Source organism: Impatiens glandulifera, chromosome 4 (assembly GCF_907164915.1).
Source record: "Impatiens glandulifera chromosome 4, dImpGla2.1, whole genome shotgun sequence".
NCBI lineage: Eukaryota > Viridiplantae > Streptophyta > Magnoliopsida > Ericales > Balsaminaceae > Impatiens > Impatiens glandulifera.
In genome coordinates this window covers 61594833-61739011 of record NC_061865.1, presented here as the reverse complement: position 1 = coordinate 61739011, position 144179 = coordinate 61594833, and the positions used below count along the sequence as shown (strand labels likewise).

General features: G+C 33.0%; 14 protein-coding genes across 20 annotated transcripts in view; 9 read left to right on the top strand and 5 right to left on the bottom strand.

Annotated features, from left to right (window-relative positions):
- The first annotated feature begins 2983 nt into the window (after positions 1-2983).
- LOC124937035 (60S ribosomal protein L23-like) lies at positions 2984-4236 on the top strand. The gene is made up of 4 exons (XM_047477547.1): positions 2984-2996; positions 3086-3370; positions 4019-4060; positions 4154-4236. The coding sequence occupies exons 1-4, from the start codon at positions 2984-2986 to the stop codon at positions 4234-4236; spliced, it is 423 nt and encodes a 140-aa protein (XP_047333503.1).
- An 18856-nt stretch (positions 4237-23092) lies between these two features.
- Positions 23093-24773, top strand: LOC124936144 (probable inactive nicotinamidase At3g16190). Its single transcript, XM_047476607.1, has 5 exons — positions 23093-23243; positions 23338-23451; positions 23887-24121; positions 24200-24316; positions 24543-24773. The coding sequence occupies exons 1-5, from the start codon at positions 23187-23189 to the stop codon at positions 24614-24616; spliced, it is 597 nt and encodes a 198-aa protein (XP_047332563.1). The 5' UTR covers positions 23093-23186; the 3' UTR covers positions 24617-24773.
- A 25657-nt stretch (positions 24774-50430) lies between these two features.
- On the top strand, positions 50431-54827 carry LOC124937045 (homeobox-leucine zipper protein GLABRA 2). Its single transcript, XM_047477559.1, has 11 exons — positions 50431-50585; positions 50704-51011; positions 51230-51347; positions 51598-51810; positions 51908-52279; positions 52397-52498; positions 52760-52969; positions 53071-53245; positions 53385-53656; positions 54045-54131; positions 54238-54827. Exons 1-11 carry the CDS (start codon positions 50502-50504, stop codon positions 54628-54630), a joined length of 2334 nt encoding a protein of 777 aa, XP_047333515.1. The 5' UTR covers positions 50431-50501; the 3' UTR covers positions 54631-54827.
- Positions 54828-55378: 551 nt separating this feature from the next.
- Positions 55379-58018, top strand: LOC124937043 (pentatricopeptide repeat-containing protein At1g25360). Its single transcript, XM_047477557.1, has one exon. The coding sequence runs from the start codon at positions 55473-55475 to the stop codon at positions 57957-57959; it is 2487 nt and encodes an 828-aa protein (XP_047333513.1). The 5' UTR covers positions 55379-55472; the 3' UTR covers positions 57960-58018.
- A 319-nt stretch (positions 58019-58337) lies between these two features.
- LOC124937044 (30S ribosomal protein S17, chloroplastic) lies at positions 58338-59041 on the bottom strand. The gene has a single exon (XM_047477558.1). It carries the CDS (start codon positions 59003-59005, stop codon positions 58532-58534), a length of 474 nt encoding a protein of 157 aa, XP_047333514.1. The 5' UTR covers positions 59006-59041; the 3' UTR covers positions 58338-58531.
- Positions 59042-59790: 749 nt separating this feature from the next.
- On the bottom strand, positions 59791-64724 carry LOC124936390 (proline-rich receptor-like protein kinase PERK15). Its single transcript, XM_047476887.1, has 8 exons — positions 64218-64724; positions 63130-63534; positions 62963-63049; positions 62820-62890; positions 62671-62747; positions 62425-62569; positions 61994-62155; positions 59791-60302 (listed from the first exon to the last, which is right to left on the bottom strand). The coding sequence occupies exons 1-8, from the start codon at positions 64495-64497 to the stop codon at positions 59952-59954; spliced, it is 1578 nt and encodes a 525-aa protein (XP_047332843.1). The 5' UTR covers positions 64498-64724; the 3' UTR covers positions 59791-59951.
- Positions 64725-69162: 4438 nt separating this feature from the next.
- On the top strand, positions 69163-71059 carry LOC124936077 (methyltransferase-like protein 22). The gene is made up of 8 exons (XM_047476533.1): positions 69163-69354; positions 69460-69540; positions 69651-69724; positions 69827-69929; positions 70040-70090; positions 70184-70331; positions 70421-70559; positions 70660-71059. The coding sequence occupies exons 1-8, from the start codon at positions 69252-69254 to the stop codon at positions 70927-70929; spliced, it is 969 nt and encodes a 322-aa protein (XP_047332489.1). The 5' UTR covers positions 69163-69251; the 3' UTR covers positions 70930-71059.
- A 730-nt stretch (positions 71060-71789) lies between these two features.
- Positions 71790-86125, top strand: LOC124936080 (coatomer subunit beta'-3-like). 6 transcript variants are annotated; one of them, XR_007099087.1, is made up of 26 exons: positions 71790-71952; positions 72187-72207; positions 72306-72367; positions 72594-72648; positions 73115-73151; positions 73270-73595; positions 73694-73825; positions 73992-74140; positions 74676-74744; positions 75351-75501; positions 75613-75678; positions 76049-76237; positions 76459-76599; positions 76687-76761; positions 76886-77062; positions 77171-77262; positions 77339-77455; positions 82199-82313; positions 82403-82474; positions 82966-83162; positions 83265-83358; positions 83618-83724; positions 84410-84539; positions 84811-85035; positions 85683-85742; positions 86022-86125. XR_007099087.1 is itself a non-coding variant. In XM_047476538.1 (26 exons), exons 1-25 carry the CDS (start codon positions 72058-72060, stop codon positions 85700-85702), a joined length of 2760 nt encoding a protein of 919 aa, XP_047332494.1. In that variant the 5' UTR covers positions 72043-72057; the 3' UTR covers positions 85703-85742; positions 86022-86125. The 6 variants fall into 6 exon arrangements, 3 of the variants coding, with proteins under 3 accessions (XP_047332494.1, XP_047332493.1, XP_047332492.1); XR_007099085.1 differs by lacking the exon at positions 71790-71952 and adding an exon at positions 71985-72078; XR_007099086.1 differs by lacking the exon at positions 71790-71952 and adding an exon at positions 72043-72078 and having other exon boundaries at positions 84811-85229.
- A 289-nt stretch (positions 86126-86414) lies between these two features.
- LOC124936361 (protein MLN51 homolog) lies at positions 86415-91983 on the top strand. 2 transcript variants are annotated; one of them, XM_047476858.1, is made up of 9 exons: positions 86415-87210; positions 87605-87689; positions 87768-87970; positions 88051-88448; positions 88967-89078; positions 90176-90301; positions 90729-90784; positions 90873-91261; positions 91809-91983. In XM_047476858.1, the coding sequence occupies exons 1-8, from the start codon at positions 86729-86731 to the stop codon at positions 91001-91003; spliced, it is 1593 nt and encodes a 530-aa protein (XP_047332814.1). In that variant the 5' UTR covers positions 86415-86728; the 3' UTR covers positions 91004-91261; positions 91809-91983. The 2 variants fall into 2 exon arrangements, with proteins under 2 accessions (XP_047332814.1, XP_047332813.1); XM_047476857.1 differs by having other exon boundaries at positions 86417-87210; positions 88051-88703.
- A 6587-nt stretch (positions 91984-98570) lies between these two features.
- On the top strand, positions 98571-100186 carry LOC124935758 (gibberellin 3-beta-dioxygenase 1-like). The gene is made up of 2 exons (XM_047476182.1): positions 98571-99075; positions 99576-100186. The coding sequence occupies exons 1-2, from the start codon at positions 98591-98593 to the stop codon at positions 100147-100149; spliced, it is 1059 nt and encodes a 352-aa protein (XP_047332138.1). The 5' UTR covers positions 98571-98590; the 3' UTR covers positions 100150-100186.
- Positions 100187-127069: 26883 nt separating this feature from the next.
- Positions 127070-128331, bottom strand: LOC124935656 (probable 2-oxoglutarate-dependent dioxygenase AOP1). The gene is made up of 3 exons (XM_047476074.1): positions 127967-128331; positions 127430-127766; positions 127070-127288 (listed from the first exon to the last, which is right to left on the bottom strand). The coding sequence occupies exons 1-3, from the start codon at positions 128329-128331 to the stop codon at positions 127070-127072; spliced, it is 921 nt and encodes a 306-aa protein (XP_047332030.1).
- A 3455-nt stretch (positions 128332-131786) lies between these two features.
- On the bottom strand, positions 131787-133123 carry LOC124936397 (probable 2-oxoglutarate-dependent dioxygenase AOP1). The gene is made up of 3 exons (XM_047476897.1): positions 132715-133123; positions 132126-132447; positions 131787-132039 (listed from the first exon to the last, which is right to left on the bottom strand). The coding sequence occupies exons 1-3, from the start codon at positions 133089-133091 to the stop codon at positions 131791-131793; spliced, it is 948 nt and encodes a 315-aa protein (XP_047332853.1). The 5' UTR covers positions 133092-133123; the 3' UTR covers positions 131787-131790.
- Positions 133124-137534: 4411 nt separating this feature from the next.
- LOC124937005 (probable 2-oxoglutarate-dependent dioxygenase AOP1) lies at positions 137535-138805 on the bottom strand. Its single transcript, XM_047477528.1, has 3 exons — positions 138420-138805; positions 137901-138222; positions 137535-137783 (listed from the first exon to the last, which is right to left on the bottom strand). The coding sequence occupies exons 1-3, from the start codon at positions 138803-138805 to the stop codon at positions 137535-137537; spliced, it is 957 nt and encodes a 318-aa protein (XP_047333484.1).
- A 3807-nt stretch (positions 138806-142612) lies between these two features.
- Positions 142613-144179, top strand: part of LOC124936780 — a 5590-nt gene continuing 4023 nt past the window's right edge. The window contains exons 1-3 of the mRNA XM_047477306.1: positions 142613-143350; positions 143428-143741; positions 143875-144179. The exon at positions 143875-144179 is cut by the window's right edge and continues 382 nt beyond it. Of these exons, the coding sequence (XP_047333262.1) occupies positions 143062-143350; positions 143428-143741; positions 143875-144179 (908 nt within the window). The 5' untranslated portion in view covers positions 142613-143061. The remainder of the gene's footprint in view (positions 143351-143427; positions 143742-143874) is intronic.

Below are 144179 nucleotides of genomic sequence, written 5' to 3'. Positions count from 1 at the left end.
AAGAAAATAATAACAACTTTTCTTTCTATCTCATTATTCTTCCTTAATGTATTTACAAGGGTTAGAGTTCTTTTTTTCTCTATTTATTTAATTCATCTATTACATGCGTTTTAAATTATAAGGTGCAAACGAACAAATATATAAACAAAAATAATTAAGACATAAAATTATAAAAAAATTATAAAAATATAAAAAACAAATTAAATCACACTATATAATATATTAATAATTGCTATATTCAATAATTTAAAAATATTTTATCAAATACGAAAAAAAACATAAATTTTTATCTTAATTAAATTTTGTTATATAAAAAATTAACACATTTAAGTTTTATTTTTTTATTTACATCTTTACCCACGTGAATTATAAAAAATTAATAATCATTTGAATTTTATTATATAAATTTTACAACTATACTGTGTTTTGAAATTAATTTTATAATATTATAATTGTTAGGCACTATATATATTAAATATATAAGTTTAAAATTTTTTAATATTTTTTTTATTTATTCCATTTTTTTAATATTGTGTTGAGTCATTTATTCTCATATTTATTATGATTTTTTTTATAGAAAGTTTTTTTAAATACAAATGAAATAAATTATTACAAATATGGTCATTTTATTCAAAATTTTAGTTTTTTCATTCTATTAATTTAATTTAATTTTTCCATTTTTTTTGACGTAAATTATCACTTTATCTTAAATAGGTAAAAATAATATTTTAGCAAAAACATGTTTGTATTTTTTTCTCTTTTGAACATAATTATTTAAGCTTCTATTTTATTCTCTCAAAAATTTTTAAAACAGTTTATTATCAATCAAAAGTAAAAAAATATTAATTAAAATATATGTGAAATATCTATTAAAAAATAATATTGAACCATTATATAAATTTTATAGCATCAATATTGTTCTTTCATTTATTCCATTTTTTTAATATTGTGTGGAGTGCATCTAATCTCATATTTATTATAATTTATTTTTAGATATAATTGAAATAAATTATTACAAATATGGTCATTTTATTCAAAATTTTAGTTTTTGTTCTGTTAATTTAATTTAATTTAATTTTTTCATTTGTATAACATAGATTATCACTTTATCTTAAATAGGCAAAAACAATATTTTAGCAAAATATGTTTGCGTTTTTTCTCTTTTGATCATAATTATTTTAGCTTCTATTTTATTCTCTCATAAATTTCGGAAATAGTTTATTATTCATCAAAAGTCAAAATATTAATTAAAATATATGTGAAATGCAAATTGTTTTTCCCACCCCCGCTTCACTCTTTAATTAATTCAAAAATGACTTATTTATCCTTATCACCTTTATATATTTATATATTCTTATTTTATTTATTTTACTTATTTTATTTTATTTAATTATTAAGTTTTTTATTAAATATAATTAATTAATTTATATATTTTTTAAAATTTATTTATTTAATTAAAAATACAAAATATTATTATTTTTATATTATAATTATTTAAAATATATTAAATATTGAAATGTGTACTAATTTAATAAAATATAAATATTTAATATTTTATTATATTAATTATATATATATATATATATATATTAAAATACTTATAAAAATTATTTATTAAATAATAATTAATAATTAGTCTAATCATAATATTTTAATTAATAATATTATATATTAATAATTAGTCAAACATAATATTTTTAATTTTAATTAATAATATTATATATTAATAATTATTTTTAATTTTAATTATTAATATTATATATTAATAATTATTCAAACATAATATTAATAATTATTAATATTTTTATAAATAAAATTATCTATTAAATAATAATTAATCTAATCATAATATTTTACTTAATAATATTATATTTAATATATTTTAAATAATTATAATATAATAATAATAATATTTTGTATTTTTAATTAAATAAATAAAGTTAAAAAAATATTAAAAATTAATTAATTATATTTAATAAAAAAACTTAATAATTAAATAAAATAAAAAAGTAAAATAAATAAAATAAGAAATATAATTATATAAAGGTGATAGGATAAATATGTCATTTTGGAGTTAATTAAGGAGTGAGGGAGGGTGGTGGGAATATGGGAAGGGGTGGGAAAAGCACATCCCATGTGAAATATCTATTAAAAAATAATAGTGAACTATTACATAAATTTTATAGTATTAATATTGTTTTTTCATTTGTTTCATTTTTTAAATATTGTGTGAAGTCATTTAATCTCATATTTATTATAATTTTTTTTAGATATAGTTGAAATAAATTATTACAAAGGTCATTTTATTTAAAATTTTAGTTTTTTTGTTATATTAAATTAATTTAATTTTTCTATTTTTAACGTAAATTATCACTTTATTTTAAATAGAAAAAAATAATATTTTAGAAAAATATGTTTGTGTTTTTTCTCTTTTGATCATAATTATTTTGATTTCTACTTCATTCTTTCAAAAATTTAGGAAACAGTTTATTATCCATCAAAAGTCAAAATATTAATTAAAATATATGTAAAATATTTATTAAAAAATAATACTGAACCATCTTTTTAGGTCTAATTCCAAAAAAGGTCCGCAGTTGATAAAGTTAGTAAAAAGGGCCTTTTTGCCCTGTGAAAAGTCTGTAATACCCCTCGCGCGCCTATTTTACCGCTCAATTACGAGAAATGTATTTCTCGTATTTGGTATTTCTCGCATTTAGTGCTCAATTACGAGAAATGTATTTCTCGCATTTGGTATTTCTCGCATTTGGTGCTCAATTACGAGAAATGTATTTCTCGCATTTGATATTTCTCGCATTTGGTGCTCAATTACGATAAATGTATTTCTCGCATTTGGTATTTCTCGCCTTTGGTATTTCTCGCATTTGGTAAATATTCTCCGGCCACGAACCCTAAATTTAGGGTTCTCATATAAATACTCTAAAACCCTAATTTCACATTGTCCTTGTATTTTGAAGCTGCCAAAATGTCGAAGCGAGGTTAGTGTTTTCATCTTCTATACAATTCTCTGTTAATTACATGTTTGATACTTGATAGTAATTCAATGTTGAAAAACAATGTGTTTCAGGTCGCGGAGGATCGGCGGGAAACAAGTTCCGTATGTCACTAGGTCTTCTTGTGGCGGCTACGGTCAACTGTGCCGACAATACCGACGCGAAAAATCTCTACATCATATCAGTGAAGGGGATCAAGGGTCGTTTGAATCGATTGTCGTCTTCTTGTGTGGGAGATATGGTTATGGCGACGGTGAAGAAAGGGAAACCTGATTTGAGAAAGAAGGTCATGCCTGCTGTCATTGTTAGACAACACAAGCCCTGGCGCCGAAAGGATGAAGTGTTCATGTATTTTGAAGGTGATTTAGTAGATTCTGATTTTGTTTTGTGTTATAACTTGTTTAACCAATTTTTTGTTACTCTTTACTAGAACAGTTAGACTGAAGAACCCACTCTTTTCACGATCTGATTGATACAATCCCTTATTTGATTACAACTAGGGCAAATCAAACAATTTGAAAAGCATGCCCATTTCCACAAGTAAACAACTTAACCAAACAAAGTTCATCATAATCAGATATTTGTTTTGACAGTCAAAGTGCCATTTAGTTAGTGTACAATTTGACTTTTTGATTGATTGTCATGTCTCACTTCATCATCACAATGCCTTTAACCCCCTTCTTCACTGCAATTCACTTTTGTATGACAAACTCTCAATGTTGAGGATTTAGAAATAGTTTTTCTTTAGTATTGGTTTTCAAGGGTATTTGGGTATTGTATATATCCACTAAGATATTAAAGAAAGAGTATTAGGGATAATGAATAGAGTTTATGGTATGATGAATGATGTATTTAGAAACACTATACTCACTTATTTGCGTTTAAAGTCTTACCTACTTCTTGGTCTTCTTCATTTTGAACAATCACAACACAATTTTTTTATATATGAAATTTGTTGATTGTAATATGTAAATATCTTGGTTGATAAATATGTTGTTTCTATGCAGATAATGCTGGTATGATAGTGAATCCTAAGGGAGAAATGAAAGGTAAAAAATGTCTCAAAATGTGTTAAATTACTATATCATCTTTAGGCCTCATTCATTCACTCACCATTATTTGTTTGATGGTGTAAAAACCAGGTTCTGCCATTACCGGTCCAATTGGGAAGGAATGTGCTGATTTATGGCCCATAATTACAAGTGCTGCCAATGCTATTGTTTGATAAAGTCCGGAGACTCTTTTGCTTTTAAAAAACTTGTCAATTTTGTTTTTTTGATTCACAATTGATATTAGAATCATATACCCTTTTAATTCTTGTGATACGCATAACATATTTATGAATGTTGATGTATGTGAGCGATTTCAATTTTGGGTCATACCAAACATGCTATTCAAATATGTAAAATATCTAGTTAAGAAAATGGGGAATAAATAAAGCAGATGGTTAAAGAGTTTATATCTAATACCAACATATATAATGTCAACAATTTTTACAGGACAAAGCAAAAGTCGCAAGGAGTTTTTGTGTTCTTATCAAGGCCCATAGTTAGCCTCTTAATTTCTCCATAGTTAGCTTCTTATTGACATGATTCCATTAAGATTATAGTTGTTGAATCATGAGTTTGTCAGATTGACATGAAATAAAGAAAAATCGGTATCTTTTATAGTGGATATTTTAGCTATCACTTTAAAAGATTGTGCATGTTTTATGATGAAAATGCTTATAAATTTGTACTCGTAAAATGAAACTAGACAACGATTTGTCAATTATCATCTGATTTTGGTTTTCATATTCATAAAAGTATTTCAAAACAGGTATTTTCAGCCTGCGGTCTTAATAACATAATGGGTTTAGCAAAAAAATAATAAACATTTGGATAGAAACTGACTGTAAAACTCCACAAATAAACTGTAATTTTCACTCAACAATTTGACTGTAAAAACTCCATAAATAAACTGTAATTGGCATAGTGTTTGCTTAAAGATGATGCAAAAGAGAGACATAAAGATAGTAATAGTTTACAAACTTAAACAGATTCTGGTTCAACCCAACAAACATATTTCACTGTTCTTCTTCACTATCATTCCCGAAAACTGAAGCTATTGGAATCTTTGCCTTCTTCTTTGTTGAACTACTGTTTGAAATCTGGCCAACATAAGAAACTGCCTAATTAGGAAACAATAATGACAAGAGTCCCAACAGAAGTAACAAGGAAAAACAATTGCCTCCCTTTTTGGCTTAGCTTGTTTTGCAGATTCTTGGACCTTGGCAGTAGAAGCAAGCAACCAGGTAATAAAAACAGCACGAAATTCTCAAGACCTTCCAAACTTGATGATACCAATTCCCCTCAAAAGACACACATATAAAAGAAATATGTGCTGCCTTCTACTAATAAATGTTGGTTTTGTAAATAAAAAAAAAAGCAAGCATCAAGCTCCAATTATCCGAATATGCACACATACAAACGGCAAAAAACATACCTCTCGTTTCTTAGTAATCTCCTTTGTCTCCTCTAACTCCACGTCAAGTTTCTTCCTTTGGATATTTTCTTCAACAGTATACAAATCATTCTCTCCCTGTTTTCCAACTCCCAATTTTGCATCTCGCATACCAGACCTTATTGGCTCAATTATTCCTTAATATAAACCGAAAAAATAATTTAATAATTATTTATTTGATAGAGAAAACATAACAGATGCACAAATAATGAAGTTCCTAAAGAAATGTTCAATTCTCGTGTCTATGGTGAGAGCCAGTTCACCCATAAAACCTTGCTATAACATATTATAATCAATCTACTTCAATAGGAGAATTGATGTTTATTTACCTTGTTCATCCTTCCCAAGACCTTTTCCTTTCCAACCCATCTTTTGGAGAAGCCTAAATCCAATATTAGAAGATGATAATTGTGTATTCAATGAAGCTTGTTCTACATTATCAAGATCAACATTTTCAGTAGGTCTGTGATTAATTGGCAGATAAAACACAAGAGTATGAATATCTGAAGTATATATGTAAGACAATCAAATTTACTTTTGTAGAAATCCAACAACCAACAACCTAAAAAACATCTCGATACTTACATCCACATTTTCCGGCAGTATATCTCCCGGATTCGTTCCTTGTCTGTTGTTATAACATCTTTGGTGATTCATTTTATCCTGTATACATAAGACGAAAACCCTTAGAACTAAAGAAGAAACGAAAAAACTCAATTAATCACAAAGAGAAAAGATCCAACTTTAGGGATTTGAATTTCTAATCTCATATAATACCAACCATTTCCTTTAAACCCAGTTGACCTATCTAGCCAAGTCTGCTTATTTGATGAAAGACCCAATCTCAAAGATTTAATAATTTGAAAGAAGAAGATCTAGCTAGAAAATACATACAAAGCTTTGGAAGTGTGGTGTCGAGGTCAGAGCGAACATTGCGTTCGATGGTGACGGGGGCAAGTGGAGCCTCCGATGATAAGGCGTTCTTGTCTTGAGTCGTCGTCATGTATGTGTGTTAATCTGATATCCAGAGATGAATGCATCGCGATCGCGTACTCCATTGGAGATTGTTCTTTCGTAGTTTATTGTAGATCGATTCGAAACCCTAGCTATTTTCATATATTTTACAAATGTCTGAATCTCAATATATACTCAGATATACCAAATGCGAGAAATACGAAAGACGAGAAATACCAAATGCGAGAAATACATTTCTCGTAATTGAGCACAAAATGCGAGAAATACCAAATGCGAGAAATACATTTCTCGTAATTGAGCGATAAAACAGGCACGCGAGGGGTATTACAGACTTTTTACAGGGCAAAAAGGCCCTTTTTACCAACTTTATCAACCGTGTGCCTTTTTTGAAATTAGACCTCTTATGAAGGCCATTTCATCAAATTTCCCTTTTTATGTCAACAACATAAAATTTATATTTTAAAACTACATATACTTATACTTGAGTGTTATTATATATATAATTTTTTTTGGTTTAAACAATAACATTAATTATTATTTTAATTAAAATAAGAATAATTCAATTTTATAATATTTGTGTAAAAAATATATATTTATAATAATATAATTCAATTTTATAATATTAATTATTATTTTAATTATCAATTTTTGTTTAAACAATAACATTAATTATTATTTTAATTAAAATAAGAATAATTCAATTTTATAATATTTGTGTAAAAAATATATATTTATAATAATATTATAAATTAAAATAATATATATTTATCAATTATTTAAAACATGTGAAAATATAAAGTTAAATATATTTTATATTATATATATATATAATCTATTTATTATATTTTTGTATTATATATATACATATATAATTAAAATATTAATATTATTTATTAAGATATAATTTTACTTATAATTTTATTATAAAATATCTTATTAGGCTGTGTTATGAATTAATAAAAATAAATAATTAAATATAAAAAATTAAAAAATTTTCCAAATTCACGGAGGCAAAGAATCTTTGGCTGCAAAAAAACTTCGACTTTCTCTTGATTTTAAATCCTTCGCTTCCCATTTTTCTTCAAAATTAAGGTCCTCCATAATAAAATTTAATTTAATATATAAAACACGTTTTAAAAACCTAAATAAATAATGATAGAATTAACAATTGGTATAATTAAATTCAGACTAAATCACATTATTATTAATATAATATGAATATATTAAATAGGATAATTAAGACAAATATTATAAAATAATGTGAATAATAAATAATAATAATAATATTTCAAAAAAAATAAAAAATAGTAAAAAATCTTAGGCTAAGAATATAGAGATCATATGCATTTAAAAATTATTTTTATTTTATTAATTAGTCATAAAAATTTATCATTACTCATACTTTAATTTGACCATAGCGAATTCAAAAGAAGATCGATGAAATGCGTAGGATGTTGTTGCAGCTGCCTTAAACGATCGGATTCAAAAGAAGATCGATGAAATGCGTATGACATTGTTGCAGCTGCCTGAAACGATCAAATTTCTGAGAAAAATGCAAAACAATGAACAACATATTGTTGAAACATAATAATACAAATTCAATTATTGAAAATATTATATTGATAGAGAAATTGAGAAGATTACGAGTCGATACTGAGATAACACGCTTGAAGACAAAGAATGTTGTTGTAGCTGCCTGAAACGATCAAATTCCTAGAAAAAATGCAAAACAGTGAACAACAAATTGTTGAAACATAACATAATGTAAATTCAATTATTGAAAGCATGATATTGATAGAGAAATTTAGAATATTTATGGAGATATCACTATTGTCTCTTTAATTGAACCTTGTTGATCTAAGATTATTTATAGGAAGAAAATATTTGGGTGAAGAAGATGAAAAGCCGGGTTGATTTAATATATTGGTTTAATTGTAGTTATATAAGTTAATATAATCATTATTTAATGTTAAATTAAATTAATAGATAATTATAAAATGATAATTGATTTTTTTTTTCATATTTTCATATTTAATATTTAATGTTAAATTGAATTAATATAGATAAAAAATTTTATAATTAATATAATATTAAATTCAATTAATATATAATATTTTAGATAAGAATTATTAAATTTACTTTTAAAATAATTAATAAAAAATATTAATATATATAAATATATATATATATATATATAAATATATAAAAGAGTGATTCATATAGAATAATTAATGATGAAACTTCATTAATATTATATTATATATGGTAAGGGAAAAAAACAATTAATTAATGAAGATAAATGAATATATATATATATATATAAATAAAAGAGAAAGAGAAAATACATATTATGAGCATATTATGATGAGGATATTTTGGAGAAAGCGTGATTTACACCTCCAACATTTTAAATTAAACGTCAATAGAATTGATGAAAATATATATGTATATATATATAAATTATATATTTTATTTATTCGTGATTTATTAAAAATTTAAACATTAAATAAATATTATTTTTATTTTTATTTTCATACGGAGATCTTCCTAGTTATTTTAATAATTATTTTAACATTCCACATAATTATACCATTTGTCTATTTCAAACTCGTATAAGAAAGTTGAGCTCATTTTTTATTTTTAAGTAATTTAACTAATTACAACTCAAATAACCTATTTATTTATGAAATAAAATTTGTTTCTTATAAAATTTCTAAAAAAAAACACAGAACAAACAAATTTGTGTTATGTTATTTGGGAAATTGCTGAAATTGGATCATTATGGATGCAGTGGATTTTGGATGTTTTGAATAATTTGAATAATTTTATATACTTTGGTGTATACATCTATAGTTATATACTTTTAAATGAAAAAGCTTTTAGTTATGAATATATAATAATTTTTGATGTAAAATTGGTGTATATAAGTCTTTAGTTATGAAAAAATAATAATTTTACATGTAAACATCGGGTGTATATAGGCTTATAATTAATTGCATTAATAAATGTGTAAATGTTATATGTGTGAATAACGCTATACATAAATGTGTAAATAGTTTACATGAAAGTGTAAATTATTATACATTAATGTGTTAATAGTTTTACATGAACATTTGCGGTATAAATTTCGGTTTTCAAGCATTATTCATAACTAAAAGATTATAAGTCGTATTTCAACCTTCTAAATAATTTTACATGAAATCTTACTGCAAAATACCTATACAGTTCTACATGAATGTGTAAATCTAAATTAAATGACTAACTAAATATAGTTATAAATGATTTACATGAAAAGGTTCTTCACTTAAAATCAAATTAGTGCTGTGATTTTTTGTTGACATATTATTCAAAAAGTCTAGTTAAATATGTACATTATTTATTTCTTAACATTGTAGATATAGTTCTTAACATTGTATGAAAAATTTGACATATATATGAATTACCTCATAGTTTTATTTTCTGGTTTCTTTATCAATTTAGTATATTGAATGATTTGTTTATGTGATTAATGATTATCAAATAACAGACAAATGTAAAGCTTAAAAAACAAATAAAAAATAAAACGAGCTTGAAAACTTATATGAGAAATAAAACTGAAAAACCTACAATTTCCCTTCATAAGACAAGAGCTTTAAAGTGGTTTGACAAGAGCTTACAAGAAGAAAAAGAGACAAATGGAAGAGCATATATACAAAAGGTCAGCTAGATGAGAAGAAAGAAAAAAAAAATCCCAAGCAATCAGAAGAGAATAAAAGAAGAAGAAACACGAGCAACCGGAAGAAAAGAAACGCGACCGATAGAGAGAAAATGGTTTGGGTTTTTCATTTTAGCGGGAACATTATTTTCATTTTTATTTTTATTTTTATTTTTTGGCCCAAGTTGCCTGCACGTCGAATTTGCCGTATTTGATGTCTGTATAATGGCTGCCGGCCGTATTCTTCCTCTTATATTATTGTCGCATGATTGAAGCAATAAGAGAATTTTATGGTTCAAGTATATATATAATGAATCCTTAATTATAATGCATATACATAAGATAATTTGGTGATATTAAACAATAATTTAACACAAATTGTGGTCAAGACATCTATGATCTATCTTCTCCCCCATGAGTAATATATAATTGGAGATATATATTATTCATTGGAGGAGATATATAGACCACATGAATTTATATTAAATTAAAGTTTTAATTAATATAGTTAAAAGTGATATAGTAATTATTAAAATGATAGTAGTTGTAAGATTATGTGGAATCAAGTCATAAGTCAAGTTCCGCGTAATTCAGAGAAATATAGATATATATAAATGTAATTTTGGTCAACACTCTATTTAATATAAAACGCAAAGATTTGTTTTGATACATAATTTTATAATAAAAAAAGACTCCGTGCATTTGGTTGTCTCCTCCAATATCTGCAGCTAGCTAGCTAGCATGACTAATATATTACGTACCTTGCAAGAAAAAATAGTATTATTATAATATCCCACCAGTACCATTAATTAATTAATTCGATGGATCGAGAGCTTGCTTGTAGAAGAATACTATTTATAATTCATTTTCCTGGAAGCTAGCTAGCTAGCATTTATATATATATATATATATAAATAAATAAATAAAGACTTCTCTAGCTATCTCTCTCTATATATATATGATCATCTCTTGGATAATATGATTAATATCGATCGATCTGTAGAGTACGTACGTACGTAGATCTGCAGGGAATTGTTGATGAATGATGCCATGCAGTGCAGAGCGTAATTGATGAATTAATTAGGATCTCGCATATATATATATATATGCAAGAAAGTAAAAGTAATTGATGATGAGGATGAATATTAGAGTGTTGAAAAATCTCCGTTTGTTGGTGTTGGCGTATTCGGGCGTGGTCTCAACTCTCCTGCTAGCAAAAGAGGCTACTACTCGATGGCCACTATTACTACTTGTCTTGGATATTGACTTTTTGAGGAGGACGACGTCCTTCTTCATCACCCGCAGCAGCAGCCGCATCATCATATCATCTCTAGCACTAGCAGCGGTACTTCTTCTTCTTCTTCTCATCATCATTCCTCTATTAATATTATTAATTGGCCTATATTGTTTTTTCTTTTTTGCAACAAACTCTATTCATGTAATTCTTAATAATAATTCCCTAATTATGAGAATCATCTCCATCTTCATCCCTCTTCCTCCTCCTCCTCACCATTTCATCAACGCCTCTCCCCCCAATACTACTACTATTCCACTTGAACCACCACCACCACATCTACTACTACATAATAATAATAATAATAATATTTTACCTTCTTTCGAAAACAACTTGGATCATCATCATGACTTACCATTACTTCAAACTATGCTCGACTCCGAAACTATAAATGACCTTGTTGGATTGTTTGATCCAACGTCCACGTCCACGTCTAATGATCACCAACAAAAGCTCCACACTATAGTTGACAATTATATGCTCCACGAGGAGGAGGAGGAGGAGGACGTCGTCGTCGTCGACAAACTAATCGACCAACAACTCCCCGCCATTATTATTACAACTCATCATCAGATACCTGCAGATCATCAAACCTTTCACAATCTCCATCCTTATGATGATGATGATCATGATCATCAATTTCTTACCATGGTACAACATCAAGAAGATAATCAGGACAACTTCGACAAAGACTCAATGGACGAGTACAATATTACATGGGCCCATAAAATATTTGATCATCAACAACAACAACATGCAGACCACGACCAAATTCGACAAACCTATACATCCATATATTATGATAACGACCTGCAGGGCATACAATCCAATATTGATACGACTGCCGCCGCCGCGGAGGAGGAAGAGGATTTAGTAGTTCATGCCATCCACGACGAAGAAACTACTAAATCTTTAGATGAAACATGGAAGGATATCCAACACTTATTGTCCCCACAGAGTAGGCAAAGTCCTTCCCGTGACCCAATGATCATGCCGCCCACACCAAGGAGAATTAGGAAGGTAGCCAAGCTCAAGAGCTCCTCAATAATTGATCATCAATCGAGAAGGGATACGTCCGAGTGGAAGGATAAAAAGAAAACGCTGTCGTTTAACGAAGAAGTGTATTTAAGGCAACGAGGCGGCATGGTTAGGAGCGATATATCATCAGAAGATGTTGAAAGCTTGAACAAGAAATTTGATGATTTCATTGCAAAAAATAAGCAACAAATGTTGATTCAACGACAAGAGTCCAAACAACGCTTCAATCAAGGAACTACTCAACCTGCAGCTGCTGGTGGCAGATGAATCCCTATATATGTCTACTATTTTAGTGTGTAATTTGATTTCGTGTCTTGTAAAAATGCATATATTTACATTGATCTAACAAAGTAAGTAAGTAAATTTGGTAGTGGTAGCTTTAATTTGTGAAGTTTGTATTAATTACCATATATATACGTGCATGTATAAGTTAAAACTGAACAAGATATCGTTTCTCATTCATGCATGCCCTCTCAGTCTCCTCTTTAAAATCATGTAATTATTAATCCTCTTTATGATAGGAAGACTTTGAATATAAAAAACAACAACGGCCTTTTATCAAAATTAACCTTCTTAATTGATTTATATAGTTTGATTCAATATTATCATGTACCGATGAAATAGTTTGGCCTATAGTGGCATGTCATATGCAATTCCAATTCTTTTTTGATAAAGGATTTTTGTAGAAAAATAAACATTAATATTGAAAAATAAATCATTTAGAAAATTAATTAGTATATATTATATATCATTATATTACTAATTTCACCCCAATGAGTGATATATAGGAGAGGAAATTTTGGAGTGTGAATGAGAAAATGAATGACGTCTAAATGGTTGGAAAAATGAAAAAGTGTGAGAAAATAGAGAAGATAGATAAATTATTTATTTTTTTCAACATTATGCAACATTATTTTCTCTCATATTTCCTCCCCAATCATTTCATTCTTAAAGAAGATCGATTAACCCATTAACTTATTATAATTACCGTAACTTCTCATTTCAAGTGATATTTAAAAAAACATTACTTAAAATGAGAAGTTACGGTAATTATAATAAGTTAGTGTGTTAATCGATTCTTTTACCCAAATAAATTATTAAAATAAATAAATGTAACTTTAGAATACAAACAAAAAATCAAAAAGAAAAAGTTTTAAAGTCAATTTTTTAATAAAATAATATTTTAGAGAGATGTGATGGAGGAAGATAAAATACTCATAAAAATATATGGCGTTCCTTATAGTTTGATTTGACGGAATTAAGTTGTTGGTTTGAATGAGTCTCTAATCGGTGTTGCTCCCTCTAGACTAAGAGATAATAAGAAAGAATGTCCATTTTATTTATTAAATTAGAAGGGTGTGTTAAATTTATTTACGAAGCTGTAAAATTTTATTTATGTATATTAACTTATCAAAAAGTGTTAAAATTATTTAACAGAATAGAATGTTCAAAGCCTCGTTAAATTTTTATACACGTGTCATATCCACGTAATTATCCTATATTTATATTTTTTATCTAATTTTTTCATTTCAAACATACACAAATTCTTTCCCTTCAATACATAAAAATAAATAAATAAATAAATAAATAAATAAAATCTAACTTCTCTCTTCTTTATCGCCCATCAATAAACTCCCATTGAAGCCTCGGGTTCTCGAGCATCATCGGGTAGAGCTGATTGCTCGTTTCGGATTTAATATCTTTCTTGTCATATTTGGGTTGTCGGCCAATCTTTTCAAATGAATCGATGAATCAATTAATAGATCGATAATAAGAAATGAAACCCAGTTAAAAACTTTGAAGCCTGGATTCGAGGATCCTGCTATGAAAGATCAATGTTTAAGTTTTATAATTTTTTCTTAGTTAACTCTGAATTCTCTGTCTAATTAATTATCTGATTATAAAATAATTATAATTCTGTTTAAATACTAATATTTTAAAAATCATAACCAACCCAACATCACACAATTTACATAAAATTGATTGTAGAATTCACAAATATAGTTAGGGATACAAAATGTAAAGAATTATAGATTAGAAAGTTTCATAACTCCATTCCTGCTGCAAGAAGTAATAAACATTTCCCATGAAACATCTAAGTATTCAATCTCCATCTTTGTCTTGGTAAATTGTCGCCTTACCAAGCTATAACCCACCCTTATAGAATTTCAAATCAATCTTCCTCAAATAAGGATCTCCGTCTAATGATTGCGGCGAAATTCGCGATGAAACATTTATTGTCGGGTAAGGAGGAATGATTGCGGCCGGTGAAGAGTGACGAAGAAGACGGAGGGTTTATTTATTTTATGTAATAAATGAAAGGATCCATGTTTGAAATGAAAAAATAGGTTAAAAAATATAAATAAAAAATAAATACGTGGATATGACACTTGGACAAAAAATTAACTCCGTTTAAATCTTCGGTTAAGTTAAATAGTTTTGACACTTCTTGACAAATTTTAAGAATTTTATAATTTTATAAACAAATTTAACACCTCTCCTCAACTTTATAAATAAAATTGACATTCTTCCCTTTTATTATATGCATTTAAAATTAAAATAAAAGAAGTTATGTCTTCTATATATATATTAATGATAGGGAGATATATATTGGGGGACAATAATCTACATCACCCTGCGCTGAATTAAAAACTATGTGTGGAGCTCTATTTTTACCCTGTTGGTCTTCTTTATTCAATTCATTGCATGTCTTTGCTGCCTTCTTTGACCTTTAAGCTCTAAGAATCCCAAACCGGAATCAATAGCTCCCAATGGACCAATCTAAGTGAAGAAAAAATGTATCATGTAAAAAAAGAATTCACTCACTTATTTTTCTAACGTCACTCTCTTTATTACTATTATATATATATATTTATTTATTGTATATTTAATGACATTTATTGTTTATTTCTGACCAATATGCTAACACCAATCATGTTATTTTGTCACATAATAATAATACTTCCTCCACGAGGATCTCCCCTCATAATACTTTGTCTCTCTCTAATAACCATTAATTATGTACAAAATACGTTTAAACCATTCAAATATTTGGATACGAGTACTATAAAATTTTAAAAGTTTTTTTTTTCTTTTTCAACTCAACACTTATTTAAGTTATAAAACAAACTCACTTTTTAATAAATAAAAGTTGAGGCGATAAAAAAAAAAAATAGTAAAGCATAAATGCTCCTGTGACTATGAGTTTGCCAAACAAAAAAAATATATGATTGTCACTTCAAAATAGTTCATCAATTCATAGTTTCAATGCTTATATATATAAAAAAAACAATAGTTTGAGCATGGGTTTCAATATATCAAAATAGTTCAATCAATTCATAATTTCATTGCTTTTATTTATATATATATATATATATATATATATATATATATATATATATTCTCTTTTGAATTAAAAAGAACACTCCCACAAAAGACATATATAAATATATTTTTATAAATATAATGTGTGGGTGTGGGTGTATGGTAGGGACATTTTGAATATTATTTATTTTGAAAGGGAGAGAAACATTTTAAAATATTATATGTTCATCATAGCTAGATTTCTGCAATCTACTCTTCTTTTCCTTAAATAAAGTAATTATAGAAAACTAAAAAAATGTTGATCTCAACATTTGTAAGATAAGAGATAACTACGTACATTCCAAGAAATATCTCTCTCTATATATATTGATATGTCGGAGTGGCCAGGGTGATGAGGCCTCAAAAGGGACACTACAACTCAATGTATTTTAAAAAGACCAAGACCTTTTGTACTTTGGTCAATATTTATTGTTAGTAAATAATATAACATCATAATAAAAAATGATCTTTTAATTAAAAAATATACATATAGTAAACCTTTTGTACTATTGGTCATGGTTAGTAAATAATATAAACATCACCAAAAATGACCTTTTAATTATAAAAATATACATAGTAATATTTACAAAATGACAAGAGAGTCAATACATTACTTTGGAGGAACAAGCATTTTTTTATTCTAATATGAAATTGATATTAGTATTGTTATATTTACATTCATATTATATTTTTGTTGCCATGCTAAGTATTCAATAATTTATCATGAATGTAATTCACTTATTTAAATATTAAATTACAATGTCAATGAGTAGGTATGATCAATATGAGTGTAATCATAATATGTTAATTTAAGTTCTTATTAAAAAATACTTAAGCTTTCAATCTTTTACACTTGGATTATTTTTTTTAAAAAAAGAAAAAGAATATTTCAGGTTTCAGAGTTTAAGCCTTGCAAGAGTTCTCTTTTTTTCCCTTCACAACCAATATATGATGATTAAATGCACTAAGATGTTTCTGTATAAAAATATATACTATAATGACCTAATATTTTAACCAATTTTGCGTGCCTTAATCATTTATAAAAAAATTGACACTATAGCTCACTTTTACCATATACCCACTTCAGTTTAGGTGTTTTATTGACAATTAAACATATAAAAAAAACTAGAGTAACAATAAGTTCTATTAATGTCTTCATAGTTCAAGCTGGTTGAAATCTTATAATACAATTGAATATTTTTATTTTTTGGCTGAAAATACCTTTTAATTGATTTAAAAGATGAACAATTAGGCATTTTCTAATAGTAGCTTTTATTGTTACATGGAATTTTGAAATAAATTCCTTATATTCAGGATTTCTGAAAATGCTAATTTGTACCCAAAAAAAATAAGGAGATGCAAATACTTACTCAAAATTATTGAGAGAAAAAAAAAAAAAACAAGAAAGGTTGCTAGATAGCATAAAACATTAAAAGACATTAAGCCACCAAATATCATCAGCTAGCTAGTTGGTTCATCCATGTACACTATTCTTCTCTTAACATTGTTTTTTTGTTGTTGTTAATATAATGACAGGAGCCATGTAGTTGCCACATCATGTCAAAAAAATAACAAGATAAAAGTCACGGTATTAAAATAGTGTAATCCTTATCTTACAAGTATTTCTTTTTCATATGTGTTATAGTTAGGCAAATCTATTATATTTAGTTTAATTAATATTTGTAATAAAAATGTACAAATTTTTTTTTACTAAAAGATTTGAAGTGGGGGTTTTAGATCGTGTTATATTTATCTACAAATAAATTTTAATTAAAAAATTGCATAAGAAAAAATGAAGAAAACCTAGGCTAAAGTTTTGATATGCTCTCTTATTATTATGCATTTGCTCAAATTTCCCCTTAAAGGGAATTTGAGCAAATGACCTTAAAAAGAGGCCTAAATGCGTTTGGTGAGGGTGACTAATTTAAATAGCGCTGGTGACCCCCTTTTTTTTCTGACGAAAATGCCTCTATTACGTCACGCATCCTCCAGTTGCGTGACGCACCCGAGGGCATTGTGAAAAGTCCACAATGCCCTTACTATATAATTAAAAAAATTCCAATTCTTCCCATTTCTTTTCATTTCTTTCTTTCTTGTTCTCTTTCTTCACTTCCCATTCTCCTCCTTCTCTCTAAAAAGACCACCCCCAACGACGATCCCCAACGAAGACGGCGGAATCCCAACGAAGGAGATGTCCGCTGCTACTGGTATTCTTCCTCCTTCCTTTATTTCGACGCATTGTTTGTTAGGGTTTACTGATTAGGGATTGAGTAAGTGAATGCCACCGTTGCGGCGGAATCCAGGTGCGTCATGCAGTTGCGTAACGCAGTTGCGTCACGTAGTTGCGTTACGTAGTTGCGTTACGTATCTGCGTAACGCACCCCAAACCATTTATAGTTATTACTTGCATTTCATTGTTACGGTGTCTCTCGATTGATAGTATCATTTTTTTCAATTGCAGCTGAAGTATTTGCTGGCGTATTTGTTGTGTACAATGGAGAGTGGAAAATTGCAGCCGATGGTACCAGATCTTTCTCTACACAATCATGCAAAACTATGGATATACCCCAATGTACTACATTTGCTGAATTAGTTGATATAATCTACGAGACGATTAACGTGCAAAAGTCTACATATGATTTAGTGATTAAAGTCATGTATGATCCTTCTGCAAAACTTCCCCCTGTTGTTATTGAGGGAGATAAATATGTGGGCATGTATTTATCACGGTTGATTTCAGGTCAAAGTTCGTCACCTTCGTCACCACTTTGTGTCTCATTAGTAGAGAAGTACCCAAGTCAAGATAGTACACTACCAATACTTACTAAAAAAACTATACCTGGCGTTGTTTCTCGAGTTGTTTCTCAACAAATTTTATTTGAAAGTGAAAATGAAGGAGAAAGAGAAGAAGATGAACGGGCCCATCATGAACTGATTAATTATGAACGGGTTATTGACTTTAATTATGAACGAGTTATTGACTTTAATTATGAACAGGTTAGTGACTTCTAAGCTACTACTAGTCCTGCATCAGCAATTGTACGCACGCCGCACCGATCATCAATACCTACATCATCTAGTGCAAGAGCGTCAATGGGTACACCATCTAGTGCAAGAGGGTCAATGGGTACACCATCTAGTGCAAGAGCGTCAATGGGAACACCATCTAGTGCAAGACCATCAATGGGTACACCATTTAGTGCAAGACCATCAATAGATACACCATCGATAGACCCGACAAACGTATCACTGACAGACGTATCACCGACAGACCCTTCATTTGCATTAGCATTAACTAGTGAAACCGTATTGGAAGTCGGTACGTTATTTGATACTAAAAAAGAACTTCAACTGACGCTATATAAATATGCGATGACTTATTATTTTAAATTCAAAGTGAAAAAGTCTCGAAAACATCTTTGGTATGTGAAATATATAGATGAGACATGCAAGTGGAGCTTACGGGCTATGAAAGGTAAGTTTTCCAAGATGTTTAAGATTCATAAATTCAATCGATAACACTCATGCTCAGTTTTGTCGAGTCCGAAGAAAAAAAATGCAAACACCGACATGGGTTATTGGGCAGTGCATGAAGGGTAAGTACATGGACCATCACCATAACCACTTGCCTAAGAAAATAATTGAAGACATGCAGTCATCTTATGGGATGTTTTTGACTTATAATAAGGCTTGGAGGGCAAGAGAAACGACTTTAATGCCGGTGCGAGGACAGTAGATGATTCCTATGGAAAATTGCCTTCATACCTATACATGTTGGAGAAGAATAATCTGGGTACCATAACAGATATCCAGACAGTCGAGCTCGGCCATTTCAAGTATATGTTCATGTCTCTAGGCTTCTTAATTATGGGTTTCAAAGCCTTTTGTCGTCCCGTATTGTGTGTTAATGCAAGTTTTCTCAAGCACAAGGTGGGAGATCAACTTTTGGTGGCTGTTGCATTGGATGCCAATGAGCAACTATATCCTGTTGCATTAAGTGTTGTTGATTCAGAGAATAATAACTCGTGGACTTATCAGACCAATGTCATTCTCCTTTTTATCCTCTTCTTCATCACGAATGTCATTCAGACCAATGTCATTCTCTTTTTCTCCTTCTTCATCACGAATGTCATTCAGACCAATGTCATTCTCCTTTTCCCCTTCTTCATCACGAATGTCATTCAGACCAATGCCATTCTCCTTTTACTCATGCTACAAAATTGAAAAGAATTTAGATTCAGGATGCGTCACGCAGGATGCGTCACACAGTTGCATCACGCAGTTGCGTCACGCAGTTGCGTCAAGCAAGATGCGTCAAACAGAAACCAAACAGAACCAAACAGCAACCAAGATGCGTCAAGCAAGATGCGTCAGACATAAATTAGTAAAAAATAGAAAGCTCAAAAGGTTGGCGAATTACCTGGTTGGTGACATGGTTGACGAACTGGTTGCTTAGACTGAGAATCATCTTTTCAAACAGAATAAAGTAGTTTTGTTGATTCAATTTGATGTCTCTTATGTCTCTTTTCATCTCTCCGACATCTTTCTTTATCTCTTCGACATCCTTCTTTATCTGAACAGGAGATGCCGGTGCCGGTGATGATGGAGGTGTTGAAGTTGCGGATGGGGGACTAATGTGACTCAGGCTACGATGCTTGGTGGCTGCTTTGCTGGGGGAATATATCATCATATTCAACCTTCATCTTCCTCTTGGAAGGTTGGACAGTAGTAGGTTCTTCATCAACATCTTCATCTTCATCTGATTCAGCCTTTCTCTTTCTCTCCCATCAGTAACTCACTCAAACAAATCATCGAATGAATTGTCAATTTGTTCAAAATCCTCCCCATTGTACAAACTCGTCTCCGTGGAGGACTCTTCCATCTTAGAAAACACAGAGCTATTAAAGGCAGATTGTACCTCCTGAAATGTGTTCTTCCTTTTGGATTGATACAATAGTATCATTGGGCGAAAAGGGCCATCAACATTCTTCCTTGTGGCGAATTTAGGGACAAAGTTTTGAATAACCTTATAGCTCCACACTTGTAGTGCTAGTACAAACCCATAAACGTTATAAGCAAAAGAATTAGTAACTCCACTCCCTTTCCTGGACATATATATGGACCTATGGTGTTTCATGTCCTGGTAAAGACCCTAATGGTGAATCTAAAGGACAACTTTCCCCATGGAAATCAGAGGAAATCTTCAACATCTTTAACCATATGGATGATTTTGACATTTAAAATCCGTTTTGGGTCATATGAGAAGAGGTACTAGTTAATCAAGCAAATCAACCCGATCTTCCATGCGTCTTCTTTATCGGTGCATTTCATAAAAATAGATTCCAACTCCTGCATTCTAATTATCGTATTCCTTTTGAAATATTTTATCAGCAAGAGTGGACAACCTCGGCAATCATCTTTGTATTCAGGCAATCTGTCGAAGTTGAGGCCTGTAATCAATGCGTACTCTTTCATACCTAAAGTATGTTCCTCCCCATTCAAGTTGAAAATCATCCTATTCAAATTGGCCTTAACCTTCCGAAGCAGCAACTGATGTAAAATTGTCCCTCTGAACAACAAGTCTGGAACTCCTTTCAATAAATACTGAAATTGGGAATTTAGAGCCCTCTCCATAAGATCCAGCGCTTCAAACCTATCAAATACTTTTTTTAAGGCTATGACAGATTTCAATGAAATCCTACCAGGAAAATTATAAACCGTGAAGTCTGCCATCTACAAAAGGGAAAACAAAAACAACAATGTTTGTGAAAACCTTTCACAGCAAATATAAACAAAGGAGAAGCAAAGCAACCGTCAAAATAGCTAGAAACAACCGTCACCTACGTGACGCAACTGCGTGACGAAACTGAGTGACGCAACCCTAAACATAAACCATGCATGAACCATTTGTAAGCAAGAAGCAACCTACCCTAAACCCTAACATAAACCATGCATGAACCATTTGCAAGCAAGAAGCAACCCTAAACCTTAACATAAAACATGTATGGACCATTTGCAAGCATGAAGCAACCCTAAACCCTAACATAAACCATGAATGAACCATTTGCAAACAAGAAGCAATCAACCCTAAACCCTAACATAAATCATGCATGAACCATTTGTAAGCAAGACGCAACCCTAAACCCTAACATAAACCAACATAACTAAAACTAACCTGATGAAGTCAATGAATGAACGAGAAGACGAAGACGAGCAAGAAGAGACGTCGAGGCAGGTGCGTCGTTGAGGCAGGTGCGTCGTCGAGGCAGGTGCGAGAGAGAGAGATAGCATGAATAGTCGTCGAGGCTTATTTGAGTTTTTATATAAAATACAAATAAATGTGACGCATCGTATCCTACTTGACGCATCCTACTTGACGCATCCTTCGTGATGCATCCTACTTGACGCATCCTACGTGATGCATCATACGTGACTCATCCTACCAACCAACCAACCTGCATTCAACGAATCAGGGAGAATCAATGACGTCATGTAAAGGAAATCAACACAAACAATCATATGTATAGGAAATCAACACAAATAATCATATGTATAGGAAATCAACACAAACAATCATATGTAAACGAAATAAACACAAAATATATACGAATATAGTGGAATGGTCGAATGAATTGTCAATTTGTTCAAAATCCTCCGCGCTTTACAAACTCGCCTCCGTTGGAAGTTTTTCGCAGCTATAGGCCATTGAATATGGTGGAATGGTCGACGATGCCTCTTCGATTGGTTTTTCGGCGATGAAAAAGAAGAGAAAGTCTTCTCCGCCACCATTAAGGTTCATGGCGGAGAAGACAAGGAAGACATGGATGAGAGAGAAAATGAATCGGAAAAAAAAAATTATGACTTTATAGGGTTTAGGGTGCGTCACGCAACTGGAGTTGCGTTACTTAGGGATATAAATGTCATTAAAAAAAAATGGGGGTCACCAACGCTATTTAAATTAGTCACCCTCACAAAACACATTTAGACCTCTTTTTAGGGTCATTTGCTCAAATTTCCCCTTAGATGAGTAATAGGGGAAAGAATGATTAACTCACTCTCTGGAAAAGGATAAATGGTGAGAAGAGATAAAAAATATAAATTTTGTTATTTTTTCAAGTTTGCGAATAAAAAAAATAATAATAATTAACATATTTTTTTAATTTTTTTTTATCTGATAATATTTTGAATTCATAATCTTGATATATATTTTTTTTCTTTTTCTTAAAGAGCATTAATGGGATAAGGCCGATTGCCCACACAGAGGTAGGGGTAAAGTTGGGGTGTGAGTTTCCGGCGTCTAAAAGTAAAAATGGCGTATTCCGATAACAAATGGAAGAGCAGTGCACTTCTTGTGATAGACATGCAGGTATAACTCATAATATTCTAGAACTTCCAAGTTTGAAGGATCCCATATTCTTAGATCCCAATTTGTATAACTCATCTCCATTCTGATTCAACAGAAAGATTTCATATTACCAGGAAGTTTGCTGCTGGTAAACGGCGGCCTAGCTATTGCTCCCAATGTCATAAAAGCTGTTGAAGTTGCTAGACAACGAGGGATGCTTATCATCTGGGTACCAAACCCCTTCTTCTTCTTCTATTTATTCATTTTTCAGCCCTAATGTTGCACTTTTTTTTTTTTTTTTTTTAAACCCTTTTTGACTAGTCCATCAATATTGTGGCCGCCTACCCATTACATGATAAACACAAATATATTGACTATTGAATCATTTATCAGAGTTTAATTAATGGCTGTTGAGTTTAAAAGCTATTAGAATGAGTTTGTAAGATCACTCTGATTGAATGAATAGATAACAGTAGCTTAATGGAAATGTCGATTCAGTAAAGTTGTTTGTTTTCAGAAGTTTTGGTTGAAAACTTGTTCATAGTGCATTTGTAAAGAACAATGGATGGACTTAAATCCAGCAACCAAACCTTAAATATTTTGGTTTTGGGATGCAATTTGCATTGTACACTTCATATATAATTGTTGAGAAATTTGGGTGCAGGTTGTTCGAGAGCATGACCCATTTGGAAGAGATGTTGAACTATTTCGTCGTCATTTATACTCTGATGGAGAAGTAGGGCCGGTTTCCAAAGGCAGTGTTGGTGCAGAGTTAGTTGATGGGCTGGTGATTAAGGATGGGGATTATAAATTGGTGAAGACGCGATTTAGTGCATTCTTTGCTACCCATTTGGATTCATTTTTAAAGACATCTAACATTAAGAATTTAGTTGTCACTGGTAAGTATTTTTCCCAACAATAAAAAAAAGAAGGGTTTTTTTCTGTTATTTGATATATAACACTATAATACTCTGTAGGTGTACAAACTCCAAATTGCATTAGACAGACCGTCTTTGATGCTGTAGCATTGGATTATGAATCCGTTTCAGTCCTAGTTGATGCCACTGCTGCATCCACCCCAGATATACACATTGGTAAGATTTATCTTTTAAACATTTGCTATTATTTATGACTTTCTGTTTTTGGATAGGAAAATGCTAAAAGCCTGATCTTGATTGATTGATCGATCCATGGCTTCTACTCGTAGTTTTCAAATTTGATCAAATAAGTTTAGAGCGTTTAGACAATGGTCTAGTTACAAAGAAGCTAAGCTCTCAAAGATCTGTGATCTATCAACTTATGTTAAGTGGTTAATTGCAGCCAACATTGTAGACATGAAAAACATTGGAGTTGCCATCCCAACCTTGGAAGAATGGTGCAGATGGGAAGATTGATGTTATTCAATGCTGCGTTTGTGCATATACTTGGTTCTACCACCTTTTTTTAAAAAATGGTCTGCATTGAAAACTCAAACTTCGAACATGATAGTTGTTCTAATGTTCAATCAAATTTGTCAGCTCTCTTACTACATTGACTAGCATCTAACTTTGACTTATTTTGTTAAAAAAAATTGACCCGATGTCTTATAACACTATATATATGACCATGATTTGATTTAAAATTAAGAAAAACACAAATTAATTTAAGGAGTTTGTAGTAGATTGTAAGGAGAATTATGTGAATGTATTTGGAAAAATATCATAATATAAATGAATTTAATTTTGATCAATTGTGTACTCTTCTAATAAATTCATAGAGATTTACAAGGAGTTTTAGATTTCCGATCCAGACTACACGAACAAGATAGAGAAGTTCAAAATCTTCGATACGCTAACAAATAATATTTTTAAACAATCCCCTCTTTTAGCCCAACGACAACAAGATGTGAAAATTAACCCTAAGTTCATAGGTTTGAGTCCGTCAAGCGACAAGTTCTGCGTCTGGTTAAGTGTGTTTGCGTGCTACATACTTAATCCATTTTTTTAAAAAATATTTTTAAACAAAACTGTAATATCTGAACTATAATTTTATTTTTAAAATAAAACTATAATGTCTTAACTTTATTTAAACTAAAATATATTGCCTTATAAACTAAACTTGTAATGGTATATAAACTAAATCGTAATGTTATATAAATTTGAATTGTAATGTGTTTTAAACTAAAATATAATGTCTAATCCATCTCGCACAACCAACGGTCTACCATTTGAGATACATCCATTTTTGTTATATTATTATAATGATAACAATATAGATGACTTAATAATAAATAGGAAACAAACACTTTTATTTGAATTAGCATGTATCCCGTGCATTTTGCACGAGTAATAATATAAAAAACCGTGAAAAAAATATTACGGTAAAATTTTTATGGGCGGGTCAACCCACAATCCGACCCAAGTATCCATTTACTCTCACATATATCCAAATTAACCACAGCTCTCAACCCGGCAATCCGGACACTTTAAAAATTAAGCATCATTATATATATATATAGAGAGATTAGTTAGTTAAAAAGTTGAACTTATATTGTTAAAATGTCACGCGTTTATCAAATTTTGGGTTGAATTAAAAATATAAAGTGTTATTAGCCTAGTTGGTCAAAAGATTGTACATGTTTTGTTAGGTTGCAAGTTCGAACCATACTTATAACGTTTTTAATTTTATTTTTAACCGTTTTAAGTTTATGGGCGGGTCAACCCACAATCCGACCCATGTATCCAATTACTCTCACATATATTCAAATTAACCACAGCTTTCGACCCGGCAATTCGGACACTTGAAAAATTAAGCATCATTATATATATATATATAGATTAGGAAGATGGTGTGTTTTATAAGAAAAATATATGGAGTAGGTATTATTTTGTTCATTGTATTATTTGAATTAATTTTTTTTTTATAATAATAATACAATAATATTTCATGGTTGAATTACAATAAAAACTAAGACCATCTCCAACCGAAAAACTCATTTTCAAACTCATTTGGGTATAAATGTCACATCAAACAGTAATTTTCTCCAACCGAAAAAACATTCTAAAACCTAAAAGAATATTCTTATAATATTATTCTTTACATAAACTTTTATAACTTTTTAATATTACCTCATATATTTTACAAACTTATAAATTACACCACAATATTATAATATCATCAAATTATTTTAAAATTATATTTTAAAATTATACCACAGTATTTAGTAATTTTTATAATTATATTTATTATAATATATATATATATATATATTATTAAAGTAAATTATTTTTTAATATTATTATAATTTTTTTTGAACATTATTATAAAAAATATTATATAAATTAATTAAATTAATAATTATATAAATAAGCTTAAGGTAAAATATAGAATAAAAATAAAAATATAAACAAATAAAACATATAAATAAATAAAACATATAAACAAATTAAAATATAAATAACTTATATAAATAAGTTTAATATATAAAATTAATTAAGTAAAAATTAAAGGGCTAAAATGTAAAAAAAAATATGCGATTGTGTAGTAGCAATGCATATTTGTGTTTTTTGGAGAGGGAAAATGAAAAATCTTATTTTGGGTTTCCGTTTGTAATACGGTTGGAGGAGAAAACCCATTTTGGGTATAGGTTTGCAGTAGCGTTGGAGTTGCTCTAAGTCTTATCAAATAAAAAATAAAATATTTATTATATTTCTGTATTTTTATTTTAAAATTATTAATTATAGTAATTGTATATGTTAAAATCAAATTAATAATTATTGAATTATAATAAAACTAAGCCTTAAAAAATATAACTGAATTATTATATTTTTAATGTTATTTTAAAATTATTAATTATAATAAGTATTACAAAATAGGGATGTAGCTGAATTAGTAGAGCGTTCGTTTTGTATACACAAAATAAGCTTTACACGAGAGAGTTGTTGTATATTAGCTCTAAAGTAAATCAATCTTGACACAAGAGCTGCTTTATAGCAGCTCTAAGGTAAACAAGCCTTACACAAGAGTTGATTTACAACAACTTTAATGTAAAACAAGCGTTACACGAGAGATGTTTTACAACAGCTCTAATGTAAAGTAAATCTTACACGAGAGCTGATGTACAACAACTCTATTGTAAAACAAGTCTTACACGAGAGCTGTTGTAAAGCATCTCTAATTTAAATATAAATCAAGCTTTACACGAGAGCTGCTGAACAACAACTCTAATGTAAAACAAGCCTTATAAAAAGAGCTGATAAAACAAGTCTTAAACGAGGGTTGTTGTACATCAACTCTAAAGTAAAATAAACTTTACACAAGAGATGTTGTAAAGAAAATTTAAAGTAAAACAAGCTTTACACGAGAGTTGTTTTATAACAACTCTAAAATAAAGCAAAATTTACATGAGAGCTATTTTACAACATCTCTAATGTAAAGTAAGCTTTACACGAGAACTGTTTTATCGCAACTCTAATATAAAGAAAATCTTACACGAGAGCTAATGTACAACAACTCTAAAGTTCACTTATAAGACATTACTGATCAATTTATAAGTTTACAGTTCAATTTATAAAACTTTACATTTTAATTTAAATAACATTATATTTTAGTTTAAAACACATACATTATAGTTCAGTTATAAAAAACCTTAAAATTCAACTTAAATAATATTATAATTTAGTTTTAAAAAACATTATATTTCAGTTTTAAAAATATTAAAGTTCAATTTAATTATATAACATTTCAGTTCATTTTATATAAAACATCACACTTTAGTTTATAAGACATTACTCTAAGTTTATAAAATATTACAGTAGACACCATAATTTTGCACCATAATATTTATAATTTCAAAAAAATAAATGAATTAATTGATTAGTGTATTTTGTTTTGCAGGTTAAGGAGAAAAATAAAATGTTAACAAATGGGCCCAAGCACCAGCAAAGCATGTCAAAAAAAAATATCTCAAATCAAACAACAAACCAAATAGGGCCGACAAAAAAAGCACCTAGAACAAGAAAGAGAGAGAAAAGCTTTGGAGATTTTAAGTTTTTGACAAAAATATTGGCAGCAAATTCTCTCATCACGAATACACGAACAACACGATCGGCACGAACGACACGATCGACACAAACGAAACTATCGACACGATTTGCACGGTATCAAAATCGCAGTTCGCTTATTGTGATCAAATTGTTATTTTCGCAGCGTTGCTTGTCAAATGTGCGCACGATCGACACGATTGGAACAATCGACACAATCAACACAAACAACATAAACAACACGATATCAACTCTAATTTTTAGGTCGGTCATTCATATACAAAGCTTGGTTGGAAGGTTATGGTTTCTAGTTTACCATGTTCTGTAATAGCTGGGGTTTCTAGTGTACCATATTCTGTAATTGCTCTTCTTTTTTGTTTTGTTGCTTTGTTATGTTTTTCATTAAAATGGGAAGAAAGAAAAATAATAAGTATTAAGGGATTAAAATAAATAATTAAGGATGAAACGAGGTACCCATTTCATCACAAAATTATTTATTTAACCCTAAAATATAAAAAATAGAAAATAAAATAAATTGTTAAAATATTTGTCATATTTATTTAATATTTTGTGTATTTAAAAAAGATCATAAATAAAGCCAAAAAGGTGAAATAAAAATCAATTCCAAACAATCCATTAAAATTTTAAATAAAAAATAAAATTTGTAATGGGATGTAGCCGAAATTATGTAGAATGGCTACAGCCGAAGCCACAACAATCGGATGAGCGTTGTATTGTCATCCAATGCTCCAGACGCGCCCGCGTAGCCCGCGTAGCCCGCTGCAATGGAGGGAATGCGCCCCCACGCTGCACCTAATTGATCAACTAACTAGATGTTAGCATCGTCCATCAAAACGCAACAACGCTTGACGAAACGCCCAAACACGTTTGAAACGACGTCGTTTTATGCACCACATTCGTCTTCATTGCGATCACCAGAGGGATAAACATCAAAGACTCGTCTTTGATTTTGCAAAGATGGAACTTTCTCCATAATCTATCTTTGCATCTGATTTGAAGGTTGAAATGATCACCCTACTTCGATGATCATTCTGCTACTTCAATAGGGATGATTCATTCATATTTCGCCAAGTTGGCTCAAGAACAGCCAAAACACTATTAATGATTTTTGGTTGATTTGATCCATTCGAAGCCTCCACCGATTTAGTGATTCTATAAATACACCTCCCACGCCATTCCAAAGCCATAAGATCCACTCTCTACCTTCAAATCGAAAAAATAAAAAATCCGCCATTAAAGCTTCAAGCTTTCAGTTTTTTCGAATTTTTTGTTTAAGCCCTTAAAACTTGGATATGAACATTCCAAAAGCTTCCATAAAGATTTGGGAGTGTTCTCAATCCTTGGTAAGGTTCCAATCACCTTCTAATTCATATTTACAGTTTGAATTTGAAATTTTTATATTTCAAATTGCATAGGCTTGTATTCTTGTTGTTTATGGTGTTTTATGTGGTTGGAAATCGATCAAAGGATCATTTATAAACTTTATAGATAGATTAGAAACAATCAATCAACTTAAAACAGAAAAACCCAAATTTAAATTTTAAAAATCAAAAACATATTTGTTGTTCTTGGGATAATTCTCTTGAATCACAACTCATAAAACTTCCCAACATGATTGTAATTGTGTTGGACAACTGTTTGGACCATGTTTGATCAAGATAAAAATAATAATTAAAAAATTTGAGTTCTTGATTTGGTCAAAACGAATAGTTACTATTTTGGTACCAATCAAGTATATGAGATGTAAGAAAGCTATTGGATAACTCATTTCTTCTCAAAACAACTTTAAAATCAAAAATTCAATTTTTGTTCACAAATTGTTTTAAACGATTTGATCATTACCCAAGTTGATTGATACCTTGAGATGATGATCAACATATTTTCTAGAGTTTTGTGAAGCTACCCAAACCCCTAGATCGAATAATCCAAACTTAAATAAAAAATACAAAAAAAATTGCATTTTTTGTGTTCTTAAGGATCGAAGGACCTAGACCTAAGGTCGAGAGGTTGGATCGACAATCATCGGTTCAGATCGAGACCTATGATCGAGAAATTGAAACATAGGACCAAGAATTTCAACATAACTAAGAGGTCCAACTAATGTTCTTGAGCTAGGACTGAGATGTCTGACCCAAGATTTTTATATCTAAGACCGAGAGGTCTAACCCAGGGACGGACCCAAGATTTGGTAGTGGGATGGACTTAATTTGTTTTTAAGGTGGGCTTAAATAAATAACGAGAAAACTTTGGATAAAATGAGTAAATAAAGGTAAATTTTACAATTTTTTAAATTATTAAATAAATAAAATATTGAATTATATTGATTTATTTTTTAAAAATTATAATGTCACATTTTAACCGTAAATATATTGTTAGGATCGGGATCGACAATGGAGACTGGGGTCTCACAAAGTTGAACGCTTACACACACACTTCGTTTGATATTAACTCTATTAGAAGTTAATATCGGTTTTAATTCTTCACAAGTCGTCACAAACTCTTGAACCGAGTTCATGTGCGGAAATGTTTGTTTCGACTTGAAACAACACAACGAGATTAGAGTAATTCAATAGGAAAGAACACACGACACAATAAATGTTTATGGATGTTCGGAGATAAAGCTCCTACGTCACCCCTTATTCTCAACCTTAAGAATGATATTCACTAGAAGATTTGATTGAATACAACACTTGTACACAACCCATTCGAACAGCCAGAACTTAGTTACTACCTGCTTTCGAACTCCTAGCACACACTCTTTGTTGAACAAAAACGGATTCTGTCAACTTACAATGCTAACAAACTCACACAGAATATGTAGTATTGTAATACACTTTTAGAACTCTAACACACTTGAAAGCTTATGAAACTTTGAGAGCTTGAACGATTTGATAGCAAAAGGATTGTTCTCAAATGCCGGTTGTTCGAAGGTAATGAAGTAGGTCGATCTTTGTCTTCTTAAGTAGGTAAATGTCAACGGATATATTTGCTGTTCAACGGCTATATCTACTTCATAAGATCAATGTCTTGATCTTGATTGGTTGAGGTCCAGAGTAGTACATCATATGTGATATCCTTTGATCTTGTCTGTTCTTGAATAATAATAAGCCAATAACGCATTAATTGGATTGCAGTGCATGGAGAACATACAACTCAAGATATTTGTCTTTTGGTGCTTTGGCAGTCTAGACTAGGTTGGCAAACACTACTGCCAAGAGATCTTTATTAGACTTGCACTAAAATATAAACAAAGTACTGAAGGCACAGAAGGCTATCTTCTGATTATACATGATACGTCTTATTGTAGCATAAGAGTGGCAAAGTACCGGACGCGTTTCATTTTTGACTTAATACCGAAAATGTAAATAACTAAGGGCACTTTAAATAAAATACCGAAAGTGCTCCTTCAACAAACCGAAGTCTTAGAAAAACCAGACGCGCTTGGTTTGAAAAGTACCTATCTAATAAAAACCGACTACGCTTTGAAAAATACCAATTTGATAAAAACCAATTGCGCCTTCAAAAATACCAATTTGATAAAAACCGATTGTGCCTTCAAAAATACTGATATGATAAAAACCGATTGTGCCTTCAAAAATATCGATTTGATAAAACCGATTGCGCCTTCAAAAATACTAATTTGATAAAAACTGATTGCCCCTTCAAAAATACCGATTTGATAAAAATCGACTGCGCCTAAAAAAAACCGATCTTATAAAAACCGATTGTGCCTTGGAAAATACCGATTTTATAAAAACCGATTGCGCCTTTAAAATTAACGATCTTATAAAAACCGACTGCGCCTTTAAAAATATCGATTTGATAAAAATCGATTACGCCTTACAAAATACCGATCTGATAAAAACCGACTGTACCTTGGAAAATACCGATCTTATAAAAACTGACTTGTTCAAAAAGCCGATCTCATATAAAACCGAGCTTTGATAAAATACTGACTTAATAAAATGCCGATCATTTTTCTTTCGGGTTTCTTTAATCTGCATAGGATTTAACACAATTAAGTTTTGTTTAATAGATAATTAATACTACTAATTAATTGTCTAATTTACTTAACAATTTCTCCCTTTTTGATTATTTAAAAATAAATATTCAAAACCTAATATTTTTATAATCGTTGGTTAATTATCCTAAGTCAATTAGCTAATTTGATCTTACAATGGAGACTGGGGTCTCATAAAGTTGAACGCTTACACACACTTCGTTTGATATTAACTCTATTAGAAGTTAATATCGGTTTCTATTCTTCACAAGTCGTCACAAACTAATGAACCGAGTTCAAGTGCAAAAATGTTTGTTTCGACTTGAAGCAACACAACGAGAATAGAGTAATGCAATAGGAAAGAGCACACGACACAAGAAGTGTTTATGGATGTTTAAAGATAAAGCTCCTACGTCAACCCTTCTTCTCAACCTTGAGAAGGATATTCACTAGAAGATTTGATTGAATACAACACTTGTACACAACCCATTCGAACAATCAGGACTTATTTACTGCATGCTTTCAAACTCCTAGCACACACTATTTGTTGAACAAAAACGAATTCTGTCAACTTACAATGCTAACAAACTCACTCAGAATAGGTAGTATTGTAATACACTTTTAGAACTCTAACACACTTGAAGGCTTATGAAACTTTGAGAGCTTGAAAGATTTGATAACAAAAAGATTGTTCTCAAAAGCCGGTTGTTCGAAGGTAAAAGGTTGAAGGTGATGAAGCAAGTTGATCCTTGTCTTCTTAAGTAGGAAAATGTCAACTTATATATTTGTGGTTCAACGATTATATCTGCTTCATAAGACCAATGTCTTGATCTTGATTAGTTGAGGTCTAGAGTAATACATCATATGGGATATCCTTTGATTTTGTCTGTTCTTGAATAATAATGAGCCAATAATGCATTAATTGGATTGCAATGCATGGAGAACATACAACTCAAGATATTTGTCTTTTAGTGCTTTGACAGCCGAGACTAGGTTGATAGACACTACTGCCACGAGATCTTCATCAGACTTGCACTAAAATAGAAATAAAGTGTTGAAGGCACTAAAATAGAAATAAAGTGTTGAAGGCACTAAAATAGAAATAAAGTACATTAGAACCTCCCAGTCGACAAACGCCTCACTATTTAGCATAGGGGGCTTTCATTGTGAGTCATGTTTGCCAACTTTTTCGGTTGCTTGAGTGTTAAGATCCTCTCTTTGATACCACTTGTTAGGATCGGGATCGTCGATAGGGGACCAGGGTCCGGCTAAAGGATATCGCTTAAACAACACACACCAATTGGCACTAATTCAGTTAAAGATAAGAACCGTTCTTAACACTACGCAAATTGTTACAAACTCTTGAAGCGAGTTCAATGGAGGAAATGTTTGTTTCAACTTGAAGCAACACACACAGTTCAGTTAGAGAATGTAGTGTGGAGAAATCGGTTGGAATGAAGTAAAGTCGGTTGGTTGGTAAAATAATGATTCAGTTCGATTTAGTGAGTGATTCAATTCGGTTGGTAGTGTAGCCGGAAATAATGAAGAACACAAGACAATTTTTTATGGATTTTCGGAGCAATCTTTCCTACGTCACCATTCTTCTCAAACAATGAGAAGGATATTCACTAATGGAATATTCAACAACACAGAATACAATACGATCGAGTCTTATTTACTGCTCGTCGTTCACTTTACAACACTCACATAGTGATGTTATACACTTTACAGTAAATGTAAACACTTAGAACTTTTTGATCAAGAAAGTTATGTAAATTTCGTTATGTCTCCTTGCTCGTTCTTTTTCGTTGTTCTCTTTTCAATGCTTTTGACTTCCTTTTATATGAGAAATATGACAACGGTCATATTTCTCTCTCTTAAGTTGATTAGTCACAGGAAGCCGTGCCTTCAAAGTATCCATAACTTTGAATAATCTGCCCGTTGGTTTTTAGAATCTTCAATACGTTGAGCCAGCCGAACATTTATCGTTTGCAACTTAAGCCGGGCCTAGAGTTTAACCGATTCGGGTTTCTATCGATGTGATTAAGCTGATTCGGTTTAGCCGAGAGGATATATCACTTTTGGAAATTCGGTTTGACCGGTGGATTCGGTTTGGCCGATCTAGTTGGGGATGTGCCTGCACATGTAGTTGAAATTGATTAAGTTCTTTGGATAGTTTACTTCAAAATTATCTATCTTAATTTTTCCCACCCCCACGCTCCACGCCAACCCCACGCCCCACCCCCACGCTCCACGCCAACTTCACACCCCACCCCCACGCTCCACGCCAACCCCACGCACCACCCCCATGCACTACCCCCACGATCCACACCCCATCCACGCCCAAGCCCATGCAATTCAATTGTGTACCACACAATTCAATTGCCCATGTGAAAATGTTCACAAACCATTCAGATTAAACTATACATTTCTCTGATCAAAGCATTTCAAACCAAAACAATAGAACTAACTAAAGCCTAAACCCTAAAACCATAAAACCTTCATACTTAACATGCAAAAACAGTAAAATCATCGGGGAGTAGTCCAACTAACCTCAGTAATCGGGGCTCAGCGTCCTCCTTAAAGTCTTCCTATGTCCAACTCCAAGTCTGCATGATAAACTAGTAATTTTCGAACTCAAAAATCTCTCCAAAATGAAGCATTCCTATAGGGAGAACAATCCCAAGCTAGTTTCTGCAAGGAGGTGGCACCTTGCATTCATGTTTGTTCAACATTTAAGTTCCACCATATACAACACTAAGACGAGCAAACACCTGAATGATTAGAAAATTTGTCAAGGGCCAAATAAAACAACAGAAGAAATTAACTAATAAGAGAAGACATCTACAAAAAGAATGAGAAAGGAAGAATAGAATGTGAAAGAACCTGAGGAAGCTCTCCTAATCCATACAAAGCCTAGTTTCTACTACTCTTCAAGAATAATCGGGGCTCAGCGTCTTTGGGGGCTTGGCGATCGTCCGACTAGGGCTTGGGCTCGAGGGGTAGTCATCCGACGATCGTGGGGGAGTCGGTTGGGGCTGGGGAGTCGGTGGGTGTGGATCGTGGGGAGAGCAATCGTCGCGGGGAAAGAGAGGAAAAAGAATGGGGAAGAAAACGGACAGAAAGAGAAAGGGGGGAAAAGGAAAAGGAAGGAAAAAAATTAATAGAAAGGTTAAAACAGTCCAAAATTATAAAAAAAAGGTTAAAAATAAAAACTGGAATTTCTGAGGTTATTTGTGGGAATGACCCTCTTTTGAGGGTCATTTGATCAAATTTCCCGATAGAATTAGTTGTTATATATATATATATATATTAGGAAATTATGTTAGACAATTACATTCTGAAATCGTTCTATTAAAGTTATTTCTGAGAGCTTTATATGCTCTCGGCTATAAATTATCTTTGAGGACTTTTGATGCACTCGCAAATGTCCTTTTTTTCACCAACAGTTTTATCACCGAGACACGGCGAGAGCGTTTATCGTCATCGATGACTTCTTTCATCGAAGGAATACAACCTTTCTTCGAGAGTTTCTACCCTCCTTAATAAGCATTTTTTACTAGTGAAGTGAATCAATATTATATATTCACAAGCCAATAGGGTTAGACAATGATTCGACATTTCTAACTAGTGTCGTTATAAACTTCTTCTGGTTTCAATCAATGAAATGACATCAAATATTTTTAAGGGAGGATCATCGGATCAACGGAAGTAGTAGGATCTTCTTCAGTCGCTTTTCAGACGGCAACAATAAGGGTTTTGGATCGGCGACAACAAAATGAAAGACCAACTAATTCAACCACAACTATTTAGTTAAATCTTGGAAACCTAAACCTAAACGAAGAAGATCTTGCCGATTAGAATCTTTGGACGAATGGTGACGAAAAGGGACGACGCACAAGCAAGACGACGATCGCTAGGGTAAAAAGAAGAAGGAAAGTGAAATTGGGAGCAGGGGAAGCTCTCGAGTTGTTTTTGATAATTTTATAGGCATTACTGATTGGTTTATCTACAACCGATATTAGGTATGGACTTTCACCGATTGATTTGAAAACCAATCGATACTACTACTTGATAAACGCGCCAAAGTTGGTGCCATTGATTCGTGGGAATTTTAGGGCCTATACCAATTGGTTTTTAAAGCAATCGGTATTATATAGGGGGCTTTCACCGATTGGTTGAAACACCAATCGGTATTATGACAAATTGGTATTATGTTCATAATATCAATCGGTGGAAATGATCGTCATAGACCCCTTTTACTAGTGAATGAGAGAAGAAGATTGCAACTGTTAGGAACTAGCAAATGGACTTTGATTTGAGTGGTCTTAAATTTGTAAAAAGGAAAGTTGGATGATACATATGACATGCCAACTGAAACAACTCTTTTAGGGTAGGAAAATAGAGAGAGAATGGGAATGAGAGAAATCTTACATCACTAGTGAAAAAGGGGTAAAAAACGAGAGTAAAAACTCTCGGTTTTGACCCTATAACTTTCGGTATAGACTCAATTCTGAGAGTTAAGGTAAATCTCGCAATTCCTCGGTATTGACTCTTTCGTTAAAAACAATTGGGCATTTACTAAGAGATATCGTAGAGTCTTCGGTTTAGATACCCAAGAGAAAAACCGAAAGTTAATTGGAAAACTTTCGGTTTTTCTTCAAAGGTAAAAACTTAAAGTTAATTGGAAAACTTTTGGTTTTTCTTGAAAGGGAAAAACCGAAAGTTAATAACAAAACTTTTGGTTTTTCTTCAAAAGGAAAAACCGAAAGTTAATAGCAATACTTTCGGTTTTTCTTCAAAGGGAAAAAACGAAAGTTTTCCAATTAACTCTCGGTTTTTCCTTTTCACATATAACCGAGAGATATATGAAGAACTCTCGGTTTTGACCTTCAAAGAAAAACTGAAAGATTCCATTTAACTTTTGGTTTTTCTCTACAAAATGTACAAAATAGCCCGATTGTTTAGTGCTCAACTGAAACCTGTTCAGCCAAATCAATCAATTCATAAAACAAATGATCATTCCAAAATTCTCAACCAAACCAATCATCCAAACAACATGTTTTACATTAACATTAAAACGTATTCAATCAATTCATATAGTCGAAACGTCTTAAAATTAGCTGGTAGGGGGAGGAGGTGGTTGATATTGTCGCATAAACATTTCAAGACTCTCTAATCTAGCATTCAATTATAACCTTTCCTTCTCATGTTTTTCACTTTCCCTATTCATTCTTGAAATCAATTATACCTTTTCCGCTTGTATTTGATTAATCGTTTGAGGTTTTTCTTCATCCCTTTTCTTCAATTCCTCCAGTTCCATCGCCATTCTTTGATTCTCCTCAAACAATCGATCAGTGGCTCGTTGAGAATTGTTGGCACTTCGAAGATCCTCACGAAAGTGTGTGGGTCGGATGCCTAATCCCATACCGAATACTCCCTCATGCTTTTTGCGTCCGAACACTCTCTCCGTCAACTCAAAGTCGGATATTTCTGGTTCGTTACTTCTTACTTCCTCCATCTCAACCTGCACATTTGAAATAAATTGTCATTTATATAATAATAAATAAACTAGCTATAAGTAATTTATTTAAATTCAATCCACTTACAATTTTCTCTTACACGCGTTCGTCCGGGACGGAGGTTGGGTTTTCTTTTGTCGGTTTGGGGGTACGGGTCCTTTTGAATACTTCAACGACAAATGGAGTCCGTCCCATTTCAAGCGCCTGTTGAAATATTCCCAACACTTAGAATATTTTCCAATTTTTTCAAGGAGGAGTCAAAAGCGAACGTTTTCCAATAAACCTTCGCAATTACCAAGGATCAAAAGCGAGAGTTGTTCAATAACCTTTCGCAATTACCCCATTTTTTTGACAAAGGTAAAAATATACTATATTCTATAATTTTCTCAAATAAAGGCAATCTAATAAATAAAGGAAAATAATTCATAAACAATAATAATAAACCAAAACCAAAGAATAATAATAATTTATAATTATGAAAGCAAAACACATCAAAATGTGATCATTTGTACGGAAAAGATAACACATAATTAATCAATAATATAATCTACAAATTAGTAGATGTAGGGAGGAGGGGGGAGTTGATTCTGCCTCTTCAAGAATTCAATTTGTTGTTCGAGATTCTCCAACTTTTGCGTCATTTCATCCCTGTCCGCTTTAATTTCAGTAAACAATTGACTTCTTTCCGCATCCCTCAATCGGATTTGCTCCAATTCCAGCGTAATTTTTCTCACCTCTTCCTCACGTGCCACAGTTTTTTATGCTGCTAGCAAATTCTGGTATGGCCGGGACAGTTTCTCTGGTGTACGCCGAATACTTTTACATGACTCACCCATCCTAAATGCATTTCATATATATATATATATATATTAATCAAACAAAATAACCGTAATCCAAATCTAATATAACTTAAATTAAACACAATAACCAAAATATATCATTCATTTAACAAAATCTAACAAAATCATATATATTTAACAAACTAACCTAAATTTAATCTAAACAATAACAAATCTAAATCAAACTACCAAAAGAATAATCTAAACTATCATAAATCTAGATAATATAAACTAAATTATAATAAATCTAAATCTAATAATTAACAAAAAAAAAAACAAATAAATCTAACCCGGAACGCGAGAAGACGAAGAAGACGAAGAAGAGAAGCGGCGGAGGCGGCTGCGACGCGGAAGAGAGAGAAAGAAGAGAGGCGAATGAAAAAGAGAATGATTAGGGTTTGTATTTATAAAGGTATTTACCGAAGGTTTTCATATTACTTTCAGTTTTGACCCTCCTTAAAACCGAAGGTTTTCCAATAAACCTTCGGAAATAAGAATCACAGGATTTATTTTTTTTGTCTTTTTTGGGATGAGTCAAAACCGAAGATTTATAGGATAAACCTTCGCAATTAACAATTTCAGGAAAAGGTAAAACCGAAAGTTCTTTAAATAACCTTCGCAATTAATCATTCTCCAACTTAGAATATTTTTTCATTTTTTTGGGATGAGTCAAAACCGACGGTTTATTGGAAAACCTTCGTATTTAAAAATTTCAGGAAAGGTAAAACCGAAAGTTTTTGGAATAACCTTCGCAATTAACCAACTCCCAACACTTGATTTTTTTTTTTTTTTTGGAATGTCAAAACCGAAAGTTTATTGTAGAACTTTCGGTACTAATTAGTAAACCCGAAAGTTTTACACCCCTCTCGGAATCTATTTTTAATAACGAAAGATTTGTTCCTCTCATGATCAATTAGGAGAGTTTTATAAAACATTCGGTAATATCTGTCGATAAAGGTCATTTTTTTACCAGTGCATTTTATCTAACTATGAATGGAACCATAAATACTTCAATAGAGAAAAGAGACTTCAACTCGGGAGAGTACACAAATTTTAGCCGTGAGGTATAAAGAGTCGCGTGCAAGTTGAACGTTGAATGGATAGAGAGTGAAGGCTGAAGGGAAAGGAGAGAAGGCGAAAATGGGATGAGAGAAGGAGGCTAGTGTTTGGTGGGAATGAAAAGATGAATATAAAGAGTCGTGTTGTTTTTGTAAAAGAAAAAATGATTTTTTTTTCCAACGTAACAGCCACGTGTGGAGTCGGTATCCCCAGTCGCTCCCTGTATCATTATTAAATAATCATTTACCAAATAAAAGATAATAAATCTATAGAAATTTATTAGAAGATTTACACAATTTATAATTGAAATTTATTTATTTTATATTTAATTATAATGCTATGTTTGTAAATTTTGGCAATGATATAATGTAAGAGATTATGATTGGTCTTGCATTAATTTACAAAATTAATTTTAAATAGTGTAAACTTGTAATAAATCTATATGTTTAATATAGTTATTTCTTAACTAGCTAGCTGATCTTATTCATATATCTTTCTTATTGTGAATATATATATATATATGGTAGGCAGCAACTTGACTTGCTGAAATCTTGTGCATCAGCGGTACTACGTACTTATATATTACTTGTTATTGTCGTCTTGCAATTAATTCGTATATATTAATTAATTATTTATTTTGGAATTTGACAGAATATGTAAGAAGATTGAAAAATCAACATATGTGCTTGGTGAGAGTATGTATATTCACATATATATATATATAAACCCGTAGGATATTGTATTATCTCTATTACCTAAAATACAGTATATTATCTCTATTACCTAAATTACATGATCAAATCAATTAGTATCAAGATATTATCTCTGTTACCTAAAATACATAATCAAATCAATTAGTATCAAATCAACTAATTCAACTCAAATAGTATTATCTCTATTACCCCCGTCAAGCGTTGCGTGGGGTGAAGACACACGCAAAGCTTAGACCGTAGAAACTCAAAGGTCGGACGAGGAAGACTCTTCGTGAAAATATATGCAAGCTGAAGATGAGAGGGAACAAACTCAGTGGAAATGCGTCTAGATGAGACCAATTCACGAACAAAGTGATAATCGAGATTAATGTGTTTAGCTCGCTTATGTGCTACAGGATTCTTGCTTAAGAAAATAGCACTCTTGTTATCACACAACAGAACTGGCCGAGTAGGAGGAAGAGCCCTCAATTCCCGAAGAAGATTAATAACCCAAACAAGTTCAGCAGCTGCATTGGCCATTGCCCGATACTCGGACTCACAGCTGGAACGAGCAACAGTTGGTTGTTTATTTGCACTCCAAGAAGCAAGATTGCCCCCCAAGAAATATAGAGTACCCATAAGTTGAGCGACGAGTCTCAACACAACGAGCCCAATCCGCATCAGAGTAACCCAAGATGGGAGAGTTAGGACGCTTAGTGAACAAAAGACCAAAATGAAGAGTACCCTTCACATAGCGAAGGATACACTTAACAGCCAAAAAATTATCTTCAGTAGGCGATTGAAGAAACTAACTAACAGAGCTGACATCATAAGATAGATCTGGTCTAGTGATGGTCAAGTACTGCAGATCACCAACCAGAGATCTGTATAATGTGGGGTTCTTGAAAGAAGGATCTGTACTGACAAGAGATTCACCTGTCGCCAATGGGGTGGAAACAGGTTTCGCCTCAACCAAGTCTGCACGCTCAATAATATCAAGTGCATACTTGGCCTGACCAACAAATGAGAGATCTCAAGACCAAGAAAATAGCTTAAGGAGCCCAAATTCTTGATGGCAAACTCATTTTCAGTATCAGTTATGAACCGACGTAGGGCAGCAAGATCATTGCCTATGACAATAATATCGTCAACATACACGAGAAGATATATAATGGTCTTACCCTGATGCAGATGAAATAGAGATGGATCAGAACGGCCTGAACAGAAACGAGCTAAAACGTTGGTACCAGGCAAGGGGAGCTTGGCGAAGACCATAAAGTGCTTTCTTCAGTCGACAAACATGATCAGGGTACCGAGGATCAACAAAGCCAGGGGGCTAGGCCATGAAGATAGGCTTGTGAAGAACCCCATTCAGGAAGGCATTCTTAACATCAAGCTGGTGAAGAGGTCATCCATGCTAAACAGATAAGGCCAGGACAATCCTGACTGTGGCCGCCTTCACAACAGGGTTGAATGTATGATGGAAATCCAAACCAGGAACCTGAGTAAATCCCTGAGCCACTAAACGAGCTTTGTGACGTTTGATTGACCCATCTGCAAGAAACTTTGTACGTAAGACCCACTTTGAGCCAACAACATTAGTGCTAGAAGGTCGAGGCACTAAATCCCAAGTTGAGTTTGAGCGAAGAGCATCAATTTCTTCTTGCATGGCAGCAAACCACTGAGGAAGCTTAACAGCAGACTTGAAGCCTCGGGGCTCAGAGGTGACCACAAAAGCTGAGAGAAGGGCAGAAGATGATAAATCAACTGGATAGCGTGGCTTGAAAATACCAGCGCGAACTTGAGTGATCATATGATGAATAGACTGAGGAGCCTGAGGTGGAGACTCAATGTCTTGGGGTGGTTCTGGAGATGGAGGCTCAATGTCAGGATCAGGAAACACAACAGGATCAATAATAGGTGGCTCCAAAGGAGGTTCATCGAGAACCAAGGACGGTGAGCGAGCAACGTCATCAACCGAAACACGATGTATAGGGTGAACAGGAGCCGAGACAGGAGCCAAAGAAGAGTTAGATGAGATATCGAGAAACGTCGAGATATCTAGGTTAGTGACTTTCGTAACCGATGGTACTCGTGAGAAAGGAAAGTGGAGTTTATCGAATTGAACATGGCGAGTGATAAAGACTCGAGAAGAGTCCGGATCAAAACAACGAAAGCCCTTCTTCGTGTTGCTATAACCCAGAAAAACGCAAGGCCAACTACGAGGTTCCAATTTATGAGCAGCATAGTCACGAAGATACGGATAGACACGGCAACCAAATGGCTTAAAAGTATCATAACTAGGCGGATAACCAAATAACACCTGAAAGGGAGAAATGTTATCAAGTATCATAGAGGGTAGCCTATTGATGACATAGGCGGCAGTGGCAAATGCATCAAACCAAAGAGAAGTCGGCACCTGAGCATGAAATAACATAGATAGACCAGATTCAGAGATATGACGATGTTTACGTTCGGCCCTGCCATTTTGTTGTGGTGTATAGCACAGGAAATCTGGTGATGTATACCATGCAGATGCATAAAATCACGAACCCTTCCATTTATAAACTCAGTACCCCATCTGTCTGAAAAGTTTTAATGGTTTGAGAAAATTGATTACAGACGAAAGCATGAAACCGAACAAACACATTATAAAATTCAGACTTATTTGAGTTGAAATAAGTATTATCAAATCAATTAGTATCAAATCAATTAATTCAACTCAATTAGTATTATCTCTATTAGAATTATATACACGTGAATTGACTCATTTGCTACATGAAAACATGTAGCAAGTATTGTGAAGTTCCTTGCCGATGGTTGAGGAACCTACTCGTACCCATGCCCTTGGGCTAGAACTGGACCTCACTCACTGACAAAGGCCTCGGTGTGCGCTCCCGCAGGTTTGCGCTAACTGCTTGTTGTTGATGATCGATCTCAAGGTCAAGGCGGCTGCAAACATTGAATCTGGTGGTGAATTCACAGTTTGTTTCAAGTTTATTCTCAAGGTTAGCTCGCTCGCTCTCTAGAGATCTCATCTGTCCCATTTTCTAAACTCTGCTTTCTTTTCTTTTCTTTTCTGTCTGAACTAATAATAATGGAGGAGATCAAGGAAACACATGTCTTGCTTTTGTGTTTCATGGTCCTTAATTTGCATGCATGGTAGTAGTTGGAATGATTTATATTTAAATTAATAAATTGTCTAATTTTTTATTTTCACATGTTTTATTATTAATATTTTTAATAAAATAAAAATAAAAGAATTTTAATTGATGTGAAAAAAAAATGGGTGTTGGTTTGTTTGATCATCCCAGTCAGTCAAAATGTTAATAATATTGAGGGGGGCGGCCCTTAACTTTTGATCAGTATTTGTGTTTTAAAGTTTAGAGAAATTATTAGACAAGATTAATTAATTAATACCTTTTGGGCCAAAGTGGAAAAAGAAGAAATGTAAGGAAGGGAATATATAACAAAACAAAATGATTAATTAATGCCACCCAACCAAATACGCCTGTATGAATATAATGTTGCGCGCGCGCTCTCTCTCTCTCTCTCTCTTTCGACTGAAGTAACCGCGCGCGCGCCGCGGCACTGACTTGAAGTTGACGCCAGCCATTAAGGATGATCTAGGTGTGATGAACTTCTTCTGTCTGTCTGTCTGTCAGTCAAGCTTGCTTCTTAATTAGACTCTCAGTAGAGACTAGAGCATCTCCCTCCAAGCTAGCAAGCGCCATGACTTGAATGATATATACTTCCGTTTCTCAGAATTTATTTGTTGCATCATTACGCCTTCTAATTAGCAGGTCCGTACGTCCGTTTCTCTCTTATTGTTGATTGTTTATAGCTTGTATTGCCTAGCTAACTACGTACTTTTCTCTCATGATATTTCTTGTATATATATCGCACATGCGAACTTCAAACTTAGATCCATCGATCATCCCAAGTGACTCCAATTCCAAATGCCCCCCAATAATCTCTTATTGCCAATTAATGGAACCAATGTACGATCGAGTAGACTTCCAGTTTCAATTCAATTGTTACCATCAACAACTGCATCCTGTATGTAGTACATTCTAACAAGGTTTTCAAATTGGATTTTTCTGTACGTACGTGGTGGATATATATATACATATATATATATATATAATCCATATTTTATTCACAAAATTTTATCTCTTTGGTTACTTGTAATTCGATTTGATTCCTCCTTCTCTCATGTCATGTACACAGAAAGATTAAGAAGATTGTCTATAGTACGTGTTCTAACTTTCAAAGATATATATATATAGATTTCTCTCAATGTATGTATACAACATAATCAACATTACAAGGCCACATAAATTGGTAATTTGAACTCCACATATACAGACAAACAATATACTAGATAACCTGTTCTGTGTCCGCATTCATAGTACGTACGTGAATAAAAAGGATCCTTTTCCAAGGGGAATAAATACCTAGACACAGTTTTTTTTAACTACAAAGTCCAAATCAAATCATCTCTGTGTAGTTTTTTTTAACTACAAATAAATCATTACACCATGTTTCTGTAGTTGGAGACCAATAAGTGTCCCCTCGCTTCATGATAACTCTGGTTGTGTGGTCCTGTAGTAGTCACGCATATATATATGAGAATAATATAAAGAAATGAGCTTCATTATTTTTATATATATATAAATTGTGTTTATCTCAAGGGGGTTGATCAGAGAAGATAATTTTGACAGGGGAAAGAGGCCCCATCATTCGCAATCTCAACAAGAGATAGATCTAGCTAGGACTGTTGTCAATCTGATCCTCTGAATTTGGATCCAGTGCAACTCTTTGCAAAGGTTCCAAACTAGCTATAGAGATTTGAGACCAAAGGAAAAGTTGTCAATTCCACATATGTCCCGTTTTAAACAACAGAAGTTGGAGAGAGAGATCTTGTGCAGGGACAAAAGGACTTCATGGCATGGATGTCATAAACCACAACACTTGTTTGGCCAATGAACTCTGACCGACAATCACCAGATTTGATTGCCAAACGATTTTAACAATTGCCCCTTGGTTAGTCCTTTACATACAACTCTAGATGAATATATTCCATTTGAGACTAAGGACAACTCGGACAATATACTTCATGAAACAAAAATTTTCTTCCGGTTAGAAGCTATGTGTCACTCTTTGGTATTGATGACACAAATGATGATAGGTTGACAACCAAGAAAAGAATAGTTGATACCTTGAAGATATAAGATTTTAGAATTCTTTTTGTCATGCTAATTAAGTTTGATAAGGATTTAGAGACTGTTTTAGTTTCCCAAATGATTCAAAGCTTACTTCTATGGACTCAAAACAGGTTTTTTAAGGTAAATATATTATTTACAACAAAAAATTTGAGAGTACAAAGAGGTTCCTCTCATTCCTCAAAAGCTGAGAGTAACAGAAGGATTACTCTCATGCCTCAAAAACATCCTTATGCCAAAAGAAATTTAACTGTTAGGGCAAAATAAAGAAGCTAACTATTGATCATCTCATTTGCGATACTGAAAGCTTCCAAGCCTGAGACGCTCCCACCTTTTAAGAAAGATGAAAAGGATGTGAAGACCAATCCCTTTAGTTTATCCTTGTCAAATGTTCTTTTGTTTCTTTCGCCCCATTGAGCAATCGAGATCATTTTCCGGCCCTTTTTGAGTTCTGTTGTTTTCTCCCAACTAATCCATTGATCCCAAAATCCCCTAACTGACCTTCACATAACCAACTAACCTTGAGCACCTCACAAATCATATTCTACGTAGTTCTGATTGCTCATATACATTTCTAGCCATTGCGAACCCTTTGCATTTGAGCTTATCTTGTGTCAATACTTCCGTTTTACTTGTTGGCCATGCAGAAAAAAAAGGTTTAGAATCTATAAATAGACTCATTTAAAAAGAAAATCCAAAACAATCCTTTTTCATGAAAGTCTTCGTAATTTCTCCAAATCAACTCGCTGCTTTTTAATAGTATTTTTCTTCTGAATTGTCAATGATGACAATTTTCTAAGATATATTTCTCTGTACTCTATCTTAGAGGCTTATTTTTGGATTATTGTTCTTGCTCTCTTCCCAAATACTTCCTTATCCCACTTTACAGATGGAGTATGTTCTAGTTCTCAGAACTTGTTGGAGACAGTCTGGCCTTCCTAATTGGCCTAGATCAAATTTTCATATCTTTCTTCGTAATTTAATGTCTTTCCATGATATCTGAAACTCTAAGAGATAATAATCTTTATATGCATATTAGGAAATGTGTATCAATCACATGTGGGAAGAAATCCAATCTTCTTACGCCAGCTAAAGTTTCAAATGATTCCTAAATAGGATAGACATTTGAACTATAGAATGAAAGTTGGTTGTGGACTGGTAGATTTGTTTGAACTTTTTGGCCTTTTGTTTTCAGCTAGCCGTAGTTTGAACTTTCACATTTTATTATCTTCCAAGGATGATATTAGATTTAGAACTTCAATTTGATCAAGATATTGTGTATGGCCTACACTTTGCCACTTATAAACAAAGTCCGGGCACTAAATGAATTTGGGTCCGCCTAATCACTTAAAAAGAAGCCTTGTTTTTATAAGAACCGTATAGGACAACTTCTTAAATAAGTCGAGGATGCGTGCAAACCTTAGCATATTCAATTGGCCTAACCAGACGCTTGTTCCTTGTTTTTCCCATGTGCATTGTTCATTGTTAGTTTGTTTGAGCTCATTTTAATGAGCTTTCTCAAATTCAGTTCTGCTGATTTCATTTTAGTTAGTTGTTTCTTTTCATAGGACCTATTGGTGAATGAACCACAGTTGCTCTACCATGTTAGACTCTCTCCTAGAGAGAGGCCTATTTGTGGATGTGCCAGAGTTTAATTAATTAAACGATTCTTATCATCATTTTTAATATAGATGGACCATTTAAAAAGAAAAAGTAAGAAGTAATAAATGTTTGTAGGACAATATGCCACACACCCCTCTCTTTGAAATTGTTAGCTGCTTCTTACAAGTACAAGCCTTGTTGTGAAACACATTATATAATTCATGAATAAGTGACATCAAAATTGGTGTTATTTTCATCTGAATCTGAGAACTTTCATTTCAGCTACTCTTCAACAACCAACCATTCCCCAGAAATAGATGGATACAATAGATAAATATTCCAAACTATGTATAGTGTCATGATTTAATTCATTGTTGGACCCATTTCTCAACCGTGGTTCACTGCAGATCATTTCTCTTGTTATGAGTCGCTTTGGTAGCTGGCTGAATATTTCTGGTAGAGTACTAATTAAAATTGATTTTATATTTACATGCAAGCAAGCAAGCAATCAAAAGGATTTATAATTTTTTAAGCAGCCTCTAAGAGGCAAGTACGTCTGTCTGTCTGTCTGTCTGAGAGTCACATTATTTATTATCTCCCTCCCCTCTCTCTTTTAGTAACACTGCTTTCCTGAAATTTGTCAACGGCACTGAACATGTGTGAACCAGAGGTTAATTGATTTCCTGATCAAATGATTCTATATTGTGTACGTAGTGGTACATTAAACTGTTGGAAACGAGACTGAAAAGTAGAAAACCATTAATTTGATAATACAGATTAATTAATTAATTAATTAGGGTGTAGGCTGGCTGGCTAAATTGGGATCGATCAAAAAGCAAGTTATTAGTAGTAGTCTGCATTGGTAATGTAGATTATGTTTAATTATAGTGTATGCTAATTCCTTTTTCTTCTGCTTAATTATAGCTTAATTTGCTTCCTAGCTTGCCTTGTCACAAGTAGCAGCAGCAGCAGCAGCCCATTGGGAATTAATTACCTTGAAACCTAAGCAATAAAAGATTAATTAATTAATTAAGACACTCTTGTTCTGCTTTCCTTAATGGAGGCCCCACAAGATGTGAGGATAGGATAAAGAGATACAATTTGAAAAGAATCATGCTATGTTATGCTATCTACCATTCTTAACTACCAAAACTGCTGCAGTGTAAAACATCATACACTGAACATACAATAATAATTATAATAAAAGTCTTCTGAAATTCCAAATAAAAAAGGTTAACAAAAACTAACTATGTGCTTTATCAGCTGAATGCAAATAATCTCAACGGAATAATCTAGCTAGCTAATTGGCTATGTGTTGCTAAAATACATCCCAAGTAAATTTTTTTGTATATATAAGTAAACTACAAATTGTGCTTTTTTATATATATTTAATTATTTATTTTTCTCTTATACATTTTAGGACACATGCTGAACCTATTTGTAAATAGTGATGAATATAAAATAATTGGCTAAAATTATAGAAACAAGTATATCTCTATACCATTTATATACATTTTCTCCATCGAAAGTAATGATCAATTGACTGAATCTGCTGCTGTCAAACGCTCTAGTTATATGCTAGCTGTTGCTTAGTTCATAATACATATAGAGGAGAAATTATATATATATATATATATATATATATATATATATATATATATATATATATATATATATATATATGCAAAATGTTTTCTTACATAAGTTGAAGGTCAGAAGCAATAACAATAATAATGAGATACAATAAACCCATTTGGTCAAAGAGGAGTCTGATTGTTTGTTGGTTACCCATTTGCTTTTTGTTATTAGTTAAAAAATAATAATAGTAAATAGAATAATGATGAACATAATGACACGTTTTCTAATGTTCATTATTCATAGAGTTTGTCCTCGACTATATACAAGATTAAATTTTAATCATATTTATACTTGTATTATCTGAATTAATTAGGAATTTGAGATACCATATATATATATATATATATAGACACCTAGCTCATGACCAAAATCATATATATTCTAGTCTAACAATATATGTCTCTTCCGTCTTTCTTAAGCTTCATTTAGTTATTAAAATTTTTAGTAGCCATAAAGTGTGAGTACTCGGCTATTTTCTATTGATAATTTTGGCAGTTTAAATTTTTATTAGTTTTACACCATTGGATTTGGAAGGCTACATAATTGTGTAAAGTCTTTGTTTATATTTGTCTCTTTTTTGTGACAAATATTATAATATATATATATATATATATTAAAGTGTGAGTACTGGCAGCCGTCTCATGCCAATTATTAAATACAGTTAGGAATCTGAGAATTCTTTGTTTTTTTTTATTTATAAAATTAGATTAATATTGATTAAGAGAAAATAGGGAAAAGTGGCTTGAGTGTTACTCTTTCTTGATCAATATTCAATAATTCAACCAAACCTACTACTCATAATAAGACAGGAGAGAAAATCATATATATATATATATATAATAGAAAACTGCTGGTAGGATTACTACAGAAGAGATCGAGGAGGAAATTAAGAACTTGGATGCAAAGCCATTAATTGCATTCACTGCTTTAGCCTATATAAATGGGATATAGTCACAAATAAAAAATTAAAGAGGCAAGAATCTGAAAGTCTCCTAATTGCTTGGACTGTTGGATGAGACTTTGGCATAATTAATTAATTAATTAATTAATTAATTAATTAATTAATGTATCACAAACCTATACATCATCAAACACAATTTGAATTTGATTAATATATATTAATAATTAAAATTTAAGAATGTGATTCAAAAAATATTTGAGTACTTGCTAGCCATTTTTATTTATATTGGGCTCAACAATAATAAGCTAGCTAGCTAGTTAGTTTGACAGTGAGTTTTGAAGGTAGGTTTTGACTTTTGACCATATCATCATGAAGTTGTCAACCATGCATGGGTCAGCTACATCTTTGCTCGGCTCGATCGGCTTAATAGTTAGTTAGTTAGTTGAGTCTTAATAATTTCTTCGATCTCTAACTATATATATATATATATATATATATTGACCATCTATCTATCTGTCTGTCTCTAAAATCTAACGGTCAACTCCTACCGGCCTCTTCTTTCTTTCTTTCTTTCTATGTTTGTTAGGAAGCGATGAGAATTCAGAGTTTAGCATATCTTTGTTTTATATCCTTAACTCAGTCTGACCCACCTACCACTCTCTCTCTCTCTCTTTCTCTTTCTCTGTATGTGGAAGTCCTCTCCTCTCCTCTCCTCTCCTCTCCATAAAACAATCTCTTCATTAACCAAGACCCAGAACTATGATGGCCGGCGTCGACATGTCGAATCCTCCCAACTCTCGTACCAAAGATTTCTTCGCTTCTCCCGCTCTTTCTCTCAGCCTCGTACTTCAAAATTACCTATCTCTATCTCTCTCTCTATTTTTGGATGAATTCATTCATTCATTCATCCATTCATTCATCCATTCATCGACAGTAATAAGTTTAATTTCTTCTTTCTCAGGCTGGGATTTTCCGACGTGGTGCCGCGGCAGCTGCGGCCGTGGCTGAGAACGCTCAAGCAGAAGAGGGAGAGGAAGGAAGCGTAGGAGGAGGAGGAGGAGGAGGAGGAGGAGGACTGATCAGGAGAGACGAGTCCACAGTAGAGATCAGCAGCGAGAATTCCGGTCCGGTGAGATCGCGATCGGATGACGAGTTCGACGGCGACGGAGAGAATGCCGAAGATGATGAAGATGGAGCTGATAAGAACAAGAAAAAGAAGAGGAAAAAGTATCATCGCCACACCGCCGAGCAAATCAGAGAAATGGAAACGTAATTAAGTTTTTTCTTTCTTTTCCACCTTAATTAATTAATTAATTAATTAATTAGTGCTTTGTTTTGCTTTGCTTTGCTTTTCTGCATTATTCATACATACATACATACATGATGATGATACACATAATATATATATATATATATAACATGCATGGGATGGGAATTGGGAGGGACATCACTTTAATTAATTTACCTGGTTACATGAAAACTGGCAGCTTATTCAAAGAATCACCCCACCCGGATGAGAAGCAGAGGCAACAACTGAGCAAGCAATTGGGTCTTTCTGCCAGACAGGTCAAGTTCTGGTTTCAAAATCGTCGGACCCAAATCAAGGTCATTACACTTTACAACAACGTTTTTTGAAAACAAAATGCTAGTAATTAATAACTACTATCGTACGCTTACATTGGTTTATCATGTTATAAAAGAAAAAAAACACACATATATTCAAGTGAGCTTTAACATTTGTTTTAGACTATATATATATATATATATAGTTGAAAAGAAAAATCACCATATATATATATATATATAGTAGACTCATTGCCCACTCTCCATTTTAAACATGTTAATTTGTTTGTAGGCCATACAAGAGCGCCATGAGAATTCTCTTCTGAAAACAGAAATGGAGAAACAAATGGATGAAAATAAGAAGCTGAGAGAGACCATAAATAAAGCCGGCTGCCCAAACTGTGGATTTGCCACAGCCGCCGCAGCAGCAGCAGGGGATGCTGCTCCCATCACTAATTCCGAAGAACAACAGCTTCGTATTGAAAATTCCAGACTCAAGGCCGAGGTTGTTCAAACCATTAATTAAAAAAACTTGAACAATCGAACTCATTTCCACTCCTGTAGTTTTTTATTAAACATTTATTTTATTGTTTTGGCGGCAGATCGAAAAACTTCGAGCAGCCATAGGAAAGTATCCCTCGGGAATGTCGCCAACCTCAGCTGGAAACGAACAAGAGAACCGGAGTTCATTAGATTTTTACACTGGCATTTTTGGGCTTGAGAAGTCTAGGATAACAGAGATTGTTAATCAAGCCATGGAAGAGCTCAAGACGATGGCCACAGCAGGCGAGCCTCTTTGGGTACGCAGTGTGGAGACGGGCCGTGAAATTCTCAACTACGACGAATATAGGAGAGAGTTCTCGTTGGAGAATTCGGCCAATGGACGGCCGCCGAAAAGGTCCGTCGAAGCCTCCAGAGACACTGGTGTCGTTTTCGTCGATCTTCCTCGACTGCTGCAGAGTTTCATGGATGTGGTAAAAAAAGATGATCCATAAAATGTTTTAAGATTATTTATAAATTAAAGTGATCATGATTAATTAAATATTTCATCATAAATAGTTTAAAAAACCTTTCCTAAATTTGTGTTGCAGAATCAATGGAGAGAGATGTTCCCGTGCATTATCTCAAAGGCAGCTACTGTTGATGTCATTAGCAATGGCGAAGGACCTCATAGGAATGGTGCTGTTCAATTAGTAAGTATAACATATAATATTATTATTTTAGTTTGATATATATATATATATATGTTCCATGGGAAGCTAGCTAATTGAAGAAGTGGAGTCATGGTAATGGCCTCCATGGAATAAACCCCCTCCTAGTATATGGAAACATTACCAAAATAAATGATGCTAGCTTTTGATTCTATATATATATATATATATATATATATATATATATATATAATATAGCCACAAGTTCTCATGATTTTTCACGTCATGGGTATTATTGTGTAGATGTTTGCGGAACTACAAATGCTCACACCTCTGGTGCCCAGTCGAGAAGTGTATTTTGTCCGCTATTGTAAGCAGTTGAGTGCAGAGCAATGGGCTATTGTCGATGTCTCTATAGACAAAGTAGAAGACAACATTGATGCATCGCTGGTCAAATGTCGAAAACGGGCATCTGGTTGCATTATTGAGGATAAGACAAATGGTCATTGCAAGGTACATACGTAATCACAATTTTTCTTTTATTATGTCAGTCACCAATATTCATTATTAGCTAGCTAGCTAGAGAGTCTTCTTAATAATGAATCTGTCTGTAGGTGACATGGGTGGAACACTTGGAATGCCAGAAAAGCATTGTTCCCGGACTGTATCGATCGATCGTTAATAGCGGCATGGCTTTTGGTGCGAGGCATTGGGTCGCAACACTGCAGCAACAATGCGAGCGGCTTGTGTTTTTCATGGCCACCAATGTCCCAACAAAGGACTCAACCGGTATTAACTAATTAATTAATTAATTAATTAATTGTACTATTGTTTTTTATATTTATATGCAATTAAAATAACCTGCTAGCTAGTGCCTAGTGGTATAAAAAGCGTGGTTGGTAATTACGAATCAATATTCAATTCACAGGTGTGGCCACATTGGCTGGTAGGAAGAGCATATTGAAGTTGGCACAGAGAATGACTTGGAGTTTCTGTCGTGCAATTGGTGCTTCAAGCTACCATACCTGGACTAAGGTTTCGAGCAAATCAGGAGACGACATCCGCATCAGTTCAAGAAAGAACTTGAATGACCCCGGCGAGCCGCTAGGGGTCATCCTGTGTGCGGTGTCATCTGCATGGTTACCCGTGTCTCAACATGTTCTTTTCGACTTCTTGAGAGATGAAACACGCAGGCATGAGGTTTGACTTCCTTTTTCCATTTCCCTAAAAAATATATACCAAAATCTCTTGTTCATATTTGACCTTATATATTGTTAGTCCAAAAATTGTCACTAAACAATGACACCAAGTCTCTTAGGTGTCCAATATTTGTGGATATATATTAAGTCTCATATATATTATATATGAACACAACCAAATTCAGGTGAAAACAAATGATCAATTGTTTCCTACTCTAGAGTAATAATATATCCCCCCTCAGAATAGCATAGCTTAATTAGATGATATAAGACTAGTCTTCAATCAAGTGGGAATCATGGCACTAGAAAGAAAGTAGTAAAAAATGATTATAATAATAATAATAATAATATCTTTTAAACTGATTTGCCATTAATCTTGTAAACTGTAGTGGGACATCATGTCAAATGGTATTCCAGCACAATCCATTGCAAACTTGGCCAAAGGACAGGATCGAGGAAAGGCAGTCACAATACAGGTCAATTAATTGACTGGCTAGCTAGCTACTTATAATATAATAAATAGATAGGTCCTATATATATATATGATATGTGACTGCAATGATTAATTATGATGATGATCAGATGATGAAGACCAAGGATGAGAACAACATGTGGATAATTCAAGATAGCTCTACCAACGTTTACGAGTCGACAGTGGTTTACGCCCCCGTGGACATAGTAGACATGCAGTCGGTGATGACCGGGTGCGACTCTAGCAACACTGTGATATTATCTTCGGGCTTCTCAATTTTACCGGACGGAATAGAATCGAGGCCATTGGTAATCAGCACGAGGCAAGAAGAGAAGAGCTCGGAAGGAGGCTCGTTGCTTAACTTGGCGTTCCAAGTCCTCACAAACAACTCCCCGAGTGCTAAACTCACAATGGAATCTGTGGAGTCTGTCAGTTCTCTCATTTCCTGTACGCTTCTAAATATTAAGACGGCTTTGCATTGTGAAGAAGAAGATGGTGGGTGATCATATCAAATGCATGCTATTAATTATTATTATTATTATCATTATTATTATTATTATTATTATTGTGTGTTTCTTCTCTCTCTATATATATATATATTTTTATTTATTGATAGACTGGTTAAAAGTGTACAAGGATTTCAACAGCAGCTATATATTCTTTTGATTCCTGGGAAAATTAATGTTATTTGGTTTTGTTAGAGGAGGAGGAGGAGGTCCCTTAATTTACACAATGCCCAATTCATAAATATTTTTTTGTATCAGCTAGCTGGCTGGCTGGCTTCAGATTAAGAAAAGAAAGTGTAAATTTGTCTTTTAACTCATTTTAATTTTCAAACATTTTTATATTTATGAATCTAAATCGATCGATCGATCCTTGTTTGAAACAAATGTCTACCATTTGAATCTAGATGAAAAAAGATTGTAAATAATATTTTGTGTGTATTTGTCAAACTAAACCACAACATTTGATTTTGAGTGGGGAATTCTGTCTAACAGGGTTGGGGGGACGTACGCGAGAGATTAGATGATTTAATTACAATGCTGTTGTTGAGGATGGGACTTGGGAGACCAAGGTTTAAACCTAGTATAGGAGAATAAGGTTTAAAATATATATATATATCTACACCAACCAGGCGGCGAATATATAAGTTTGGCGGGCCTCGATCCATTTTAAAAAATCTGGTAAAAACTTTTCCGAATTAAGCTTGGAACTTAATTGAGCATTTTGCAAATGATAAGATCAAGATAGATAGAGAGAAAGAGAGAATGATTAGTTGCATAGAAATGAAAACAAAAGAGAGAATGAAATAGGGCTGATTTGGGTTGGGTTGGGTTGGATAGACATGATGAAGAAGAAGAAGCAGCTTATCACTGCGAAATCTCCACACATGGCTGCTGCTGCTTCAAATGATTTTGAAACATCATCATCATCATCATCATCATCATCCTCCAGTAGTAGTCTGTTGTATGTATCTTATCTTAAAAAGTTATCGTCTCTTCCAACTTGTTCAGAATCCTGTTTACAGGTCAAAACCATCCATGCCCACATTATCATTTCTAGGTTTAAACCTCGGTCCCCCATCCTCAACGGTTTGATCAACGCATATTGTAAATCCTCTAATCTCGCATACGCCCACCACCTGTTCGACAGAATTCCCCACCCAAATGTCGTTGCCGCAACAACCATGATTACTGCATACTCTACTGCTAAGGCTCCAAAAAAGGCATGGGAGATCTTCGCCAACGTCCCCTTCAGTGTCAGGGACACCGTTTTCTACAATTCCATGATCACTTGTTATTCGCGTAACAACGAAGGCCACGCCGCTCTCAACCTCTTCCGCCAAATGAAAACCGATGCTATTCCTCCCGACGATTTCACTTACACTAGCGTTCTTTCAGCTTTGGGGCTCATTGCCGATAAGGAGACTCACTGTCAGCAGTTACATTGCCAAGTTGTGAAATCTGGAACAGCTTTGGTCACTTCGGTTTTGAATGCCTTGGTCTCTGTATACGTCAAGTGTGCCTCTTCGCCCTTCGTTTCCTCCTCGTCCTTGATGTCGGTAGCTGCCACGCTGTTCCGTGAGATGCCCGTTAAAGACGAATTATCTTGGACCATGATTATAACAGGTTATGTTAGAAACGGAAACCTCAAGGCTGCACGAGAGTTGTTCGACGGAATGAATGACAACAACTTAGTGGAGGCATGGAATTCGATGATCTCGGGTTACGTCCAGAATCATATGTTGATCGAAGCGTTACACCTTTTCGGGAAGATGACTTCTTCAGGAATACGACACGACGAGTTCACCTACACCAGCATTTTCAGTGCCTGCGCCAACTCCAAATCTTTCCTTCTTGGGAAAGAGGTGCATGCCCGTGTCTTAAGAAACGAGCATAAGCCGCCCAAGGATTTTTCTTTGTCAGTTAATAATTCCCTGATCACGTTTTATTCTAGGTGCGGTAGAGTTGAGGAAGCTGTTGGGATATTTCGGTCCATGTCGGTCAAGGATATCGTGTCCTGGAACGCGGTCTTAACCGCGTATATAAACGACGGTCGGATTAACGAAGCGAAAATCTTTTTCAATGAGATTCGAGATCGAAACATGTTGACATGGACCACTATGATATCGGGGCTGGCACAGAATGGTTTCGGAGAGGAAGGGTTGAAGCTGTTCAATCAAATGAGAAATGAAGGTTTTCAGCCTTGTGATTATGCGTTTGCCGGAGCCATTACTTCGTGTTCGGTTCTAGCGGCATTAGAGGATGGAAGACAGCTCCATTCCCAACTCATCAGATTCGGTTTCGATTCAAGCCTTTCCGCAGGAAATTCTCTGATAACAATGTACGCCAGATGCGGAGTCGTCGATGCGGCTAACAGACTATTCCTCACCATGCCATTTGTGGACGACGTTTCATGGAACGCCATGATTGCCGCGTTCGCACACCACGGGCACGGTTCGCGTGCACTGAAGCTGTTCGAAGAAATGCTCAAGGAAGGAATATCGCCCGACCGGATAAGTTTCCTGACGGTCATATCGGCTTGTAGCCACGCGGGTTTAGTAGACGAAGGTCGGAAGTATTTTAACGAGATGGAGAGCGTATACGGTATAAAGCCGGGCGAAGACCATTACGCGCGTCTGATAGACATGTTATGTCGGGCGGGGAGGTTCGAGGAGGCGGAAGGCGTGATAGAGAATTTGAATTTTAAGGCGGGGGCGTCGATATGGGAAGCGCTTCTAGGGGGTTGCAGAAAGCACGGGAATATGAATCTAGGAATGAAGGCGGCTGAGAAGATCTTCCATCTGAGGCCGGAACACGACGGGAGCTACATACTGTTGTCAAACATGTATGCTAATGTGGGTAGGTGGGAGGAGATGGCTAAGGTGAGGAATCTAATGAGGGACAGAGGAATAAAAAAGTCACCCGGTTGTAGTTGGATCGAGATTGAGAACAAGTTTCACGTGTTTTTGGTGGATGACACGCTGCATCCTCAAGTGGAAGATGTGTACAGATATCTGGAGGAGCTGGTGGGGGAGATGAGGAAATTGGGATATGTTCCGGATACAAAGTACGTGTTACACGACATGGAGTTGGAACAGAAAGAGCAGTTCTTATCGACGCATAGTGAGAAGCTGGCAGTTGCGTATGGTCTGTTGAAGCTTTCCGCTGGAGCTGCAATCAGGGTGTTCAAGAACCTTAGGATTTGTGGAGATTGTCATAATGCATTCAAGTTTATGTCAATGGTGGTAAATAGAGAAATTGTGGTCAGAGATGGGAAGAGATTTCATCATTTTAAGAATGGTCAATGTTCTTGTGGGGATTTTTGGTAGCACCTACTGTTGTTTGCTTTACATTAAAAACTCTCCTCTCTGTTTTGAGCTCTTTTGACATTATTGTTAGTATTTACACCTAATTTTGCTTACAGATTCAAATGTAATGTAGTTGAATTGAAAGATTTTGATTATAGGGAAGCAGATATGGTTGAAGAAAAACAAGTTGTTGAAAATGAATTTGGAATTGTTTTGCTTATTATTATTATTAGTTAGTTGGTGTTATTTTGATACATAACTTGAGTCTAAGCAAAGAAAAGAAAGGAACACTATAATAGTTTGATTTTCTTGATGTTGCCCTTTGATTGATTGATTGATGCACCCTTCCTTGATTATTCAACTAATAATAATAATAGCTACAAAGTGTCATTCATTCATTGATAAAGAAGACATCATCATCATAATCAGTTTTTGTAGAAGAGAAAGAAACATATCCTCCTATCCATGAGTACTGAAGAAGGTAGGTTGTTGTTGTTGGGGATTGGGAAGTTGAAGACATATGATAAAAATAACAACAATTAATTAAGAAGAATCGTACAAGTAGTTCATCATCTCTCTCTCTATATATATCTTCAAGCCTGCTGCTGCTGCTGCTGCTGCTGGGACTGAAGGTCGAGCACAGTTTCCTTGGGCTTAGAATTCTTCCTTGCGAGTAGAGGAATAGCGAGGAAAGTCTTCTTCTTACTGATGGGTCTACACTTCTCGAGCTGGACAGAATCTCCAACCTTGAAGGTATTATCTGGGTCATGGGCCTGATAGGTCTTCTTCTTTCTCACTCGCCTCTTGTACTTGGGATGAGGCGCCAGACGCGTCACTTCGACGGCGATGGTCTTGTCGTTGGTGGCGCAGACAACACGCCCCTGCATTGATCTCATTGCCCGAATTTTGGGGAGGAAAGAAATAGAAGATGGAGGAGAATAAGAGGAGGGTCTTTTGAGGAGAGAGAGGGGCGCTGATCCGCCATTGACGAAGGGAGTAGTAGTAGTAGTGGAGGAGATGGAGAGAGAATTGAATTTAGAGAGATGCAGCACCAGCGGTAGAGACATTTTTCTTTTTTCCGATTCCCAGTTCCCAGTTCGATCGAATCGATAGATAGATATAGATAGATAAGATAGGGTTATGGCCAGAAATCCAAATTGATCCCTATAGTTTTGTAAGGTATTCAAATCAGACCTTTTATACGGAAGCCGGCCGCGTCTTTAACAACCCTTTTTTCTTTTTTTTCTATCCTTTTAAACTAAACTCTTTACTTCTCTTCTTGCAAGGTGAATGAAGAATGAGAACTAAGCTTCTTCTAGTTTTTACAATTATTAAACCCATTTCAAAAATAATCCAAATCTTATTACTTGGATTTATCTTCTTTTTTTTTATTATTAAGAAAGAGTCTATTATGAAAATGGATTATTTGACGAACCCAAATTTGTTTTATACATTCATCCAGCCAGCTTAACTATAGCAAAATGTAGAATGACATAAAATTAAACTGAATTAATTAATTCATTCATTCATTACATGAGTATTTAAAGCTAGAATATGAATAAATAAATAAATAAATAAATACTAGATAAGTATAAATTATATATGTAAATGCTTTTTTTTTTTGCTTTTGTTTACAAGCAAAGTGGGATGGAATGGGATGATGGAGGAGGCAGGGTGGGTGGGTGGGTAGGAGGATTCAATCCCAAACCCTCTACATATATAGGTCAGTCAGGCTCAGGCCAATTATAATACAACAGAACAATAATTACCAAGTAATATATATAATATAAATGTCTGAGGAGTTTTACTATTTCAAATTCTAGCTATATTATCCTACCTAACAAAGTTATAATTCATCAAATTACAAATATTTATCTAAAATTCTTCTTCATATCATCATTCTAACCAACTTCATGCTGCAAAAAGAAAACCCCCCAAAAAATAGAAGAAGAAGGAAAAATCTGAGCCAAAAATAACACTCTACAATCAAAACATACCTTTATAATTATTAAGTCACTGTAGTTGTTCGTCTTTTTCAGCAAACTGTGATTTGATCTCTCTAATATTCTTGTCTCGATTGAGTTGACTTTCTTCGAGACTGAAGCTTCCGGTCCCCTGAGTAGTGGGCTGGCCACTGCTCGACCCAGACCGGTGGAGATTATTCTCACTCGCAGTAAGAATGCTGCACTGGCTAGCATCGTACTGCTGAGTTTCCAGCGCCAACTTTCTGAACTTCTCCAACTCTTTTTTGTATTCAGCGCTCTCATAATCCACACTTCCATTGTAGATATCCGAGCTATCTCCAGGTCTAACAAATTCGTTCAGATCATGCACGGGTATCTTTCCTTCCAAGGCTCTCACAATCTAACATTAGTTAGTCACAGAATTAATCAGTCAAAATAGCAACAATTTTAGCTGTTTCTTTTTCACATGGATTGAATTATAATCCCAAAAATCTACATTTGTTATGTTTGTCAAAAAATACATTAATCTATAAAATAATATACAACATTATCCAAAAATTAATCTTTATACTAAATGAAGCAAAAAATTACAATTTAATCTGGATTATGATCCAAAACAAAAACTTGTACCAAACGGAAAAAGGAAACACTATCAATTTTAACTTTGGTAATTTTCCATTGGGATCGTGATTGATCATTACTCTTGAGGAAGGGTGGGCTCAAAATTTAAACATTTTTAATACAAGAAAACGTTAATAAAATTTGTTTCATATTGGTGGGTGAATTGAACATATCTTGCAAATTGAGGCCCCAATTGGTATGAATAAAGTAAAATGATTGATCTGAATATCTCACAAGTACAAGGGTGACTATTTACAATCACAATTTTTTATCCTGAAAATTAAACATTTGTTATGATTGCCAAAAATCACACTGATGTAGAAAATAATATGAATCATGATCTAAGAAATCATTTTTATACCAAAATGAAATCCAAACTCACACTATAACCTGGAACATAATCCACAAAATAATATAATATGAATAAAAAGAAAACAATATTATTTCAAACAAAAAAAATACTTTCAAGTTCAACATTGACGATTTCCTATGGGATCGTGATTGTGTGATTGTGCAAGAAACTGTGACAAAATACCAGTTCCAAATAGGTTAGATGTGTTTCGGCCTAACTAGAATAATCTGGGTCTTTGGTCTTACACTATTCCCTCTCCTTGGATTGTCCAATGTTTGCTTATTCAGTACATTTCCATAAACTTTTACTCCTTGATTAAGGTTGCTAGTGTTCCCTGACTGTATGTCTCTAATAATTTAACATTTCATTAGTTACCCCACTGTATCTTACAGTCACCTCAACATTATGTTGATAGAAATCATGTCATCTTCATGCTAGCCCATGTATAAACCATTTACCTCCATATGATAATTGTTTTGTTTTACTACAGCCATTTAATTTGTAAGCTCTGTAATCAATCTAGAAAGCAAAATGTACATTATTGATTATGCAAGTTAAGTATGTTAATCATGTTAGACTGGAAGTTCTAGAGTAGATACCTACCCATCTAAGTGCTCCTATATCATGGTATCAGAATTGAATCATGAGATGCAAAGTATTGAATGTTGATTGGACATTTAACTGTTTTGGAAGTTGTTTCACTGGCAACTGATCAAGAAAAAACAACTTCCGTTTCAAGGACAATCTGCTTCTAAGATGCATTTCATTTAAAAATAAAAACATTTTTAGGGCGACATACCCTTCTGCCAATTAATCAGAGTTGCTAGAGAGTGCCAAAATAAGAAACAAATGAAATATGATGCTGCTTCTCCACGAAAATCAACTATGAAAGCCAAATAGAGTTTTTGCTTTAAACATAGCAACAAGCATGTGAATCTACATGCTTCCAAACAAGCTAATTTGACCATCACATTTCTCCAAATTTCAAATATTAGAAAGGAAAGAACATATAGAGTACTCGCAAGTTAATAGTCATCATTTTAAGTGTAAAAGGATTTATCTCAATATGATTGATACTGAGAAACATATTATAATAGAAAGAAGAAGAAGAAGAATACCTGGCTCATTCTTGGCCGCCTTCTAGCCAAATGGCGCACAGAAGCAGCAGCACAAGCGACCATCCGAGTCATCTCTGTGGAGTCATAATCTCTCATTAACCTTGGATCGGCAAGACTATCAAAATTTCCATTTTCAAGCGCTTCACCAAGCAAAGGCCTTGCCTGTAGTTGATATCATACAAAATATTCTACTAAGTAAGAAAAATACTTTTTGACAATGAAAATGAAGCAGAACACTTGACAAGTTTTAATCCTATTAGTGAGGAACACATCCCATTTTGCAAAAATTTTCACAACAGAAGACTATAGATAGTTACCAGGAAATATCATGAATAAGATAGATTATGGTGTGTTTCTCTACTGTTTGTAATCAAAACCAAACTACACATTGAGTGGCAATTTGCAAACAGGTGCAGAAGCAGAATACTCACCCAGTCAACAATGTTATCATCCAGAAACTGGACTTTGTCTATGGGTCTACGGCCAGTAATCAACTCCAGAAGCATGACCCCAAAAGAGAAGTTATCAGACTTCTCTGTCAATTTACCAGTAAGAGCATACTCCGGAGCTAAATACCTGCAATACATTATCAGGACACAAAGAAAATATGTCAATTTTACTTGTTTAACTCGTTTCACTTCAGAACTTGAAAAAAAAAATGCATGTCTGAGGAATACCCGAAAGTTCCCATGACACGAGTGGATACATGAGTATCAGTATCAAGAGTTAACCTCGCTAGACCAAAATCAGCTACCTGAAGAATATTTTATTTTTTTATAAGGTTTCTGTATGGCAAATATGTCTTCAAATTACGATTAGTTTCTACCTTTGCCTCAAAGGTGTCCTCTAGAAGTATATTTGAAGCCTTTATGTCACGGTGTATAATCTTTGGATGGCCTGAAACCCAAAAGAAAATATTTTATTAAGAATTGAAATAACAACGTTGAAAATAAACAATTGAAAACTTACAATCTTCGTGCAAATATGCCACTCCTCGGGCAGAACCCAGAGCAATTTTCATCCGAGTTTCCCAGCGTAGTGGAGGTCTTCCCTTTCCTGTAGAGAGATTCATTAACTAAGATAGTGCTGATAAAGTAGTGCACATTAACTATCATGTATACGAAAATTGAACTGACCATGAAGATGGAACTCCAAGGTCTTGTTAGGCACAAATTCATAGACCAACAATCTCTTCTCTCCAGAAATGCAGTATCCTACCAGAGAAACAAGATGTCTGTGATGTACACTACTGATTATGGCGACTTCGGCTTGAAATTCACGCTCCCCTTGCCCACTGCCAGTCTTTAATTGCTTAACCGCTATCTCGTTGCCGTTTGAGAGAACTCCTTTGTGTACATAACCGAAACCACCTTCACCAAGAAGATTCAAAGACGAAAAAGTATCTGTTGCCTTTGCCAATTCTTCGTAGGTAAAGATGATCTGTGTGCTTAACTTATCCGAGTCCATGTTGATGGCAACCGATGACAGTGGTGGGAGAGTGGAATGGTGTGCATTCTCCTTAGTGCCATCAAACTGTCCATCTGGTGAATCAGTCACATTAATGTCTTAGTTTATAGTGAATGAATCTTAAAGTAGGTTGAAGAACAGTTAACCAACCAGTCAGAAAAAAATGGGCTGATTGAGACAAATTATCAACTAACTTATTCAAAGTTCTTAGGGAACAAGATGTTATAAATGGAAAAATGATATAAATTTGGCTTTTCAGATATGAATTAATGTAGAAAGTTGAAATGAGAGTCAAAATAAAGCATAGATCTTGGAAACAAAACCTGCTAAGATGTGAAGATTGATAGAATTAATTAAGGTTTCTAAGTTGGAGTTGATGCTAGAAAATAGAGCAAAAGATCTCTGATCAACAACTAGTAAAATAATACACAGTGGGTGAGTAGGGGAATTGAGAGGAATATTTCCAAGTAATTTATTCAAAAAATAAAATATAGGCGATGTTGCATATGTATGTATGTATGTATGTATCTGATTGATTCAGCAAGCAAGCAAGCAAGCAAGCAGAGATGGACCCTAAATAGTGGGAAAAAAACAGATACAAAAGTAGTAGTAGAAGGAGGAGGAGGAGTTGTTGGAGTTATATATCTATCTACAAAAGACAGAAGGGGAGGGGTTAATTGAAATTAAACACAACACACACAGAGAGAGGGAGAGAGAGAGATTGAGGGAGAGAAATAGACGGAAGTTTTGGAGTTACCCGGACGAGTGTTGGGAGAGAAAGCGGACAAAGCTCGACGACGTTTCTTTCTTCGCTTGTAAAAGAGGACGAAAATGCCTACCGCGAGAAGCACAAACAATCCCCCAATTCCGATTCCAACACCAAGCGCAATTAACAACGGATTAGCAGAAGATGGAGGAGGGGGAGGGGGAGGAGGATGAGGAGGAGCATTCGTTGGGGAGATGGGATTGATAGGCGACGGAGGAGTGGTGGCATTGGTCGGCAAAGCCGGAGACGACGAGGGAGTAAGGACTGACATGCGAGGGGGTGGGGTTTGTTTACCTACCTACCTACCTGTATGTCTGTGGCACTCAATGCCAGAAATGAAGAGACGATTTCCTTCCTTCCTTCCTTCCTTCTCTAGTCCTAGTCCAAATCCCTTCCTTCCTTGTTTCTCTCTCTCTCTCTCTCTCTCTCTCTCTCTCTCTCTCTCTCTCCAATGTCGACTGACTGTAGTAAGAATCCTCCGAAAAAAGAATCGCAGTTGAATCCTCCCAAGTCTGAACCACACTTGATAATAATAATAATCATAACTATAACCCCCCTTCATTTCTATATTATATTTTAACAAACTAAAGAAAAATAAACTCATACATATTTAATTAAATACTCAATTTATTATTACCAAAATCTCTTCTTAACTTCTTAAATTTAAAAATAAAGATAAAATAACAAAAACGTTTTATTTTATTTTATTTTATTTTATTTTAAACAGCTAAAACTTTATTAGCAAAGAAATAAAGTGCAACCAACGTGAGGGGTGGGTCGGTCGGTCTGTCTTTCTTAAAGCGCTCTCTCTCTCTCTCATAAACTGATAAAAGTGGCTTTCTCATAGTAGTTGAGAGCTCATCAACACAACCTATGTAATTTCATTTACATATTTATCTAATCTAATCTAATTATTCTATCAAACTTTCTTTTCTAAAAGATGTTACTCACTTGAATTGGAATGAAATCTCAACATATATTTGTTTTATAATCATATCAATTAATTTGCTATATTATAAGCTTTTTAAAGAGAATAATATTTATTAAAACTCATTTATTCTTAATACCTTAACTCACTCTTACATCTCATTTTCAAATATATATTCATTTTTTATGTCCTCTTTAGACTTCAGATAATTTACCTTATCAACATATCATAATTAAATACACTAGTACTAGTATTAAACAACTTATTATTTAAAAATAAACTACTTCAAAGTTTCAATAATAAAAATACACAAACTAATTAAGTTGTGAACTTACAAGATCAATTTAAATTATTAATATATTTTAAAACTCAGCTCTACTCTAATTTAAATGTTTTCAAACAAACAATACGTACAAATCGTAACACCACCATAAAATAATTCTTAAATTGCATACCTTTTTTCTTTTCTTCTGTTGCTAACTTTGCTACTTTAATTATGTGTCCTAGATCTAATCTTCTTTGTTATTATAAATAAATTGGTGTGTCCATTTTGTAAAGCTGTTTTTGTATGGAAAAGTCACATAAAGTCGTTATTGATTAGACCTCAACTTAATTACAATATATATATATATATATATAATTTGTTTTAAGGGATTACCTAGGGTTTTGAAAATGGCATGACTTCAAAATTTTAAATATGTCAAATCGGGACTTAAATTGACATAAACCATTTAAATAGCATAAATACTTGGATTGGAGAGTCTAGTCTAGTCTAGTCTTGTCATGTGTTTCTTAGATCAAATATTTAAAAATAAATAAAGAGTGATACAATATATTGTTTGTCATGTTAGGCCTTGTTAGTATTTGGGTTTTCAAAATAATCTAACCAAATTAATTGTCACTTCACTCCCCCTTTCATCTTTCAAATCAATTAAGTCATTAACCAAAATACTAAAATACCCTCTATTTTAAATTATAATTATTTATTTTATATATATCAATACCTTTTAAGTATTTTTACCAAAAAAACATCACTATTTCCTCAAAATTATCACCAATCATTATCAATAATTATTTTTCTCTCTTTCCAAGTTATTTAAATAACTTGAACCGAACAAGCCCTTAATTAATATATCTTTTATTTGGAATCTTTATGTGTGCTCATGATATTTGTTAATGTTTTTCATAAAAGTGAGATTAATTAACAAATGAATGGTTGTACAATTTTAAACTATTTATGATCTTACAAAGTAACTATAAAATGATGATGCCAAATTATTATTTTAATTCATTCTAATAAAAAATGTGATAGAGAATAAAGTTAAAGTCTGGGATAGATAGTATGATGAATAATAAAATGTTTTCTTTTAATAATAGTGTACACAATAACAAGTTTTTAAGATATTAAATTGGTCCGAAATAGGCTTATTTGATTTATTTTGGTTAAAGTGTCAAAAAAATCTGTATGAAATATGAATAAATTTATTAAATAATCGAGTAAATAAAATATAATAATAATTATTTTTTAATGCGATAATCTTTTGATTAAATAAGTGGGAATAACACAAAATGTCAGTCGAACTTATATTTGATATCTATATATATATAATGATGCTTAATTTTTAAAGTGTCCGGATTGTCGGGTCGAGAGCTGTGGTTAATTTGGATACTTGGGTCGGATTGTGGGTTGACCCGTTTTTAAATTTAAAACGGTTAAAAATAAAATTAAAAATGCTAGAGGTATGTTTCGAACTTGCAACCTAACAAAACAAGTACAACTCTTTAACCAACTAGGCTACAAAGACTTTATATTTTAAATTCAACACCAAATTTGATAAACGCGGGACGTTTTAATATTAATATAAGTTCAACTTTTTAACTAACTAATATATAATGATGTTGAGTAATGAATACTTGTGTCGGATTGTGGATTGATTCATCCATAAACTTAAAACGGTTAAAAATAAAATAAAAAATGTTATCCGTAATTTTTTTTCACGGTTTTTATATTATTAATCGTGCAAATGCACGGGCAAATTTCTAGTTTTTAATTAATACTAGATGGAGACATCATTCATTTTGTGCTATATATCAAGTATACAATGGACATTTATTAATTTTGGGAATTCGATCAGCCATAGAGGCTTTGCCGACAGATGTTTTTAATGTATTTTTAATACATATTTATTTTCTTGTTTCTAAATTAATTAATTAATTTAATTAAGTAAAGTGGTTAAACCGTAAACATGTAATAAATAAGATTGAATGAACTTCCACATTAAAACAAAATGAGTTAAAAAGAGATTAGTCCGCAAAAGGTTGCTTATCTCAAACATGTAATAAACAAGATTGAATGAACTTCCACATTAAAACAAGATGAATTAAAAAGAGATTAGTCCGCAAAAGAAAAGGTTGCTTATCACGTTCTAATAACTTCAAAGAGATTAAATTTTTTTATTGATAAACAATTTAAAATTTCAACAAAAATAAAAATAGATTTATCAAATATTGAGTTGACAAACATAAGTTTTTTTTTTTACGAATTTTAGTTGTGATTAAAAGGGCATATTCAACCTGGAAGTTGTTATTGACTTTATTGGTTTGCCAATTTTATGAGTCATTCCAAGAAGAACTATAGTTTATGTGTGTCAATTTTTTTTAATGTAAATTTAAGTAGTTTTTGTTGATTTCAAATTTTGGACAATTTTTTTAAAATGAAAGAAAAAAGAAGGAAAAGCCTACCAATTGAAGTGGTGTGCTATTTGATGATTTCTCTTTCACATTAAAATAAAATGAGTTAAAAAGATATTAGTCCGCAAAAGGTTGCTTATCTCGTTCTAATAACTTCAAAAAGATCAAAAAAAAATTTATTGATTAACAATTTAAAATCTCAACAAAAATAAAAATAGATTTATCAAATCTTGAGTTGACAAACATAATTTTTTTTTTACGAATTTTAGCTGTGATTAAAAGGGCCTATTCAACCTGAAGGTTGTTATTGACTTTATTGGTTCGCCGATTTTATGAGTCATTCCAATAAGAACTATAGTTTATGTGCGTCAATTTTTTAATGTTAATTTAAGTAGTTTTTGTTGATTTTAAATTTTGGACAATTTTTTTAAAATGAAAGAAAAAAAAGAAGGAAAAAGCCTACCAATTGAAGTGGTGTGCTATTTGATGATCTACTCTTCCACAAAACTCGGTATCTTTTGCTTTTGCTTTTGCTTTTCCCCCTTAATCAATACTTGTAGACTTTCATAAACATGTAATCAAATGCTATTGATCATTATATGGTTTCACACCATCTCCATATTGTTCCATCTTTGATGCATATATATATTAATAAAGTAATTAAAGCCCAAATCTTTTTTTTTTCTTTTTCTTTCGAGGGTCTCCATTAAAACAAAGTTCTAATATAAACTATTCTTCATCCTAGCTAGTATAACACCATCTTCCACAAGCACTGCATTAAACTTACCTTGGTCCATTTGAAAACACTTTATATTTCTCTATATTAATCCAGATCTGACTCAACCCACTTTATATTTCTCAATATTAAAACACTTTATAATTAATCCAAATACAAATGATAAATTTTTATTAAAATTTTAAATGTTTGTTTGACTAAGTTGAATTTCCATATATAATTATAGAGTTCAAAATCATTCAAACTGGTCAAGATTTTCTCTTGCAGTGATTGTGATTCACCTTTTGAGATTTCAGTACCTAGTCCAATCTCCCAAAATTTTGGATTTCAACTCTCAGAATATTTGAAATCTATTAGCAACGAACAAACCCTAATGATCTCAGGCCTGTGGATGATTTCAACGTTGAATTAATATAAAAAAATGTGTATTTATTTAAAATGAAAATGCCTTCACTTAATTAAAAGTTTTTTTAAAATAAGAAAAAGTGAAACTTTGAGAGTTTATTTGTCTTCCGTTGAAAACTTGATGGGTTGGAAATGTATTATTAGTATCATCGATTCATCGGTGAGTAGTAAGTATATCGACGGCGACGCCATGTTTCCCCGATGCAATAGTCGCCAGGAGTCGCTCGCGAGCGGAAGGGAAGTGATTATCGACCGTCAGTGAGAAATGGAGGAAGATCTGATTGTAATGAGCGAAGTTCACCTTGGCTGCCCACCCGACGTCTCTGGATCCCATGTCTCCCGCTTCACTGTCGCCCTTCCACCAGACGGTATAGTTTTTCTTCTTCTTCTTCTTCTTTCCTGATACAATTCAATTCAATTCAAAGAAGAAAGAAGACCCATAATTGATTTGAGGAATCTTTATGTTTGTTTAGTGCCAGACGAAGGAGGTTGTTCAGCCCAAACAGCCATCATTTTTGATGAAGATGGTGACCTTATTGTATCGAGAAAAAAAAGTAACTTGTAATTATCTGCCAAATTAAACAATATATTGAATAATTAATACCCAACTGAGGCAGGAAATGTATGTAAGTAAGCCTTTGTTTCATCTTGTGCTTATCTGCAGAGAAATCAGAAAATAGTTTTTCCATCACAATTCAGCACAGAATTACTTCATCAATTCCTAGTGTAGGTCTGCAGGTAATAAGATACTGCACAATTCGTTGTTTGATGATGGATGGATGTTTCCTTTTATTTATTTATTTATTTAGTTGATGCCTCTCCCTTCTCATCTCATCTCAGGTATGGAGAGCAGAATTACTACTGGCTGATTTTGTGTTGCACAAGATTGTCACTTCATCGGATTTCAATGATATTGTTGCCATTGAACTTGGTGCTGGTACAGGTAGATATTCAAATATTGCTGCTGTTGTTAAGCAAACTTGGATGCAGGCCCCATTCTGTTTCGTTAACAACTGATGCTTCTTCTTCTTCTTCTTCTTCTGTCACTGTCAGGCTTGGTTGGCATGTTGCTTGGACATGTTGCCAAAACCATCTACCTAACAGGTATATATAATTGGTTTTATCTAATCTAATTCTAAAACAAGGAATAAGGATGTGCACTCCATTGAACTAATATCTAATTCCTTCCCATTGCAGATTATGATGACGAAATACTAGACAATTGCATTGACAATGTGCATCTCAACTCTAGATTGTTTCACTGTAATGCTTCAGTATATGTACGTAAACTTGATTGGAGAAATTCATGGCCCCCTAAAGTTGAGAATGTTCCCTCTCAAGAAAGGTTAAATACATTATTACTACAGGTATATAATTTGGTTACTTACTTAAAAAAAGTAAAATTGATTTTGGATCCTGATTTGTTTCTTACAGGTATATTTGGACTTCATCAGAAGTTGATGAAGTTGAGAGCGCTCCTTTGATCGTAGCAGCTGACGTTGTTTACAGTAACGAGCTTACTGATGCATTTTTCAATACTCTGGAGAGATTGTTGTCTCATAGACCAGAGAAGGTATGTATGTATGTATGTATGTATGTATGTATGTATGTATGTAATGTATGTGTTTAGTAAGTAACAAAGCGTTTATTCCTTAATGTTGCTGACTGAGCAGGTGGTATATGTGGCTTTAGAGAAGCGATACAACTTCACTCTGGATGATCTGGACATAGTCGCAAATGGTTATTCACACTTCCTGAGTTACTTGAGAAAGGAAGGTAACTCTGCAGAAAGCGTGGACCTTGATTCTGCTAACAACAATAATAGTCTTGTGGGTAAGCTCATTGAACTAACACATATTCCGCAGTACGTGAGAGAGTATGATAGAGGAAATGACACTGAGCTTTGGGAGATCAAGTATGTGGACAACAAATCACTTTCTTGATATTCCAATATTGGCTTGCATACTCACATTTTCATCACACCTTTCTATTTAAGGAATTCATTGAAATATATATATATATATATATATTATAACAAAGATCATCTTACCTTTGTTTTGTTGTTTCCTTTTGTATTGTTCTTATTTTTCTTATTTTCTTTAAGCATTTCAAATGATTTGATATTTATTAATATTTTTATTTCTTTTCTTCTTCAAATTTAAGGCTTACTTTAAGTTTTTTTGTTTTGTTTTTGAAAACTCTAATTTTATACAATAATTATTGCATTCAAGTTTCGCATTAAGTGTGATTTTGTTTGTATTTGATTTGATATAAATAGTGTGAATAATCTTAGACTGATGTGTTGTCGTACTCCATGTCCCACACTTCAAAACGACAATAAAAAATTGCGATATAATACATTTCTCGTGCTCTTTCAATTATGAGATAAGTCCAATGGATTATAGAAAACTCATTAAAAACTTGTCCAATGGTTTAATGTCGAAAAATCCAATTGCACAAAGAAAAGAAAGATGAAATATATGGGAAAGGAATTTTTGATGAAAAAAAAAGTTTTAAGTAAGAAATTTGGTCAAAAATATAATTTTTTAATTTTCTTGACAAAGTAAAATTTGTAAGTTTCTTTATAAATTCAACCATAAAATATAAGCTAAAGGACTGGTCCGAAAATATAAAAAAATTTACCGGCAGAATTTCATCACTTAGCTAATAGTAACTTACTACGCCGTTTGTGATCTATTATTATTTCTGCTCGCTGTCGTATGTATGTATATGTTCATCAATGGTGATATCGCTATTACGAGTACCGTATATATATATATATATATATATATATATATCTTCTCTCCTTGGATCTGCCATGAAATGCATGTTTCAGTTGATGGGGAATTCCAAGGAAAGATCGAAATAACCAAGTCTTTTATTCTCTTGCCGTGATCTATAGAATTCTCCGATCCAGCACATTTGGATATTAGAGGCGGTGCTGTCCGTTTTATTTCGTTGAAATGGTGACTTCTCATTCGAATTGCCTCCACCGTAATTTTAGATCCAATCAATACCATGACTCTGCTTGTCCTAGAGTGACATCATTTTGCTTTATGTGATTGATTTTGATGCTTCAATTCCAATCCAATGCAAGTGGATGGAATCAATTAAATACGTTCAATTGCAAAGATCTACTACTTAAATCAATTACTGACTTGTTTTTTTTATTGCTTTTTGCTTCATTGGTGATGCGGCAGCCTCTCAGACTTGAAATTAAGGTAATCATATTTATAGCCATCCACTAAAATCTTGCCACTGAATCCAGTTGCAGATTACTTCTTTTTTTTTATTCTCTGACTAATGTGTGTTTTGTCAGAAAAAACTTGCTCAAAGATGTGAAAGAGTAAAATCAGCTGACTTGCATCCGACAGAGCCATGGTAATGACCTTACCTTATAAGTAACCGTTTCCACTTTGCATTTCCTGTTCGAATTATTTTGTATCTTTATATATATAAACTGAAACCTGATCAAAATATTTGCTCAACTACGATTTTTTTTCTGGCAATTAAAGATACAGTTCCTCAAGCAAAAGAACTTTTAACTCAACGTTCTGAATTTTAGGTTCTTTTTCCAAGATTTTACACTGATATTTTTGTTATTCAGGTTACTGGCAAGTTTATATTCCGGATCTGTTTGCATATGGAACTACCAGTCTCAGGTATGCATTTCTGGCACCACCCGTAATATGTATCAGATCACTAGTCTAGAATAGCTTGTGCAATAGAGTCTCATGTCAACTTGGTTAATTGTTTAAATATTTGCATTATAAAGCTCACTTGGTCTTGTAGCTGAAACTTTGTCAAGTGCCATTGTTGTCATTCTTAAATATGGTTGAGGGTTTTGTTGCCTCTCCTGGATATCCTTTTAATGTTCTAATTTGTAATGACATGTGTCTGGCTGTTACCAATGTATCACATTTTCTGTACATTTAGGAACACTCCTTCAATAAAGGGAAATTAGTTTTTCCTGCATTTTGTTTTATTACGAGTGATAGGAACGTGCTATGCAACTGAAAAAATTAATGTGCTATGTAACTAAAAAAAGGAATGTGCTATGTAACTATTATGCTTATTTACCTTTATCAAATGTTGATGGTAAACTAAAACTCTATGTTCTTATTCCAGACCATGGTTAAGTCATTTGAAGTCACAGAATTACCTGGTATGTTTTGTTTTTTTCTATAATGTGTATTTGTTGAATGGTTTAAATAATGTTTTGGGCGTGAAAAATTGTTGGCCGAGGGCTGCCATGTAATAATAGCTACCTTGGGGATTTACAGTCAGGTCTGCAAAATTTATTGCACGACAACAATGGATTGTTGCTGGAGCTGATGACATGTTTATACGTGTATACAACTATAATACAATGGACAAAGTCAAAGTGTTTGAGGCACATTCAGATTACATCAGATGTGTCGCCGTTCATCCTTCCCTTCCTTATGTACTTTCATCATCTGATGACATGCTTATAAAGCTCTGGGATTGGAAAAAGGGCTGGGTGTGTACTCAAGTTTTTGAGGGTCATTCCCATTATGTGATGCAAGTCACATTTAACCCAAAAGATACCAATACTTTTGCTAGTGCATCTCTTGATAGGACAATAAAGGTACGAGTTGAATCTTCTAATTCACTAATTTCAAGATTTCCCTTGTCTCTGTTAAGTAGAGTTGATGCTTCTTTTTTCCTTTCTCCTCTTTCTTCCAGATTTGGAATCTCGGGTCACCTGATCCAAATTTCACATTGGATGCACATATGAAAGGTGTTAATTGTGTTGATTACTTCACCGGTGGCGATAAACCTTTTCTAATATCTGGTTCTGATGATCACACTGCAAAGGTTGGACCCCCTTTTAGTTTTTGACCTTGTTTTTGAAAGGAAAAAACCATTTCATTAAATCACAAGATCGCAAAGGTCGTGATCATGTGAAGTTTTTTACCTTGTGAATGAAGGTGCTGCGTGAACTAGAACATTTATCTAAGAGGGATTACATCCATTGTACCAGGTTTGGGACTATCAAACTAGAAGTTGTGTCCAGACACTGGAAGGCCATACACATAATGTTTCAGCTGTTTGTTTCCATCCTGAACTTCCAATTATACTTACAGGTTCTGAGGATGGTACTGTTTGTATATGGCATGCCACCACTTACAGGTTAGGTTTGTTGTTCTGGTTTATTGTTGTGGGTTTAGCTTGTTCAAGTTCTTGCTTTGTCCATAATATGAAACAAAACTATCCCAAGTGTAACAACGAGGCAGGCCTGTAAGTTTGATGTGTGAATTATTTTGGGTTAGAGTTAGCTATAATCCCACTCAACAGATTTTTGGCTGCCCAACTTTTCACTCATATTCTAGTTTGTAGTGTTATGTTTCCAGGGATGTTTTAATTTTATTCTTGTGCATCCAAGCGTTAAATTTCAGTTGCTTTCTTACGATGTTTGTATATACACAATCCCTGACTCTTTATCTTACATGAAATCTTTCTTTCTCTATATGTATTTCTCGTCCTTTCCATGCTCTCTATTTCCATGTTATATGTTGGTGTCCCCTCATTTAAGTTGTTCGTCTTTCTTCTCACTCGGATGTTTTCATTTAGTAGTATGTGGGTTACACTTGTGATTTTAGTATCTTGCACTCTTTGATATATGTGTGGTATTTTACAGTTTTTCTTCCATCCTTTCTTGCTGCAGACTTGAGAATACTTTAAACTATGGTCTTGAAAGAGTTTGGGCAATGGGATGCATCAAAGGCTCACGTCGGTAAGGGTTATCTTTCTTTCATGTTTGAATTATGACTTGTATGATTTCTCATATAATTATGTTTTCTCATCTAATTATGTTTTCGTGAGTTCTCTTATTTCAATTGCTATAAACTGATTGATCAGTCCTACTTCTCATTACAAGTTTGGGACAATGTACATAATTTTGTCCTTGTACTTATTATATCAATAAAAGAATCCTTAAGCTTTAGTGTCAAGATTCTTACCTAAGAGACTAAAGGTCTCAGGTTGGATTCCCACTAACACTCTGATTTAAAGGGGGGTCATGCTAGCCACCCTCAGGAATAAAACCCGGGTCACAAAAAAGAAAGAAAAAAAATATGGGTTTCAAAGAGGTGTAGGATCCATGGTTCTTTTCCCCTTCACAGGTTACCAATGTTCAGGGGAATCCCTTCTCACTCTGTCCTTTAGATTTATAACGGAATGATCCAACCGTGGTTTTGATTTTTTTTGTTCGATACTAGACACTTGGTGAGAATTTGAAAATAAAGTCCAATTTTGGAGAAAGATTATTGGCCTTTTCCTCTACTTAGTTGAGTATTTTTGATACTGTTACATTTTATTGTCTTTGTTTCTCACTGAGCAGGGTCGTAATCGGTTATGATGAAGGAACAATCATGGTTAAAATTGGTCGAGAAGAACCAGTTGCCAGTATGGATAACAGTGGAAAAATCATATGGGCGAGGCATAATGAGATACAGACTGTTAATATTAAAAGTGTGGGTGCAGATTATGAGGTCGGATACTTGAGCCTCAGCTTTTGATGAGAGATATTTGGTTATGAAATATTACATGTTTGTTCCCAACTTAATACTAAAAGTTTATTTATTTTTTTCTTTCATTTTCAGGTTTCTGATGGAGAAAGATTACCTCTGGCCGTGAAAGAGTTAGGGACCTGTGATCTTTATCCACAGGTGAGTTTTAGGTGTAACAGACATTTTTGGTGATCAAAGTTTCATACAGCTTTTAATAAACATTAGTTACTCTACATTTCTTCAAGTGACTGTTTGCATCAGTTTAGTCCGAAGTTGTTAAAAATATTTGATAATATTTTATGAGATTATAATAATATAATCATAATGTAATGTTTTTTTTATAGAAAAATGACTTCTAGTCCTTTCGTTAAAATCATAATATAATGTTAATATGATATGATTGAGAAAAATTATTTGATTAGCATATTATTACTTTATGTTTTAGGTATGATACCCTATATGTATTCTCTTCCATTTTCCTTACAAATTTTTCCTCTGCTCTCTCTCTTTCTCTTCTCCTCTCATTCAGAGCTTGAAGCATAACCCCAATGGGAGGTTCGTTGTTGTTTGTGGAGATGGCGAGTACGTAATATATACGGCTTTGGCGTGGAGAAATAGGTCATTTGGCTCAGCACTAGAATTTGTTTGGTCCATGGATGGTGAATATGCTGTTCGAGAAAGCCCGTCCAAGATTAAAATTTTCAGCAAAAGTTTCCAGGTTGGATATCTCAGTTGAAATTTATGATTTATATTTTCTACAAATCCTGTTGATTCCTTTCTTGAACCATTCTGTGAGCCTAAAGATGTATTTTTCTTTCTCATTCTAATATTATTTGTCATACTGAAGGATCCTTCATGCATCATACTGTGTTTAGATAATCTTTTGATTAACCCTGTTCATTTTCTTGACATGCATTCTACTATGGTATTATCTTTCAGGAAAGGAAGTCTGTTAGGCCAACATTTTCAGCTGAGCGGATACATGGAGGAATTCTTTTGGCAATGTGTTCAAATGATTTTATATGTTTTTATGATTGGGCTGAGTGCAGGTTGATTAGACGAATTGATGTGAATGTCAAAGTAAGCAGTTAAATACAATTATATTCAGCTGCTTTTTTGTTGGAACTGTTGACTCATTTTGCTTTTGTTTCTTCCTTCCTTATGCAGAATGTTTATTGGGCTGACAGTGGTGATTTACTAGCGATATCTAGTGATTCGTCGTTTTATATACTAAAGTATAGTGTAAGTACTGCATTCAGTGGAGTTATCGTTTTTAGGACATTTCTTATTGGTGATAAAATCTTCATAACTTTGAATTACTTTGTAGTCAACTTGTTCTTACTGCGGTGTGTATGTGTGCTTGCAGCGTGATATCGTTTCTGCATATTTAGATAGCGGAAGATCAGTTGATGAACAAGGTATTGAAGATGCTTTTGAGCTTCTTTATGAAATAAATGAAAGAGTCAGGACTGGCATATGGGTTGGAGATTGTTTCATCTACAATAACTCTTCTTGGCGTCTGAATTATTGTGTTGGTGGTGAGGTATGATTCTGATTGTCAAAGCCTCTTCCTTTAAATAATATTATGGTAGAACTATGTCCAAGTTTTTCTAGTGGTTGGCAGTATGCACTAAATAGATTGTCCTTTTAGGTGACAACAATGTTCCATTTAGATCGGCCAATGTACTTGCTGGGATACTTTGCTAACCAAAGTAGGGTGTATCTGATTGACAAAGAGTTCAAGTGAGTTTAGGGTTAGTGTATCCAAATCATTAATTTCGATATTACTCATGATTCTTTTGGCTTTGTTTCCTTGTAGTATTATGGGATATACCTTACTTCTTAGCCTGATTGAGTACAAAACACTGCTGATGCGTGGTGATCTGGAACAAGCCAATGTGTTATTACCTTCAATTCCTAAGGACCATCATAATAGGTACACTTTCAAGTCCCTCTCCAAGAGATGGAAGTGGATTCTTGATCTTGCATACTTTTCTTTTATCTGAATTATGATTAGAAAATATTAAATCAATAAGTGGAGCCTAATACATCAGTGGTAAAGCACAAGAATTCATGTCCTCATGGTCATGAGTTCAATTCTTCATATCCGGACCATTCACAAAAATACTTAATTAGTCAATTTGCTCAGACACATTAAAGTAACTTCTGCTTGTGAGCAGGGACGGATCCAGGAATCTTAGTTGGGGGTGGGTATAAAAAAATAACGAGAAAATATTGAATAAAACGAGTGTATAAAAGTAAGTTTTTCAATTTTTTTAATAATTAGATAAACAAATAGTGAATTAAATTGAATTTTTTTAAGAAAATAGGGTGTAAAGCAACATTTTACCGTAATTATTTTTCAGGGTCGAGCCCCTACATAGATCAGCCCCTGCTTGTGAGTTGATAGTAACACCTCTCTGACAGAACAAATCTTCTCCTGTCTGTTCTGAAATTATCCCTTAACGTATTAAATACTTACCATTTAAAAGAGTAGTACATATCGCACATGCAATGGTTGCATTACTTACGTAAATAATATTTTTCTCGATTTTGAGAAAGAAAATGTCTGTGGAAGTTTGTGTAGTGGAGAGAAGGGAGGATAAGTTAATTTGCTTTTGATAGTTGCAAGTGATTACCAAAAGAAAGAACAAACATGTCTTGGGTTTTAAAGGAGGGAGACACCGAGAGGTGCTCCATTTCTTTTGGGAATAAGTCTCCAAACGACACTTAAAAGAACCAATCCAAAAGGAAACTGCATGCAAACAAAATTAAACGCTGAACATCCAAAATTGGAGCATCCTAACTCTGCTAGAAACAAAGCCCAAAATGTGAGCAAAATCACTTTGAAGTTACTTTGAAACATTCCTAACAAGAAGACATCTGTTGTCCAGATCCCATTCTGTACAAAGAAACCATTTGCGGTACTTTTACTCTTAATCTTACAGTATAGGACTACATTAGTCCATATTTATTTTTCCAACTCTTCTAATTGTAATATCCAAATTTAAAAAAAAATAAAAGACTTCATATTTTAATGATAGTGGCTTAACATGTAGGTGACACATGCTTTGATTTAAAAGAAATAAGTGAAACAAGGCATGAATGACACTTGAACTATTCTATGAGAGAGAGAGAATTAGCAAATGGGTTTAAGATATTAGGTAAATGACAAATGTCATTATCTAATAACCTTTCAATGCATGTATTCCTAAACTTGAAGATCATTTGTATTTTTACTCTTTAGCTACAAAGAGAGAGAATCAGGGTTTGTAGATTTGAGTTTGGTTGAAGAGAATAAAGAGAACTAAGAGCTTATGGGAAATTAGGTAAGGAAATCTATTCTTCTACAGTTTTAGTTTTTAAAATATATATATGTATAAGTATTTTGGATATAAGATGTTGGTTTTCATCAAACAGATTTTAGGGTTACAGATTTATTGTTAAATGTGTAAATGTATAGATCAAGAATGCATGTGTATTTTGATGATGAATTTGATAAAATGATAGTTTAGGATAGATGATTCTGAAATTGTTTTGATAAAAGGATAGGTTTATAATAGTTGATTTTGAAATGAGTTTTGATGAAACGAGGGTTTATGATTGATCATTGATGATTTTGAAATGAGTTATGATAAAGAATGGTTTATGAGAAATGAGTTTCTAACCAGATTGAGTGTATTATTTCGACAATGAAATAGATTACGATAGATTTGGAATTAAAAATAAAGTTTTACATAATTATGTCGATTGACTATTTTTATTACTCTGGACTTGATTTTGTATTGTTTGTCTAATAATGAACTATTTATGCCTCGAGTGCCGCTTACACCGGTTATATGCGTGAACGCAAGACACCTATGTCTTGGTTGATGGCCCATGCGTCAATGCAAGACCTATGTCTTGATTGATAGTGCGTCAACGCAAGACGCTTATGTCTTGGTTGATGGCTAATGCGTCTATGCAAGACTTAAAAGTCTTGATAGATGGCTTATTAAATTATTATGATAATTCAGACTTTATCTTGATCCCAGAGTTATTACTAAAGTATATTATTTTCTGTCTAATGAGAATCTTAATTACTTAATATTTGGTTAAACTATATTTGGCTTCTTGATCCAGCTGTAGAATGGTTTGATTTTCTTACTGAGCGTGTTTAGCTCATCCTTTTTAAATGGATTCTTTTCAGATAAGAACAACGACTAGTCAAGGGGATTAAGAGTGAGAAGACTATAGTAGTATAGATTAGCCGGTAAATAGTTACTCTCTTTTTGTGTTAGTATGGATGTATAGAAGGTATGTAATATTAAAGGAAAGTTTTTAGGAATAATGGTTAGAAGAAGTTCTTTTGTTTAGCCTAGCATGTTATATTTGGCTAATGATATGCGGCGTCTGCACGCCTCATGCCTTGGTTCGGGGCGTGACACTAATAGTTCCAAAAGTTTTCTTTTTCAAAAAAAAAAAATAGTTCCAAAAGTTTTAAGCGGAGGGCCAGACTTATTGTGTGTCATGCTAGTTCTTCATAATTCAAAAATAAAAAATTGTTCCAAAAGTTTTGTTGTTTCTTTTGCATATAGATAATCTCAATCTTGAGGAAAAAAATGTTCATGGCAGTTTGTAAACTGGAGGAAAGAAAGGTTTACTAGGGGGTAGCCGGTAGGAGATAGAGGGGGAAGGATTATCTCCCTTTACAGATTGAGTAGATTAATTGGCTTTCCACTGGTTATTTAAATGATGCAGATCCTTATGGCAATCATGATAATGAAGTACAAATCATTAATCCAAGAGTAGTTGGATAGCAACTAGTTTACAATAAGATTCACTTTTTTATAATATAATGTATATGTCTGTCCAAATTAAAAAAAATCTAATTTTGCATTAAAATATTTAGGAACTAAATCAAGGGTTATGATTGACTTATAAATGACAATATAATATTTAACTAAATAAATTTGAAGTCTTGGTAATTGCATAAATAGAAGTCCATAGAGTGTTTTCTTTGGAAAGAAAGTTAACATTTTTATGTAATCACTACAAAAAGTTAATTAAAGGAAAAATGATTTATGTGAATTCTTTCAAAGAGAAGTTTTATTTTTTTTGAAAATGTCAACCTTTTATTGAATGAAATATAAGACATGTTTGAACATTACAGTGAAGGGGTGAGAAAAATAAGAAAAACAAATAGAAGAGTAGATGTCAATAAAATCAAATAATTCTTATCCTGTACAAAACCCTCCTTGATAGAAGGAAAATTATGAAATCCTTAATACTTCCAATGCAGAGAAAAAAATGAGATTAAGAAAAAGACCTCAAATATAAAAAAAAGTACCTCAGACATAGGCCAAACAATCTCTAAGGATTAGATATAAAACCAAGTAAGCAAGAAAGGATGATATTGTGTATCATTTATGTAAGTACATAATTTAGTGAAGGTATATGTGAAAGTGTAATTATGACTTGAGTGTATGTATTGTAACCAGTCATTGTTGAACTTTTGGTAATAAAGAGGAAGCAACCTGCCTGAAGAATATCAAGCAAACTTTTAGGTGACCAAGACCTGCAAAATAAATAAATGTTAATATAGTAAATATATTGTTTAAGTTTTTCTATTGTTTGAAAAAAGTTAATCCAATATTATATAAATGATAATTGTTTAAGCTTAATGACAAAAGTAATACAAAAACACCCCATTTGTATAATCATTGAACGCTTCTTGCGCTCTTCCTATCCAATGAAAGTTGATCTTTTAAAAAAAATTACAAAACACGAGTGCCCAAAATGTCACAAAACACAACAGGAAACATAAATCAAAATGCTCACCAACGAACAAATGGTCGACTCTGGACTTTGATCAATTTCCTCCAATATAAAAAACCAGCGTTAATGAGCTCGGAGATTCTCAAGTAAATGAGTTATCCACTGATTTTCTTGAGGAGACCTCTCATATCGTAATAATAATAGCGTTGTGGAGTAAACGCATGATCGACTGTGATTACTGCACGTCCTACGGTTTTTTCAATCCAAATGGTCCACCAGAAGATAATAGGGATAGAGGCCCATCGACTCAATCCAATCAAGCTCGCGGTTTCTATCCAAACTTTTCAACAACCGACGATTGACTCAGGCATTACTCACTAAATACCAATAATGGTCCAAAGTCGGTTATAAATCACAGTCACTTATTTGCAATGTAAAAGCAGGATCACCATAATGGTCCAAATTAGGCTATAAATCACAGTCACTCATTTGCAATGCAAAAGCAGGTGAGTTATCATCTCCACCTACTCGCAACATATTTTGTAGCGACTAACCATAATACATAATTTTTTCATGTATCTATCATGCGTCAAATCCCTCCGTACATGACGCTCTATCTAAAAAACGATCTTTGAAGGGAATTTAGAATCCCACACCTTCTCTCATAGGAAATCATAGCAATGACCAACCTTAAAGTAATCTCTATCCTACCAACGTAAGATATCACGCGAACAAATAATCACCACCTCGCACCCCACTAAAAGTACATAATTTAATAAAGAAAACATCAATATATAATGTCTTTGATAACACTTTGTTTTGTAATTTAAGTATTTATGTCTTAGAAAATGGATTCCCCTACCAACACTAAAACTTCTCTCAATTAATTTTTGGACATTAGCTGAGTTAACTTTCCTTTTAGTGTGGCTCATTTCTTGGAATCACGGGGAATGATAGAGGATGCACTGGAAGTAGCTACGGACCAAGACTACAGATTTGAACTAGCAATACAACTGGGTAAACTTGAAGTTGCAAGAGTAAGCCTTTTGCTACGTGACTTGCTGAAAGTGCTTATAAAATATATTTGAGTTTCATATTACTTTACTTAATGTTATGATGCTTACAGGAAATTGCTACAGTTGTGCAGAGTGAATCTAAGTGGAAACAGTTGGGAGAATTGGCAATGTCCTGTGGAATGGTATATTTTCACTTTAAGTATTTTTACTGTGAGAATTCATACTGAAAAATTTACACAAATTCACAAAGCTGAATTTCTTGGATATGGTGTGAAGGGACTTCAAATTAAAAATGGTTAACCAATACTTTAACCTGTAAGAAATTTGGTTAGGATCTTATTTGCAGTAGTTTTACCTAACCTAGTTGTTCTCATTAAGTGTGATGATAAATAACTAGCTTATGCTGGATTGATGTTCTTATAAAAAAAATTCTGGCATGTTTTATTATTATTTTTTGAATTTAGGAAATTAACACGACCTCACACAGTGATGACCCCACATCAACTTAAGGCGTTTTAAACGGGACTCGAACCCGTTATTTTTGGTCACTTAGACACCGACTCTTGCCACTTGAGCTACCCTATTGGGTTTCTCTTGCATATTATTGTAAAGAACCATTGTCTTAATTGCAAGTTTTGTTCATATTCCAATTATTTTCCTTTAATTTATGCAGTTAAAGATGGCGGATGATTGTCTTAAGAGTGCAATGGACCTGAGTGGATTGTTACTACTTTATTCTTCCTTAGGTGATGCTGAAGGAATCACTAAACTCGCAACTCTTGCGAAAGAACAAGGAAAAAATAATGTTGCTTTTCTTTGTCTGTTTACATTGGGAAGATTGGAAGAGTGTCTGCAGTTACTTATTGACAGGTGACATTATTTGACTTTCTGAAGTTGTGGTAATATTGTTTTAGCTAGCCTGATGAATGTTTGTTCCCAGTGAAGTTTCTCTTATTTGTAATATTTTTTCAGCAAACGAATACCTGAGGCTGCTTTGTTGGCTCGGTCTTACCTTCCAAGCAAGGTTTCAGAGATAGTAACAATTTGGAGGAAAGATCTTAATAAGGTGAGTTGTTTTCTATTTCTTGAATTTCCTGAATCTCCCAATCCATCAATGAAATACATATGATTATCTTTTGTAAAAGTATATTAACTTCTAAACATATATGGCAGTTTCATGTATGATGGAAAAAACGATATATTAAACTGCTTAACTGGTGTTGCAGATGCCACACCTTTATTCTTAGGATTATTATTCTTACATTTGTTTTTATCTTTTAGATAATATTACTTAATTGATCGGAACCATTGACACCATTCTACAGGTGAATCAAAAAGCTGCAGAATCATTGGCTGATCCTGACGAGTACCCTAATTTGTTTGAGGATTGGCAAGTTGCTATTGAAGTTGAATCAAAAGTGGCAGAGTCAAGGTTCTACAATTACTATTTTCCTAATTTTCCTGAAGACAATAAAATTTAACATAAAATATAATTCAAAAATTTGACACTTGGTTTATATATATATATATATATATATATATATATATATATATATATATATATATATATATATATATATATATATATATAACATAAAATATAATTCAAAAATTTGACACTTGGTTTATATATATATATATATATATATATATATATATATATATATATATATATATATATATATATATATATATATATATATATATATATATATATATATATATATATATATATATATATATATATATATATATATATATATATATATATATATATATATATATATATATATATACATATATCAGTCATCTTATCATCTTATATGGGCATGGTGAAATATGCAATATTGTCTTTCTATGGCTAAAAATGGATTTTGATTCTAACGATTTTTTTTTATTAGAACATACTTATAAAATATTACATGAAAATTGAAAAAATAAAATATTTAGAAAATTTGTGTTTATGGACTATTTGCTTCACAATAAATCAAACTAAGATCAGAAGGACATGATCCGATAAAACTGATTTTTGGGAGAAGTGATTATGGGAGAATTCAGTTATCCCCATACAAGGTCTACGGCTCTTACATTCTTAGCCTACACTAATGCACTTGCAGGGGAGTCTACGCTCCAGCGGGCGAATATATAAACCATGTTAAATCACATGTTAACCTGGTGGAGGCTTTCAAAAACATGCAAGTGGATGAAGAAGAAGTACTGCATGCAAATGGACACTTCAATCAAAGGGTACCTTATTGCTTGGATAACAAATATTTTTGCATGCATGTAGTTCCATTTCATATATTTTCTTTTGAAAAAGGTAATTGTATTATTTGCATAAAATATAATGAGAGCACAAAAGAGGCTACTTTAATGCCTCAGAAAGAGCAACAAATAGGTTGTTCTCATGCCCAAAATAAAATATCATATGTGGTTTCATTTCATAATATGACATTGTATGAGATATCTTTTATTGAAATATTCTATTCAATTATTCTGTTGCTACTATCTTTTATAGGTTACAGAACAATATGGAGAAGATGAACAAGGAGAGTTGTATGAATCACAGGATGAAGTACCAGAAGAGGATACAATAGTTGATGCAGATTCAGTGGATGGTGCTGTTCTTGTTAATGAAAATGAGGCTGAAGAAGAAGAGTGGGGTACGAATAGTGAAGCAAATTTGTCAGCCTAAAGGCAATTGGTTGGGCCAATGTGAAAATCCTAATTTTGTCAGCCACTGGTGATTAAATGATTTATTTCTTACATTACTAATTTTTTGCTCCTACTTTTTCTCATCCAAATGCTATGTTTTCAGGCAATTTAACTCATCAATTCTCTGTGTGAGTTCTTGTTTGTAGAAAAATAAGAGAAATCGTATGATTGAGAATGTGTTCACTTCATAACATAGATTGTCTCTATATAGGATAACATAAGGTAATTGTATCATAATGAGATCTAATCATATGTAGTGTTATCATAAGGAGATATGTTATATACAATGTTTCGGTTAGGATTCAACACTAACAATGACGTTGTCTTCCGCTCTCTAAGCTTTATTTCTAGACACATGAATTCATCCCGCATTTGTTTTTTTTTATCAAGCAACATTTATTAAAATCATGTTTTGTATAAAAGATTCATAGCCTATTTTAGATGGTATTAAGGTTAATGACCTATGTTTACTTTATTTGCTAGTATTAAGGTTCTTTTGGAGTTTTTTTTTTTTTTCCATTGATACAAAGTGTGCCTCTCACAGTCTCACCTTATGCAAGCACTGTGAACCATGTGGCTATAGGAATGATGACATCCTTATGTATCAAATTTTGTGTTTTGGCTCTGTTTTATTCTCTCATCACATGGTATTATGTTTCTTGTTTTTTTTTTCAGTTCTCACTCCAAGCCACTAGATCCAGAAAAGTGATGGACACATTTATATATATATATCATGTAAGTTACGTGTCTTTCTTTTTACCCGAATTGGACTTGTGTTTGTTGTCTTGTTTTACAAATCGATTTGCGACATTCTTGCCCGTAGAAACTGATGCTAACAAAAAACCAAGTATTTCCATAATTGTTTCTGCTTTCCATCCTATCTGGATGGAAATAAAATGATGAATCATTTGAATTATAACTAAATCCATGACTGAGCAATCTTTGTTTTTATGATTTTCCTGATTTTTCTTAACTGTTTTCTTTGGCTAATTTCTGTGATGATTTTTTGTCCAGGTTTCTGTTATGTTTGCCCCATTTTGGATGATTATGGAAGCTATACTGCTAGATTTATCATTTGTAAGACCTGAAATTTTGTCATTGGATAGAAGACATTAATAGTGTTTTCTTCATTGAGAAAAAATATAGTCTCTCTTAATCGAAACTCAATTAGCTGTTGCTATTGTTGTTTTAGTGATATTCTTATAAAACGATGTTCCCGAATTCCTACAAACAATGCAGATGTAGAGTTGGTGTTATAAAATAATTTTTATTGTTTACTTTGATAATTTAAAAAAAGATTAGAACGGTGAATATATTTGTATTAGTTCTCTTCTGGTTTTAACTTTAATATTCAAATTCACAATTTTAATTTATTTTTGAAAAAGTAAATATAAAAGAAAAAATTGAAGCATATTATTCATTTAAAGTTTCTCAAACACAAAAAATGAGAATTAATAATAGATGGAATTATTGTATAAATATTAAAAATGAATGTTATAGTAATAATACATATTTAATTTATAAAACATTTATATGTACAGATTAATAGTCACACGTGCAACACGTGACCGAGAAATTAGGGTTTATGTAATTCAATCTTAACCTGACAAAAGATTGAGGATAAACCTTCAATTGTTTTTCCATTCCTTAAAAAATGTTTTTCGTCTGAAATCTTGCGGGAAGTCCCATCCTTTTCTAGTATACGAAAAAGGAAGGAAGACATGGCAACCACAGAGGAGGTAGTGTACGAGAGTGATCCGGAGGAGGAGACAACGTTGTCTCTTTCCATGCGGAGGAGGGAGGCTAGCGATGAGGAGGAAGGGACCGAGGATGAAAAAGAAAATAGGGAGAATAATATGTCCAGGAATATTAATTCTAGGGCTAGAATTGCTCCGGACAGTGAATCGGACTGTGAGGGGGCAGCTGCAGATTATGATGATGATGATGAAGACTCCGATATTGAGGAGAAACGGGATAAAGTGGTCGAAGCAAAGTATGTTGAGGTAGGGGATGATGAATTTGGTGCTCCAGAAGTAGCAGGAGGAGAGAGCACCGGGAAGTCTGTTGAAGAATCTGAAGACGTCAAGGAACTGCTTCCATTGGAAAAGGAGAAGATAAAAAACGAACCTTTTGCTGTTCCCACTGCTGGAGCTTTTTACATGCACGATGACAGGTTCCGAGACAATGAAGGTGGTCGGCACAGGTACTGCCATCAAGTCTAAGACTATTAGTTACTACTTCAATTCTAAATGCAAATGATCCATTGTGTACAAAGAAGACTATATATACTTAGCTAGAGCCTAGAGCTTTGTAACAAGCCTTGATATAATATGTGAAGAACTATTGAGGAGGTATCATCTTAATGTTTTTGTATAGCTTCATAAAAGTACAACTTTGCTCTCTACAGTAAGTTATTACTAAATTCAACTCTTCTTGCTTTTAACCCTGTTTCTTTTTTAGTTACATTTTTTCTATATCATTTCTTTGTAGATACAATTTTGATTTGTTTGTTTTGTTTTGTTTTGGTTCTTCTAATTTTTCTAATCGTTTGAAAATTCTTAATTTCAAATTTGTTATTCTTGTGTGAATTGTTTTAGGCGTACACTTGGTGGAAGGGAATTGTGGGAGTCGAAAGATGATTGTAAGTGGGGGCATGACAAATTTGAAGAGATGACTCTGCAGGTTAGAAATGATCAATCTTTATGATAGCACTGCATTATCTATTGTGGGACTCCAGCCTAATGTTTTGCAAGTTTTCAGGATAGGAGAAAAACTAGAGGTCATTATCACACTCATGGAAGAAACCAGGGTTCAGATCCTCGTTATCCTAGAGAAAACAAGTACAAGGCTTCCAATAACATTGATGAAAATCGTGGACTCAAGAATGTGAGAGGCAGAGGTCCAAGAAGGTACCAGCCTTCTGCAAATAACAAGATGGAGGTGCCTCTGATCCAAGAAAAACAGTGAGTAAACAATACATTTATTGTGTGACTCATAGTGTACATGCTAAATATAATAATACATCATTGTTTTTTGTTACTAGATTTGTGAAGTCAACTAAAAAAGACTCTCAAAATTTAGGGAGGTTTCCAACTGTAACACCAAATGAAGAATTTGATCCAACTTCTATCAGGAAGCAAGTCTTTGCATCAAGCTTGAATTTTGCCTCTCCCCCATTTTATCCTTCTTGTTCTTCAAACAAAGATATCCCACTGACTGAGAAAAGAGACGTCAAAGTTGGGACTATTGACCATAACCTTCGGTCTTCAGTACCAAGGCAAAAGAACTTATCCGCTTCGGATGCTATGGAAAAACTCTATGTTAATGATTCCATTTCTCAAGTTTCTGGGCAGTCTTCAACTAGGAAGACCGTATCATCTCAAACTCCAATGGTCCACAGTTCTTCTCAGCCAAGGGCTCAAGGCAGAGCTATAGCACCAGGAACCCCCCTTCACCAACAAGTCCATAAAAGTTCTCTTCAGAAAACCTCTACTTCAATAGATTTGCCTGTTTTTGAAGAAGCAGAAATTTTATCTGAATTAAGTAATCCAAAATCTGCTTTGGTTGGGAAAAGAAGGGGTAGTTTGCAAGTTAGTGAAAAAGGCTCATTTACTTATAGTGGGGCTCAGGTTATTGGATCATTTGAAAATATGGATGGTGATAAAAACATTTCTGCAACTCCAGCTTTCTTACCAGGTTAGCCTTGCATTGGGAAAGCATGACATTGATATGAACTTCAGTTGTTGCTTAGTGGACTCTTTTTTCTCAACACTCACCAAAAAAATAGCACTCTATTATCAACTCTAATTTTCTCACCATCTTAAACTTTACTTTTGTTTGGCTTATAATTTAAATTCATTAGGATTTTGCTAATTTCAACTTCTTCTCTCTCTTTTTTCTTTCTTAAAAAACTTCATACAATTATATATGGTCTGGTTATTGGTGGTTTGGCCATGCAGTTATGTCATTTGGAAGCCAGCATTCTGGTATGGAAGTTTCAACTGTAGGTATGGCTTTTCCAGGTTACGTCGGTCAACCACAACATGGGATGGGAAACTCTAAGATGACATGGTATAATGTTTTTCCTTTTCATAGGAATTCAAAGAACATTACGTACTAGTTATCTTTTGAAAAAAATAGTTGTACAAGTATTCATTCTTTTTCGTTGGATATGTCATTGGATTTTATTTTACAGAAAAGCTAAATGTGCTTAATGCATTTAATCTTCTAGCTATCATTTGAGTTTATAAAAGTTTGTTACTCACAACTGTCTATAAACATTTTTTTCTTTCTTTTCTGAAATAGGTTTCTAATTAAATCTCATGTGCATGAGGAATTTTATTGATATATCTTCAACAACACCATAGTAGATATGAAATTTATTTCAAAAATTAAAATATAACAAAAGAAGAAAAAAAAGTTTCATACGGGTCAGGCTCCAACACATTGTCTTCTTTTTTAAATATGACTTTATTTATTCTTTTATGTATGCTTATTTTTATTTGAAGTTATTTTTATTTGAAGATGTAGATTTTTGTAATGTTTATTTGAAATGATTCCATTACTTATTGCTATTTTTTTTCTCTTTGGAAGGTGAAAAATAGTATGAAAAGAATTGGACATACATTAATATTTTGAAGACAGCCAAACAATATATTGTTGGAAGTATTTGCTTAAATACGATTTTAGTACCTATTTTTATAACTGAAATCATGACTAGCTTAATCATTATTATATGATTGTTGTACATGTCATATTAATGATTAAGGAAAGTATTTTGATACATCCATTCTCTTTTTCTGTTCCTTTTTTTTCTCTTCCTCATACATACAAACACTTGCAAGTGCATAAGCTCATCCACACAAAATCTAATTTCACCATGGGATGAAGACTTCAGAAGTATTTAACATTTTTTTATCTGAAAATGGAGAACCATTTTATTAATAATCCTAAAAAGAGTTTACATCTTCAAACATGAAATGGAGAGAGCAAAACAAATTTTGCCTCCAACACAACTATTTCATCTTGAGGCACAAAAAATAATATTTTGTACATCATGATTCTTTATTGTCACTATTATGTTTTTTTTTTCTTACAAATATTAATTACGATATGCCCTTTATCTGTTAAAACACCGGTAAAAAAGTTAATTTATATATGACATGCAGGCTACCAGTGTTGGCAGGTGCTGCTGTTGGAGCACTAGGGGCTACATATGGTTCACCTTATATTGGTGCTGATGGTACTTATCATACTCACCAAACAACGCAAGCATCTCCTTCAGTCACTCTAAGGTGTAAAAAAAAGTTTTTTTTTTTTTAAGTTTGTTGAATTTTAGAATGAGAAAGAGATGTATTTGATATATTATTCTCGTAAATATGTTATACCTATTTATACAAGTGTTGGAGCAGATTTTCCTCGATTAGGATAAATAAGAAATCCTAAAATATCACAATTAATTTTATTCTAATTTCTTCAATTAATAAAATCAGAATTCCTAAAATGTCTCAACTAATTTATTAATATCTATCTATCTATCTATATATATATATATATATATATATATATATAAACAATTTAGAGAATAAGATAAACTTGGTTTGACAATTTATCTTGTCATGATTGTTGTTTGGGTGGAATCTGGTTTTGCTGGTTCACTTTATCTTTTGACATTATAAACATATAAATTCTGATTGATGTTGGATTCATCTTTGTTTCCAGCAAGGAGAGTATTGCAAATAAATCAATTGATGAGTGGAAGCCTTCACAGAAAAATGGTAAGATGCATGATTTATACTTTCTTTATCTAGCCAAAGTGGGCATTTCGTCAATTTTGCACACAAGCAAACTAATTCCTGTCTGCAGAAATTGTTGATGAAGAGTTTGGTCAACGACAAAGGAGTACTCGCAGGCGAGTTCAAATTTCATGTTTCTCACATTATCTTCTCATTTTTTTTTATTTGTTTTTCAGAGCCAGACATATTATTTCAATGTAGTCTTGCTTTTTGTTGTTACTTGAATGGTAGAACCTTGCGGTTCTAGATTTACACGTGTCTATTCAACTAGTGCAGATACACAACAATGAATTTTGGCATGAAGTGATTGTCTAAGATATATATGGTGGGTATGAATAACAAGATAAAGATTGAATTCCCAGTCTTGACGACTATGCAGAACCTCCTCTGCGCCCTTTGTGCTCTACAACTCCTTATTCTGAAGCACTATGGGCTGCAGTATATGCCATAATATTTTAGGTAATAATTATTTTTCTCAAAATTTTGTCCCTGTTACTGAAAGGCATAAATTTTAACAAAAAACTCTTAATATGTAAACATGAAGATTCAGCTTCAAACATGGCTGGGTTGAGTGGTTAAATTGAAAAGCTTTTGTATCCCAATACCCTTATTTTTTAGATGAAAAAGTAAGATTAGGGTTGTTGTTGTAAATATTTATAGGAAAATTTATTGATTTGATTAGAGAAACTAATAAAAAACTCTGTAACTCTATTCTTCTTCTTCTTATTCTTTGTCTTTTTTCATTTTAGGATTGAGGATTATTATTTTGCAAACAGAATGTGATTATTTTGACATAATTCTGCTAAAAAGTTCATCAAATTCACTTTTCCCATAAAATAAGGGTATTTCAATTGTATATATTTACTACCGAATCGTCAGTTCCTTCATCCTTGTAGTTACATTTGTGTGTGAAATAAATTTTTAATTTCCCCATTTTTTCCCCTGAATTTGGTCTAATGTAAGGTTAGCCAGTTTAATAACAATTTATCATCTCTACTCAATCTAGGTACTTTTCTGATCATGCTGCGGTGGATATCAACGTTTCAGCTTGTTGGGGTGGAATTTTTTTTTTTTTTTTTTTTTTGTTTGTTTGTAGTATTGTATTCCATTTCAAGAGTTGATGAAGTAGTAGCTCTTTTAGTCTCTTTTTTGTGAGATGCAATGGTGATCTTCCTTATTCTTTTTTTTAAAAAAAAAAAATGGTTTTCTGGTGCCCTTTGTTTTGATATTGAAGCAATATAAAATAGAAATAACTCAAAAAGAACAAGGATCTATCTGCAGCTTCAATTTGGTTTAGTGACTTTGATGTAATCTATAAGGCTCTCTTATGAATTTTGTTTGTCCCCATTTTCATTGCAATAACCTGTTAGAGATTGTTTGATATCCTAATTGGTTTATTTGAGTGAAATTAGTTATCTAAAATACGGTGGTTCACTATAATATATATATATATATATATTATTGAAAAAGTGATATATATATATATATATATATATATATATATTAATAATGGAGAATAGAGGGGAGAGTATTATTTATTTTCTTTGTCTATGGGATTGGCCGACTACGTATTGAAATGAAGAATCTTCAACAGTTGTAGAGGTAAAATCAACTCTCCTTTATTCAATCTCTTTTTGTGTTTCTTTATTCATTTTATTTTAATCACTTTTTATCAACCCACTTCTTCTTCTACTATTTTTATACTTTTGAGTTGACATATATTATATTATATATATTTATAAAAACTATTAGGTATTCCAGGGAAAAACTCTCATTTTATAACATAAAGTTTTGATTTCATGTGGAAAACTTTAGATATTTATATATATATATATATATATATATTTATTTTAATATGATCTATTTAATAAAATAAAAAATATTTAAGAACAATAACAAAAACCTAATTTAAAAAAAAATAGAAAAAAGTGAGACAAAATAAAAATATATAAATACATTTAATTAGCTAAAAAAACAAGAATTATATGATTCCAAGATAAAAACTATCCAACTTAAAATTAAAATTGTAACATTTCTAATAATACTATAAGATAAAACAGTTAAAACGAAAGTTTGGGATCCTGTATCACAATTTTTCTTGTTATACATGAATTTGTTTAATGCGTAATAAGTTTGAATTTTCTTTTATTTATATTCGTTTTACTAATATAGACTTAGTATTTATTCAAAATTAGAATCTTCAGCGCTGATAATGCTATGGAATACACAAACACAAAATTCATAAAGTTTTAGCACAATAGAGCATAATTATTCAAAGACCTTGTCATAGAAATTTTCAACAAAATGGTCAGGCATAACGAAAACATAGACATATTCTTAATGTTGTTCGAGCCCTTCTCATTTCGTCATCTTGTCCCGATAATTTTTGGGGAGAAGCAACTTTCACCGGTGTTTATACTATTAATTGTATTCCTTCTACTGTCATAGGTAACATCTCTAAATTTGAACATCCTTTTAATCGAATTATGAATTATTAAACTCTCAAAGTTTTTGGATGTGCTTGTTTTGTTCTATTACAACCTCATTAGTACATCAAATTAGAATCCCAAATTCGATTATGTTGTTTCTTAAGTTATAAAATTGAACACAAATGATATAGGTGTTGGGCCATTGTTTCAACGTCTTTATATCTCTCGTCATATATCATTATGTGAAATAAGATATTTCTAACTCTATCTAAATTTAGAGTCAATGAACCTCCTACTCAATTTTAACTTTCCGTGATCTTACCATACATTTGTTTCCTGAAATTTCTTGTGTAGGATTATTTAACAACTCATTCGACTCAATTCCACATGCGTTTCCTACACCGACATCTTCTCTATCTCAAAATTATGCACATACCTCATTTGATCCTATCATCCAAGAATCTTCATATTTACTACCACCACCACTACCACTTCATCGTACTAATCGTGTAAGTCAACATTTTATTTGTCTCAATAATTTTCATGTGTACTCAACTATCTCTCTATGAACCTTGTTTTTTCGTGAGACCAACTCTAACCTTTTATGGCAACAAACAATGACAGAAGAATTGCAAACATTTGCCAAAACAAAAACTTTGGACTAGATTGATTTACCTTCACATAAGTATATTGTTGGTTGCAAATGAGCTTTTAAAATTAAGATACAAACATATTGTTAATTGAACGATATAAAACTCGCATTGTTGCTAAAAGATACACTAAAAAATATGATATTGATTATGAGGAAACGTTTGCTCATATTGCTCGTTTGATATCGGTTAATAGTCTCATTGCAGTAGTTGCTAGTAAAAGATGGTAACTATTTCAAATGGATGTCAAAATGCATTTTTTAATGATGAACTAACAGAAGATATGTATATGCAACCTTCACTTGAGTATAATCATCCTCCAAATAAAATTTATAAACTCCGAAAAAAAATTTATGGTCTCAATACAACTCCTTGGGAGTGGTTCGCCAAATGTAGTAATTCACGATCTCAAGAACTTTTTATATCAACAGTTCGAAATAAAAGATTTTGAACATTTAAGTTATTTCTTGTGCTTAAAATATTTTCCGATTAATCTGATTGTTATTTATTACAAGTTAAATAAGCAATTGATACATATCTCGAGCCGATATTATTGACACAAAAGTTGTTAACACTCTTTTGACTTCACGGATCACTTGTCTGCTACTAACGGTACTTCACTAAATGATGAAACACTTTATTGACAACTAGTTGGTAGTTGTATATATCTTATTGTCACTCGTCCATATATTGGGTTCGTTCGATGCTACCTATATAGGTAGTGCCCCAATCCACTAAATAATTGACAAATGTCAATCCTTAAATTTCTCTCTCACTTAACTAACTCATAAATCTAACTATAGTTGAGAATTTAAAGTATAAAATAATATATTAAATTATTTTTTATTTAAAAATAACATAATGCTTTTAAATCATTATTAATTAAATATTTATATTAAATAATTATATATATATATATATATTGTATGAGAATAACATAATAATTTTTTATATATATTTAATGATATTTTATATTGATAATATTAATTAGATTAATATTAATTAGATGTATATCACATTAATATTAATATGGTTGAGAATTTATAGGAAAAAAATTATGCATTAAATTATATATATATCATTAAATATATATAAAAAATATTATGTTATTCTCATAAAAAAATATAATGATTTAATTTTTTTTGTCACTAATAAATAATATTAATGTGATATATATTTAATTAATAATATATTTTTTAAAATTATTATGTTGTTTCTTATTAGTACATAACTTTCTTAATGTGTTAATATTATCGGTAAAAAAATATATAACATTCTTATGTCATTAACAAATAATATTAATGTTATATATATTTAGTTAGTTCTATTTTTTTTAAAATTATTATGTTATTTCTAGTAATTAATATATATATATATATATTTACTTAATAATGATTTAAAATAAAAAATTATAAAAATATTTAATATATTATTTTCTCCATTAAATTCTGAACTACAGTTATAGTTAGGTTTATGAGTTAGTTGTGAGAGAGAAAAATTTAAGGAGTGACATTTGTCAATTATTGAGTGGATTGGGGCACTACCTATAAAGGTAGCATCGAATTAACCCATATATTGCATATATTGTCCATATTGTGAGTCAATCTATGTTATTTTCTTGTACTACTCACTTTTCTACCGTTCTTCGTGTTAGAATATAAGATAATATATAATGTAAGATATTATCATAATATTATAAATTGTGATAATATAATTAATATAATATAATTAGTATAATATAATTAGTATAATATATTATTAGTTTCCTTATAAACTCAATGTAATGTTTATATAATAGACATAATTTATGTAATTCAATATATATAATTCTAATACAATTTCTTTTTATTCTAACATGGTATCAGAGTCTTATTATCGTCACTCAATCAAGTGATAGTCTTCCGCTGTCTCCATCAATGATTACTTTAGCCATTGATGGAGGGCTCTAATAATTTTTTATTAATTATTATTACTATCTTTTAATAATATTTTATTCTTTCAAATAATTATATTGATATTTTTATTTTTTTCGACGATCATATTCTCTAAGTTTGTTTTCAGTTGTTACTTTATCCCAGTAGTTAATGTGAGAGTAAATGAATACTTGGGTCGGATTGCGGGTTGACCCGCCCATAAACTTAAAACGGTTAAAAATAAAATTAAAAATGCTATAGGTATGGTTCAAACTTGCAACCTAACAAAACAAGTTTAACCTTTTAACCAACTAGGCTAATAACACTTTAAATTTTAATTTCAACCCAAAATTTGATAAACGCGTGACATTTTAACAATATAAGTTCAACTTTTTAACTAACTAATATATATATATATATATATAATGATGCTTAATTTTTAAAGTGTCTGGATTGTTGGGTCGAGAGTTGTGGTTAATTTGCATATATGTGAGAGTAAATATATACTTGGGTCGGATTGTGGGTTGACCCACCCATAAACTTAAAACGGTTTAAAATAAAATTAAAAATATTATAGGTATGGTTCGAACTTGCAACCTAACAAGTCGGGTCGAGAGCTGTGGTTAATTTGCATATATGTGAGAATAAATGAATACTTGGGTCGGATTGTGGGTTGACCCGCTCATAAACTTAAAACGGTTAAAAATAAAATTAAAAATGTTATAGGTATGGTTTGAACTTACAACGTAACAAAACAAGTATAACATTTTAACCAACTAGACTAATAACACTTTATATTTTAAATTCAACCTAAAATTTGATAAACGTGTGACATTTTAACAATATAAGTTCAATTTTTTAACTAACTAATATATATATATATAATGATGCTTAATTTTTAAAGTGTCCGGATTGCCGGGTCGAGAGCTGTGGTTAATTTGGATATATGTGAGAGTAAATGAATATTTGGGTCGGATTGTGGGTTGACCCGCCCATAAACTTAAAACGGTTAAAAATAAAATTAAAAATGCTATAGGTATGGTTTGAATTTGCAAACTAACAAAGGAAGTACAACCTTTTAACCAACTAGGCTAATAACACTTTATATTTTAAATTCAACCCAAAATTTGATAAACGCGAGACATTTTAACAATATAAGTTCAACTTTTTAATTAACTAATCTATATATATATAATGATGCTTAATTTTTAAAGTGTCCGGATTGCCGGGTCGAGAACTGTGGTTAATTTGGATATATGTGAGAGTAAATTGATACTTTGGTCGGATTGTGGATTGACCCGCCCATAAAAATTTTACCGTAATATTTTTTTCACGGTTTTTTATATTATTATTCGTGCAAATGCACGGGATACATGCTAGTTATTTATAATGATATTTCACTAAGCACATCAAAATTGATTGTTATCTGATGCAACATCGTGTCATTAATGGTACATTAATTGATTCTTATTTCTCTGTAAACTCAAATTGACGACATTTTTATCAAATCTCATCATAATCGACGTTTTTAAGATTTAGATTTCAATCTAAAGTTGTTCGAATTTTTTTTAAGGAGAACTAATATGACACTTGAGCGTTAAGACTTTAACTGAGTTATAATTCTATCATCTTAAATATATATAAAAAAATAAAATTTTCAGTCTCCCCACAAACCTATACAATAAATCTTTTATTAGGGCATGAAGATTTTTATATATTGTTTTCCAATGATTTGGTACACAATCATAATAGAGCTCTGTCCTTGATAATGCTTATATATAAAAGTAAGAAGTTTGGGAACACTTAGGTGGTGGTTGTTGTTTTATTGTTTGTTGTGTTAATCTCCTGACCGGCCGGCCAACCTGACCACGTGAAGACCACTGCACCCATAGCATGCCTTTCACGAGCACATGTCCTCTTATTATTATTATAATAATTATAATTATTATATATGGATGTTAATTTTATGTTAATTTGCAATTAATTAATTAAGGATTCCATTTTCATCCCACAAACACATGAGAGCACAAAATACCAAAAGGGACTTTATAGTACGTATAGTATATCTCTAATTAATTCTTTCATGGGATTGCCAAAATATGGAAGAAAGCAACGTTAACAATTAAATTTAATTCAAAAAAAGAATGAATTTGGTTGGTTTAATGGTGGACAAGATTACCCTTCCATTATACACGATGACCCAAAGTATATATGATGAGTATTCATCAACATGGGAAAATGATCGGTATGAAGAGGGTATTTTAGACATTTTGTCACAAAGAGACGTTTGTGGGAAATGTCATGTAGCTAGCTAGCTAGCTAGGTATTTGTGGGCCGATCGAGTTGGATTAAGACTAAAGAAGAAGACGAGGACAAGACAAGCGCACATGGTGACTCCATAGAGCCCCCCTTCCCTTATGAGAATTTTCTATTTTCCAATCCTGTTCATAGATTTGGGGAGTAAGTATGTAGAGAGTTGCTTTTTTAACTTTCTATTTTTATGTGGATGTGTATAGAGGACAAAATGGTCCTTTCATGTTTGTGTTGTTTCCCGGTTTGTCCACTACATGCAATTACTCTGGCTCCCTTTCATTTCCTTGTCCCCCCCTCCCATCAACCCTATCTCTAAATATTAATGATACTCCAAACATGTCATTGTCTCTCAAATCAAACCACCCCTAATTAATTTAGAACAATTCAAAATTTGCATATTTATAATTCCCATGCCATTTCATACATTTCCCATGCACCATTTCCTAACACTACTACAACAAATACTCCTCCTCCTCCTCGATCATGCCTTCGAGAAGAATTAGAACCGATACTATGATCAATTTGCACTTGGACTTGAGTTCTATGAAAGAACTACCCGAATCCCATAGGTGGAGTCCTTCTCGTCGCGATCTTCCTCGTAAGAATGTAGACAATTACAGGCTTAGAAATGCATCCACCGCGAGTGTGCCGGTTATTGATCTATATGACCCAAATGCAATGAAACTCGTGGGCCATGCATGTCGGACGTGGGGTGTCTTTCAAGTCACAAATCATTGCGTTAGCTCGAGTTCTCTTGACGCAATTGAATCTTTTGGGAGGAGCCTCTTCTCTCTTCCTCTTAGCCAGAAGTTGAAGACAACACGCACTCCTCAAGGCATTGCCGGTTATGGCATGGCTCGGATATCTCCTTTCTTTCGAAAGCTCATGTGGTCCGAAGGCTTCACCATTTTCGGATCACCTATTGATCATGCTCGCTTGCTTTGGCCTCAAGACTACATGAAGTTTTGGTAATTAATTAACTCTCATCTCTATGCATGTAATTGTGCTTAAGCAAATGTTTTTTTTTTTCTTTTTGAACAAATAAGAATTAATTGATAAGAAGAAAAAGAAGGTGTTTATACAATTAAAAATAAAATTAGGTTTGAAAAGAAGAGATAGATAGACGTGCTTATCAATTAATTAATGTTAACTAGCTAGGTTTAGCAAAAGAGAATGGATGGATTGTTATATTAAAATGGCAAAGTACTAAATTAAATATTAAAGAGATTCGATCTGAATCAAACAATTACAAAGTGCAAAAATTAAAGATACGGTCCCTCAAAGAAGATTTGACTTGGAAAGCAATCATTCAATTACAACAACAAATTAAAAAACATATCATTCAGACCCACATGTTGCCTTAATTTGCTTTCTTCTGTATCCATAGAAACAGAATCTTTGTTATCCTATCTTCTTCTTCTTCTTTTTTTTTTTTTTTTTTTTAATTATTTTAATTTCTCATCATCAGTGCCATAATTGAACAATATCAGCAAGAGATGAAGAATCTTGTCCAAAGGCTCATGTGGTTGATATTGGGTTCCTTAGGAATGACCCATGAAGATATCCAATGGGGCGGATCCAATGGAGATTTTGAAGGGGCATGTGCCGCCATTCAGCTCAATTCTTACCCTCCCTGCCCCGATCCGAACCGGGCCATGGGTCTTGCAGCCCACACGGACTCCACCCTCTTAACCGTCTTGTACCAAACGAACACGAGCGGTTTGCAGGTTCATCGAGAGGGATTTGGGTGGGTCACGGTTCCACCAATACCGGGCGGGCTCGTGATCCATGTGGGTGACTTGCTCCACATACTATCTAACGGGTCGTACCCGACTGTGTTTCACCGGGCTATGGTGAATCGGACTCAACATCGTCTTTCGGTTGCGTATTTATATGGGCCGCCAACTTATGCCAAGATTTCTCCATTGCCCAAATTAGTGGATTCAAGGCGTCCAGCCCTTTATCGATCGGTGACGTGGGCCGAGTATCTCCGCACAAAGGCCAAACATTTTAATAAAGCCCTTTCCATGCTTCGTCTATGATGATTTGTTTTGTAATTTCGGAACCTAGCTATAGGACAAATAATAATTAATGATATATAGATTCTTCTTCTTATTATTATTATTGGCTGGCTAGCTAGCTAGGGTTTCTTAGAGTATATAGCCATGCACCTCTAGCTCATTATAAGTTAAGCAAAATCTTATAATTATACCATGCATGTCTTTTGGAGACGATATTAGGTTTTAATGTCATTAATTGCCCATTGTTCTATTGGATTAATTGCACATTAACAAGAACTTGGAAAAGAAGAAGTGATTTTTTATTTTATTTTATATTTGATTAAGCTATATAATTAATTTGTGCCATAACATATATTTATAAGTTTATAACCCAACATCTTAATTATATAAGTATAGAAAAACATTGATAGTCATGCATAATGCAATAGATCCAAGGAAAGGACTTAATACAATTCCAAATTATAATTAAGGGCATTTGCTTGACAGCTCATGTGGAATAATGGAATGGAATCAAAATGATAGAAATAATAAGTGTTTGAAGAATAGATTTGGGAATAAGATTTTTGGAATTATTACTAAATATTAAATATTAGGGAATAACATAATTCACAAAAAAAAATAAAAAAATATAGGGTTTAAAAATTTCAATTCATTAACAAAATACTAAAATATTCTTTATTTTAAATTATTATTATTTTATTATATATACATTTAAGTCTTTTTATAAAATTTTTTTTTACAATTCCTCAAAATCAACACTAATCAATATTTTTCAAACAAACTCTATCAAAACATATTAAGTTATAAATTCTCGATCAGTCTCAAAATCCTAAACTCTTTTCACTATCTAGGCCACTTTGATGGGTTTGTTAAAATATATTATAATATATTTGTAAAATATTATTACAATATTATAAAATTGTGATAATGTCAGTATTATATTATTATATTATATTAACTTTCTTATTTGTTAATTATAATGTCTATATAATAGACATAACCTATAATATTTGTTAATTATTAAATGAAAGGGTTTACTTATATTCAAACACAAAATTTAGAATCATAAAAAAAAAGTTATACTACCTAATATATTTAATAAAAATAAAATATATAATTATAATATATTATATAAAAACTATTCTAATATATATTAAAATTTAAATAATTCATAAAATATATTTATTAATTAATATTTAAATTTAGGACTTTAAATAGGGGACTATGCAAAAGCATAACACTCTCTGGCCGGAACTTATATCCATTATTATGATCAGAAGTTCAGAACTAATTGGGGGAGAAACGTGTATCTGTTTGAATAAAAAGAAAACCCACCCAAAATTTAGAACTAATTTGGGAAAAGGCTTGTTTGAATAAAAAGAAAACTCACTGTCTTTAATTTATGATATTTTTTTTCCATCCTTTCTTCCTTATGTTTTCTATAACCTTGCAAGCTGAAACATTATATATAAGTAACTCCTTCCCTGCCTATAACTAAAACCCCACACACCCACACAACAGAATGACAATCCTAGTCGTGTTCCTCCTCCTTAACACTGAAAAAGAAGGATAATTGAGGTGGGCTTTATGAATTTTCTTAAGTTGATGACAGTGCACTGCAGCATTTTTCATGGTGATCATCTCAACTTTTTGATCCGTATAACCTAATCCGCATAAGTATGGGATGTAATCGTCTGCCACAAGGTCATACATGAGGTTAGCTGAAGCAACAGCAGAATGAAAGACTAAATAAAATATAAAGGTTACATGAGCTTAGAGGAGGAATTGTGAGTGGAATCCTTGCAGAAGAATGATTGGAAGAAGGACAGGTCCATTCAATAAACCCTTCCACTTGTGCCGGGACGGAGGAGCAGGAGGAGTTGGAGTTGGCAGTCCACTGAAAAGACACAAGATACGTTTCCTTCTGATTTGTCTTCGAAAATGATAGTTTCAATGGATTAACAGTGACACGAACACTAGGGTTCATGGTAATGGTTGGATTAAAATGTCAAATTCGCCTTCCCTACCTTGGTTACGGTCCTTGAAGAATTTTCTTAAGTTGATGACAGTGCACTGCAACCTTCTTCATGGTGATCATCTCAACTTGCTGATCCGTATAACCTAATCCGCAATCGTCTGCCACAAAGTCATAAATGAGTCCCGAATTGGTTGTCTTAGACAGGTTGACAAGGCCGACACCAATGGCAAACATGGTGGCGGGCTGGAGGTTTTCATCCACAATGGGCTCTTTCCTGGCGTTCATATGGTAGGCTGTTGTCATGATAGCTGATTTCAGGGCAGCCAGGGATCATGAACACTCTTAAGTAGAGCGGCTACACCGCTGAGTTGGAGACAGGCCATGGAGGTTCCTATCAGCAAATGAAATTGGGCATTGGGTACTTGTTTGAGGCAGCTAAAATATTGAGGCCTGGTTTGATGATGTCAGGTTTTAGAATTCTAGGGCTCTCACGGCGGGAGCCTTACTACTTGTTCTTGCAGAGTGTTCTAGAATCCCTTACGTTGTCATGGTACACTGTGCAAGTAGAATTGCAGGTTGATTTGCTGCTTTCTTTCTGTTTCAAGGTTGGTTTAAATCAGTTATATTTATTGGTCATGATGATGGAGGCCTTCTTGCCTTGAAGGCTGCACAAATGATCCATGAATCACTAGATAAAACACAGGTTAGTTAGTTTACTTGGTTCTACATGACAATCTAGTTATTTGAGTGCCTTTGTATTATTCTGGACTTTTATGATGAACTGGCAAGGCAGTACAACAGATATTAAATATTATCATGTCACGGGCTTGGTCTTTTCTCCAACGAACCGTGCGGCACTAGTTATTATCTTCGTAAGATCAATAACTAGTTAGCCTTTCTCAATGCAACACTTGAATAAACACAAGAACTTTTAGAGAGAGAAAGTAATTATATTGATAAAATACTTGATGATTTACAAAGGTATACCTCAAAGGTATTTATAGGGTTAATCCCAACTACTACATTAATTACCCAACTACCTCATTAATGGTGTGCTAGCCAACCACCACAATAATGAGTTACTATCCAACTACCACCCTAATAACCAACCACTACATTAAATGACTCACAAGGCTTTCTATAATGTTCTTTGGGTTGGGCCTTAATGGATGATTAAGCCTCTTAGGTTAGCTGGTCAAGGGAGCCATGACATTCTCCCCCACTCAATCTGGCGACGTCCTTGTCGCGTCCTCCTTATAGCTACGAATTACGTCTTTGAAGTTCCATAGTACTAATTCGTGTTCCCAACTGGCTTCACTTTCTGGTAGTCCCTTCCACTTTACAAAGTATTCGACATAACTTGGATGGGTACCCCTCCTCGGTATGACCCGATGTGCCAATATCTCTTCGGCTTCTTTCTCGGGTACGATAGTGATTGCCGTAGGAGCTCGTTTTGACTCCCATCTACTTGGATCTTCTTTATCTTCATGATAAGGTTTTAGTAAACTTACATGGAATACGGGATGCATCTCCACATGCATCGGTAATTTTAAGCGATAGGCCAACTTTCCAATCCGTTTCTCCACGATGAAAGGGCCTTCATACCGCCTCATCAGTCCCTTGTGAACTTGCGAAAAGCGTCTCCCTTGATGGAGGAGGAGTTTTACCATCACTTGGTCTCCTTCTTCGAACTCCAAGTGCCTTCTCTTCTTGTCCGCCCATTTCTTCATTCTTTTGGCGGCCTTGGCGAGGTGGGCTCGTACTATGTCAGCTTCCTCATGCCATCCTTTGGCGAACTTAAAGGCCGTAAGACTTGGGCCTTTGTATCACATCGCCAAAGTGTGTGGGGTTAAGGGTTGTTGACCTGTAGCTATCTCAAAGGGACTTCCCCCTGTTGATTCACTTTTTTGCAGATTGTATGCAAATTGGGCTATGTCAAGCAACTTTGTCCAGTCTTTTTGGTTGGCGCTCACGTAGTGCCTTAAGAACAACTCAAGTAAAGCGTTCACCCTTTCTGTTTGTCTGTCGGTTTGCGGGTGAAAGCTAGTTGAGAAGTTGAGTTCAGATCCCATAAGCTTGAACAACTCCATCCAAAACCTTCCAGTGAAGCGAGTATCTCGATCGTTCACAATGGATTTTGGAATGCCCCAATATTTCATCACATACTTGAAAAATGATCGAGCTGCATCTTCAGATGTGAACTTTGTCGTCATGGGGATGAACACTCTGTATTTGCTAAACCGATCCACCACAACCATTATGTTGCTACACCCATCAGACTTGGGTAGACAAGTGATGAAGTCCATGGAAATGCTTTCCCAAGGTCTCTCCGGGGTTGGCAATGGCTCTAACAATCCCGCAGTCTTGTGTTGATCCACCTTATCTTGTTGACACACAAGACACGTTTTAACATAGACTTCAATGTCGTCTCTCATCTGAGGCCAATAATACCCACGTTCTACTAGCGCCAATGTACGATTTGTTCCTGGATGTCCAGCCCATCTTGAGTCGTGACACTCCTTTAGAATGGATTTCCTTAATCCTTCCCACCTTGGTACATAGATTCTATCTCCTTTGGTAATGAGTATTCCATCTCTTATCCAAAATTGGCGAGTCTTCCCTTTCTCTGCCAATTCTTTTAAACTCTTGGCTTGTGGGTCGTGCTCAATTCCTTCCTTGATTTGATCTACTAAAGGAAAATTAGCACTTGTGATTGCGGCTAACTCTGCCTTCCTACTCAAAGCGTCTGCTACCAAGTTGGCTTTTCCCGGTTTATACTCCATAATGAAGTCGAACTCTGCGAGAAAAGATTGCCACCTTGCTTGTTTTGGAGTCAACTTCTTTTGAGTGAGGAAATAGCTTGTTGCCACATTGTCGGTCTTCACGACGAACTTAGCCCCTAACAAGTAGTGTCTCCATGTTCGCAAGCAATGGATAACCGCAGTCATCTCTTTTTCTTGGATGGTGTACCGACGTTCCGCATCATTGAGCTTGCGACTCTCATAGGCGACGGGGTGTCCCTCTTGCATCAACACTCCACCAAGGGCAAAATCTGAGGCATCTGTGTGGATTTCGTAAGCCATGGTGTGGTTTGGTAGTACCAACACGGGTTCCTCCATCACTGCCTGTTTCAGCTTCTCAAATGCCTCGTTGCATCTTGTATCTCAATTCCACGACTTATTCTTTTTTAATAGGTCCGTTAATGGGGATGCGATCGATGAGTACCCCTTTATAAACTTCCGATAGTAATTGATAAGGCCGAGGAAAGATCGCAGCTCAGTAACCTTCCTCGGTGGTTTCCACTCTTCAATGGCTCGCACCTTGGCCTTGTCCATCCGGAGTTGGCCCCTTCCCACGATATGCCCCCAAGAACATCACTTCTGACCTTTCGAATTCACACTTCTCTTTCTTGACAAACAACTCATTTTCCCTTAATACTTGGAAAACTTGTTGTAGGTGTTGTAGATGATCCTCCAATGTTCTGCTATATATGACAATATCGTCTATGTACACCACAACGAACTTGTCCAGGAAAGGTTGGAAGACTCGATTCATCAAGGTACAGAATGTAGCAGGAGCATTCGTCAAACCAAAAGGCATAACTAAGAACTCAAAAGATCCATACCTCGTAACACATGCGGTTTTGGGCTCGTCTCCCTCCGCTATTCTTACTTGGTAGTATCCCGACCGTAGATCAAATTTTGTGAACCACTTCGCATCACCAAGTTGGTCGAACAAGTCAGCAATCAACGGGATAGGGTACTTGTTCTTTATCGTCAACTTGTTGAGAGCTCGGTAATCAATGCACATTCGAAGCGACCCATCTTGCTTCTTTTGGAAAAGTACCGGTGCTCCATAAGGTGCTTTGGACGGCTTGATATAGCCCGCTTCCAACAACTCCTTTAATTGCTTCCTCAGTTCCTTCAATTCGGGAGGTGCCATGCGATAAGGGACCGTTGCTGGTGGTTTAGTACCTTCGGCTAACTCTATTTTGTGATCCACCTCTCTCTTCGGAGGGAGTTTCTTTGGCAACTCAGCGGACATTACATCTTGAAACCTCTCTAGAACCTTCGTGACTTCTAGAGGTGTCTTCTCTTGAGACACGCTTTTCTCATCTTCCTTCAGGCTAACAAGGAATGTTGGACAAACTTTCTTCATGCCTTTTGAGAGTTGCATGGAAGAAAGATGTCTAGCTTCTATCTTGACTTCCCTTGTTAAAGGAATTATGCAAGTATTGCCTTGCTCTAGAATGCACATAGTATTTGCAAAAGGAAGTGGGAAAGCATTTACCTTGTCTAGAAATTCTATGCCAAGTACCATTTTGTGATCGTCCATGTCAACAATGGAAAAATCTAAGACTCCAGTCCATTCTCCCAAGTTGACCCTTACATCACGAGCAACGCCATATGTCGCACTTGGTGCCGAATTGACCGCTTTCAGCCACCCTTTCTCTTTGGTGTAATCGATCCCCAATCTTCCCGCCTCTTTTGCCTCTAGGAAGTTACTGTTGGCTCCTGTGTCCAATAAAGCTTTAACCGTGTGGTTTCCCACTTTCGTTTCTACGAACAATCGTCCCTTCATCGCGGACTTTGGTTCTTCGAACTTGGCTTTAATAGAACTGAGGAGATGTAGCGACCCCAATCGCGCCTCTTCATGAAGGCGTTCCTGCTCCTCCAATAATGCAAATAATTTGTTTTTCGTGGGGCATTCTCTTGCTTTATGTGGTCCCTCGCAAAAGAAGCATTTTATCCGGGGTCACTCCCCACTTTTCTCGTCCTGATCTCCACTATTGGGTTTGGGGAACTTAGATGGAGCTTCCCTATTGTGAAAACGATCTCTACCGTTCTTCCCCTTGTCGCTCCTATCGTGAGTCGATTTTGTGTTGTCTTGTCTTCGCATTTCAACTAAAGATTCAACCACAACAATGTCGGTGTTTAGATCTTGGACGCCACGCCGTTCTAACTCTAGTTTAGCCCACATTTGTAGACCATCGGTGAAGGCAAACAAAGCTTCTTCGTCCGAGTAGTTGGGGATCTCAAGGAGAGTGGCAATTAATTCCTTGACGTACTCCTTGATACTCCCCCTATGTGAGAGTCGCCGCAACTTGGCTCTTGCTTCTCGAATAGCATTTTCAGGATAAAACTGCCTCTTGAGTTCTTCCTTGAATTCGGTCCAAGTGTTAATAGAACACGTACCTCTTTCTATGTCGCTACTCCTTCGCCTCCACCACAACATTGCGGTGTCTTCTAATTATGTCGTGGCAGTATCTATCTTCCTCGCCTCTTCTACCAGGCCGAGTGCTTTGAAGTACTGGTCCAGACCCCATAAGAAGTTATCAATCTCCTTCGCATTCCTCTCGCCTAAATACGCTTTAGGTCTTGGAACATCTATCCTTGTCGGATTGGGGACTCCAACAGGCGCACGTCCGCATTCTTGCGCAACCGCCTTCTTGAGTAACACCACATCCTCTTCGGTGACTTGTAGTTTAGATGACATTACCTCAAGTTTCTCGGTCAAGGTATTGATTTCACCAATAAGGGTTTGCTCCATGATCTGAGCTTGCTCTTGACATTTTGACAAGCCCTCGTTTAAGGCACCTTGCATTCCTTCTCGAAGCTCGTCTCTCTCCTTCTCAAGCTCGACAATGCGTTCCTCTAGGTCCCCAACATTATCTTGTCCGTACGCCATTGTGAGAACTACCTTCTCCAGCCTGACGATAATGTCAACGATAGCGTCCCTTGATCTCTCTCTTTCTTTGGTAGCTTTGGATCCTCCCGTTTGAACTTTGCGAGAGATCCTACCATCTTCTCCGGTCCCGTGGGGAAGTTTCTCTACTTCATCCACGACCTTTGAACTTTCATCCGATCTCTTCGTCATTTTCTCTCTGATACCAATTGTCACAGGCTTGGTCTTTTCTCCAACGAATCGTGCGGTACTAGTTATTATCTTCGTAAGATCAATAACTAGTCAGCCTTTCTCAATGCAACACTTGAATAAACACAAGAACTTTTAGAGAGAGAAAATAATTATATTGATAAAATACTTGATGATTTATAAAGGTATACCTCAAAGGTATTTATAGGGTTAATCTCAACTACTACATTAATTACCCAACTACCTCATTAATGGTGTGCTAGCCAACCACCACAATAATGAGTTACTATCCAACTACCACCCTAATAACCAACCACTACATTAAATGACTCACAAGGCTTTCTAGAATGTTCTTTTGGTTGGGCCTTAATGGATGATTAAGCCTCTTGGGTTAGCTGGTCAAGGGAGCCATGACAATGTCTTTTGGAGACGATATTAGGTTTTAATGTCATTAATTGCCCATTGTTCTGTTGGATTAATTGCACATTAACAAGAACTTGGAAAAGAAGAAGTGATTTTTTTATTTTATTTTATATTTGATTAAGATATAATTAATTTGTGCCATAACATATATTTATAAGTTTATAACCCAACATCTTAATTATATAAGTATAGAAAAACATTGATAGTCATGCATAATGCAATAGATCCAAGGAAAGGACTTGATACAATTCCAAATTATAATTAAGGGCATTTGCTTGACATAAGTGTTTGAATAATAGATTTGGGAATAAGATTTTTGGAATTATTACTAAATATTAAATATTAGGGAATAACATAATTCACAACAACAAAAAAATGTAGGGTTTAGAAATTTTAATTCATTAACAAAATACTAAAATATTCTTTATTTTAAATTATTATTATTTTATTATTTATACATTTAAGTCTTTTTATAAAAAAAATTACAATTCCTCAAAATCAACACTAATCATTATTTTTCAAACAAACTCTATCAAAACATATTAAGTTATAAATTCTCGATCAGTCTCAAAATCCTAAACTCTTTTCACTATCTAGGCCACTTTGATGGGTTTGTTAAAATATATTATAATATATTTGTAAAATATTATTACAATACTATAAAATTGTGATAATGTCAGTATTATATTATTATATTATATTAACTTTCTTATTTGTTAATTATAATGTCTATATAATAGACATAACCTATAATATTTGTTAATTATTACATGAAAGAGTTTACTTGATATTCAAACACAAAATTTGGAACCATAAAAAAAAGTTATACTACCTAATATATTTAATAAAAATAAAATATATAATTATAATATATTATATAAAAACTATTCTAATATATATTAAAATTTAAATAATTCATAAAATATATTTATTAATTAATATTTAAATTTAGGACTTTAAAGATGGGACTATGCAAAAGCATAACACTCTCTGGCCGGAACTTACATCCATTATTATGATCAGAAGTTCAAAACTAATTGGGGGAGAAACGTGTATCAGTTTGAATAAAAAGAAAACCCACCCAAAATTTAGAACTAATTTGGGAAAAGGCTTGTTTGAATAAAAAGAAAACTCACTGTCTTTAATTTATGATCATTTTTTTCCATCCTTCCTTCTTTATGTTTTCTATAACCTTGCAAGCTGAAACATTATATATAAGTAACTCCTTCCCTGCCTATAACTAAAACCCCACACACCCACATAACAGAATGACAATCCTAGTCGTGTTCCTCCTCCTTAACACTGAAAAAGAAGGATAATTGAGGTGGGCTTGATGAATTTTCTTAAGTTGATGACAGTGCACTGCAGCATTTTTCATGGTGATCATCTCAACTTTTTGATCCGTATAACCTAATACGCATAAGTATGGGATGTAATCGTCTGCCACAAGGTCATACATGAGGTTAGCTGAAGCAGCAGTAGAATGAAAGACTAAATAAAATATAAAGGTTACATGAGTTTAGAGGAGGAATTATGAGTGGAATCCTTGCAGAAGAATGATTGGAAGAAGGACAGGTCCATTCAATAAACCCTTCCACTTGTGCGGGATAGAGGAGCAGGAGGAGTTGGAGTTGGCGGTCCGCTGAAAAGACACAAGATACGTTTCCTTCTGATTCGTCTTCGAAAATGATAGTTTCAATGGATTAACAGTGACACAAACACTAGGGTTCATGGTAATGGTGGGATAAAAGGTCAAATTCGCCTTCCCTACGTTGGTTACGGTCCTTGAAGAATTTTCTTAAGTTGATGACAGTGCACTACAGCCTTCTTCATAATGATCATCTCAACTTGCTGATCCGTATAACCTAATCCGCAATCGTCTGCCACAAAGTCATAAATGAGTCCCGAATTGGTTGTCTTAGACGGGTTGACAAGGCCGGCACCAATGGCAAACATGGTGGCGGGCTAGAGGTTTTCATCCACAATGGGCTCTTTCTTGGCGTTCATATGGTAGGCTGTTGTCATGATAGCTGATTTCAGGGCAGCCAGGGATCATGAACACACTTAAGCAGAGCGGCTACACCGCTGAGTTGGAGACAGGCCATGGAGGTTCCTGACAGTAAATGAAATTGGGCATTGGGGTACTTGTTTGAGGCAGCTAAAATATTGAGGCCTGGTTTGATGATGTCAGGTTTTAGAATTTCGGGGCTCTCACGGCGGGAGCCTTGCTACTTGTTCTTGCAGAGTTTTCTAGAATCCCTTACGTTGTCATGGTACACTCTGCAAGTAGAATTGCAAGTTGATTTGCTGCTTTCTTTCTGTTCCAAGGTTGGTTTAAATCAGTTATACTTATTGGTCATGATGATGGAGGCCTTCTTGCCTTGAAGGCTGCACAAATGATCTATAAATCGCTAGATAAAACATAGGTTAGTTAGTTTACTTGGTTCTACATGTCAATCTAGTTATTTGAGTGCCTTTGTATTATTCTGGACTTTTATGATGAACTAGCAAGGTAGTACAACATATATTAAATATTATCATGCCATTCTTTTTGTAGCAGCATCTTACCATTTGACTTTTGCAGCTTTAAACAATAATTTTCTGATCAAAATTGTAATTATAGAAATGAACCACTGAGTTTTCTCTTCTGCTCCTTCTTGTAAGACCTGCCACCCTATTAATTTGGAATAGTGAAAGACCTTTTGTTAGAATCTAAACCACAATAAACGAGGATAAAAACGATAAAGAAGAACGAACACCAAGATTACGTGGAAAACCCTTTACGGGTGAAAAACCACGGGCAGAAGAGAAGATTTCACTATAACGAAGATTGTACATATTTTTGGTGGACAACGTAAAACTGTATTAGAGAAAAGACGGTTGTCTTCTCTATATATTGTCTAACCCTAAAAAATGATGTAAATTAAAAGGGATCAGACCCATTAAGACTACAAGTCCATACAGTGCGGGCAAAGCCCGCTGACCTAACAAGAATTCGAGCCACAAACTATAACACCTTTTCACAAGTAAAAGCCTTCATGCTGATATGAAGTTCATTAATGCTGATTTGCAAACACTTTTTATTTCTGTTTTAAAATCTGGATCGATCTAGAAACAAAAGTAAAATGTTGAATCTATCTCTATCCTAGGGCCTTGATCATTTTGGCTATTTGAAAATAATCTCAAATATCCCATAGTCCATCTTACATCTTCCTCATCAATCACAAATCATTAACCAAATTACCCTCTATTTGAAAAATATCTATTTTTTCATTATATATTTAATACTCTTTAAGGTTTTTTATCCAAATAATAACCCCATAACTCACATTTTTATAACCCAAAACAAGCATGATTATTTGAAATAACTGGATGCAAGGCCTAGGTTTAGTTTTCAACCATTTATGTATCATGCGGATACAAAAACATTCTAAATGAGGTCAATATTTGAATAGCTTTGCGTGATAGATGTGTGCATTTTGATAAAAAACTGAAAAGTATGTTGAAAACTTTATTTTATGTGCTGAATGAGTTAATTGTTGAATAAACCATTATTTAGAATAAGTGATAAGCTTTAAACACAGCCTTAGTCCTAATATACAAGGATTTATGAATTTCACCATGCTCCCTCACTGATGTAATGGTATTAAAGAGTGATGTCTGTCTGCAATCTCTTTAATGTATCTAAACAGTTATATATTTTCTAACCTGTATCAAATAAAAATTTGTTTAAATTTTTTTTCTTATCACCTTAATTGTTTTATGTCCGACTTAAGGTGAACATAAAGTGAGTGGTATTGCTAAATGTAAGCTTGTCAAGGGAAGTTGTTCCTGCTTTTGCTAGAATACTTTTGCATACTTCACTGGGAAAGAAGCATATGGTTAGCCCTTTATTGCGAACTGAAATAACTCAGGTCGTCAATAGACATGCCTGGTATGATTCTGGCAAGCTAACACGAGATATTTTACGTCTTTACAAGGTATTACATCATCTGTTATGTTCTGTCTGATATATCTTCCTATTTTTGTATTAACTGGAATAATATTTTTGGGATTTTCAAAATCGAGTGAAAGAGGTTTTCTATTTATTTATATTACTCTCATAATAGAGCGGATATTAGAGGTAACTAAAATTCATAAAATAAATTACAATTTTTTAAAATTTCTTGATGCATGTTCATGAGATAAAAAAATATATTTTTTTGTTGTGATGTGATTGCGGGATTCAAAATTTCTTGATGCATGCTCATGAGATAAAATATATATATTTTTTATGGTAATTGCAGAGTGTACCATGACAACGTAAGGGGAAATTTGATGAAATAACCCTCATAAGAGGGTTATTACCATATATAGCATGTATTTACTAATTTTTTCATTTTTAACCTTTTGCTCAGGCAAAATGTCACTTTTACCCTTTAAATAAAATAAAAAAAAAATATTTCATTTCTGTCTTTTCCCTTTCCTTCTCCTTTCCCTCCCTCTCTCACTTTTCAACTTCCCCTACCCCCCCCCGAAGACGACCGATCAAGCCCGAAGACGACGACGACAACAAGAAGCCCCTGAAACATCGACGACGTCCTCTCCCCCGAACCCCGACGAGCCCCAGACGACAAATAAGAGCCCCCGACAAGAAGCAGAACTCCAGAACGACGAATGTGAGTTTATCTTCCATGTTTTTCCCGTTTTCTATCCGAGTTTTCCCGTTTTCTATCGTTTATATTCAATGCATGCTGAAATGGAAGAATGATTTCGTGTTTATTGTTTAGGTTTATTGGTTGACTGGATCGTTTTGGGTTTAAAATGCATCTGTCGAAGGCTTGGGGGAGAGGATGGTTGATCGGTCGTCACAGATGTAGGGGGTTGAACAGTGGGAGAGGGAGGGAAAACGGGGGAGAAGGGAAAAAGAATGAAAAGAAAATGATTTTTTTTTTTAAATTAAAGGGAAAAAGAGACATTTTGCACTGACAAAAGGTTATATATGAAAAAATTAGTAAGGCTATGTTAAATATGGTAATAACCCTCTTATGAGGGTTATTTCATCAAATTATCCAACGTAAGGGATTCTAGAACACTCTGCAAGAACAAGTAGTAAGACTCCCGCCGTGTCTTACTTCTCATCCAGAGGCCCTAGTTTTGAGAACCCCGGGATTCTAAAACGTGACATCATCAGACCAGGCCTCAATATTTTAGCTGCCTCAAACAAGTACCCCAATGCCCAATTTCATTTGCTGGCAGGAACCTCGATGGCCTGTCTGCACCTCAGCGGTGTAGCCGCTCTGCTTAAGATTTTTCATGGTCCCTGGCTGCCCTGAAATCAGCTATCATGACAACAGCCTACCATATGAACGCCAGGAAAGATCCCATTGTGGATGAAAACCTTCAGCCCGCCACCATGTTTGCCATTGGTGCCGGCCATGTCAACCTGTCTAAGGCAACCAATCTAGGACTCATTTATGACCTTGTGGCAGACGATTACAACCCATACTTATGCGGATTAGGTTATACGGATCAGCAAGTTGAGATGATCACCATGAAGAAGGCTGCAGTGCACTGTCATCAACTTAAGAAAATTCCTCAAGGACCGTAACTAACGTAGGGAATGCGAATTTGACCTTTTATCCCACCATTACCATGAACCCTATTGTTCGTGTTACTGTTCATCCATTGAAACTATCATATTTGAAGACGAATCAGAAGAAAACGTATCTTGTGTCTTTTCAGCGGACCGCCAACTCCTCCTCCCAGCACAAGTGGAAGGGTTTATTGAATGGACCTTTCCTTCTTCCAATCATACTGTAAGGATTCCACTCACAATCAGACTCCTCCTCTAAGCTCATGTAACCTTTATATTTTATTTAGCCTTTCTTTTCTGCTACTGCTGCTTCATCTAACGGTCTCATGTAATTCCCCTCCACAAGGCGCTCAGGCCACCATATTCTACTTTCTCTGGTTTGGTTAACATATATTAATATAAAAATTTGCCTATCCAAAAAAATATTATTAAAATGATTTAACTCGCTTAATCACCCAAATCATCAATTGATTGCTTCCAGTCTTCTATAACTGACAACTAGAAACAAGATTTTAATCACAACTACTGTAATCAAATGTATCCACATCTATTTTTTCTTCTGTTGTTGGATCGATTATCACGATCAGAGGCACTAAAAACACTAGAAGAGATTATTATATATATATCCCTTTTCCTGTTCCAAGTAAAATACCCTAAACCGTTTAGGGTGCTGCAATACAACATTTACAATTGAAGAAACAACTTCAATGTCAATAATGAATAATTAATTAAACAGTTACAATACAATTAAGACACAAAGAGGTATCAACAAATACATTTTTTTGTTAGATGATCCATTTAATAAAATAAATATAGTTCTAGCTAGTACCATTTAATAGGGAAATTTGATGAAATAACCCTCATAAGAGGGTTATTACCACATATAGCATACCATTATTAAATTTTTCATTTTTAATCTTTTGCCAAGGCAAAAGGTCACTTTTGCCCTTTAATTTTAAAAAAAAAATTGATTTTCTATCCCTCCCCGTCGTTTCCCTTTCCCCCCCCCCCTTCTCCTTTCCCTCCCTCTCTCTCGTTTCCAACTTCCCCTACCACCCGAAGACGACGACGACGAAAAGCCCCCGAAACATCGACGACGTCCTCTCCCCCGAACCCCGACGAGCCCCCGACGACAAATAAGAGCCCCCGACGAGAATCACAACTCCAGAACGACGAAGGTGAGTTTATCTTCCCCGTTTCTATCCTAGTTCTCCCGTTTTATATCCATGCATGCTATAATGGAAGAATGGTTTAGGGTATTGTTTAGGTTTAGGTATGGGTTTAGGTTTAGGTAGGGTTTATTGTTTAGGTTTATTGTTTAGGTTTATTTTTGGGTTTAAAATGCTTTTGTCGAAGGCTGTTGCAGGATGTTGATGGCGACGATGCATTTTCGCAGCCGACTGTGCATCTGTCGCAGGCGACAGTGCATCTGTCGCAGCCGACTGTGCATCTGTCGCAGGCAGAATATACTCTGTGAGAGTTTTTGGACATCGGACCACAGATATCAGTGTGAACGAGCTCCAATAATGATTTTGCTCTCCAGGCTTTCTTTTTCGGAAACGTCTCTCGCTGGATTTTACCAAGAGCACATACCTCGCAAACATCATGCTTGTCATCAATATTTGGCAACTCATACACCATAGTTTTTCTGCTTAGCAATTTCAAGCTCTCAAAGTTCACATGCCCAAGCCGTTTATGCCACAATCATGACATATCTTCAACATTGGTCTTCATCGATGCACAACTTGCAGGTTTAAGATTTAGAGGAAAATTTTGATTCCTCTCCATCTTAACAACCGCAATCAACTCTCTATTATTTTTCTTGTCAAAAATTTTACAATAATCATCATCGAAATACAATGCATGATTATTTTGCATAAGTTGCCCAACACTCAGCAAATTTTGAGCTAAATCCGGAACAAACAACACATCATGGATTAAAAATTTACCTTTTTTGAATCTACGGCGATCGTACCTCTTCTATTTGATTTCACCACAGCACCATTACCCATTGTGATCCGAGTTGTGTCACTCTTGTCAATTTTGCAAAAAATTGACTCATCTCCGGTCATGTGATTGCTGCACCCACTATCAACATACCACTCGTTATCATTTTTTTCGATAGCCGCTTGACATGCAAAAAATGTGTTTCCATCACTTTCACAATTCCTTTTCTCCTCGGTATAATTGGCCTGCTCTCTTCTTTGATCTCGACAATCCTTTTGCATATGACAAAACCTCTTGCAATTAAAACATTGAGGTTTACCTTTATGATAACAGTCTTCTTCAACGTGACCTGATCTTTTACAATGATGGAAAAATTTGTTATCATGGAAGTTTTTACCTCCCCCTCGGCCACATCCTCGACCTCTTCCATAACTTCCACCGCCACGCGAATATTGACGTTTACTTGAGCTTTCAGTAGAATCTTCTTTTACACTCACTTTCGATTGAAAGGCACTTTCGAGGGAAGCTTCGGTATGTCGCTTCATTTGTTGTTCATGCATCTCAAGAGAACCCATCAAATCGTGAATACTGAGTGACGAGAGGTCTTTCATTTCTTCAATAATGGCCACCATATTGTCATACTTTGGAGAAAGACTTATTAAGATCTTCTCCCAAATCGTTTTGTCGGTCAAGTCATCGCCAAGACACTTGATTTGATTTACAACTTCGATCACCCTTGAGAAGTACTCTTCTAGAGTTTCTTTCTCCTTCACCCTTAAATTTTGAAACTCTCGTTTGAGAGTCAGGAGCTTCACTGTCTTCATTTTGTCGCTCCCTTTAAATTCCTTTTGCAATATATCTCACGCTTCCTTCGATGTATTAACCCCTATTATTCTCGGAAAAAGCTTACGAGAAATACTTTGTTGAATAATAAATAAGGCTTTCGCATCTTTCTTTTTGTTCTCCTTTAACTTTTTATCGGAGGAACGATCTGATGATCCTACGGCATCTTGATCTTCAGTGTGTCCGTTCTCCACCAAATCCCACAAATCTTGTGAGACTAGGAGTGTCTTCATCATAACACTCCAATAATCATAATCTTCTCCATCGAAAATGAGTTGCACTCCTCGTATCGGCCAAAAATCTCCTAGCATCGCCATGGATCGATCTTGAAGCTTTGATACCACTTTGTTGGGTTGAAGAGAAAAATAAGGAACGAAGGTTACAAAAGGAAATGGAAATATTATTATTTTGTTGTCCTTCTCCAATCATCCCATTACAAGGTAAATATATAATAAAAATCAAAATCTTTTCGTTATCTTAGAATTAAATATTGTAACTTATAACCTCCCAATATTATCCTAATCAATACCATAATTAATTAAAAATATTTATTTTAATTAAAAACATTAATTTCAACATAAGAGATCGAATTACTACGAGCATAAGTTTTGGGGGTTAATTGTCGAATAATTAACCTAGCTAGCTAAAAGACAAACAAACAGTCCTGTTGGCATCTTTTGTCGTATCTTTAGATCTGAGACCGACAACACCCCCTCCTCTTTTAACCGATATTCTCTTCACACAAAAACTCAAAACTATATATAGTTTTGATTTATATCTCTATTTTATTTATTTATACCATTTAATTTGTAAAAAAAATAAATATTGATTTTGATTTGTACGTGCATAGTAGCTAGCTAGTCTAATTATGAGACTTGTAACATGCATGATATACATACTATATGATTAATTTGATGGGAATTTTGAAATGAAGATTACTTTTATACTGTAATCTAGCAATGTGAGATGGGTAAATGCACAGGTTATCAAAGTCTAAAGTAGAAGATCAAGCACGGAACAAAACAACACCAGATTTACGTGGAAAACCGTCTCAACCTGGAGGGTAAAAAACCACGAGGCCAACCAGCAAATTTCACTATAAATAAAAAACGGATACAAATATTCTTCTCAACTTTAAACCCAAAGTTGAGGCATACAAACAGAGAAAACCAATTTCATTTAGACTCAAACTAGTCTAGATATAAGACAACAAAAAATTGGAACCTGAAGGTGAAAATGTAAGAGATCTACTTCTCCTTCTCTTCTTCTTCCTTTGTTTCTTCTCCTCTATTTCTTCTCTTCTTTGCAGAATGACTTCTCTCTCTAGAAGTGATAGAATGAGCAACATTCTTAGGTTTTTCTCATTTAATTAAATGCTTGACTGGGCTGGACCCAAAGGCCCAACAATCTCCCTCTCCAGCCCACGGAGAGAGGCACACCGATCTTCAAGTCATCACTTGGTATTCATGCCGACAAGCCGACAACAGAGAGCTCAAACTTGTCTTTTGGAACAATCTTCGTAAACATGTATGACGGGTTCTTATCCGTGTGAATTTTCTTTAGCTTCATCTGTTGGTTTTCAATTACATCTCTTAACCAATAAAACCTCACATCAATATGCTTAGTTCTGGAATGATATGTAGCATTCTTGCTCAAATCTATGGCACTCTGGCTATCACAGAAAACAATTGCATCTTCTTGTTGCATACTAAGCTCTATGAGAAATCTAATCATCCACAATAACTCCTTACCAGCTTCAGTTGCTACAATGTATTCTGCTTCTGTTGTTGATAAAGCTACACATTTCTGCAACTTGGATTGCCATGACACGGCTCCCTCTGCAAAAGTAAACACATAACCCGAAGTGGATTTTCTATTATCTAGATCTTCAGCCATATCAGCATCTGTGTAACCTTCTAACACGGCTTCACCATTTCCAAAACTCAAACACAAATTGGAAGTGCCTCTTAGATATCTAAGAATTCACTTCACTGCTTCCCAAAGTTGTTTTCCTGGATTACATAGGAACCTACTTACCACACCGACTGCATGCGCTATATCTGGCCTAGTGCAAACCATTGCATACATCAAACTCCCTACAGCTGAGGAGTATGATACACTTGACATTTTATCATTTTCTTTCTCTATTGATGGACACATCTTTTTGCTCAATTTAAAATAGCTAAGAAGTGGACAACTTACTTCCTTTGCTCCTTGCATGTTGAATCTTTCAAACACCCTTTCAATGTACTTCTCTTGTGACAACCAAAGTCTCTTAGCCTTTCTATCACGAGTAATCTGCATTCCCAATATCTGACGTGCTTGGCCCATGTCCTTCATATCAAATGTCTTGTACATCTCCTTCTTCAACATTGCTATTTTCTCAGCATCATGTCCTACAATCAACATATCATCAACATAAAGTAAAAGGATCAAAAACTTACCATTAGAAAATCTTTTAAAGTAAATACACGGATCTTCCTTGGTTCTCTGGTACCCATGACTCATCATAAAAGAGTCAAATTTATTGTACCACTGTCTAGGAGCTTGTTTCAAACCGTATAGACTCTTCTTCAATTTGCAAACCATGTTCTCCTTTTCTTTCACTTCAAAACCCTCTGGTTGCACCATTTAGATCTCTTCTTCCAAGTTACTATGAAGAAATGCAGTTTTTACATCAAGTTGCTCAAGCTCAAGGTCTAAGTTAGCTACTAGACCTAACACTGCACGAATGGAAGTCATCTTTACCACTGGTGAGAAAATCTCCTCAAAGTCGATGCCCTGTTTCTGTCCAAAACCCTTTACAACAAGTCGAGCTTTGTACTTTATAATTTCTCCATTTTCATCTCTCTTTAGCTTGAACACCCATTTGTTTCTCAATGCCTTTCGGCCCTTAGGAAGTTCCACCAGCTCATATGTGTCCATCTCTTGCAATGACTTCATCTCATCTTTCATTTCATTCTGCCACTTAGCTTTGTCTTTATGAACTTGTGTCTCCTAAAAACTTTTTGGCTCTCCTTCTTCTGTCAATAGTATATACTCTGAAGAAGGGTACCTTTTAGAAGGTTGGTGCTCTCTTTCAGACCTTCTTAATGGACGCTTTTCTGGCTCCTCTTGATGATGTTGCTCCCCCTGCTCAGAAACATCATAAACAGTCTTATTATCATTATTATCATTCATGTCAGAGGTTTCCTCAGTGACTTCTTCATTATGTTCATCTTCATCTGTTACTGTTGACTGTACATGTGAAGGAATTGGTATGAGTTCTATGGACTCATCAACTCTCTCTAACTTCTCAATGATTTCTGGATTTATCCCATTCTGACCCTCGAAGAACACAACATCTCTGCATCTAACAATTCTCTTCTTTTCTGGGTCCCATAATCTGTACCTAAATTCCTCATTTCTATACCCAAGGAAAATACATGGAATTGCTTTATCATCCAACTTGAATCTTTGCTCCTTTGAAATATGCACATATACTTTGCATCCAAACACCCTTAGATGCGAGTATGAAATATTCTTCTTTGACCATACTCTTTTTGGTATTTCAAACTTCAAAGGAACAGAGGGTGACCTGTTTATAAGATAGCAAGTTGTGCGAACTGCTTTTGCCCAAAACTGTTTTGGTAACTTTGTCATCTTCAGCATGCATCTCACTTTTTCTACAATGGTGCGATTCATTCTCTCAGCTACACCATTGTGTTGTGGAGTTCCAGACACTGTTTTCTCATGTCGAATTCCATATTTTACACAATATGCTTTAAACTCCTTGGAGGTATACTCTCCCCCGTTATCAGAGCGAAGACATTTCAGTTTATTGTTTGTCTCTCTTTCTATCATGACATGGAACTCTTGAAAGTAATTAAATATCTGGTCTTTCGTTCTCATGAAATAAACTCACACATTTCTAGATGCATCATCAATAAATGTTAGAAAGTATCGATTGCCACCCAATGACTCCTCCTCAAAAGGACCACACACATCAGAATAAACCAAGTTCAGCACATTCTGTTTCCTTTCTGATGTTTGACTAAAAGAGATTCTGTGTTGCTTACCAAATAGGTAGTAGTCGCATAGATCCAGAACCTCATCTTTGGTTGAGGGGATGTGAAGCTTCCTCACCAGAATTCGTAACCCTTTCTCACTCATGTGGCCGAGACGTTGATGCCACAGATTTAAAGAGCTTTTAGCTTGTACTGCATTCAACCCATTCTTGAGTATCTTCACATGGGTTCTGTATAAGGAGTTCCACGACTTCCCTTTTGCTACAATCATTGATCCCTTGCTGAACTTCCATTCTTCACTACCAAGGTAATGCTTGAATTCATCTTTGTCCAATACATCACCTGATATCAAGTTTAGACGCAAATCAGGAATATGTCGCACATCTTCCAGTGTTAACTGATGTCCCAGCTCTGTCTGCAAACAAATATCACCAATACCCACAATGCTCGAGTGACTAGTAATACCCATCTTCACTGTATCACGATCTTCAGCATTGTAAGTCATTAAGAACTCTCTATTTGGTGTAGCATGATAGCAAGCACCTGTATTAACTATCCACTCAACTCCTTGGTGACTTTCTACATGTAGATATTGTTCTTTTTCACAAGAAAGAATCACTACATCATATGCAGTTACTGTGGCTGTGGTATTTCTGATCTCATCATCTTTCTTCTGATTTTTGTCTTCATTCTGAAGTCTTTTCCAGGCTCTACAATTTTTCTTTATGTGACCTTCTTTACCACAATGATAATATTGTCTTCCCTTAGATTTTGATCTACCTCTGGACTTGCTATGGTCTCTTGATTGTTGTCGGTATTCAGCTCTTCCCTTGTTCTCTGTGACAAGGGTCTGTGCACTATTTGTATTAGTTGACTTCTTTCTTGTCTCCTTATTGAACAAGCTGCTAGTAACTATACTCATAGTAAGAACACCATTCAGAGCTGCATTACTGACTGTCACAACCAATGTCTCCCAACTGTCGGGCAATGATCCTAAGAGCAATAAAGCTTGCAACTCATCTTCTAAGGTCATCTCCATCACTGACAATTGATTAATCAAGCTCTGGAACTCATTTAAATGCTCAGCAACGCCTGCACCTTCTCTGAATTTCAGATTTACTAACTTTCGAATCAAAAACGCTTTGTTACCTGCTATTTTCTGCTCATACAATGACTCCATCTTCTTCCACAACTCATGTGCACTCTTCTCACTTGCTACATGGTGGTACACGTTATCATCAAGCCACTGTCTGATTGTGCCTACTACTTTCCTGTTCAATTTTGTCCAATCACCGTTAGACATATCTTTTGGCTTCGCACTATCTCCTTCAACCGGATCATACAAGTCTTTACAGTAAATGAAATCCTCCATCTTGGATTTTCAAATCTGCTAGTTATTATTTGTCAACCGGATCATTGTGCTATTGCCTTCCATCTCAACCTACAAAATCACTATTCAAAATAAACCTAACAGCTCTAATACCACTTGTTGGGAATTTTGAAATAAAGATTAATTTTATACTGTAATCTAGCCATGTGAGATGGGTAAATGCACATGTTATCCAAGTCTAAAACAGAAGATTAAGCACAGAACAAAATAACACCAGATTTAGTGGAAAACCCTCTCAACCTGGAGGGTAAAAAAACACGGGGCCAACCAGCAAATTTCATTATAAATAAGAAACGGATACAAATGTTCTTCTCAACTTTAAATCTAAAGTTGATGCATACAAACAGAGAAAACCAATTTCATTTAGACTTAAACTAGTCTAGATATAAGACAACAAAAAATTGGAACCTGAAGATGAAAATGTAAGAGATCTACTTCTCCTTCTCTTCTTCTTTCTCTGTTTCTTCTCCTTTGTTTCTTCTCTTCTTTGCAGAATGACTTCTCTCTCTAGAAGTGATAGAAGAAGTGATAGAATGAACAACATTCTTACGTTTTGCTCATTTAATTAAATGTTTGATTGAGCTGGCCAAAGGCCCAACATAATTATAAGTATCTATCTAGCTAATTAATAATTACATCAATAATGATCATGATGAGAATAATTAACATGTATTTTATTCCATTAACTAATTAACCGTTACATGATAAAGACAGGCAACACTTAATTATTATTTGACATTAATAATTAATAATTAAGAAATCGATTTACACACATATTATAATTTAGGTACATCGATCCTTGCATTTGATCAATAAAGTCTTTAAATCATATATAAGACTCAGGGCTTGCTCGATCCCCTCCCATATAAAAAAAATTTGTTATATTTTTGTTTTACTTTGTTTGAATAATTTGCCATTTGGTAATTCTGTAGGATATATATTTTTTTTTTGTGAAATAGCTTATGATTTTCATTATTGAAATGGTCATAATTTTGTAGGTAATACTCTAAGTGAACATATTAGTGTTTGTTAAGGGGTAACAACTAACAATTTCACTATAATCTATTTATCATTGTTCATTATCGATTTAAGAGACAATAACTTTTTCTCTTACTCAATTTGAAATGAGGAAGATGTTAGGATATGGATCCCCAAATCTGATATGCTTGAAACGATTTGTAAAAACGCAAAAATAAATAACACAAGAAAACACAATTTTATAGTGGTTCACTCAAATGACATACGTTCACTTCAACCGTGACCAGATTTCATTACGAAGAAAAAGAAATTAAGGAATACCGTGTTTTTACTTCACACTTTATCTCTCTAAAATTTTGTCTTATCAATCTAAACCCTTAATAAAATTAATTCATTTATTTTGTAGAGATGCTAATAAAATTATGGCACTCACTTCATCCCTAAAATCAATCTCAACAAATAACAATTAATTCACAATTGTATTGAATTCGTTCAAATGAGTAGTGACAGAACTATCATCAATAATTCTTAAATATAAGAGTTTTTTCATTAAATATATCTTGTTGTTAGAAGATGATTTCTTATACATATTAGAGAGAGATTTAATCAGGCTCATTGTGTTCTTTTCCTTTGCTAAGTTGTGAGCAACAGTCTTGACTAGCGTCAATCGGACAACCTCTAAAATTTGTCTATTAAGGAGTTTCCATTAAGCTTAATCAATCTTCTCTAATTTCTCACTTAAAAGAACATGGAGCATCTTTCCGTAGAAATAATATTCAATCTGTATCCTCTAGAAAGCATAATGTTTTCCATCGAATTTTTCAATGTCGTGTACTATATTGTTCTCGTCTGCCATCGTTTTCAATGTTTTGATCTAACCTAACAACTTTGATACCAGATGTTAGGATTTGGATCCACAAATTTGACATATTTGAAACGATATATAAAAACGTAAAAAAAAGAACACAAGAAGACACATATTTATATATATTGATTTACTCAAATGAATTACGTCCACTTCAACCGTTACCAAATTCCACTATGAAAGAAAAGATGGAATACAGAGTTTTTGACTCACATTTTATCTCTCTAGAATTTTGTCTTATAAATGTAAACCCTCAATAATGATAATATATTTATAGGGTAAAATTCAGGTAATAAAACTTAAATAATTCTTGGTCAGCGTAACCCTAAACTCAAATATAAACCCAATAAACTCTAATTAACGTATATTACAACATATCATTGTTCCTTTAGAATTTTAAATTCATGAACGGCAATCTTGACCATGTGTGTCCGAGGCTATTTTTGCATTGATTATCATTCATTTTAAAGAAGAGAAAAAAGAATTAGGGTGAATTTAAATTTAAATAAAATAATCCAAAATAAAAAGTGTATACTTTGTTTGTTTGTTTCTGGTTCGGATGTCAATGAAATTAAAATATATACCCCTGTACATAAAAAGACAATGGACAAAGTTAAAGGGATAGGGATGTGAAGGGAATATACCCTTGTACATAAAAAGACAATGGACAAAGTTAAAAGGGACGTCAACAACTTAATTTTACATGATTTCACACACTGACACATATATATATATATATATAGATACAAATTTAGATTATTCTAAAACAACTGTTACATACAGCTGTTAAGGGCGTCTTCAGACCTCTGTCCTTGTTGTGTGTACGTAGCAAAAAGACAAGAAGTCGAGATAAGGCTTGAAGAGCAAAGGATATATATGCATGGTTGGTCCTCATCTACAAGCTAGCTCTTTCTTGGGCGCTTTTATGTATTTCAATTCTCTAAACCTAAACCCTGAACTCTACAACTTAAGGTATTTGTAGCAGAATCCTTAAAATGTGTTTTATCTCTATTATGAATATAAATAATATAAAAATTGTAAAAAAAATGATTTTTCAAATTCTCTATCCTTATAATTTTTTAGGGATGATGAACAGTAAATCTTTATATTTAGGGATTACTGTAGCATCCCTAAATAATAAAATAATATATTTTCTCTTTCATGAATATTTAAATATATATGAGTAAGTAATTAAGTGGTTGAGGTGGTTTAAAAGTTGGTTGTTTTAATGAATATTTAAATGATATATGGATAGGGATAAGAAAGTTGATGTAGAATAATTTATATTTTGATTCTCTAAAATAGAGATATTATTATTTTATATTATTTTTAGGGATACAAAATAGGGAAGCTGGTACAAATGCCCTTAAGCCCCATACCTCATATATATATATATATATATATATATATACCCTATACCCTATGATCAAACTTGATATTTATCACATTTGTACAATTCTTAAATTTCACATGATTTGTATTCTCAAATTTGTAACAATAATAATTATGACATGTGAGTATGTATGAATTAATGTGCCAAACAAACAATAAGAGATCGAATTACGAGCATAAGCTAGTTGGGTTAATTAATTGTCGAATAAGAGACATAAGAGCATCCGCAGCGCAAATGACCTCTGCCTTCTTATTTTGTCAAATAAATGTTCCACCTCAGCATAAAGCGGGCACATATTAAACTTGGGCAAAACACTCCAATGCTTCTGCCCGCCCTCTTATCTAAATAATTTAAAGGTGTTTTAAATAAATAACTAATTTATACTATTATAACTAATATTCCTATATTATAGGAAATTTTAAGAATTTAAACTTTAAAACGTGTTAATATAATTAATAGAAAAATATACTAATTTATTTGAAATATATATTCATTAATTAAATATATATATAACTAATATTAAATAAATTGAAATATAAAATATTTTTATAATTTAAAATATATTATAATATTAAAAATAAAAATAAATTTGAGAATATATAACTAATATTCCTATATTATAGGAAAATTATATTATAGGAAAATTTGAGAATATATAACTAATATTTCTATATTATAATAAAATATAAAATATTTTTATAATTTAAAATATATTATAATATTATTATAATTTAATATATAATTAATATTATTATAATTTAATATATAATTAATATTCCTATTTTATAGTAAAATTTTAGAATATATATTTATTTAATGTTATTATAATATTACTTAAAAATAGTAAAAAAAAATATTATAATTAAATATATAACTAATATTCTTATATTATATAATATATTATATTATATAATCATGAAAAAGTCAGAAGAGGGCATGACCGGCATAGAGGGCACTGCCCTCTTTTTCCTTTTATCTACAATGCAAAAAATGAAAAAAAACCAATGACCTGCCATTTTCCACACTGTCCGATGCGGGCACAGGTCATGCGTTGGAGATGCTCTAATGGATGCAAACAAACAAATCTTTTTTTGTCGAATCTTTAGAGAGACTTACATCTTTCTCTTTCTCTTTCTCTTTCTCTTTCTCCTTCTCCTTCTCCTTCTCCTTCTCCTTCTCCTTCTCCTTCTCCTTCTCCTTCTCCTTCTCCTTCTCCTTCTCCTTCTCCTTCTCCTTCTCCTTCTCCTTCTCCTTCTCCTCACACAAAAAAAAGTTTTGATTTATATCTCTATTTTTATTTATTTATACCATTTAATTTGTAAAAAAGTAAATATTGAATTTGATTTTTGCATAGTAATTTATGAGACTAATTGTAACATGATATGCTATTTATATATATGACTAATTAATTATTAATTAATTACCTAATAATTACAAATACAATGATCATGAATTAACATTAAGTCAAATTAAAGAGATCGATGTGTGTATATATAGTACATTACGTGTTCCCAAAGAGATATATGTAATCATGATTCCATTAACTAATTAATTAATTAATACATGATAAAGACAACAAGTAATTATTATTTGACATTAATTAATTAATTAATTATAAAGAGATTTACACACACATGGCCGGCCGGGGTTGCATTTGATCAAGACATATTATTTATAATATCCGCAGTAGGCCTTAAGAGCGTGTTCAAGACTAAGGCCTTGAGGTGTGTAGTAGAAAGACAGGAACTGAGCATGGTCATATGGCTTGAAAAGCAAGGGATGGTCCTCGTTTATGAGCTCATTTGGTGCCTTTATTATGTACCCACCATTAGGGACCGTGAACAGCCCCAATGAGTAACGCGCTTCTTCCCCGGCCTCATCATAACCCTATGGAAAGGGGAGTAAACATGTCCATTCGACCAAGCCTGCAGGCTGCATGCATGCACTCCCATTAAATTAATTTATTTATAAACTGATATTCAAAATTAACATATATACAATATTATGCATACATACATACATACATACATGAAGTGAATCTCCAACTAGGACGATAAAAGAGTCGGGTGAGCGGTAGTGTACATCAATCCATTCCCCATCTTTAGTCATAACCTCCAAGCCATCAACCTCGTTCTGGTAAAGAATCGTCATAACGTTCTTGTCAGTGTGGGATCTGATGCCCAAATGTGGCTCTGGCTCGTTTGATTCGGCCGGGACAATATTGTATTTTTGGACTCTAAGAAGATAGTTGGTTGAAGTCATATGCTCCTCCAAGTACTTCTCCACTCCAATGCTCTCTAAACTCATCCTTCTCACCATTTCATCTAGCTCCGATACCCGTTTTGAAAATAAATGAATAGCTTTGCTGCATGTAAAAATAATTAATTAATACAAACAAATCATGACTTGATCTTATAATTTACACACAATCTATTATATTAAATGTACTTATGAGAATGAAACAACTATTTGAATTTATTTAATAATTATATACTAAGCCTAGCTAGCTAGCTAATTAAATATATTCATGAAGAAACAGAAATAATATTAATTAATATATAGTACCAAAAAGTAGTGTTTCCTTCGGGCCACATGACTCTCGTAAATTCATCGACGTTGTCAACCATGTTGGCTCCTTCGATGCCCATGCTCTCGTAGAGAGGTACCAAGGGGTTAGGGCCAATATAGCCATGATAGGGCTTCTCGCTAAAGTTCTTAAACTTGGTTTGTAAGGGAAGATCAAAGAGCTCCTCCAAGGATGAGAACATTTGTTTGCGGAGATCCAAAGGAATCTTAGGAAAGAATGCCTCGAAGCAACCGTACTCTTCTAAGGCTCGTCGGACCTGATCTCTGATCGAGTCCCATGATGCGGACCCTGGTTTGAGGTCAGGCTCGGCAAAATCTATGAAGGGGAGGGTTTGAGTTCCCATGTAAGCGATCAAGCTGTTGTGACTATATATATATATATATATATGAGAAACTTGCTTTATAGGAACCTTCAAGTTTCTTATATATATAGCACTTAATTACTAGAGGAAGATGGAGATTAGATTAGCTAGATCTAGATCATTATAAAATAATTTGTTTCATTTTCTCTGTAATTAATTATTAGCAGAAGATATTGTTCAAAGGAGATAAAGTCTGGGGCCAAATCCATCAATATAAAATAATTTATTTATATATATATATATATTTATTTATTTATATTTATGTACGAACCAATTATATTAATAATTATATATTTGTTGTCTTTTATATAATATTCCGTGTATTTGCATGAGTAATAATATAAAAAACCGAGAAAAAAATATTACAGTGAAATTGTGATAGCATTTTTAATTCTGTTTTTCAACGTTTTAAGTTTATGGGCGGATCAACCCACAATCCGACCCAAGTATCAATTTACTCTCACATTACAGAACGATCTCTAAAACATTTGATACAATTTGATCCTCAACTCAATTAGTTTGACCTCTAAAGTCCACTTCTTCCCCATACCACGAGTGAAAGAGAAAATATAAAGACTACCATTAAAGTAGCATAGGCGAGACTTACTATATCAATATGAATTATGTCACATATCTCTATAAATATGACGAAATTCTTCCATTATTGCTCACTAATAATAGTGAAATCTACATCGCATAATCAAAAAAGAATGATGACCCGTTAAAAACTATTGATGAACCACCGCGTTCATTAAATTTGGTGTTGAATTTATAATATAAAGTGTTATTTGCCTAATTGGTTAAAGGGTTGTATTTATTTTGATAGGTTGCAAGTTCGAACCATATCTATAACATTTTTAGTTTTATTTTTAACCGTTTTAAGTCGATGGGCGGGTCAAAACACAATCCGACCAAATATTCATTTACTCACATATATATCTAAATTAACCACAGCTCTCGACCCGGCAATCCGAACACTTTAAAAATTAAGCATCATTATATATATAAAGATTACATGTTTCTCGCTTCAAATAATATTTTACTCAATTGACAATAATTAGTCTGAAATAATAATTTAATTTGGCTTTACAATTATTGATGGCAATTTGAAATTGCCCCGCGAAAACCGAACCGAATTGCCCCGTTTGGGACGGTTTTTCCCCGAAACCGAACGGGGATGGGACGGGGATGGTATTTATGTCCCCCGTCCCGACTCGCCCCGATTTCACCCCGATTCTGTCCCAAACACCATAAACATAATTAAATATACTAATATATTTATTTATTCATTATATTTTATAAAAGTAATAATGTTATTTCTTTATAATAATATAAATTCTTAATATATTACCATATATATTATATTAAAAATTTAGTATATATAATTTTTGTTTATTTTTAAAAAAAAATTATTAACGGTGTCCGCGGGATTCTCCGAAATCGAAAAAAACCGAACAGGGCGGGAATGGAATTAAAAAATCCCCGAAATTAAAACGGTGCGAGAATGATAAATGCATTCTCCACCCCATTGTAATCCTTATTTTCAAGCTTATAACAAAGTCTAAATCATTTAAGTTTGAAGACTCGGAGGTTTAATTAAAACATAAACAATAGCTAGGAAGAACAGAGCAAAAAATTTTGCAGATCTGGATCCCAATTAAATGATATATATTTTCAGAATATCTTATAGTTTATTTTTAAATGCCTTGCATCATTTTATATTTATAAAAAAATATTTTATATCATGCATAACATAAATAATAAAGTCATTAAATCGTTTACAAGCCCCTCCCAAATAATAAAAAATCTCTATATTTTTGTTTTACTCTGTTTGAATAATTGGCCATTTCGTCAATTGGTAATTTTGTAGGATATTTATTTCATGTGAAATAGCTTATGATTTTGAATTTTAATTATTAAATGGTCATATTTTTAAGGTAATAATCTACGTGGACATATTAGTGATGGTTAAGGGGTAACAACTTATTGTTAATCAATTAAAGAGACAACAACTTTTTCTTGAACTATCTCTTACTTACTTGATTTGAAATGAAGTTTTTTTTTAAAATGACAGCAATGTTATCTTAAACTAACTCTTAATTACTCGATTTGAAATGAATTTTTTTTTTAAAGAGACAACAATGTTATCTTAAACTATCTCTTACCTACTTGATTTAAATGAAGTTTATTCAGAGAGATAACAACTTTCTCTTAAATTATCTCATAATTACTCTTGAAATGAAGTTTCTTCAAAGAGACAACAACTTTCTCTTAATTACTCTTATTTGAAATGAAGTTTCTTACAAAAACAAAAAAAAAACTTTCTCTTACAACAACTTTCTTTTAATTATCTTTTAATTATTAGATTTGAAATGAAATTTCTTAAAAAAAGACAACAATTTTCTCTTAATTTATCTTTTAATTACTCAATTTGAAATAAAGTTTCTTCAAAAAAAACAAAAAAATTCTTTTATTTACTCAATTTAAAGTGAAATTTCTTCTAAGAGGCAACAATTTTCTCTTAATTACTCGATTTAAAGTGAAATTTCTTCTAAGAGGCAACAATTTTCTCTTAATTACTTGATTTGAAATTAAGTTTCTTCAAATAAATAACAACTTTCTCTTAAACTATCTCTTAATTACTCGATTTGAAATGAAGTTTTTTTAAAAAGACAACAATGTTATCTTAAACTATTTCTTACCTACTCGATTTAAATGAAGTTTATTCAAAGAGACAACAACTTTCTCTTAAATTATCTCATAATTACTCGATTTGAAATGAAGTTTCTTCAAAGAGACAACAACTTTCTCTTAATTACTCTATTTGAAATGAAGTTTCTTAAAAAAACAAAAAACTCTCTTACAACAACTTTCTTTTAATTATCTTTTAATTACTAGATTTGAAATGAAATTTCTTAAAAAAGGCAACAATTTTCTCTTAAATTATCTTTTAATTACTCAATTTGAAATAAAGTTTCTTCAAAGAAACAAAAACTTTCTCTTAATTACTCGATTTAAAGTGAAATTTCTTCTAAGAGGCAACAATTTTCTCTTAATTACTCGATTTAAAGTGAAATTTCTTCAAAGAGGCAACAATTTTCTCTTAATTACTCGATTTGAAATTAAGTTTCTTCAAATAAATAACAACTTTCTCTTAAACTATCTCTTAATTACTCAATTTGAAATTAAGTTTCTTCAAAGAGACAACAATTTTCTATTAAACTATCTCTTAATTACTCGATTTGAAATAAAAAAAAAAATTAAACGAGACAACAACTTTATCTTAAACAACATGTCTTTTCATGTTTTGTAATGAAATTTACTTAAGAGATAACTTTCACATTAAGATATCCAAACACACAATTTTAGTTTATTATGAAAAGAAAATGCTTTCAATCCCGCGTATGGATATTATAAGTTTATAAGTCACAACTAACGATCTTAAGCTCCGCAATAGGCCTTAAGGGCTTGCTCAAGTCTCTGGCCTTCAGGTGTGTAGTAGAAAGACAAGAACTCAACATGGTCATATGGCTTGAAGAGCAACGGGTGGTCTTCGTCTATAAGTTCCTCCGGCGCCTTTATTAGGTGCCCTGCTTTAGGGATCGAGAACAGTCCCAATGAGTAGCGAGCCTCGTTCCCCGTCATCATCACCCTATGAAAAGGGGAGTAGAGACGCCCATTCGACCACGCCTATATTAATCCACTCCCCAATTAAAACATATGAAATTAAATTGATCAAAATTATAATATTGATAAAAACCTAGCTAGAGGCTTACGTGAAGGGAATCGCCAATCATGGCGATAAAGGAATCGGGCGAGCAATGGACATTTATCCATTCTCCATCTTTGGTCTTAACCTCCAACCCATCAACCTCGTTTTGGTAAAGAATTGTGACCACGTTCTTGTCGGTGTGGGAGTTTATGCCCAGTTTTGGCTCGGTTGACTCATGGCCTTTGTATTTTTGGACCCTAAGAAGGTAGTTGGTTGACGCCATATGCTCGTCCAAGTATTTCTCCACTCCAATACTCTCTAAAACCATCCTTCTAACTATTTGATCGAGTTCCGATAGTTGCTTAGAGTATGAATGAATATCTTTGCTGCGAGAAAAAAAAAAAAAAAAGTATTTATTTTCAGTGTGTTTTTGACTGAATGTTAAATACCGATTTAATTAGTTGTCTTTAAATACTTGATTTGTGTTTGATAAATAGTTGTGGACATGTAAGAGTGATCAAAACATCATGTGATATTAATTAGCTAGGGTTGGTATGTCATGTTATCCTATTTAGTTTTAAATAATAATTATTAAATAAACTAACACTTATATATAAGCATAATGTAACAACAAACAAATAATTAACATCTACCTGAAAGTAGGGTTTCCTTCGGGCCACATGACTCTCGTAAAATCTTCAACTTTATCAGCCACATCTGCACCATCAACGCCCATGCTCTCATAGAGGGGTACCATCGGATATTGTCCAACATAGCCATGATAGGGCTTCTTGGAAGAGTTCCTCACCTTTGTTTGCAAAGGAAGATCAAAGAGATCCTCCAAGGATGAGAACAGCTGTTTACGGAGATCCAAAGGAATCTTGGGAAATAATGCCTCGAAGCAACCATACTCTTCTAAGGCTCGTCGGACCTGACCCCTAACCGAGTCCCATGATGTAGACCCTGGTTTGAGGTCTGGCTCGCCGAAATCTATGATGGGGAGTTTTAGAGGGAGGGTTTGAGAGCCCATTCTAAATCAACTGATCTCCCTTTTTTTTTGTGTGAGTTGTGACTATGAGAAATTTGCATACAAACCTTGAAGCTTATTATAGAGCTATTAGAAGTTCATATCTTTGCAATTATTGAACAGAATGTGACAAAAAAAAAATATATATATATATATTCAAAAGAAGCCGGGACCAAATTACTATATATGCCTTGATTACAAATATTATATATATTTTATGGTGTGTTGGGAATAATGTATGAAGCAACAACAATTATTTATCTTGTATGTTTATTTTTATAGTATTATCATTTTGTCTTTGTTTTTTTTTTTTCTTGACATATAGTGTTTTATTTTAATAATTTATGTATATGCTTATGAATTTATTCATTTTTTATATATACTAAACCCATGTATATATATAGTGTGATTTTAGATATAATTCTCTTTTTTCTTGATAAACTTACAAATCTAACAATTTCCATAAAAAAAAGGTTTATGATAAATATATATATATATATCAAAGAAGGAAAATCATCAATCTAAATCAAAAGGCTATCCAATATTATGGATGAATTAAAGAAATCATCAAATTAAATGAGATTTATTGCACACGTAATAGTAGTCTTCTGCGAGCTCTCATTATAAATTTTGAATTCTTGAACATATATATTACAAAGGATTATTGTCCCTAATAAATATAATATGATGAAATATAGTAGGAAATGATGAACCGAACAGAAAAAATGAGTACTAGAGTTTTATTTGAGTTCCTTCTAATTTTGAATTCTTGTCCGACCATCTTGACCGTTTCTGATGATATTTTTGCGTTAATTATCGTTTATTTTAAAGAGAAGAGAAAAAAAGGAATCTTACATTAATAATGTCGAGGTGAATTTAAATATAAATAAAATAATCCAAAAATAAAAGTGTATAACTTTTTCTCTGTTGGTTTCTGGTTCGGATGTGAAGGGAATATACCCTTGTACAGAAAAAGACAATGGATAAAGTTAATTAACGTGATAATTAAAAACTAGAATAACTAATTAATCAATCATATATAATATTTATTTTGGAAAGGTTAAAATCTGGCCCAGTAATATGACGTTGAAAATTGATAAATTAATGAATAATAAAAAAAATTGATTTGGATAGCATGAATTCTAAATTGTCAAATTTAAACTCTTAATTGAATTTTTTGAACTCTTTTTTTAAAACTCGAAATTTGAGACTTCTTACGGTTAAAACGTTAAATTATAACTACCTGGTAAATCCCGTTATTATATAACTCAAAATAGTTGTATTTTAACGGTTTCAAACGTTGTTAACTTATTATTCACGTGTATATATAAAAAAATAAAAAAAAAATTATGTCACTAATTTAATTTAATGAGTTATTATACGACAAATATTTACATTCTTGTTCCGATTTTGATTTCTTTCTTTCATGATTAATTAATGACTGGCGAGTTTATTTTTCAATTTCCAGATTTAGCTGAATTTTGGATGATGAGTCAATGTTTCTCTCTAGTTATGGTGGATTGGAAAGTTTCACTAATTTTATAATGCATAGTTGTTTGTTTCTCCTAGAATCGAATCGTTTAGGGTGTGTTTGATAGCCCTGGAATTGGCATTGGAATTGGAATTGGAGGGTCCAATTCCAATTCTTATGTTTGTTAGACACTTTAATATTAAGAATTGGAATTGGAATTAGAATTCCAATGGAATTCAATATAGTGTAATTTGATAGCTCTCGATTCCTATCTTTTTAGGTCGGAATTGTAATTCCAAATTAACACGTTTTTCATGTTTTTGACATGTCTAACACGTTTTTCACACATTAAACACGTTTTTAACACGTTTTTTTACACGTTTAACATATTTTCATATTTTGGCACGTTTAACACGTTTTTGACACGTTTAATACGTTTTTGGCACGTTTAACACGTTTTTGACACATTTAACACGTTTTTCACGTTCTTGACACATCTAACACGTTTTTTACACGTTTAACATGATTTTCACGTTTTTAACACGTTTAACACGTTTTTGGCACGTTTAACACGTTTTGACACATTTAACACGTTTTTCACGTCCTTGACATGTTTAACACGTTTTTGACACATTTAACACGTTTTTCACGTCTTTGACACGTTTAACACATTTTTGACACGTTTAACATATTTTCACGTTTTTAACACGTTTAACACGTTTTTAACACGTTTGACACGTTTTTTGTGTTTTGGCACATTTTGCACGTTTTGGCACGTTTAACAAGTTTTTCACATATTTAACACGTTTTTGACGCGTTTAACACGTTTTCACGTTTTTGACACATGTAACCCGTTTTTTTACGTTTTTGACATGTTTAACGCGTTTTCACGTTTTTGACACATTTAACACGTTTTTTTACGTTTTTGACACGTTTACCACAATTTTGACACATTTTACACGTTTTTCATGTTTTGGCACGTTTAACAAGTTTTTCACATATTTAACACGTTTTTGACACGTTTAACACGTTTTCACGTTTTTGACACATTTAACACATTTTTTTACGTTTTTGACACGTTTACCACATTTTTGACACGTTTTGGCACGTTTAACAAGTTTTTCACATGTTTAACACGTTTTTGACACGTTTTCACGTTTTTGACACATTTAACACATTTTTTACGTTTTTGATACATTTAACATGTTTTCACGTTTTTAACACATTTAATACTTTTTTTACGTTTTTGACACGTTTACCACATTTTTGACATGTTTAACACGTTTTTCACGTTTTTCACGTTTTGGCATGTTTAACACATTTTTCACATGTTTGGAACGTTTAACACGTTTTTGACACGTTTTCATGTTTTTAACACGTTTAAAACGTTTTTAACACGTTGACACGTTTCACATGTTTTTTACGTTTTTGACACGTTTGACATATTTTTAACACATTTAACACGTTTAACACGTTTTAACACGTTTAACACGTGAAAACGTGAAAATCGTGTGAAAAACGTGTGAAAACGTGAAAAACGTGTTAAAACGTGAAAACGTTTGAAAACGTGGAAAACATGTTAAAACGTGTGAAAAACGTGAAAAACGTGAAAAACGTGAAAAATGTGTAAAACGTGTTAAAACGTGTGAAAAACGTGAAAACGTGAAAAACGTGTGAATAATGTGTGAAAAACGTGAAAACGTATTAAAACGTGTAAAAACGTGAAAAACGTGAAAACGTGTTAAAATGTGTGAAAACGTGAAAACGTGAAAACGTGTGAAAATGTGTGAAAAACGTGTGAAAAATGTGAAAAATGTGAAAAATGTGTGAAAAACGTGAAAACATGAAAAATGTTAAAAACGTGTGAAAAACGTGTTAAAACGTGCGAAAAACGTGAAAAACGTGAAAAACGTCTAAAACGTGAAAAACGTGTTAAAACACGTGAAAAACGTGAAAACATGAAAAACGTGTGAATAATGTGTGAAAACGTGAAAAACGTGTGAAAAACGTGAAAACGTGTAAAAACTGTGAAAACGTGTGAAAACGTGAAAAACGTGTGAAAAACGTGAAAAACATGTGAAAAACGTTTGAAAAACGTGAAAAACGTGTGGAAAACGTGAAAAATGTGTTAAAACGTGTGAAAAACGTGAAAAATGTGTGAAAAATATGAAAAACGTGTTAAAACGTGTGAAAAACGTGAAAAACGTGTAAAAATGTGAAAAAATGTCAAAAACGTATTAAACGTGCCAAAACGTCCAAACATATTTTAAAAGTTAACATTTTGAACCGATGTTTTATTTTACAAACATTAGAATTAGAATTGAATTGCAATTCTATCATTTTCCCAAACATAGGAATTGGAATTGAATTACAATTCTATCATTTTTCCAAACATAGGAATTGAATTGTAATTCAATGTCAATTCTCATGGAATTGGAATTAGAATTCCAATTCCAATTCCAATTCCCCATCATCAAACACACCCTTAATGATTCTAATTTTCTTCTTCCTTCCCTGTTCAATCTCCGACTAGTTAGTTTGGGCAACGAGTTTCATTTATGAAGGTTTATTCATTTTTGCTCCAGTTCGAAAATATATATTAACTAGTTAATTAAAATAATTGACTGACATTAATTTTTTATTTATTTATAAATTTCATGTTGGCATAATTTTATTAAAGATCTAAATTTTGATTTTTGAAAGAATTTATCTGAAATCATAATTATCCCAATAATTTAGGCTTTGAATATATATATCAACCGGATATGACTATTGACATATAATATAGATGAATATATAAATCTGTCAACCACTTTTACATTATCTAGATTATATATTCTTAAACATCTTAATTTCACACATATATATATATATAGATACAAATTTAAATTATTTTAAAACAACTATTACAAGTAATAGTGACGTACTTATGAAATAAAGCAATTATAATCTTAATTAATTAATTAATTAATTAATTAAGCTCCACAATAGGCCTTAAGTGCGTCCTCAGACCTCTGTCCTTCTTCTGTGTGGTAGAAAGACAAGAACTCAACATGGTCATAAGGCTTGTAAAGCAAAGGATGGTCCTCATCTACAAGCTCCTCGGCCGCTTTTATCACATACCCTTGATTAGGGAACGAGAATAGACCAAGCGAGTAACGTGCCTCATTCCCCGTCATCGTCACCCTATGAAATGTAGGGCATAGACGCCCATTAAGCCATGCCTAGGTACACACATATTCAATCCGATAATTTTTCTTGTGAGAATCGATAAATAAAAAATGAACCAAGATAAAATTAAAATCGTAATAATTAATTGTTAGTGTAGAATTAATAATTACATGAAGGGAAACTCCAATCAAGACGATGAAGGAGTCCAAAGAGCAACGGGCTTTGATCCAATCCCCATCTTTGGTACTCTTAACCTCCAAACCGTCGAGGTTTTGGTAGAGAATGGTGAGGAAGCTTTTGTCCGTGTGTGAGGTGATGCCTAGTTGTGGCTCAGTTGTTTTGGGGCCTTTGTATTTTTGAACCCTAAGGAGATAGTTGCTTTCTTCTATGTGCTCGTCCAAATATTTCTCCACTCCAAAGCTCTCAAAAATCATCCTTTTTACTAGTTGGTCCAGCTCAGATACTTGCTTTGAAAATGAATGCATATTTTTGCTGCCAAAAAATTAAGGTTCACACATGCACATTCTCTTATAATTAATTTAAGTATATTTTTTTTCTAGAGAAATAAAAATTGGACCTTATTAACACGTACAAATAAATAAAACTCCAATTATCTAGCTAGAAATGATCACCTCATGAGTACTTGTAACAAATTCAATTAATATATAATTACGTATATATATACTTACCAAAAAGTAACGTTTCCTTCTGGCCACATGTCTCTAGTAAATTCTTCAACGTTTTCAACCATCTGTGCTCCGTCGATGCCCATGCTCTCGTAAAGAGGTACTGTCGGGTACTGGCCAACATAGCCATGATAAGGCTTATTGGAAGTGTTCTTGACCTTTGTTTGTAAAGGGAGATCAAAGACCTCCTCCAAACAAGAGAAGGTATTTTTACGATCTTCCAAAGGAATTCTAGGAAAGGATGCCTCAAAGCAACCGTACTCTTCCAAGGCTTGTCGAACAAGATTTCTGACCGAGTCCCATGAAGGGGACCCTGGTTTGAGGTCCGGTTGGGCGAAATCTATGATGGGGAGTAGTTTTGTAGTAGGGTTTAGGGTTTCTGAGCCCATATTAATTTGATAATATTCTTGTCACTGAAATTTTTTCTTACAAACCTTCATGATTAATGTAGATTTAAGGTAGGGTAGGTAGACGGCAGTATATATATATATATATATATATATAATAAACAATAAAATATAATGGAATAGCTTATCAATGCTGACGCTGATATAAAATATGAATCATTAATTAGATCAGCATTGATAATGATAAGCTATTCTATTATATTTTATCAAAACCTATTGTTGGTATGAATACAATAATATATTGCCGATTTGGAATTGATACCGACTTGATGAGGTAACCAATGTTAATTTCTTTTGTCCATCTTGTAATTTTGTTAGGAACATTTTAGAATCCAATGAACAATTAATTAATTAATTAATTAATTAATTAATTAATTAATTAATTAATTAATTAATTAATGGTGATGGACGATAAATATTAACTAGTTAAACTCTTATAATTTTAATTTATAATCTTCAAATTTTATGATTTTACAAATTTATAAATTATTTCGATTTTACGTTTGTGTATACGATTTTACATAAATAAATTAAATTTATATTTATACATCCAATAAAAAAAATTATTCAAATAAATGAACTTATATATGTAATTTATTTTTTATTTATAACTTTTATTATTATCATTTTTTATAATTATATACATAAATAATATAAGTAATATTCTTTTTAAAGAATTTTTTTATTAATTCAGATAAATTCTTAATTTTACGAATGTATAAATATTTAACAATTTTACCTAAATATTTAACAATTTTACCTAAATTTTACCTTCTCATTCTTGTTGATAAATTTACAGAAATGTTAAAAACTTTTAGTGGTTAATATTTAAAAATAATAATATAATTATATATAATATTAAATATTATCACAAATATATATAAAAAAAATGTGCATCTAAACATATAAATAGTTAATAATTAAAATAAATTAAAATAGAAATTAATAAGTGAACGAATAAGCTGCATAATGCTTGTTAAATTTTTTTTATTCGGTAACTTAATTTTTCACAATCTCCTATAAATATTTATTTTATAAATGTTAATTCAATAGGATAGAATAATAGTTGTTTATCGTAACGACAAAACAATAAAAACCAGGATGATTCACCTTGTCATTAAATGCATTCAAAACACAACAAGAACAAGAACCATTTGAGAGAAATAATTTAAAACATAAGTCAAAAGTATCAATGACGAATAAACATAACATAAAATCGAGCTCGAAAATCGATTCTCAAAAAAATTAATTAGTTTACTAACTTTCTCCACCAGCTTTCTAGAAGAGATTCCTATATCATAATAATAATAGTGTTGTGTAGTAAACGAAATTATCGACTACGATCACAGAACGTATTACGGTTCATTTCGAATCAAAGTCTACAAGAAAATAATTTGAATAGGGACTCATCGGCGATCAATCCAACCGAGCTCATGATTTTTATCCAGATATCCCAACAACTCACGATTGACCCCAACATCACTCCCTCAATGTCAATAATGTTCCAAAGTAGGCTTAAAATCGCAATCACTCTTTAACCATTCAAAAACTAGTGAGGTATCGTCTCCATCACTTCACAACCCATTCTACAATGACATCATACTAACAAAATAAAATAAAATATTATTTAAGTATATATTTTGTATTAAAAACAAAAAACTGACTTCTTGCGTAATTTTTTAAGATAATCATTGAATTATTTAAAAATAATCATTGAATTATTTAAAAATCACTATTATAGTGCCAGGTTTTGGTTTTTGTCTTTTTTTAATAAAAATTTAAAAGATATTAGTGCATAATAATAAATAAATATATAATTTTAAATAAGATTATTTTATATTTTAATTAATAAATTAAGTAATATAATTGATGAAAAGATAAAATAATGATGATTAAATGAATTAAATATTGATATCGGTTATTTGAATATTTTTTGAAATTTTGTGAAAAAGAAAATTATTTTATTGTAAAGGTAAGTTATTTAATTTTTAACTTAATTAAATTACTATAATCTTATTGATAAAATGAAAAAATAAAAATTAATCCATAGCCTAAGGATATAATAAAAAGATAAATTTTAAAAAATAGAGAGAGAGAGTTGAATTTTTGGAAAAATAAAAAAAGGAGCGGTTTGTGGGCCTGGTCTGGTCTGGCCTGGTTTTCTGAGTGGCCTGCCCATCAATCTGAGCTGAGGTCACGAGAGGAAATACTTGCTGCTACGGTAGAGGAGCCCACAAGACGGTGATGTCACATGATGTCCCACAAAAGGGAAAGTGGGCGCACTTCACGTTGTTAAAAAATCTCATTTTCAAACTAACCTGTTCAACTTTCTAAATTAACCATTTTATTCCTTTATTCCCCAGTTAACTTGCTTTATTATTCAAATTAAGTTTATTTATTTATTTATTTATTTTAAATTTATTTATATTTAAACTTATTATTATATATATATATACTTAAATTAATCTTTTTTTTATAAATTAGATTATTTATATTTTGATGTATATATTTACATTATTATTTATATTTTGAATTATTAATTTTATAAATATTATAATTATAATTTTAATATATACATTTACATTATAATTATTATTTATTATATTATAATAAATATTCACCCTATCATCCTCATAAATAATTAATAAATACTAATATATGTTAACCATAACCATATATAATAATTTAATAATTTATAAAAATAATTAAAATCATTCTTCTCTAAATTATTGACAATTTTACTCAAAATAATATTTAACTACGTTTCGTATAACTTTTTTGGCCACACCTCTTACAAATTATAATGTGATTATTCATGTATAACCTTCTTGGCCACACCTCCCATAAATTATAATCTTTCGTGAGTTATCTATCTCAATTCGAATACACTGACTCTTCGTTAGTTTTTCTATTTCTCAAAATTTTACTAGGAATAAAATTATCATATTTCTCCCAATTGAGAACGTCCAATATTGATTTTCTTGAACATATCTAAAATTGTTAATACTATATTTTATGTTATGTTTGTTTGTTCGTTGATAAATATTTTTTACTTATGATTTTATTATTATTTCTCAGATGCTTAATCTGGTTATTTTTCAATTTATTTTGTGACACTTTTAATGATCATGTTTTTTTATAATGTTTTTGTCATTATATTTAAACAATTCTTGTTTATATAACATTTTTTAAAATAAAATCAAAAAGTTATATAAAATGATAATTAAAAATAAATATATATTAAAATATAAATAATCAAATTTATAAAAAAATAATAATTTAAATATAAATAATCAAATTTATAAAAAATAGTAATTTAAATATTTTAATAAAAATATTAATTTAAATATATATATTATATATATATATATATATATATATAATAATAAGTTTAAATCTAAAAAAAATTGAGTTTAATAGTAAAATAAATTACTTTAGAAATAAATAAAAAAAAGTAAGTTAGTTTGAGAAATTGAACGTGAAATAAGGAGGTTATATTGAGAATATGTTCCACACCCAAAATTAATATTTTTTTTAATCAATTATCTCCTCAGACAAACAACACTGATTTCGATTCCCCCAATTTCGAAATCATCTCATCGCCGGCGATATCATTTAATGTCACTTTATTTTCTTCTAATCCTCATATTTTAATTTGAATTATTCAAATACAAAATTGCTAAACAAACCTAGCTTTTATATATATAAGAGTATAGTAGGAGTAGTCTAGGATAGTAGGAGTAAGAAATATTCAAAATTGAATTTTCTCGCTGCTTTTCGGAAATATAACAAAGTAAGTACACAACGGGCAGCAGGAGAGAGAGAGAAAGAGTTTGCAAAACCCAATCTGCTGGTTTTGAATCCCTCCTCCTCCTGTTTACGCTTCTTCTTCTTCTCTCTCCTCGCCATTTCACATTTCGGCCCTGCCCTAGACTTTCCTTCCTTCCTTCCATTCTGTAATTCCAATTCATCAGCTGAGCCTTTTCTTCGCTCGCCATACTCATATAGTAACCGCTCGGATCGAGAAAGCAAGCCGCCTTCCAATTTCAATGATTGATTGATTGATTCATTATTAACATGCGTTATGAATGATCGGTCTCGGAGACAGATCTTCCTGTCCTGTCCAGTCCAGTGTCCACAAATGCCTTCGAATCTCCTAGATTTGATTTTTGACAGCAGGTAGAAAGAAAGAAAGAAAGAAAGAAGATCACTGCTGCATTTAAGTGAATAATAAGAATATGGCAGCAGCAGCAGCATTAGCAGGAGGCAGCAGCAAGGGCCTGCTTGAGAAAATGCGGCGCTTTATATGGACAATATACTTCATGCTGGCAATGTTGGCATCCCTTCTGGTTGCCTCATCGTCTTTATTGGTGGCTATACTTGATATATTGGTGCCTTGTTTTTTAACTTCCAGTTTCACCTGCATTTGCTGCTACAGCTTCAAGGACCATCTACACAGATATGCTTTTACCACCTCCTTCACAGATATTCCTCTCCTCTCTCTCATCAGATCTCTCATTATCACTTGTATGTATCATCTTCCTTCTTTCTCACTCACTCACTTCTCTTACTTACTTATTTACCAGCTTACTTCTTATTTATAGGTGTTTATTCTTTGTATGACGGCCCTGCACTCTCACACGGCCCATATCTTGGCATCGTCACGCTCTGTTCTTTTATTTCAATCCTTCTCCTCTCCGTCAAGGCTTGTTTTTTCTCCCTTAACTCACAACTTGAACCCGACCACCCTTCATATTCTCTCGCAACACAGAACCTTCACTTTAAGAAATCATGGGGGATGCCCATCTTGTTCCTATCTTCCGTCGTATTTGCCCTTGGACATATTGTTATTGCTTACAGAATCAGCTGCAAAGCGCAGAGGAAGTTCTTCTTCCACAGATCACTTGACACAGGAGATGTAAGTCAAGGACAAACGGATTTGCTTATTGCAATTAATTGGTTGCTTATTGCAACATCAGACACTTTCATTTCTTTTCTTTTTCTTTTTCTTTTTTTAACTCTCAGGATCTTTAACCTATCACCTATGGCAGGTACTTCCATGTAAAATCACTTTTTCTAGCTTTCAGAAGATTCCTCGATCCCCAACTCCAGCTGGTAAAACACCAAAAGGTGATTGTGAAGCAAGGCAAAAATCATCTCCAATAATAACATCTCATGAGGAAAAGGAGTTTCCGGTCAGATTTCTAGCTGATGTTGACAGCTTATTCATCTCTTGTGATGGGCTAACTGTCCACTACAAACTGAGCATGCCTTGTTCACCTTCACGTTCCTTATCCTCCACAACATTTCTCAATGCACCGGCACTGAATGTTGCACCGAGAACACATTATCCTCT

Coding starts and splice junctions, on each gene's coding strand:
- LOC124937035 (XM_047477547.1), top strand. Junction 3,371..4,018: donor AGTGTTCATGTATTTTGAAG/GTGATTTAGTAG, acceptor GTTTCTATGCAG/ATAATGCTGGTATGATAGTG. Junction 4,061..4,153: donor TCCTAAGGGAGAAATGAAAG/GTAAAAAATGTC, acceptor TGTAAAAACCAG/GTTCTGCCATTACCGGTCCA.
- LOC124936144 (XM_047476607.1), top strand. CDS start 23,187: ATGGCGTATTCCGATAACAAATGGAAGAGCAGTGCACTTCTTGTGATA. Junction 23,244..23,337: donor TTCTTGTGATAGACATGCAG/GTATAACTCATA, acceptor CTGATTCAACAG/AAAGATTTCATATTACCAGG. Junction 23,452..23,886: donor GAGGGATGCTTATCATCTGG/GTACCAAACCCC, acceptor ATTTGGGTGCAG/GTTGTTCGAGAGCATGACCC.
- LOC124937045 (XM_047477559.1), top strand. CDS start 50,502: ATGATGGCCGGCGTCGACATGTCGAATCCTCCCAACTCTCGTACCAAA. Junction 52,499..52,759: donor GGAATGGTGCTGTTCAATTA/GTAAGTATAACA, acceptor ATTATTGTGTAG/ATGTTTGCGGAACTACAAAT. Junction 53,246..53,384: donor CCCAACAAAGGACTCAACCG/GTATTAACTAAT, acceptor TTCAATTCACAG/GTGTGGCCACATTGGCTGGT.
- LOC124937043 (XM_047477557.1), top strand. CDS start 55,473: ATGATGAAGAAGAAGAAGCAGCTTATCACTGCGAAATCTCCACACATG.
- LOC124937044 (XM_047477558.1), bottom strand. CDS start 59,005: ATGTCTCTACCGCTGGTGCTGCATCTCTCTAAATTCAATTCTCTCTCC.
- LOC124936390 (XM_047476887.1), bottom strand. CDS start 64,497: ATGTCAGTCCTTACTCCCTCGTCGTCTCCGGCTTTGCCGACCAATGCC. Junction 62,748..62,819: donor AGGACACCTTTGAGGCAAAG/GTAGAAACTAAT, acceptor AATATTCTTCAG/GTAGCTGATTTTGGTCTAGC. Junction 62,156..62,424: donor ATGATAACATTGTTGACTGG/GTGAGTATTCTG, acceptor TATCAACTACAG/GCAAGGCCTTTGCTTGGTGA.
- LOC124936077 (XM_047476533.1), top strand. CDS start 69,252: ATGGAGGAAGATCTGATTGTAATGAGCGAAGTTCACCTTGGCTGCCCA. Junction 70,332..70,420: donor AATGTTCCCTCTCAAGAAAG/GTTAAATACATT, acceptor TGTTTCTTACAG/GTATATTTGGACTTCATCAG. Junction 70,560..70,659: donor TGTCTCATAGACCAGAGAAG/GTATGTATGTAT, acceptor CTGACTGAGCAG/GTGGTATATGTGGCTTTAGA.
- LOC124936080 (XM_047476537.1), top strand. CDS start 72,058: ATGCTTCAATTCCAATCCAAT. Junction 72,368..72,593: donor TTGCATCCGACAGAGCCATG/GTAATGACCTTA, acceptor TTTGTTATTCAG/GTTACTGGCAAGTTTATATT. Junction 76,238..76,458: donor TTTTCAGCAAAAGTTTCCAG/GTTGGATATCTC, acceptor ATTATCTTTCAG/GAAAGGAAGTCTGTTAGGCC.
- LOC124936361 (XM_047476857.1), top strand. CDS start 86,729: ATGGCAACCACAGAGGAGGTAGTGTACGAGAGTGATCCGGAGGAGGAG. Junction 87,211..87,604: donor AATGAAGGTGGTCGGCACAG/GTACTGCCATCA, acceptor GAATTGTTTTAG/GCGTACACTTGGTGGAAGGG. Junction 90,302..90,728: donor TCTCCTTCAGTCACTCTAAG/GTGTAAAAAAAA, acceptor CTTTGTTTCCAG/CAAGGAGAGTATTGCAAATA.
- LOC124935758 (XM_047476182.1), top strand. CDS start 98,591: ATGCCTTCGAGAAGAATTAGAACCGATACTATGATCAATTTGCACTTG. Junction 99,076..99,575: donor CAAGACTACATGAAGTTTTG/GTAATTAATTAA, acceptor TCTCATCATCAG/TGCCATAATTGAACAATATC.
- LOC124935656 (XM_047476074.1), bottom strand. CDS start 128,331: ATGGGAACTCAAACCCTCCCCTTCATAGATTTTGCCGAGCCTGACCTC. Junction 127,767..127,966: donor GAAGGAAACACTACTTTTTG/GTACTATATATT, acceptor TTTTACATGCAG/CAAAGCTATTCATTTATTTT. Junction 127,289..127,429: donor TAGTTGGAGATTCACTTCAT/GTATGTATGTAT, acceptor CCCTTTCCATAG/GGTTATGATGAGGCCGGGGA.
- LOC124936397 (XM_047476897.1), bottom strand. CDS start 133,091: ATGGGCTCTCAAACCCTCCCTCTAAAACTCCCCATCATAGATTTCGGC. Junction 132,448..132,714: donor GAAGGAAACCCTACTTTCAG/GTAGATGTTAAT, acceptor TTTTTCTCGCAG/CAAAGATATTCATTCATACT. Junction 132,040..132,125: donor TGATTGGCGATTCCCTTCAC/GTAAGCCTCTAG, acceptor GGATTAATATAG/GCGTGGTCGAATGGGCGTCT.
- LOC124937005 (XM_047477528.1), bottom strand. CDS start 138,805: ATGGGCTCAGAAACCCTAAACCCTACTACAAAACTACTCCCCATCATA. Junction 138,223..138,419: donor GAAGGAAACGTTACTTTTTG/GTAAGTATATAT, acceptor ATTTTTTGGCAG/CAAAAATATGCATTCATTTT. Junction 137,784..137,900: donor TGATTGGAGTTTCCCTTCAT/GTAATTATTAAT, acceptor GTGTGTACCTAG/GCATGGCTTAATGGGCGTCT.